This window comes from Vitis riparia, chromosome 4 (genome assembly GCF_004353265.1).
Source record: "Vitis riparia cultivar Riparia Gloire de Montpellier isolate 1030 chromosome 4, EGFV_Vit.rip_1.0, whole genome shotgun sequence".
NCBI lineage: Eukaryota > Viridiplantae > Streptophyta > Magnoliopsida > Vitales > Vitaceae > Vitis > Vitis riparia.
In genome coordinates this window covers 21,062,679-21,203,985 of record NC_048434.1, presented here as the reverse complement: position 1 = coordinate 21,203,985, position 141,307 = coordinate 21,062,679, and the positions used below count along the sequence as shown (strand labels likewise).

The window sequence follows — 141,307 nt, the reverse complement described above, 5'->3', positions numbered from 1 at the left end:
AATAATATTAATATTTAATATTATTGAAATGTTAAATTATAATTCTAGATAAATAGTATATAGTAATAATTATGTTTAATTGTTATGTCTATGTGTGAATTAAGTTCTTTGAAATTTTGAGTGATTTTCTTGACCCAAGGGTTAATTATAGTAAAAAAAAAAAAAAAAACTTTAAATTGGAAGAATTCCTTAAGTAGATCAAGCAATATTTTCTAAAATATAATATTCTCTAATTTATAACATAAATCAGGTTTATCATATGATTCATTTGATTGTTTACACAATTGAAATTGATATTTTTATTTTATTTTAATTATTTTAAAACTTTGTATATTATTTGTTACTATTAACCATGGAAGAAAATATCGTGTATCGAAGGACAGCGACACGATATTTCATGAAGAAATATCGGTCCAGCGATATTTCGGAATAAATCGTGAAAAATCACCGATTTCTCGCGATATATCAGCGATTTTGGCGATAAATCGGCGATTTTTCACGATATATCGTCTGGTCAACGCGGGTCAAACGAAGTCAAACCCGCTACAGTACCCCCGCTACAGTAGCTTCCCATTTGCTGCCGAGGGGATTTGGGGTTCAACCACTTACGTTTGGGCTAAGTAGCCCCTTGATACATAATGTGCAAAACATATATATATACTTAAACTCAGTATGAAAATATTAAAAGAATATTTTAAAAAGCAAATTAATTATAATTAAATACAAGATCTTTTAATTAATTACCAAAAATATAAAAATTATATAATTTTCTTCATAATGTTTTTAATATCATTAATAATTAATTAAATATTAAAAAAATTATATATATATCATAATTTATTTTATATTGTTTAATACAATTGAATTAAATGGATCATATTTTAATATTAATATATATTTTAAAATTAGACATATTATAATCAAATATCATAATATTAGGTGTAATTTAATAATAAATATACACTTATAAAATTCATATTTTTATCGATACATACGATATTATTATCAAATATAATAAATCATGATATACATATATCAAAATTTTCAATAAAATAACTTTAGAATATCTATTATACTTCTAATTATATTATTATGAGGTTTTCCTTACATTTTTATGAGTTTTTAACAATTTTAAGCTTATCAATATTTTTTTCCAAAATATCCGCCGATATATCTCCGATATATCCGATATATCCGTAAAATCGAAGTACCGATATATCCGTGATTACCGATATTTTCATCCTTGCTATTAACCGCATAAATTGTTAGCTTTTATAATCCTTGATGGGATAAAGATGTTATATCATTAATTGAAAATCATCCATTAGTAAGATGAACAATCGAAGTTAGCTACCTATTACAAGTCCGACTATTAGACAAAGTAATTACTATCAATAAATTAGAGTAATACATTTATTTAAATATGCATTGTGCAAATTATATTATACTATTTTTATTTTCGAACTAAATGAAAAAAAAAAGTTCTAAATGAGTTAATTGTTTATTGATTTTTACAAAAATATAGAGCCAGTTTAGAAACTGTTTTTTATAATTTTTTTTTTTTTTTGTTCTCTATAACAAATAACATAGCAAAGACATTTTACAGCCAAAAACCATTTTATGTTTTATGATCTTAAAAATAAAAAACAATATATTTTTAGAAAATATTTTTAAGTACTTTTAGAAAATATATTTTAATTGTTTTTTGAGAACTGTTTTAAGAAATAATTATACAAACATACAAAATAATTAAACATAAAACATTAAATATAAAAATTATTTTCAAAACATATTTAAAATTATTAAAAATAAATTTAAAATATTTTAGATTTCCAAACAAATTTTTATTCTACAAAAAGTAGAGAACATTTTTTATAAATTGTTCTTAAAAACTATTTTCAAAACTTATTTTTAAAAACAATTACTAAATAGGCCATAATACTTCATCCCCCATATTTTATTAGTTTTGCTTGTTGAATTATCAAACTCAATGTATTTCATTATTTTTGCTTATTAAGTTGTCAAACTCATCCATTTCTATTATGCTACAATCAATATTAACAGAGAAGTGATCAAATAGAAAGGGTGATTTTGTTAAGACATAATTTGGAATTGATGATGTATAACAACTTAGTTATGACTTTTAGAATTTTTATTTAAAGTGGTAAACATAATTATTCAATTCATCATTGAGAGATTTCAATTAGTTAGAAATGAATATGTAATATCTTTTGAATCACATTATGGATTTAGTTAATGATAACATTCACGGTTAGGCTTTCGAACTCGACATGTAAAATGATTATGATACTCTTAATTTTCGAGTTTGAGGTTAAGGTGATTATAACCAATTATCAATCTTGATATAAAATTTTATTTATTCAACCCATAAAAGGCTTTTGTCTATCCTCGACTCTCCTTGGATGGGATGATTATGACATGTGATATATAATATAATAATAATAATAATAATAATAATAATAAGTTTATTGATAGTGTAAATTTGTTTTAAATTGAAATTAAATAAATAAAATAAAAATAAATTGACAAAAAATTAAAATAAATAAAATTTAAATGGAAAATTTTCGTCCTTTCTATAATTTACAATTTGAAACTTATTTTTGTGGAATAATTTTTACATAATTTATTGGTTATAAATTTGTTTTATTATTTATTATTTATTATTTAGTGTCATTTTTTCAGCTATCTTGGCGTACAGGTCACCAGAACGCGCCTTTGAAACTTCTCACCGTTTGGATGTATCAACCAAACCCCTTCGTTCTGCTGCGATCAACATCTAACGATGGCTTCAGTCTACAGCTGTAGGGAATGCGGAACCAACCTCAACCTCAACGCCACCCACCTCTTCCCATCGGACTTCTACTTCGACGCCGGCAACAAAGGCACCCTCTCCTTCGCATGCGTCGACGCCACCAAGTTCCGATTCGAGAAAGAGGACAAGATCAGGCCCTTTTTCGAGACCCTGGATTACTGGGGAATCCAAAGGAAGAGGACCAAGATCAAGTGCAATAGCTGTGGCCGTCTCGTTGGCTACATCTACGATGATGGTCCTCCTCTCACCGACAGTCCCGGTCAGCTCCATTTCGGCCCCAGTCAGGTCATTCCTCGAGCCCCCAGGTACAGGTTCAAGACCAAGACTCTCCAGATTGCTTCTCAGACTTGATTCATCTTCTCTTTCCTGAGTTGATTTCAGGGTTTCTTTACACACAGAGGATCAATAAGGTTTTTATTTTGGGGTTTTTCCCCCTTTCTTTTGTTGTATACTGGTTGCGTGTTTGTATAGTATGGTAAAACTTTGATTTCCCCATCTTCATGCGGATGTGTTAATTGGAATAAATTTTTATTTTTATTTCCCGATCGTTTTTTTTGAATTTTTCCCTTTCGTTCTCGTTCTTGCTCCTTGATACCTGCTGAAAAAAGTAGCATTTAGGAGCAGATTTCATTGCTTTTGAGGGAAAAATTAGACTACTGTCCCATAATTACTTCTCATTTTTGAACAGTGGCACTCTTTCCTTCTTTGTGGATGTGCTTGTTAATGGGAATAAAAGAAATTGTTTGCTTTTTCTTTTATGATGCCCTTTTGAATGTTTCTAATTTAGATTCTTGACATGTTAAACACTAAGGGTTTGCATCATGTATGTGTGATTGTATCAAGAATTGCATTGTTTCTCATAAAATTTGGTTTTTCATTGTTTGTTGCTTGCAGAACATTTATCTGCATGGGCTAAAATCTTTGGAGTCTTCCAATGTCAAACATGAAAAGCCACCCTATGTAGTTAAATCCACTGGATATTAAGAGTCTGTTTGATAACTGTTCTTGAAAATATAGAAAGTTTTCTAAGTTACAAAGCACATATGACAAATTTTTGACATAAATGATTTTTTTTTTCAGAGTTTGTTCTAAAAATAAGTTGTTTTTTAGAACAAGTTTTAGGTGTCTTAAATTGTTTTTTGTATAATGTTATAAACACCAATTGAAAAGATGAAAAGTACTTTGAGAACTTCTGCATTAAACATGGTTGCATAAAAACTAATAATAAAGCGATCTTTTTACATTTGAATTTCTGAACAAAATTTTGCTTCTGAAAATAATTGAGAATTATTCCCAAAAATTGTTTCAGAAAATATTGCCTAACAAGCCTTAAACCTTTTTGAGTTTCTAACATCTTATAACATAGCTTGAGAGATAATTGGAATGTTCCTTTTCTCCCTGTAGTTCATCTGACATGTCATCCTTTCGGGACCTTAATTACCTTATCTTTGTGGAGGTTGTGCTGTTGATTGTTTCTGATTGGAATTGAAGGAGACAAATGGTTCTTAGAGTTCCAAAATATCTGAACTGGGGAAGGAGGAATTTGTTGGCTCTAATATAGTTTGATCATATAAAGTTGAAGCGCAGATGCTAGACAGTATTGATATCATATTTCAAATGTTTCTTCTAGTGGCAACCTACAAAGAGATGCTGAAATTAGGATTTGTAATTTCCAGATGGAGATGGTGACATCATCTTGGTTGAGTCATTTCATGTGCCGGATATTGAGGTGCTTTTTTCATTTTGGGGTTTGTTGTCTTAGGGTTTCTGTGGGGCTAAAGTTGTACGTAGGCTGATAAGTGGGGCATGAGAGAAGGATGGATCACTTTTTCTGTTCAAGAAATCCTTTCAAGAGGGAGGAGGCTTCAAATTGGTGTGAATGTTCTTGTTTCCAAGAATATTCCAGCAGAGACACCTCTGTAATAGCCTGCAAACCAAGATTACTAGAACCTTCAGATGCAGTTTCATGTCCAGTATATATCAATGTGAATATACTCCCAAAAGGGATAGAAAAATGGAAAGCTCGAACCTTTTTAGAAGGGCAATATCACAAATCCATTGGAAGTGAGAAACACTTGTTCTTCTAAATTTGTAATTGAATAAATTTTAGTTTGAGGGGACTTGTATCCATAGTTGTGGAAGGCGCGCTTAAAGTGCCCCTTGGCTCAAGGCACAAACACTCCCTAGTTATAGTGCATCACATGCCAAAAAGGCACACAAGTCTGCTTTACTTTTTGTTAAATTGAAATTTATATAATTTCCGATAGTATATTGCAATTTATATAATTTCATTAATTTTTTGGTAAATGCTTCTTTTATGTGTTTGGAATCTTAAATTTTTTGTTGATTGGATTGAACTTAGATCATATTTTATAAAAATGATATACATCACAAGTAGCATTTGACTTTGTTCAGCTACCTTGTGTTCCTTCTCACACCAAAGTTATAGGAGACTTTTGTACCTTAAATGCACCTTGTGCCTTTTAAAACTGTGATTGTATTGCTGAACAACATGTGAAACTTTAAAATGAATGTTGATTCATTATCTTGGAATCTCTGTAATCTTTATCTTTTACCTTTTTCTTTTTCCTCTGGTAATTTATTTCCCTGCAGTGACCATTGCTGGGAGCTATATGGACATTATTGCTCTGGTGAAAAAGGAAAACAAATACTGTACAGAAAACTCATTAACTTATTATTAAATTAATTTTTGCAGTCATTGACAGAGGAGAAACAGAGCTCTCTATGTTCTGAAATTCATTTATCTTTTGCATGCTTAAATTTCCATGAAAGTTTACATAGATATATGTGCTTGTGCTGTTGGGATAGAATGCCACAGTTGACAATCTCTAATTCAGGGAAAATCTACCTACCTATGAAAAGTTGTTGATTTCTTGTACTCTCCTGCCTGAGAAAGGACCATGGGATGCTAAGGAGTTTAGGCTGGATTGGAGGAGCCTACAGAGCTTTGTAGCTTTCTGTGGGTTGGTTTTGGTATTTTGAAACTATGAAGGGCTGCATCATCTCTGCAATTATATTGTTTGGTCCTTTCTGATGGGGAAAAAAAAAGTATATTAGTTTGGTTCTCACTGGCCAGTCAAATGGCTTTGCACTTGCATTTTGGGTGATTCATTTCATTTGTTGGATACTGAGGTGCTTTTTTCCATCTCGGGGTTTGTTTTCTTAGAAGGTTTCTGTGGTGGGGCTAAAGTTGTAAGCAGGCTGATAAGGGGTCCATGAGAGAAGGATGAATCTCTCTTGCAGTTCAAGAAATCCTTTCCAGAGGTAAAAGGCTTCAACTTGGTTTGAAAGTTCTTGGTTCCAAGTATATTCCACCAGAGACACCTAGTTAATAGCCTGACCAAGATAACTAGACCCTTCAGATACAGTTTTATGTCCGGTATATATCAATGTGAATATACTCCCAAAAGGGATAACAAAAAATGGAAAGCTTGACCTTTTTATGACAATGTCACTGATCCATTGGAAGTGGGAAATACATGTTCTTGTTATTGATTCAGTTTTTGTTTGTGGGGAGTTGTAACCAGGGTTGTGAAAGGCATGTTTTAAGCATGTGGACTCAAGGTCTATCAATTCCCTAGTTATAGTGCCTTGTTGGCACACCTCCTAGGTGTTTGTTTTTTTTTCTTCTTAATTCTAAATAAAACTTAAAATTAAATAAAACTAGATGGTGTTTGTTTTTTTACTTAATTCTAAATATAACTTAAAATTAAATAATGTAGTATTAAGTATTAGATTGTTTGTTTTTTTAATTATTTTATTTCTATTAAGTATTAAAAAGTAAAAAAAAAAAAGGAATTTGTTCATTTTCCTATTTAGAAAAAACCAAATATTTTAATTTTTTATTCAACAAGAAATTTTAAAAATTAAATAATAAGTCATGGAAAAGTAAAAAAAAAAACAACTTAAAGTCTAAAAACAAATTGTTTTTAATAAAAAAAAAAAAACAAAAACCCTCCTAGTCTATTTACTTTCTTTTTAAGAACATTTTTATTCTTGAAATTTATATAATTTCATTATTTTTGTTAAACGCTTTTGTTAAATATTTGTTATTTTAAACTTCTTGTGGAGTGGATTTTGGATTTTGGATTTTAGATCATATTTTATTAAATTAGTATATGTCACAGGTAGCATTTTACTTAGCTTTGCTGCCTTGTGTGGTAATCTTGCATCTAAGTCATTGGATACTTTTGCACCTTGTCCCTTTTAAAACTATACTTGTACCGCTGAACAGCATGCTGAACTTTAAAATGAAAGTTGATTCATCATCTTGGAAATCTCTATAATCTTCTACCTTTTACTCTTTTTTTGTTCTGGTAATTTGTTTCACTGCAGTGACCATTTCTGTTAGATATTTGGACATTATTGGCCTGGAAAGAGAACTCTAGACATTCTGAAATTCATTTCTCTTTTGCATGCTAAAATTTCCATGAAAGTTTACATAGAAATGTGCTAGTGCTGTTAGGGTAGAATGCCGGTTAATCATTTCTAATTTAGGGAAAATCTACGTCTCTATGAAAAGTTATTGATTTCTTGTACTCTCCTTCCTGACAAAGGATCATGGGATGCGTTTAGGCTGGAGTGGAGGAACCTAGAACTTAGTAGATTTATGTGGGTTGGTTTTGGTATTTTGGGGCTAGGAAGGGCTGCATCATCTTTGCAATATTAGTTTGGTTCTCACTGACCAATCAAATGGTTATGAAGTTACTGCACTTGTTATGGTTATGTGCTCTGGATATCATGCCTTCCTGGTGCATCACATATGGTATGAGACATCAAGATAAACACAGAAAATCATCCTCATATAATCTCTGTTCAGTGGAAAGTGTAGTCGGTTTTCCTCATACAATCTCTGTTTGGTAGAAAATGAAATCAGTTGGACGTCTTTGGATCTGGTCCCATTCAATGTCATAATCTATAATTGGATGTTCTTGGGTTGCTCTTTAGGTGGTAGATTGGTGAGCAATGGTCAGGGCATCTCATTCACATGCGAGACAAAAAATGTTTGGTAGAAAGATGGTGTGCAACGGTCCATTACTTGGGAACTTTTCCGCTTCAATCTTTTCTGCTTTAATCTTCTAGGGGTTTCTGGAGAAGGATGGTAGCTACATCCACGAGCTACCACTCACTCTTGAGTCTTGACTTGGAATGTTAGGCTTCCACCTACCAGTCAATTTTTCCTGGTGTTTTGCGCCCTTATATGCAAAGTCCTTAGCATATTGATATTTTCGTAATTTACCTTAATTAGATTGATTAAAGTAGAGAATCCATCTGATCGGTTATGCACCCATGACCAAACCCTCAGTCCACCTTGATAGTTAGGTTGGATTAGTAGCTCGGAGAGAAGTTGTTGGTGATGGATCTGCCTCTCCACGGCTTTAATTTCTCTGTTTTTCTCTCATCATTTGTGATCCGAGCATTCTACTTGTAGCAAACCCAACAAGTGACCGAGTGTTCGAGTTTGAGGGAAAGGAGAAGCAAATGGAGCTGAAAGCTGAGCTCGGGCCTGCAAAGATGAAGCAGGTCAGTCCTCCACCGCCACCTCTGCCGCCACCATTGCCAAGATTCTGGGTTGCGACAAAACCAATGATTACAGAGAGTGTGACAAATCAAGAGATTGCCAAATTCTGGAGGCAGAAGCGGATGGAGGAAGAAGATCACCTGCTTGCTGCCCTCAAGGCCGCAGCTCGTATCAGGGCCCAGAAGCTCACGGTAAGACCTTAAGATATGATTATATGAAATACACATTTTTATTCAATCTGAACATTTTAAGAACTCTTAACCCTGATCAGTTTTTGTGTTGGATGACTGCAACTCCAAGCCAGTTATGAAAACAGAGGAAAGCAAAAGAACTCAATAAAACCTTCTTTAGGCATTTTTTTTTAATCTTAAATCTGAATTAAGACCATGATCAGTGGTTCAAGTCAAAATTTTAAGGAATGAAACAACCTCTTACTCTGTTTTTCTGATTTTTCACTTCTTTATTGTTCTAATTTGGTGTCATTTCAAGAGAAAATTCTGTGGCACCATCCTTCTATAAACAATGTCACCCCTACGGCTCTGTTTGGAGTGATCCTAGTTAAAGTATTATTAGTTAAAAGTGTTTTTCAACACTATAAATGATTTTTCAATACTATAATAAATATTTTTAAAAATTTTAAAACAGCCTATCATAAAATTTACCAAACATTTAATTGTTTTAAAAAAAATATTTTTTAGGCTAAAAGTGTTTTCTAGAATTACTATCAAACGGGTTCTAAATCACTCAAATGGATGTTAAAGGTAATCATTTACATGATATCAGAACAGAGTCTAAGCTATTGACATGTGAACCCCCTTCACAAATGTGCAGGAAGATGAGTACCAGCGGTATGAGGAGTCGCTAGAGGATGCTGACAACGAAGACAACAGCAAACAGGCCGAGAACGACAAAGCATTACGCGTTGGAATAAAGGACTGGTCAGTTGAATTCTTCCATGCATATGGACTTGGGAAATTGTCCTTTTTTGAAGTTGTAAACTGACTGATCAGTTATTTCCGTGAAAAAAATGCAGGTGGACAAAGAGCAAGTATGCCTATTTAAACCAACCAGCCATCGGTTCCACGGACATACCCAAAAGAAGAAGGTCCAGCTACATTCCCAATGTTTGTTCTTATAAGCTCACTCCCCCGCAGCCTACCTATCTGGGCGTATTTTAGTTCATTCAACCTGCTTCAATGGATTTAGTTGCTGCCCATGATTTGTATTTGTATTGAGGTTGTTTTCTTGGATAAGAAAAGAGCTTGCTAGTGTTATTTGTCAGTATTCCTTTAGTTAAGGGTCCATTCCCAGGATAGGGAAATGTGTCTGAGTTGCTTACCTCTACCCTTAACTTCAATTTGAGGCAAATATCAACATTTGTTAGATTAAATAAATAAATAAATTGTAGTCATGATTTGATATAGTCTCTTAGGCATATCTTCCCTTTGATTGGATAGCCTATGCCTGCATAAGTAAGAGTTTATAAATAGTTTTATTATTCTTAGAAATGACAAAAAAACTATTTTTTTAATTATTTTTTCTTGTGCTTTTGGAGGTTGTTTTAAAAAATAGTAGTACAAGAATGATTGAAAATAAAGTATTATAGATAAAAGTTATTTTAAAAAAATACTTAGAAATATAGACAATAGATTGAGAACATTTCGAGTTCCTAAACTGACTATTGTTATGAAAAATATTAAAGAAATGTTTTTGAAAATTGTTACTGTTTTTTGAAACAAAACTCAATTTGAGAACGTAGAATATTCTCAACTCATTTTATGTGTTTCCAAATATTTTCTTAAAAATAACTTGTATTTGTAGTACTTTATTTTCAATCAATTTTTCATATTTGTATAATTATTTTAAAAAAAAACTTAAAAAATAAGTGAAAACAATTAAAATATAGTATAGAGGAATATCATATTTTCATAATAAGTTCTTAAAAATTTGTTTTTTTTATTTTTATTTTTATTTTTAAAAATGGATCCCAAAGAAGCTCGTAGTCTTTTATTTCTTTTCCTCAATTTCAATTAAGAGGTAGTTCATCATTATTAATCCTACCATATCGATCGCAGTGATTACAAATTTTAATCAATATTAATAAGTTTCCCTAATTATATTTGATTTTATAGTTATTTTAATTTTGGTTTCTTGCATTTTTATTCTTGTGATTGAATGCATGTATTCATTAAGATTGATTTAGCTTAAATAATGTTTTTTAATAACTAATTTTCAACAATCTCAAAGTTGATATGAAATGATGGTGACTTTCTTAAAAGTAGTCAAACACAACCCCGTCCAAGGACATATTTTGACTCAACCAAAACCCAATGAAATCTTTGAACATTATGTTGACTAGAAAAAAAGAACAAACGAGTTCATAATATAATTTTGAATATCCCGTCAAATAAGTTGTTTGATGTTTATCGTTTTATAGAAAATACAAAATATATTAAAAAATATGCTCTAGAGGATGTCAGAATTTGAAAATATTTTATAATTTTTTTTATATAACCAAGGATAAAGACATATTATCTCAAATCCATACATGTCATGCCTTAATTAATGACCTACAAAATGAATACATTAAGCTACTTAAACCTTTTGTTGTTGGGTATCCTATCGAGACCTTGTATTATAAAAATAGTATGAGGCATAAGAGGGAAACAATGTCCCTAGAAGACACAATAATCCATACAAGAATGAAGGACAAAACAAGAATTGAAACAAGGTTAGAAAAGCTAAGGAATTCACTTCCAAAGCTAGTATAATAGACGGCAAGTGCAAGAGTAATAAGAATAATAAGAACAATAAGAGCAACATGCACCCAAAAATAATAAATTCAACCTCAATTTTATGAACAAGTCCCATAACCCTAAATTTAAGAAAAGGGGAAACGAATTTATATATGGAAAACTTGAGCATTATGAACACAATGCTTACAGAGGAGGAAGAGGAATGAGGAACCAAAACCCAAATTGAATTTAACTAAGATTGATGTGATATATAGTGGTTTCCTTTAAGATGAAAATGGTCATTAGTGTGAAGGATTCAATGATAGACTCTAGGACTACTAAGCCCATCTACTAAGCCTATCATCATATACTTATATGTAAATGACATGCTAATTTTTGGGACTAGCCTAAAAGTTGTTTGTGAGACTAAGAGATTTTTGAAGTATAACTACGATATAAAAGACATAAGAGAAGTCTAAATGATTTTATGAATCAAAATAATTAGAATGCTTAATAGGCTTAAAGTCTCACAAAAACACTATGTTGAGAAAATTTTAAGTTTAAACAACATGATTGTAAACCAATATTAACTTTCATAATTCTCTCTTTTAGTTAGAGAAAAATAAAGAACATGGTGTAGCCAACTAGAATACATTTAGATCATGATAGCCTAATGTATAATGCTAGACTTGACATTGCTCATGTTGTAGGTAGACTAAATTGGTACAACCAGAGTCCTAACTAGGATCACTTGAATATTATTTACAAAATAGTTAAGTACTTGGGAGGCACTAATGATTGTAATATGTGTTATAGTGAATTTCCTTATGTATTGAAAGTGTATAACGAGGGCTAATTGAATCTTAGATTTAGATTAGAGGAAATCCACTATTGGATATGTCTTTATCCTTGAGAAGATGCAGCTTCTTGAAAGTCTACTAAATAAACTAACATTACTTGGTTTACTATGAACGGTGAGTTTATTGTCTTAAAGAAGACAAGTTTTGAAGGTGAGTAGTTTAGAAACCTCTTATCATATATCTTTTTATGGACAAGACTAACATTGTTCGTATTTATGTGTTGTGATAGTTAAGTTATAATAACCAAACCTAAAAGTAAGATATATAAAGAAAAGAACAAGTGTATACACCTAAGACACAATATTATTTGAAAGTTGCTTGAAACAAAGATCATATCTCTAGATTTTATGAAGTTAGAGTTGAATTTGGTTGATTGGTTGGCAAAACCACTCAATAGAAAGTTAGCAGAAGAAACATTAAGAAGGATGAAACTCTTATACCTAATATAAAGTTATGAGTGATGACAATCCAACCCACATGAATGGAGATACTAGGAAGTAGGTTTAGATGGGTATAAAAAGTCACTTTTTAATTCTTTCCTGCACCATTAGTTATTTATATATGAGAATTTTATCCTTATGATGTGGATGATATGTATTTTACAATGGTTGAGGGTGAGTACATACTCTTAATGAAATATCATATCTCTCATGGGTAGTGTGTTTAGTTTTAGGACACACTTGATAGATTTATCCATATGAGAGTAGAAGTGGGGTCACTTTCGACAAAACTTTATACAAGTTTTCTAGAACTCTCACAAAACGGGAACAAAATTTACTATGCCCTACATGAGAACGAAGAACAAAACAAATACAACCAAAAAACCCTTATGGAATAGTAATCAAGAACATAGGCATACAACTTTTCAAACGATAACAAATCAAAGGTATAAGATGAAGGGATTTTATTAATTAAGTGAATTGTAGTAAAAATTACTTTCCCCCATACTTCAACTGGAACACATGCAGACAATAAAAGAAAATGAACTATTTTACTAATGTGTCTATATTTCCTTCTAATGACACCATTTTGCTCTATAGTGTCAATACAAAATATGTGGTGCATAGGTCCATGTGAAACAAGTAATTCACAAAATGCATTGAAAGTATACTCTCCACCCAAATCACACTTAAAGCACTTGACAAAACAAAATGTTGAGTTTTGACATGAGTTTGAAAGATATTATAAATACTCAAGAAATCGAAATGATATTTCATAATATAAACCCAATAATAAGTATAGTCATCAATGAATGAAACATAATAAACCCTGCAGCCTACCTATCTGGGCGTATTTTAGTTCATTCAACCTGCTGCAATGGATTTAGTTGCTGCGCATGATTTGTATGATGTATTGAGGTTGTTTCCTTGGATAAGAAAAGGGCTTGCTAGTGTTATTTGTAAGTCTTCCTTTAGTTAAGGGTCCATTCCCAGGATAGGGAAATGTGTGTGTGAGTTGCTTGCCTCTACCCTTAACTTCAAGTTGAAGCAAATATCAACATTTGTTAGATTAAATAAATGAATAAATAAATAAATTGTAGCCATGGTTTGATATAGTCTCAGGCATTTCTTCCCTTTGATTGGATAGCCTATGGCTGCAGAACCAAGAGTTTATAAATAGTTTTATATTCTTAAAAATGAAAAAAATATATATTTTTTTAATTCTAAAAATAAGGTATATTTTTACAACATATTTTAATTATTTTTTCTTGTTTTTCTAGAGGTTGTTTTAAAAAAATAGTAGTAGAAGAATAATTGAAAATAAAGTATTATAGATAAAAGTTATTTTTAAAAAATACTTAGAAACATAGACAATAGATTGGGAACATTTCAAGTTCCTTAACTGACTATTGTTATGGAAAATATTAGAGAAATGTTTTTGAAAATTGTTATTGTTTTTTAAAACCATTCATTGATGTTTTTTAAAATAAAAGTTATTTGAGAACTTACAATATTCTCAACTCATTTTATGTGTTTCCAAATATTTTCTTAAAAATAATTTGTATTTGTAGTACTTTATTTTCAGTCAATTTTTTTTTTTTCATATTTGTACATTTTTTTTAAAAGTCTTAAAATATAAGTGAAAACAATTAAAATATAGTATCGAGGAATATCATATTTTCATAATAAGTTCTCAAAAATTTGTTTTTCTTTTCTAATTTTTAAAATGATCAAATATATTTTCAAAAAACAACTTTTTATTTTTAAAAACAAGTAGCAAAGAAGCTCTTAGTCTTTTATTTCCTTTCCTCAATTTCAATTATTTCTCCTAAAGTAACACTTTAAAAATAGCTATGTTGTTGCCCATGGTTGGAGTGCATCATTAGAGTAAGAGGTAACTCATCATTCTTAACCTTACCATATCGATCAAGAGTGATATTTATTTTAAGGGCAGTGATTACAAATTTTAATCAATATTAATAAGTTTCCCTAATTACATTTGAATTTTTAGTTATTTTAATTTTGGTTTCTTGCATTTTTATTCTTGTGATTGAATGCATGTATTCATTAAGATTGATTTAGTTTAAATAATATTTTTTAATAACTAATTTTCAACAATCTCAAAGTTGATATAAAATGATGGTGACCTTCTTAAAAGTAGTCAAACATGACCCGTCCAATCCATGACATATTTTGACTCAACCAAAATCCAATGAAATCTTTAAACATTATGTTGACTAGAAAAGAAGAACAAATGAGTTCATAATATAATTTTGAATATCCCGTCAAATAAGTTATTTGATGTTTATCGTTTTATAGAAAATACAAAATATATGAAAAATATTTTTAAAAATATGCTCTAGAGGATGCAAGAATTTAAAAATATTTTATAATTTTTTTTATATAACCAAGAATAAAAATGTATTATCTCAAATCCATGCATGTCATGCCTTAACTAATGACCTACAAAATGAATACATTAAGCTACTTAAACCTTTTGTTGTTGGGTATCCTATTGAGACCTTGCTTGAGTCTAAGAGATATTATAAAAAATAGTATGAGGCATAAGAGGGAAACAATGTCCCTATAAGACACAATGATTCATACAAGAATGAAGGACAAAACAAGAATTGAAACAAGGTTAGAAAAACCAAGGAATTCACTTCCAAAGCTAGTATAATAGAAGGCAAGCGCAAGAGTAATAAGAATAATAAGAACAATAAGAGCAACATACACCCAGAAATAAGAAATTCAACCTCAATTTTATGAACAAGTCCCAAAACCCTAAATTTAAGAAAAGGGGAAACGAATTTATATATGGAAAACTTGGGCAGTATGAAAACAGTGCTTACAAGGAGGAAGAGGAATGAGGAACCAAAACCCAAATTGAATTTAACTAAGATTGATGTGATATATAGTGGTTTCCTTTAAGATGAAAATGGTCATTAGTGTGAAAGATTCAATGATAGACTCTAGGACTACTAAGCTCATCTACTAAGCCTATCATCATATACTTATATGTAGATGACATGCTAATTTTTGGGACTAGCCTAAAAGTTGTTTGTGAGACTAAGAGATTTTGAAGTATAACTACGAAATAAAAGACATAAGAGAAGTCTAAATGATTTTATGAATCAAAATAATTAGAATGCTTAATAGGCTTAAAGTCTCACAAAAACACTATGTTGAGAAAATTTTAAGTTTAAACAGCATGATTGTAAACCAATATTAACTTTCATAATTCTCTCTTTTAGTTAGAGAAAAATAAAGAACATAGTGTAGCCAACTAGAATATATTTAGATCATGATAACCTAATGTATAATGCTAGACTTGACATTGCTCATGTTGTGGGTAGACTAAATTGGTACATCCAGAGTCCTAACTAGAATCACTTGAATATTATTTACAAAATAGTTAAGTACTTGGGAGGCACTGATGATTGTAATATGTGTTATAGTGAATTTCCTTATGTATTGAAAGTGTATAACGAGGGCTAATTGAATCTTAGATTTAGATGAGAGGAAATCCACTATTGGACATGTCTTTATCCTTGAGAAGATGCAGCTTCTTGAAAATCTACTAAATAAACTAACATTACTTGGTTTACTATGAACGGTGAGTTTATTGTCTTAAAGAAGACAAGTTTTGAAGGTGAGTAATTTAGAAACCTCTTATCATATATCTTTTTATGGACAAGACTAAGGTGGTGTTTGTTTTTTTACTTAATTCTAAATAGAACCTTAATGCTTAATAGTGTTAAATATTAAGTTGTTTGTTTTTGTAGTATTTTATTTCTATTAAGTATTAAAAAGTACAAAAAAACCAATATGTTATTTTTTCTATTTAGAAAAAACTACATATTTTGGCTTTTTCTATTTAGTAAAAAGTTTATAATAAGTCATGAAAAAGTAGAAAAACAAACAACTTAAATTCTAAAACTAAATTGCTTTCAGTAAAAAGCCAAAAAAACAAACACCACCACATTGTTCATATTTATGTGTTGTGATAATTAAGTTATAATAACCAAACCTAAAAGTAAGATATATAAAGAAAAGAACAAGTGTATACACCTAAGACACAATATTATTTGAAAGTTGCTTGAAACAAAGATCATATCTCTAGATTTTATGAAGTTAGAGTTGAATTTGGTTGATTGGTTGGCAAAACCACTCAATAGAAAGTTAGCGGAAGAAACATTAAGAAGGATGAAACTCTTATACCTAATATAAAGTTATGAGTGATGATAATCCAACCCACATGAACAGAGATACTAGGAAGTAGGTTTACATGGGTATAAAAGTCACTTTTTAATTCTTTCCCGCACCATTAGTTATTTATATATGAGAATTTTATCCTTATGATGTGGATGATATGTATTTTACAATGGTTGAGGGTGAGTACATACTCTTAATGAAATATCATATCTCTCATGGGTAGTGTGTTTAGTTTTAGGACACACTTGATAGATTTATCCATATGAGAGTGGAAGTGGGGTCACTTTTGACAAAACTTTATACAAGTTTTCTAGAACTCTCACAAAACGGGAACAAAATTTACTATGCTATACATGAGAACGAAGAACAAAACAAATACAACGAAAAAACCCTTATGGAATAGCAATCAAGAACATAGACATACAACTTTTCAAACGATGACAAATCAAAAGTATAAGATGAAGGGATTTTATTAATTAAGTGAATTGTAGTAAAAATTACTTTCCCCCATACTTCAATTGGAACACATGCAGACAATAAAAGAAAATGAACGGTTTTACTAATGTGTCTATATTTCCTTCTAATGACACCATTTTGCTCTAGAGTGTCAATACAAAATATGTGGTGCATAGTTCCATGTGAAACAAGTAATTCACAAAATGCATTGAAAGTATACTCTCCACCCAAATCACACTTAAAGCACTTGACAACAACAAAATGTTGAGTTTTGACATGGGTTTGAAAGATATTATAAATACTCAAGAAATCAAAACGATATTTCATAATATAAACCCAATAATAAGTATAGTCATCAATGAATGAAACATAATAAACCCAATAATAAGAATAGTCATCAATGAATGAAACATAATATCGAAACCCTCATTTTGTAGAAATCGGAGAAGGTCCCCCACTTATCAGAATAAACAAAATCAAATCATATGGAGTAGATGACACGCTTCTATTAAAAGGTAAGACTAAAACTTTTGTCAGTTTACAATCACTATAATAAAAAATTTCTTATATTTGTAAATTTTCTAATATGATCACCCATTGTGAGGTCCCACAATTAGACACAATGGAAAAATAATTTTTTTTTTACATGAAAGCATAGTATGATATTAAACTCTCTTCAATGAAATTATACCATATAAAAATTCAAAAAAGCTTTAAAGAGAGAGAGAAAAAAAAAGATCTAGTGTTTGTTACATCATTAGAGTTTAATAGAGCTAATAAAAGGAAATCAAAATCAACTCTCAACACTTTCAAGGATAATGACCACAAGCCTCGACTAATCCTAACAAGCTTGGTTGTTGACATTTGAATCATGCAAATTTCAATTTTAATTTTCTGTCAAATATTGTTTCTTTGCCTATATTTTCATTTTCTACAACTTCTTCTCCGTTACGCACCAACCTAATATTATATTGATAAAGAGGAAGTTTCAGTGGAGGCATTCACACTTCATTCTTCTTCACTTGGTCAAGTTCTCCGTAGAATAAGTCATCTCTTTTGAATCGGCTCATGACTCAGTACCGCCTAAGCCAAGCTCCAGCTTTTTTACCGACTGAACACGTCAGTGCCTGCGCTTAAGTGGATAGAATCTAGGGATGGTTTTGGAAATACAAGCAAGTAGAAGGATGAAAATGCAAATATGTGGAAATAAATTGAAGATAGTCGTGGCAGTGAGGAAGACAAAGAAGCATTTAAAATTGTTTCTGTCAAATAAAGAAGCCACCAGGAGGGAGGGAGGGAGAGAGAGAGAGAGAGAGAGAGAGAGAGAGAGAGAGAGAGTCTGAGAGGGAAAACAGTAAAAGCGCGTTCTGCTTCTTTCTATTTCCCATCGCTTCTGATCTTCTTCTCTTCTTCTCTTCTTCACCATTAAAAATTGTGTTTTCAGATCCAGCTCTAGGGTTTTCAATCCCTCGTCCCTCTTTTGACAATGGCGAAAGCCAGGTACCCGCGTTTTCCACCTCGGAAATCGTCGTCTTCCACGGTTGTTCTTTCCATGCTTCTCATGTTCTCCTTCGTCGTTCTCGTTCTTCTTGCTCTCGGGCTCCTCTCGATTCCGAGCCACTCCGGCGATTCACCACGAGCCAATGATCTCAGTACCATTGTTCACAGGACAGTGGAGAGGTGAGTGTTGAATTGAATCGGATCTTGCTTCAATTTTGTGATTGAATTTGGTGGTGATCTGGTTATGTTTCTGATTGATTTGAGGTTTTCGGTTGCAGAAGTGATGGAAATGATGGGAAAGGGGAGCCATGGAGTGAAGTGATCTCATGGGAACCCAGAGCTTTTGTTTATCATAATTTCTTGGTGAGTTTGGGAGTGTCTTTTTTCGGTCTTATGGATTTGATTCGAGCATTCTGCATTTTTTTTCTTGTTTTTTCTCTCGTGACGTTTTTTTTTTCATGCAAGCTACTAAGAACGGAATGTGTGAAGTTCAATTGCCTAGGACTTTCTGATTACCTAGTGTTTTAACTTCTTGATTTATGTCCAATTTATGTGAAAGCGTCCTTAAAATGTGAAATACCCATGCTGGGAATTCTTTTCAGTACATCTTGTCACCTGGAAATTCTCTTCAAATATACCATCGGAGAGAGAGAATCAAAAGACATGCTGGAAATTCTGATAAAAAGAGAGAGAGCATTGCACATTAGATGGGAGTAATGACGGGAGTAACAGTGAGTTGTATACAAATTAGAACATTAGTGGTGTGGCCTTGTGAACAACTCTGGATCCAAGGAACGTCCTTGGGCCCAAAAATTCTAATATTACTTTGGGAGTTCTCCATCACGATTTATCAATATATTTGAATCTCTTTTATGCTTTGTTCATATGATGTCCCACTGAAACACTACTACGTTCTTGTGCTTAGCTGATATTACTTCTGGAACTTTTCACCCATGATTTGTGAATTATTTGAGTCTCCTTTTTGCTTTTCTTCTTACAATATCTTATTGAAATAGTAGTAAATTCTGGTTTTTACCTTGACTAGTGAAATCTTGGTTTTTTGTTAAGGTAAAAATCATGAATGTATATAAGGAATGATGCCAGGAGCAACAGGTTCATTGATTACAATTTATTACTGTAGTGCTGTCAAAATTGGAGTTTAAGGTTTATGATATTATTCTGGGATTTTCCATCCATGATTTGAGAATATATTTGAAGCGTTGTTGTGTGTTGTTCTTTCAGTGACTTACTGAAACATTACTCAATTCTTCTGGTTACCCTTCTTCCTTTTTTTTTTTTTTTTTTGATAATTAAAAATCTATTTGTTTGCGAAATAGACAGATCTTCTTACTGCTAGTGTTGATTATATAAGACTGACTTGGAAAAGGGTTGGATATAAGTGATTTACATATCCTGTTAAACATATACTTTATTGGATTAAAGTCTCATTCGATGTCATTGAAAGTCACCAGATCCTGAATTTGGTTACCTTTTTTGGCAGTCCAAGGATGAATGCGAGTACCTAATCAAACTTGCTAAGCCTCATATGCAAAAGTCAACTGTAGTTGATAGCTCAACAGGCAAGAGTAAAGATAGCAGGTGTGCATTTCCTTCATCTTAAGAAGAGTTAAATCTGAAATCTCTTTGCCTTCCCTCTCAACCCCTCTCCTTACATGATTATGTTTGATATGCATTTCACATGCAGGGTCCGCACAAGCTCTGGAACATTTTTGACTAGAGGTCAGGACAAAATTATTAGAGGCATTGAGAAAAGGCTTTCTGATTTCACCTTCCTGCCCGTAGGTATGCAGTTTGAGAAATTTCTTTCTTGTGGGTCTTTAGATTTAGAGGATCATTTTCAGGTCATGCTTATTTCTAGGATGTTTATTTTCCTTAGGTATTTGCATTGCAATTTAGTGCATTAGCTGTTATTTAAACCTACTTTCAATTTACAGAGCATGGTGAAGGACTTCAAATTCTCCACTATGAAGTTGGACAAAAATATGAGCCTCACTATGACTACTTCCTTGACGATTATAACACTAAGAATGGAGGACAGCGTATGGCTACAGTTCTTATGTACCTGTAAGTGAAATCATCAATTTCCATATCCTAAATGCTTTTGATTCTTATCTTAGTTGTTAAAAACTTTTATATATATGATATGATACAACGATACAATATATTTTTTATGAAAATCAGTACATATAGCAATCTATATCATATCTTAAGTATATCTTACAATACACGATATGATACAAGATATAATGATGCAATGATACATACATCTTTAACTATTTTTCATAATATTTAATAAAAATTAAAATCACAAATTTTTTTCTTAGAAGAATTGTTATATTAATTGTTTAAAATGTATAGCAAGGTTGGAAATTGATAATAAATGGCAGAAAGAGGTAAAATAATTCCATATGATAGGTTACATTCTTGCTATCAAAGATGATGTTAGAAGTTAATTTATTCTTATGATGAATATTGGAGAATTTATATTTGATTCATTTGAATTTTGACACTGAAAATGATGGTAATTAATGAATAAAAACTTTTACTTAATATATTTGTTTTGGGAATTTGAAAAATTGAAACTTTGGAGATAACATATAAAACCATATATATCAACAACACGTATAAGTCATGCTTGGTAAAATTTAAAACTAAAAATTTTAGAAGTTTATTTTTGTGAATTTTAAGATGAACCTATATGTTAAACTCATATTTTGTTAATTGAACTTTTTAAAACTCTAGTATTCAATTTTATCAAAAGATATGATATGGTTTAAAATCTTTAAATCTTACTATCTTTCATAAAATTGGTTATATGTTATTCCATATTTCATGTTTACAATATATATGTACATGTATGTGTATTTTTTCTATTTAATTTTTCATTTTATAAAAAATTTATGATACACAATATGATACAATACATGATACAAAAAAATAGAAAAATGATACACCACTTTTTTTGAGTTAGTCCCACATTCATATTTCTTTCTTTTTTTCTTTTTCTTTTTTTCAATTTTTTTTTTTTTTTTTTAATCCTTTTGGTTGTTTTTATTTTTATTTTTCTTCCTCATTCACTATTTGTACAGCTCTGATGTTGAAGAAGGGGGTGAAACAGTATTCCCTGCTGCCAAAGGGAACTTCAGTTCAGTGCCTTGGTGGAATGAGTTATCTGAATGTGGAAAAGAGGGACTTTCTGTTAAACCAAAGATGGGTGATGCATTGCTTTTCTGGAGCATGAAGCCTGATGCTTCTCTTGATCCCTCAAGTTTGCATGGTTAGTTAATAGATATTTTGACTGTAAAAGGCAGTAGTTCATGCATCAGTGATAATCATGCATTTACACATTCATTAGAATACATCCCCCACCCCAACCCCATTCCTGTGTTCTTAATTACCTCTATATTTTCCTGAATCCTGGCAAAATCATCTTCATAAGTTTATTGTTCTTGTCCACGAGTTTTTAATTCAAAAATTTTATTAGTTCACTTCTTCTTTCGTCTTCTTCCAGGTGGTTGCCCTGTGATTAAAGGAAACAAGTGGTCATCAACTAAATGGATTCGCGTCAATGAGTACAAGATTTAAACTAGTTGTGAAAGGTACTATCCTATACCTTGGGAGATTATACACATTGCATGTGTTAATGCTATCAGTTATAGTTGTTTCATCACCTATTAGCTGGTATCTATATACATTCTCCACAGGGACATTTTGTTTACTTACACAGGACAATTTTACAAAGTTCTTGAGAAAATTAATTCTAGGTTGTGAGGCTACATAGAGTTGCAAGTATGCCAGGATCTAGTGACATAAAATGAAGTTGGCAAATAGTTAGGTTGTGCCCCTATGAGAGCCAAATATTTTGAGCTACTCTTTTTGTCATTATCACTGTCCTATCACATATATGATCGAAGATACTTCAGGATGAGGGTTTGGTTTGATGACAGAAATACTGTTTGATTGCTTTTGTTCTACTTAGTGAATTCCATCACGCACTGTTTAAGACTTATTTCTTAAGGAATATACAATGTTTCACATAGTGGATTATGGAACTGAAACACAGACAAAGGGTTCATCCTCTCAGATGCTTTTCACAACAATTATTTGCATGACCAAGGGAATTATAAACTTTGTTTGATTTTAATATCAGGAATATTAGTACTTCTATATTGCCACTAAACCACTTAAAGGACAAAATACTCACATGGGCTTCTATAGGTTCTTCATGAACACACCTTGAGCCTGATGATTTTGTAGCTTCTTTTTAGTTTTGTTGATATTGTTCAGAGAGGTGCTTGTTATTTTTCAGTTGCATACATATATTTCTAGGTGTACACACAATTTGGTGCATTGAACCAATTTTTTCATTCATCTTGAAATGGATGAAGGGATGATAGATAGAAATAATGCGCCGACAAATTTTGTAGTCATATGTGGAATATCATGGGAATTTTACGAGATCATGGAGTCATACATGGAATTCATGGGAATTTTATGGTATCATGTAGCATCCTCTGATGATTAATATTCAAACAAATAAACATGTTCAAAAGAGAAAAAGGAAAAATGAAAAATCCAAGAACCCAAACTGAGCTACTTACTGTATCAGTTCCATTATTTGATAGTGCAGCTATCAATTGATTATCCTCACCCCACTCTTCAATCATACTATCCCTTTTCCTGTTCCTTATTATTGTCAGATTAAATTATTTAGACATACAAATGTTATATTTTATTGCCTTCTGTATCCATGATACTATAATGGGTTATCACAGGTTTTTCCCACTTTGTCATTGCTGTACTGCTGTTAGAATCTCAGCAGTGGCTCCTCTGCTGTTGGGCTTCAAAGTTTTTCATATGACCTTGCGCAAGGCCCGAGGCTTCCATGCTTTTATACTTTGGGTGTATTAGGTTCCTCCTACTGACCGGCATTTTTGTAGGGTGGCTTTCTTGTTTTACTGTCACTAATAGAATAAAAAATGGAATATTTATGAGTTCAATTTACTTCATCATGCATCAGAACCTAAATGTTAAGTCGTGAATATTACAGTTAGTGAATATATTACACGTTTATTTCATTTTTACGTGTCGTGTTACTGTATGTGCAAATTTTGTGAAATCCGCGAAATAAGCAAAACTATAGAAAAATATTTGAAACAAAATTTTTATTAAAATTAGTTATTGTAGGATACAATCTTTATAGTAATATTCTTTTACAAAAGAATATTTTCTTATTTTTTCACTTTAATAACAATCTAAAAGTAGACGATGAAAGTGTTTTCTTGATTTCGAAAATCAATTGAGGGTCATAGAATGAAGGCTTTTTTATTGTGTTGTTTTTACTGGTTCTTTAGAAAAATTACTATTATTTATAGGTGAAATTATTATTTATAGGTGAAATTAGGGAATTAAATTTGAAAATTTTGAAATTTGATTTGTTTAATTCAAAGAATTTTGTTCTTTAATCTTTAGCAACTTGTTTCCTAATGATGGAAAATCTCCAACAAGAGAATTTTTTATTTTTATTTTTTTTTTAAATTCTCTTTTGACTTCAATCTAAGATTTATTTCCTTTTCAACAAGATAATATATATTTTTTTAATTCTCTTTTCACTTCAATTGAAAATTTTGATTTTATTTGTATGGTTAAATTTTGTAATCTTACAAATTTAACGACGGTCATCTTTTGAATATATGTCACATATCAAATGTGTGTATGACATGTTATCAAACCCAAATTTTGTTATATTGAGAAGCCATAATTTTAAAAGACCAATTTAATGAAAAATTAATTTACTAAAAAATTTGATGTCCACAATCACATTTAGACTACATTAATTACATCCCATTAATTAGACATATTTATCTTAGAATATTGGATTATGATATCATAGGACACGTATTCAATGAAGTGATATCTTGATGTATTATACCCCGATACCAATAGGAATGAAAAACATAATTTTGATTAAAATATTTAAAATTTATAAATAAAAATATTATATTGTATTATTAAATATGGGAAATTATTTGTATTAAATAATATCTATTAGTTTTTTTTTAACTGCAAATTTAACCTTTTTATCCAATCAAAATTATTTGTATTACAAAAGAAAATTGATAAGTGCAAATTTATTATTCATGGGTATCTATATCTCATTTCTTTAACTTTGGATTATTATATCCTCAGATATATATATATATATATATATATAAAGGGATACATCCATTTCTTTTATCCCTTTAACCAAATATATCTCATTTGTTCCTCCTAAACAGAGCATGGTCCAGGAGTGAATGACACAAGCACTGCTTTCATTTGGTTCCAGTCCGGCAACTCTTCAGGTCGCGGTGCTGATTTATTTATGAACAAATATAATTACTGTCTGTGATGATTATTGAGGTGATGATTGTGGCTCATTGGTTTTAATGTGCATGCAAGTCATGACATCGCTCTGACAGTGCTTGAGGCCATAATTGCGTGGCAGGGCAGACAGTAGTTATATGAGGCTTTATGGACAAACCAGAAACTGCATTTCCAGAAAAGGAGCAATGAAGCTTTAAGAACTGCACACAGCTAGATCTCGTAATGTTCCTTTAGAGCTAGGTCTATAGTGCCTGATGAGCAAGGCCCATCTTCAAACAAGAATGGTCAGAACATATCGTACCCCCACCCAGAGATTTAATACGTCAAGCAGGGAAAGGCTTAGAAGAGACAATAGATGAGAGGATTGCACAACCGCCGCACAGCGTATTGAGAGCGTGGCAAATAACGCTTTCAGGAAATACCAGGGGTAGACTTATGACATCTGATGTGTTGAAGTTTGAACCAATGATTGTATTGCAAGCTTGTTAAGCATGTGGTTGATTTATAGCTTTGTTCTCTTATCAGAATTTGACAATAAACAAATGCAAGTTCGTGAAGGCAGACAGCGCATCTTAGCATTACTAAGATCTGGAATGCTGCGAAGGATGCCATCACTCTTTCCAAAAACTAAACTGAAAAAGACCTTAAATAAAAATGTCAAAACAGTATTACAGACACTCCCATCACGTTCCTCCTTTTATTCATATCAAATTGATTGGATTAGACAAACTAAAGCAATGTGTCCCGAGTTTTCTCAACCCATACCGTGAGAAAAATTGGTTACGCAGAGTCGAACATGATCCCACTCTTCTGTTGCTTTTTGAGACTCGTTTAACTTCTCCCACCGATCAAGTTCCTGATGGCGTACTGCAGAATGCCTCCATGATCAAAATAAGCCAGTTCTACCTGCACCAGAATAACCCAACCTTTCAAGGTGAGGAACTATGGAACTACGAGTGTCCATGAGAATTAAGCCACCGATGGATTTAAGGGAAAAATGCATGATTTGAGTTATTTCTATTACCTCTGTATCGAATCTCATGGTACAAGTAAATGATTTCCCATTGTCTGTCACTACGGTGATATCTTGACCCGGTTTTATTTCACTAACTGAGCTAGGAAGGTCGATCGTGTAGCGTTCATGGCCAGTCAACCCAAGAGTCTCAGCATCCTGCCCAGGCTTAAAGCACAGGGGAATGATACCCATACCCACCAGATTACTGCGGTGAATTCGCTCAAAGCTCTTTGCTATCACTGCTTTCACACCCTGGGTATATTAAAAAATTAACATGCCAATGCAAAAACAAAATACTATATGCCCATGGAAACTAAAAGGAATAGGACGTTAGCAAGGATTATACCAGCAGCATTGGACCCTTGGCAGCCCAATCACGAGAGCTTCCACTACCATACTCGGCACCAGCCAGAATAATGGTATCCTGGCCCTCACTCTTGTGCCTCTGTTGACATAAGAAATTAAAAGAAAAATGTTTACGGAAAAATAATAATAATAATCAAAATATATGCAACATATATAATATATAAAACCTCTGCAGTCTCAGCACAAGAACTGGGGTACTTATTTCAGACATCTTGAAGAGAAGAGATTTCTTGATTTAAAAGGCACCACTTTAGTCAATACAATTTTGTTCATATATAGAGCTAACAATCAGGACCATCCAATCATATCAGTTTTTGTGGCAAAATATCTGTTCAGTGGACCATACTGGGTATTGAGATATACCCGCCATGTGGACTGCTGCACAATGAGTAAACTGTCCTTGAGGGACACATGATAAAAAACCTTAAACTTTCGCTGTCCTTCGTTATTTATAACCAGACAGCATTGTGTTGCCACAAATATATCAATATGAAGCATTGGGTGAGTTAATGATAATAACATGATAGAATCAATGCAGTCCTCCCTGCTAGAAATTTGAATGATCCAACTTTTCCTTTTGATAGTGTTTTCACAAGATAATAGTGTGTTATTTGTAAAAACTTCATGGCAAAAGCATGGTAAGTTTGGAAGACTTACCATGGCGACATCAAAAACAGAGAGTTTCTCGCCACTGGGAATGTGAAGTGTTTTGGGTCCAACTTCTCCTTTCAATAGCTTGTTGACAATGCGAATGTTAGCAAAAGTGCCCCTTGCCATGATCTCATCATTACCACGACGACTTCCATAAGAATTGAAATCTCTCCTATCAACACCTCGTTCCATGAGGTATCTGGCTGCAGGACTGTCCTTATGGATGCTACCAGCAGGCGAGATGTGGTCAGTTGTAATACTGTCTCCAAAATTGAGCAAGCAATGAGCATCCTTAACTCCATGAGGACCTGGAGGGGACATAGTCATGCTTTTAAAGTAGGGTGGGTCATGTATATAGGTTGATTTTGGGTCCCAGGTGTAGAGGGTGCTGGAAGGTACGGACAATTGATTCCACATGGGATTTCCTTGGGTGATTGCTTCATATGTAGCCTTAAACATGGCAGGCAACACACTTGATTGTACAACCTGAAGATGGTGCAAGAAAGAGGAAAAAACAATTTATTCTAAGTATGCAATCCTTGGGGCTAAATATTAAAGCAGGTTTGGGTGACTCACATTTGCTACTTCTTCAGTGGATGGCCAAATATCCCTGAAAAATATCTGCTTTCCATCTTTCCCAACCCCAATGGGTTCCTTCTCAAAATCAATATCAACCTGCAGGATGGGCAACCAATGAGAGATATACTTGAGACAAAAATCTACATATCAGCAGCAAAGTAATTGGGGATGTCATCATCAAGTACTGTAAAAGCATATAATGAAGATGGAGATCAGAAAGTGCATGCGAGTGTATGAAGATTTAAAAGTTACTTACTGTGCCAGCAAGAGCATAAGCAACCACAAGGGGAGGAGAAGCAAGGTAATTTGCCCTTGTTAAAGGATGCACACGGCCCTCAAAATTCCTATTTCCAGATAACACAGCTGCGGCTACCATGTCTGAACATGTAGACAAGATTCAGAACAAAAGATCCTGATGCGAATAAAACAATTCAATAAAATACTAATATAGAAAGAATTTACCATTTTCACTAATAGCTGATGCCACTGATTCATTAATGTCTCCAGAATTCCCAATGCATGTGGTGCATCCATAACCAACAATATGAAAACCTAGCTGATTCAAATACTTTTGCAAGCCACTGTGGAGGGCAACATCTGATTCAGGAATGCATTTCCCAAAGACATTTTGAAAATATGGTCTTCTAGATTCCTAAAACATACCTCTTCTCTAAATATTTGGTTACAACCCCAGATCCAGGAGCAAGACTTGTCTTAATCCATGGCTTCACCTAATGGGAAGATAAATTGAAAATTAGTAACTGCAGATGATTAAAACCACTCTAATAATAACCATGGCAGTACCCAGTTATGAGCATTCCACTCAGAGTGTGCATTAATGAAAGCTCCTGCTCTACAATTAAGGTACAAATCTTTGTAAGAATACAGAGATTTCTATGACATTAATTTAAAAGTACCAAGGAAACAGAAGGGAATGGATACAACAATCCAGCATGTGAAACTGCAGGCTAGAATGCCCTCCCAATCAACAGATTTGGCATAGACAAAATCCCACATTTCTAGAAAAAAAATATGTAAAAGGAATAAATTGGAAATTCACATTCTGCAGCACTGGATGGTTTCTGATACCATGTTGAAATTTTCTCCTATGCAAGCATTCAACTTTTGTGGAACAGAATGTAGAAGCATACAAAAAGTAGAATTTCAACCCAAAACAAAATTCTTAGTCATGTTAACTCGGTATGGATGCTCCATCAAATACAGCCCCTGAGTAAGTGTGAATTAATGCATTCTAGATACATAAATCACAGACATTGTATCTGTTTTTTTTTTGATAGGCAAAAGCACAAAGATATATTAGAGAAAGGGAGCTTGAAAGGTAACCCAGAGCATACAGACATTGTATCTGTTGAAATCAACTTTCTTGCTGCAACTTCAGGTATCATTCATTTCATGGCTTCTTAGTTATTCTACGAGGGCAATCAATAGATAATGACAGAAAAAAATTAAGGAAAAGAGTGGAAATCTAACCTCTAATCCTAATTCACAAGCTTTCTTTGCAACCAAAGCAGCTCCCAGCATTACACTAGGATTTGAGGTATTTGTGCAACTAGTGATTGCAGCTATAACAACATCCCCATGCCTAAGTTGTGCTGGAGTCCCATGGTATGAGAACTCCACAACCTTGCTTTGAGATCCCTTTGGTATAGCAAACCCCTGTAATATAGAAATAGTAAACAATGATGAAGCAAACATCTAACCACAAATTTATAAGAAGCTAGGTTCTGAAAATGCCTGAATATCAAATCAATTATGAGTTGATGGACTCAAGATCGAGGATATGAATGAAAACCTGAATAAAGATCAAAGGTACTTATTCTACAGCACATGGAAGGAACAAACAATAACCCAAGACACATCAGCCAAAGTTAATCTAAGTTTGAAAATTCTCACCTTAAATCCAACTTTATTGTCTAAGCAAGAATGCCAATCCGCTTTCATTTCTTTCAAAGGAACCCGATCATGTGGCCTGCAACACATCAGATTCTGAGGCATGCAGAATGAAACTTTTTGGAAAAACAAGAAATGATCTTAGATGCGTCCATAAAGGAAGTGAATGGAAGTCTGAACAGATCTAGAAGAGTGTACCTCTTGGGCCCTGATACACAGGGTTCCACATCCTCAAGATTCAATTCTAGGTACGAAGAGTATACCTTCTCAACCTGGGGCTGAGTTCAGGCAACAAATAATCAATAAAAAACACTTTAGTGGACATATCGAATATGAATATTTAAAAATTAAAAATAAAATCTCTCAAACAACACAAGGAGTCTCAGTGTACCTGACTATAATCCACAAACATATTATTGGCCCGCAAGTAGGATTCTATCATAGAAACCTAAAATGTTGTTTAGAAGTTAGTATATGCAGTATGGCCATGTTAAATGAAATGGACTTTGGGTTAATGCCTTACAGTTTCATCCCTTCTGCCAGTCAATTTCAAATATTGCAGAGTGACATGATCCACAGGAAAGAAACCCATGGTAGCACCATACTCAGGGGACATATTGGCAATTGTGGCACGATCTGCTAATGACAGTTCACGCATGCCTTCACCTGTATATGGAAGTACAAGTTGATATCAAACGGAAGAAAAAACAGAAAAGCAAAACAAGCAGTGACAACCACCAAAACTGTTAGAATAACATGATTAACTATATCAATGACTTTACCATAGAACTCCACAAACTTGCCAACAACACCATGCTTCCTCAGCATTTGAGTTACTGTCAAAACCAAATCAGTAGCAGTCACACCATCTCTCAATTTTCCTGATAATTTAAACCCAACCACACCAGGTAGAACCATGCTCATGGGCTGCACATAACAAAAGAAATATAGAAGAAATTATTTCTTGACAAGAAAGTGCAAGAAATCCAGTGTTATAGATGATCAGTATCATTGTTAATGCTGAGAATGTCATGTTCTTTATGAGGTTGTATTGTTGTGAGTTCGTTTCTAGAGAGAACTTGATAAACCCATCATTATTGATAGAACTATCGTCCTCTTGGTTTTTCCTTTCGCTTTGGAGGGCTGTCCATGTAAAATTGGTCTCTTGTGTGGTTGATTCAGTTTTAGCATCGTGTTCTATTGGTTCGCAAATCCGTTGTATTAGCTCTGTTAGAAGTTGCTTGAGAATCATATTTCAATCACAATAAAAGGAGAATTTTTTTTTTTTTTTGCTGTATATTATTACAGGGTGCCCTTTGTCAACATTTTGTTTCATTTAGCTACTATATAATTGAGAAGTAATATTTGGTAAAGATTAAGTTTTACGAAGACATGAACAATATGATTAATTGGAAACTTCAAGGAAAAAAAAAATCTTAGGGCCTATTTGGGAATGTTTTCAAAATCATTTCTCAAAAATATAGTTTTTTAAAACAGTTTTCAAAAATAGCTCTCTAATGTTTTCCAAGACAAAGGTTTGTTTGGGAACTTGGAATGTTTTGAACATGTTTTCTGTGTTTTGAAATATTTCTAAAAAATAACTTCTATCTTGCTTTATTTTCGATCATTCTCCATATTTGTACAAGTATTTTTTAAAATAGCATAAGCGAAAATAACTTAAAACAATTAAAATATGTTCTAAAAAATAGATGGTCCTAGAACAAGTTCTCAAAAAACTGTTTTTTGAAAGTACATTTCCTAGAAAATTCCTTTACCTGGCCAAGCATTGCAGCTTCTGCTTCAATACCACCAACTCCCCAGCCAGCAACGCCTAATCCATCTATCATAGTAGTGTGTGAATCTGTTCCAACAACACTATCAGGGTAAAGGATGCCCTCTGTGTTAAACACAACTCTGCCAAGGTATTCCAGGTTCACCTGGAAAACAGCATTTCCAAATTAGTTTCCCATATAATTAGGGAATCATAAGGGAATTGCAGAAAGAGGGCAAATTGAGTTGAGTCTCCAAGTAGTAATAAGTCCCATCAATCATGTAACAGCAGCCAAGCATATGTTCTTATTTTGTTTTTTTTTTTTTGGATAACATGGCAAAACAAATACTTGAAACATGAACACTTACACCTCATATAGCTGTACATTACCTGGTGGACTATCCCAGATCCTGGAGGAACAACAAGCATGTTATGGAATGCATTTGACCCCCATTTGAGAAAACCAAATCTTTCTTTGTTTCGTTGGAACTCAAGTTCCATGTTTGCCTGCACTGCGTTTTCTGATCCGGCAACATCAACCTGGACTGAGTGATCAATGACTAGATCAACAGGCACCTACAAGCAAAAAACATTTAGATGGTAACTCATAAATGAATCCAAATGTGTATACCCAGGCTCTGAAAGTGCTCCATGGAAATATGAAAGCAGAAGATAAACAGAAAATTAACAATTGAATTGATATTGAAAAAAGTCCTAGAAAAGAAATGGAACAATGGAATCTCATTACAATTTGGGATTTTGACTGCTTAGGGAACCCGAATTATTATTATCATTATTGACCAAAATTTATCTAAAACCAAATAGAATATAGGAATGCAGCTCACCAGTGGATTAATTTTATTTGAATCCCCACCTAGCTTGTTCATGGCATCTCGCATGCATGCAAGATCAACAACGGCGGGAACACCCGTGAAATCCTGAGAATCAGATAACGCAATATCAATCATCCAACTATCGCCAACAGTACAAAAATGGCATGTTGTAACATAGAATATTTTGAAGTTGTATACCTGTAGAAGCACTCTAGCAGGCTTAAACGGAATCTCAACCTGTTTGGGAGAAGAATTCTCCCAATCAATGATCTTCTCAACATCCTTAGCCTTAACTTGAAACTCGTCACAATTCCGAATCGCTGATTCAAGAAGAATCCTAATAGAATACGGAAGCTTATCTGCAAGATAAACATCAAAGCACAACATCAAACTCCAGAACTCCCCAATTCCATGAAATCAGTCCATCTTATAACAGAATCACATAGCTCTCCGTTCTGTTGCCGAGAAATAGCAGGAAATGAAAAGAAATTAAAAACTCCGACTCCTAGATGTTCCATAATTAAATACCCGGAAAGACATTTGACCAAGCTCACACAAACGATTCAAGAATTTCTTTCGTTTCATAATATTTTCCCCGAAACCAAACGCGCCGCAAAACAAAAACGATTAACACTAACCGACTCTTGGATCGCCGAGCGCCGGCAGGCTGTAGTACTTTCCGAATTCGCCGCCTCCAGGCTTCTCAAGTGTCTTCAGTATGCTCGCAAAAGGATTCGATGACGCTGAAATCAATCAAACAAACAATCCAAACATGAAAAGAGAAGCCAAAGACGAAAATGAAAAGAAAGCTGAATCGCAAATCTCAATGAAGCAGTAACAGTGGAGATTCAACTCAGATTGAGTTCGCTATCACCATACCCATGCTCACGACGATTCAATAATCGATCTGAAGCGAGAGGGAGAGCAGAGAGTAGTAGGTAGGGCTTAACGTTGGTCAAGACGAGATTTTATTTTGATCCAAAGGTAAGATGATGCACGGAACTACCATCTGAGTTTGTCGTATATTCCCATCGATAAATATATAACTGCACGCGCTACCTTAGCGCGTATGCTTTTTTGGTATGTGACGCGTGCTCAGCTCACGTTTGTGTTCTCACGATGCAAATATCAATACCCAAAGGGGATAAATTTTTGTCTGGATAGATAATTCAAAATAAACAAAAATGATATATATTTTCTAGAACGTTTTTATTTATTTTTACTAAATATAAAATTATATCTTAAAAAAGAAATATATTTTTCATTTTTTTCCTTTTTGGTAAAATATCTATTTCGACAAAGTTATTTATTTTTATAAATTATTGTTTTTAAAATTATTTATAAAATAATTCTTTTTTAAATCTATGTATTGGGTGTTCTTTTATATATTTTTTATTTTGAAAAATAAAAATAAAAATAATAGTCTACCGAATCAACCATAATTTTTTTTTCTTTTAGAAAAATTGGTTTGACTATATTAAGGCTTAAAAACATGTTTATAAGGCATATATATTGTCCCAATAACTTTTTTTTTATCGGGATATCACATATAAGTGTTTTTTATAATTTTTATTATATAAAAATTTCTACTAATTTTCCAATTTTTTCACAAAAAAATAAAATAAATAAACAAACAAACAATCAACCTAAATGACTTTTTACTTGAAGTAAAATCCTACAAGTGGTTTATAAAAATTATAATTTTTGGGTTACATTTTATTATAAATTTCAATTTTTTATAATAATAAATCATTATAAAAGTTTAAATAATTTATTTTATAAAAAAAATCATTTAAGAATTTTTAGATGCATTCATTTAATCTCTCTACAATTTCACCTATTTTTCTATTTTAAAAATAAATTTTATTTATATAATGGTTAATTACCATCTTCTTTTTCCATCTCTCTTCGTCTACTCATCTAAAATCTTAACCTTATTTTTGCTCCATTTTCTTTTCTTTCATTTCTTCTTTCCTTCTCTTTGCTTCCTTTCATCCTCTTTGTCAACATTTTTGAAGAACACATAGAAGAGAAGACAAGGCAAGGAAATGAAAGAAGAAAATAAAATAAAATAAATAGGATTAGCGTTTTTTATCACCGGTACATAAATATTAAATAAAAACATATTTTTAGCATTTTATATGCAAATATATGTGGAAAAAAAAATATAGATGTATAGTATGATATGGGGATGCATTTAAAACTTCTCTTAAAATTTTTAAACCGAGATTGAAAAAAAATGTATTTTCATATACTCATTTAAAAATAATTATAAAATAAAAACTTTTTAAAAATAATTTAAGTTTCATACATTTATCGATCAAAAATAATATTTAAGATGGTCAAAATAGTATTTATATCATTAAAATAAAAAATATGAATGATTAAAAGTAGCATCTTTAACAAAAAAAAAAAAAAACATATAAAATACTAATTATTTTTTAATAATTATTTATAATTTATAATTTAAAAATCCAAGTTGATATTTTATGATTTTTTTAACATGAGCGCATGAAACACGCATTTCCTTTTCTTTTTTTTTTTTTCTTTTTTTCTTTTTTTCTTATTGGTTACTAAAGTTTGCCATTTGATGATTGTGGGATGCTGCAAATATATAGAAAATATTAAACCCATGATGAAGTTAGGAAAAAGGATTCCTAGGAGTCAATGAAGAAGACCTGTGAGCAAATCAAAGTTCCTAGGCTTTTAGGTGTCTCCACTCGACCCAATAACCCTTGAATTTTTAATGAATCTTACTGTCAACATCTTTTTTAAAGGGACTTTTCTATGCTTAAAATCATCATGTTTTCTACTAAAAAAACAATTAGCTTTTCAAACAAGACACTCTTAGAGTCTTTGTAGTGTCACATGATAGCCCTTCGGAGGATTGGACAGCCAAATTTTGGAGGTTTTTCATTGGCTTTCAATTCTTATTGGTTCGATTTGGCTGGTTTAGAAAAAGCACAACGACTCAATTTATGAATGATATTGGGTTAAAAAAATCAATTATTTTAGATTAATTTAAAATCAAAAGTCAAAAAAATATAAATTCTTATAGTGGAATACTATTAGATTCAAAAGAATTATAGACAAAAGAAAAGTTTATGGTTTCGTATTAAGATGATTTAAAATACGGGTACGATATATAGAGTTTAAATAAATTTACAAATAAGAGAAATAAAAAATGATTTATTTACCCCTATTCCTAAAAAGAAAGATAATAATTCTAATATATGAAATAAATATAACTCTAATAAATAAATATTTCCAACATGCCCATAAGCTCACAATGCAGTTGCAAGAAATATCAAAAGTTTGAAAACTAGAAATAAAAAATATGAAAGTGGGTGTGACTCGGGAAACCGTCAACAATTTATATATATATATAAAGCAAAAGGCAAAGTAAAAGTGTTAAGTTGAAGGTAATGATGAGTGAGTTGATAATCAATTTCAATAAACTTAATTCTTTCATGACAGATGAAGTTGTGCGCGGTATGAATAACACTCTTATTGTCATAATACATAGAAGTGAGATAAGAAAGAAAAACACACATATCAACAAGTAACTAGCATAATTGAACTATTTCACTAGTGGTAGATGTAATAATACAATACTCAACTTCTGTGGAATATTGAAAAACAATAGTCTATTTCTTACTCTTTTGAGAAATAAAGAATCCCTAAAAAATATACAAAATCCTATGATAGACTTACGATTTTTAGGATCATTAGTCCGATTAATATCAAAATATGCATGCAACTTTAAAAGGGGAAGTGGACAAAAGTAAAAGACTTTGAAATATAGTGTCCCAAAGATATCACATATGAAGAACAATAGCCCAATGAACTATAGTAGGAAAAATAATAAATTGATTAACAATGTAAACATCATAAGCAACGTTCATACGTAATGTTGAGATAAACCAAAGTGCTAACAAGAATATGACATAAAGTAGGATTTGACAAGGGGAAGAATATTGAGCATTAACCTTAAGATGAGCATTAATAGTTTTAGTGTTTGCAAGGTGAAAGTATATAAAATGTCTATTTAGACTACGAGAGAAGATAACCTTTCAAAGAAGAAGCTACCTCAATGCTTAAAAAATATCGTAGAGAGCTCAAATCCTTCATTGTAAAACAGGAAACCAAATATGATTTCAATATTACAATTCCATTAACATTATCACCTATAATAATCACGTCATCAATATATACAAAAAAATATATAATATGACCAACTTTTGTGCATTTTAGAAAGAGTGCAAGATCATGACAACAAGGATGAAAGCCATGAAAAATAAACATATTAGAGAACTTTGCAAACCAAGTACAAGGTGTTTGTTTGAGACTATATAAAGCTTTATTTAGTTAATAAATTTCTTTAGGATTATGAGAAACACTAATAGGGGATACCATGTAAACTTCTTGAAAATTACCATTCAACATCCATTTGGGATATAAGTCACTAACGAACAAAGGTAATTGCAATAAGAGTACAAACAATAATCATCTTTGTAATAAAGCTAAAAGTTTCCTCATAATTCATACCATATTATTGAGAGAACCCCTTAACGATTAATTGGGCTTGTACCGCTCAATCAAACCACCAAACTTAGTTTTGATTTTATAGATTCAACAAGAACCAATTATACACTTCCTAAGTGTTAAGGTACCAAATCTCAAGTGTTAGTCTTATGTAAAGTAGAAAGTTGTTCAATCATTTCTTGTTGTCAAATAGGTCAAGAATGACCAATGTTTTCAGAATCAAATCGATTATTGAACTGAAAAAGTTATCAAATCATGATTCACTAATTGGACCAATGGTTAAACTATGGTCGAACGGTAATGTCATAAATATATTATTATATATTATTAAAATAAAAAATAATTATGAAAATTTTTAAATACAAATAAATAAAATAAAAATCAATAATATTTCATTTTTATCTTATGCATAAGTATAAATGTATTAATATTTTAAAATTTATTAAATGAAACATGTATAATATTTAAATGTGAATATATTGAAAATGAAAGAAAATTTAATTATTTAATTTTAACTAATTTTATAATTTTAAAAATATTATATTATTTTTATTGAATATTATAATTTTTTCAACAAAAAATATATTTATTTTGTTTGCTATATGAGGCAACAAGTTGGATGTAATCCAGCGGTGTCTCAACTTATTTAATGAGTTTGAAGCCTAGAGTTTAAATCTTTTAGGTGAGATTTTGAGGTGAAAACGTCAAACAAATGTAAATTATTTAATTGGGCCTGGGCCCTTTTAATGATAAAGAGGGAGGGGGCCAACTGGGCTTTAATGTAAAAAGGGAGGGACGCGGGCTGGGCTGGGCTGGGCTGGGCTGAATCAAAGGGGGTGAATCGGACTGTGACAGAAAGTAAAATATACACATTTATGAAAAAATTAATTAATTAATTTATAAGATATTTATTTTAAAATAATATATATATATATATAGTAGGTATGGCATCAAATTCTTGTTTGTCTCACCTTCAATATCTAAATAATAATGGATGAGGGTGACTCATGCAAAATTGTCCTATTGATATATTTCTAAATAGGTCAAAAAATAAAAAATAAAATCTCAACAGTTGAGAATAACTTAATCAAGTCACCTCCCAAATATGACCAGATTAATGCCTAGTCTAAATCTACAATCATGTTACATAATTGGACCAACATTCTGTCTACAATTCCTAGACACCTATGAATTTTAAAAATGACAATAATTTTAGGGCCATGACCCTGCCCAGCCCAGGCCTGCCCGAGCCCAAGTCCCAAGTGGAGGATGCTAGATATTTTGAGGCAATGGATAATGAATGGGTGTCTACTGTCTCATGTCTGGCTCACTGCATTCAGTTTCTTCAAATTTTCAATGTTAGGGTTAGGGCGAGGCAGCACATGAGAGAGGCAGCTGCCTTGTGTGCTGCAGGCTCCCCCACAATCATGATTCTCATGGACCACCACTGCCGCATTCACTACCACTTACTACACACTTCAGACTTCAGGCATGGCAACCCACTGCCTACCGCCCCGTCACCATTTTCCTCTTCACCAGCTGATGCTGACACAGCTTCTGCTTCCACTCACCCTCATTTATTTTCTTTCTTATCTCCATTTATTTCTTACCCTAAAACCCCCAATCCCCCTTTTTTTATTTTTTTAGTGCCAGTGGTTGAATCTTTTTTTGGGTTGTGGTTTAGCTTACCTACCTGCCATACAATATCATACAAAGAAAGAAGAAGACGAAGAGGACGAGGAGGAGGAGGTAGAAGGCTTTAGGAAGGAGATCTTTTGATTAATTTGTTGGGTATTTGGGCCTTTTGTTTTTTCTTCCAAGGCACCAAAGGAGGACCTACCCCTCCAGATATTTGTGGTTGGCTAGTAGTAGAGATGCTATAAAATAATGAAACGTAGTCTTATGACCTAAGGAAAGGGAGATTTACAGACCAATGACATCATTCAATCTTGATAAATCAAGAGACAAAACTCAGATCTGTACAGTGAACTGAAAACCATGCTTACCAAAACTTGCCCTACCTCCTTTAGTGATTCCATATCTGGGATGGGACTTACACCTAAACTTAACCCATACATATAATTTATTCCAACCTAAACTTAATCCGTACATATAATTGATTCCGTATCAAGTAATTTAATAACTTAATTTAAATCATTATATAAATTAAATATATTTGATAAAATATAATTTAAAGTTAAAAATAATTTTAAATAATAACTAAAAACAATTCATTTATTCTTAAATTCATATTTTCATTTTATATTTTTATCTTTATGTATCCTGATTATTTTTATGATCTCCTTTGCTATCCTACGACTTCCACTGTTACTTGATATATTTTGCTCTAATTATAATTTATAAAGATAAATATGTTAATTTTATGATGTAAAATAAGTTTTAAGTTAATTTTATCAAATAACCTTAATACTTAAAGTAAAGATTAAATAATAAATTTTTAATCAATAATTTAAATATAATTTATTTTAAAATCAATTGAAATCATTATATTAAGTTTTATCACACCCTTTAACTCAAATTATAAATTAAGTTACTCAAAACTATAAAAAAAAGATTAAAAAAAAAAAATGGGTTGGATTCCAATTGAGTTGCTTTAACTTACTTGAATTTTTTTTATATTTTAAAAAAAAATTATTATAGTTGTGTTATCTTTTGAAAATTATAAATATAAACTACGAAAAACTTAAAAGAATTTATTAATATATGGAAAAACTTAATTCGAAATTAATATGAAAATTAATAATAATAAAAACATGTAAAAAGTCATTTTAACCTTAAAAGTATTTAATTGGACTTATGTAGGTAAATCCAAGTATAAGATTTTTGAGGTTTTGTGGCATTTAAGACTTGAAGAAAGAAGTCATAACAATAAGGAAAACGGAGGGAGGTTCTAGAAAGTTCGATAAGGCTTTCAAAGCTTAATTAATTTAAAGATGTCTTATTCACGATGGATGAACATTTGAGTTGTTATAGCGAGGTGGGTTCACACTTCTCCTTCATCCCCTACTTTGAATCCCTCTTAAAAAGACCTTCTGGGTGTAACCCTCTTGGAATACACGTAATTGGTCTAAGTCCATGCCCCTTAAAGACGTGTTTCCTTAAACCAATTGCTTTACAACTCTGAATTTCAACTCTTGGAAAATAGCCTGCTCGCCCAATTTCATTTTCGATGGCTGCATGCCAATCTAGAATCTATGCACAACGCGTCCTTCAAACATCCTATCTAATGGCCCACTCCCTCACACTCACTACATCGTCTAATGTTAAATATCATGTTTACTCCTTACACAAATGTAACGTTTTCATTGAATTTTACGGTATTATAAGGCCAATCAAATTGACGAATACCTCTTACATGATCAAACAAAGTCATGCCCTAATAACAGATATAAGTTTTGGTGTCATTTATAATGATCAATATATAGGTATTATTCGCTTTTGGCTCAACAAACCACCATGCTTTAAAACGTGTTTATATAATTAAGAAAAGTCTCTATATATTCTTTCATCAGGATTACGATATTAGACAAACTAATACTTCTTATGGAATTAGATGGACAAGTCTCATACCAAGGTCGATAATTGACTTTGATGCTATTTCTAACAATCTACTCATTCCCATGTTGATATTGACACTTCTAAATTCAATGAGCTCTCACAACTTTAATATATATCTTTATGTTTAAAAAGAGTTTACTACATATATAGTGTTATAAACTTTTTTTCTCTACTCAATGTGAAATATCATATACAAACATATGATTTTAAATGTTAGTTAGAATTGTTGGAGTAGATATATATTTCAGATCCAAATCCTATAAGTTTAAAATTTTAAGAAAATGAATTGTTTGATAGGTCATGGCAAGTTTATTTCTCTACTTTATTAAGTCCATAAGTAAGCCTAAAAAAGAGATTATTTGTAAACCTAAATTCTATAAGTTTAAACTTTTAAAAAAATTGGTTGTCTAACAAGATATTAGAATATTATTTATCCGATGAAAGATCGTTGTATGCTTATTTTAAAAGGAGGTTACCTATGAGGAAAGATGTTGAGCTCTTACAAGATAAAACTTTTAGGCTATGTTGAATCCGAGAATATTTGAGAGAAAATACAAGAAAAACAAAATAAAGGGAAAAAAACATCCAGGAAAATAAAATATAAATTATTATTATATCCTAGAATTGATATCACTTTTTTTTTTTCATTTCTATATAAAGGTTGAATAATTTAAAAATATATAACTATTCATATAATTTTAATTATATTTTATTTTTATTCATATTTATTTTTTTGGGAACCGAAAATTAATAGTGTAATAAGGGCAAAATCAAATATTTTGATTTTGAATGTTCAAATTTTCACGCTAATTAAACGGTCAAAAGCTTAAAAGAAGATGGGTGAGTCATCAATAGTTGAGAAGGGTATTTGTCATGTGATAAATAAAGCTCCACCAATCCCACACATGAAAAAGAAAATTCAAATGAAAATTGTTTTCATTGATGAAAACAACAAAACAAAAGAGAGGAAAAATCCCAAAACAGATAACACCAAGTACTTATTTATGGGTCGTTGTTGATGCTTGCTTCGGAGTTAAGCTTAGGATATGTGTATTAATGAGAGATGAATTGGGGGTTTCAGATGACACGCCCCCACCCACGGACTTGGTCCTCGGCCTCCTGCCTTATCTATTTCAGTCTGCGCATCCTCCCTTCCATGTAGTTATTTAATGGAGGATTATAACTTGGTGGTCACCCAAATTACCGAGCAATTAAGAAATAAATTAGTAAGTCAAATTCCGAAATAATATGTAACGTCTTACCTCTAACGAGGTTTAAACACATGACTTAAGTTCTGATACCAGTTGTAAGACCTTAGGCATTGTCAATTCTTCTAAAAGTAATTACTGTTATGGAAGGTATATACCCTAATTTTATAATCTATTCACCTAAGCGTTCACAAGATTCGAATGTAGTTGAGGTTGATGGATGTGATGGACCTTCAATCTGCAAACATCATACATTTGTAAATAAAGTTTTTTTTTACGTCAAAACTTTAAAAACTCAAATCTAAGAGGAATATTTGTTTTGAATTACAATTTTTTTAGAGTAATAATAATAATTGATACACTAAAATGACTTTTAGAAACAATTGAAAATACCTAATGGAAATTTGATATAACTCTTATAAATTTAAATCAACGTGTGAAAAAGACACTCCTAGGGTTTAAACCAGTGACATTAACTCTAATACTACCTGTAGGATCTTAGGCGCCACCAACTATTTCAAAAACAATTACCGTAAAATAAGACAAGTACTTTAATCTTATATTGCATTCACCTGAACATTCACGGTATTTGAACACAAGTAGAATTAATGGGTGCGGTCAACCTCCGATCTGTCAACATAATACATTTGTAAATAAGGTTTCTTTACAGTAAAGATTTAAAAACTCATGTCTAGTGGAATATTTGTTTTGAATTGCAATTTTTTTATGGAGTAATAAAAATAATTCATACATTAAAATAACTTTTAAAAACAATTAAAAATACCTAATGAAAATTTGATATAATTCTCATAAATTTAAATCAAGGTGAAGAATTTCTCTACACATTGGATTTCTAAGTTGATGTAATTTTATATAGTTTAATCACCAACTTACAAAAATAAAAAAAAAAAAAAAAAAAAACTTTGGAAGTATTTAAGAGTTGGTAATGTGATTGTGTTTTAAGAAAGTGAATTAGTCAATTGACACAATTGTTGAGGAATTAAATTCACTTTACTTCTTTCATTTATGTTTTACACAAGTGCCCAATATTCAATGTTTATAACTAAACACTCTCTTCTCAGTGTATATAAAAAGGATACATCATTTGTTCCAAAGATGAGAAATAAAAATTTAGTTCATCATTGGCTCCATCATTTTCTTTCTCTTTCCTTTTCTTAGTTACCAAACATATTTCTTTTTCAATGATTAACCTCCAAATATATTTATAACTTAATTAATCTACTAGGAGATAAATAGGTTATCATTATAATTAAATTAATTACCATAATTAATAAATAAGTCTATTTGGATTAAAGTTAGTTAAGTGGGTAAGAATTTAACTCAAACATGATTATATATTCTTATATTCAATACAAACCGATTGAAAGAATATGTCAAATTTGAATGGAATTAAGGTAAACAAATCGTATCAAACTTTACCACAAGCGTAGACTTAGTCCATGCATAGCGAGGGGGTCGGTGGCAGGGAGCCACACCCAAAGAAAAAGGAAGGGAGAAGTGGAAGATATTTTGAATAGCAAGCACGCATTAAAACACAGTGGTGAGTGGTGACGGGTGAGGAGTAGACACCAAAGCCCCAAAGCCCCAGACCCAAAGGTCATACACCCCATGGGAAACAGGATCCATCCACCTACACGCTTTCTCTCCCTCTCTCTCTTTCTCTCAGAAAAACGAGTGATAGAAAATTAAATCGTCTCATGTGATCATTTTGTGGCCAAATTATACTCTGAAAAAAGCCCTTGAATTTGTCAAATGAAGCTTCCTTCTCTCTCTTCTCTCGTGCCTTTGAAAATGAAATGTATTTTTTTTTTCAACTAAGCCTTTTGATTTTCTCCGATCCAGCAAGAAAGTTTTGCAATTTATGTGAGGAAAAGAAAAAGGCTTTAAATGCGAGTTGGTGTATGGGTTTCTTTTCATCTTCTCTTAACGACTAAGCTTACCTTATTTAGCTTTTATATACCTTTGTTCTGCTCAACCCCATTTCTAGATCAGAAAAAACACACCACCCCTCTCCACCCACTGCGTTGATTAACAGTATCTCACCCCAAACATGGAGTTCTATGCATACCCATCTCATTCTTATTCTTGGCCTTCTTTTTCCTTTGCCAATTTGGTGGGTAGGGTCAGAGATTTTTTCAGCTTTGCTTTTTCTGCGATTCTTGGAAACGTTTTCTCTGCGATCTTCACTTTCTTCTTCGCATTGGGTTTGTCTCTTCTTCTCAATTCCTTTCTTTGTTCTTTCGGCTTTTTGATACTCTATTCCCATTTTTGCTGGTTGCCGAGGAATTATGTAAAGGGGGAAAGAAAACTTCTGAATCTTGTAGGAGTCAGGGACAATTTACGGATTTTATATCTACATTCTTATGAGATTTCGAGTTTTTATTTCTTTTTTTCTACAATTTCTTAGAAATTAAACTGGCTGTCAATGAATTCTGTGACTTTTCTTTTTATTAAATGTCGGCCGGGGATCTGTCTTTGTTCTCTTAGGTCGGTTTTGCAGGAAATTGAAATTGGAGGGTTGTGTTTGTATGAAATTAGTAGTCCCTTCCACCATGATAAACTGAGATACATGTAAATTCTTTTAGGGGTTTGATTTTTCATGTTTGGGATGTTGAATTTAAATTTTCTGTAGAAATTTTATTTTCCAAGGAAATGGATTTATGGGTATGTCATTGGTTTGGTTTGACTTGAAATGGGCTGGGATTATAATCAAAATGAAAGGGCTCTGCATACAGAGCATGGGCTTTCTTTAAGATATAAATCACCAGTTCCCCCAAAAGGAAGAACACCTTAATTCCAGGAACCGTATATTTTCTTAGAACTGTCAATAATTGAATTGGCCTTTGTGTTTGCAGTGGGTACCATGTTGGGAGCCATGACTGGAGCTTTGATAGGCCAAGAGACAGAGAGCGGGTTTGTTAGAGGGGCTGCTGTTGGAGCAATATCAGGAGCTGTTTTCTCTATTGAGGTCTTTGAATCTTCTCTTGTTCTCTGGCAATCTGATGAGTCAGGGATTGGATGTCTGCTCTACCTGGTGAGCAATTTGGCTTCTTGCCCCATTGATCATATGCTTTAATGTTAGGGGATAAGTTGGTGAATTATGGACCCTGGGTGGGAAAAGGAAGAGAAATATAACAGTTGTTTGAGCCTTATATTAATGACTTGGGTGGATTTGATTTCTGAGCTTTAATCGAGTGATAAATTTCATCTTTAATGCCCAATTGATGTATTCTGTTGAATTGTACAGATTGATGTTATTGTAAGCCTGCTAAGTGGTAGACTTGTTCGTGAGAGGATCGGTCCTGCCATGCTAAGTGCAGTGCAAAGTCAGGTATTATTGTTGCTCAAGTAATAACTAGTTAAATCTAAGATAAGCAATGTCCATTGCTGTTTGCTTACGATTTCAATGTCCTCAACCAGATGGGTGCTGTTGAAGTTAGCTATGATGAGGTTCCCAACATCTTTGACACTGGTGGGGCCAAGGGTTTGCCTGGAGATTCAGTGGAAAAGATCCCAAAGATCACAATCACCAGTGATAATAATGGGGATGCTTCTGGAGAGAAGGTCTCTTGCTCAGTGTGCCTTCAGGTATAGCCATAAGTTTTCCTCTACATAATTTCTCCTTCTTATAAATAAATAGGCTTTCAGTGATTTGTATAGAAGCTTATTTAATTGAAATCGGAACTTCTGCATTTTCAGGACTTTCAGCTTGGAGAGACAGTCCGAAGTTTGCCCCATTGTCACCATATGTTTCACCTGCCATGCATTGATAAGTGGCTCCTTGGACACGGTTCTTGCCCTCTATGCAGAAGGGATCTGTAATTTATTTTCTGCAAATTACAACACGAGAAGAGTTCTTTGATTCTTCATCAGTATTAACTTTTTTTCCTTAGGATTTTTCTCTTTTGTTCATTTAAACTCCGTCTATACCATTTCTCTAGTAGGTCAGGTATGTAATATGACGAGTTTGTTCATTGTACTTGATTAGCGATATGTACAAAAATTTTGAGTTATAATAGCTTTCGTTGCTTATTCTGAAATGCCTTTTTTTCTTCAAAGAGATCATTTATTGATTACAGAAAAACCAAGAGAGTAGGAGAGGATGCACAACAGGCCTAACACTTTATTAACATCCAAGAAGAAAAAGAGACTTGTTATTAAACTATGGAGGGGCTTTCATGTTAGTTGAGTTATCCTCTTGTTTTTTCTGAATTGGTCTTACGCGGAATCTCTATATGAGAAAGCTCGTGGCCTTGACACCAAGACTCTTGTAGCTATCCTTCATTTGTCCATTCTGTTACCCTTTTTTATGTTTGGACGCATTACATCTACTTGGGATTTGATTTAGTCTAGGACTTTGCTGGTGAAGTGCTCTGCTACCTGTTGGGACCCCGTGCCCTTTTTTGTTATCAGGATTGGTAAAGCTTCCTTAAATTCCCCTTTCTTTCCAGTTCCATTTCATCTTTCTTCCCATGGGTCATAAGTTCTAGGCAAGCCCTACCTTATACCCTATAGGAACAACTCAATGTATGGCACTCCTCCAGGTTGACTGATCTTCAAAATTGGTATTTCTCATTAATGGTAGTTCCCCCAAAAACCAACATCTAGTGGAGATTCTCATGATACATGGCTTGTGAAGCAGATTGATTGGAACCTGATCTCTGAGTCTAAAATTGGTAGGTGACCCCGATAAATTGGGTAGGTGGGGTCATTCCAAGTTGCAGAACAAGCAGGAGAGAGTAGTGAACCTGAAGGATTAGAGAGGACTGTTCCAATTGTAAGCAGGTCCTCAGGAACTCTATCCATAAATATTAAGATATTGTCTCAACTTATTGTGCCTATTAATACACTCATTCAACTTTTCAGATCAATTTCATTAATTGCAGGCATCATATGTGATTATCAAAGCTACCAAACAATCAATAAAATACTTATTCATAAAGGAATCTACCATAGGCATCCATCCAGAAGGATTTTTGGCTTTGGCCGACAAACAAGAACTTTCAAACTGGAAGGCTATATCCAACTGCCAACCTTTCAACAAAATTTTTGGAGAATTTTCTGAATAATGACTTATATGTCTGGAAAAGATACAGGAGCAGGTGATCATTTCCACTATGTGGGATCCATGGAGACCCTGAAGCCACCTGTTTGCAGTCCAGTGCCACTAAATTCAAAGGAAAACCTACAAATCAGCCTGAATAAATTGCAAAACATGAACAAACAGTGATGAAACTAGATGGGGTATGTTATATATGACATATCAAGCTAATGACTTTGGGCTAGTCTTTTCCCACCTGAAGAAAAGATTCAAGGTTGGATCTAACTGCAGTGGAAGTTATGTAAGTTACAAGCTTTTAAATCTCTGGTCTTACAAACTGAGTGCCTAACCCTGTATGAGAATCTTCCTGCACCACAACAATCCATGACTAGAACATTTAGACTTAGCAAATGGATGATAGTTGATAGAAATTTTTATTACTCAACTCATTAGAGAGAAACAAAGGCAAACAGACATATTATGGAAGTAGTAACTTGCGACACTTCATTAGTCTATGGGGCTTAGCGGATGGATTCTTATCTACTTGATTGGATATGAATATTCTACTAATTAATTGTAGTAGCTTTCAAATGGTGATCCATAATTCAACACTGCTACCTTGCATGACTACCATTATTTTTTTTTAGTACTGACACACAGATAGCGATGCATTGACAGATGAGTTTATGGAATATTGGTTTCCATGTTTCGCTTTTGGACCTTCAAATAAAATGGAGATTTCATATATCAAAATGCTGGTTCTGGAACCCTTTTTTAACAAGTTCCCTTGGCCTATATGCCGTCCTAGGAAAAGACCAAGTCCTAATTGTGACAGGCAGAGAAGGGCTTGAATGTATATACTGCCGGCCACACATTAATCTTTTGTGAACCAACAATATATTCTCCCATCTATATTCCTTTCTCTCCGCAGAGCAGGTTCACTCAAGGGAGGAGAACATGTGAAGGGTCTGTAGAAATTGAGCACTTCCTAAAGTCAAAATGGAAATTAGATACCATGTAGTGGGGCCTTCACCAGAATTAGCACCTCCCTCGGCTGCAAAATCCAGTTTCACCCTGAATATATGGGGAATAGTTATCGCCTGCGTGATAACAGCAGTGGGGGGTGCTGTGTTATATTTCTGCATCAGGAGAAAAATCTTTCCTATTTTTAGGCAACAATGGGCTCGGAAAGGTTAGTCTCTGATATTATTTGTGCACCCAGAGAGCTTATAAGAGGAAGAATGGCTTCAGTTTTTATGTGTCAAGAAGCTTAATGGTTGAAGCCATTAAGCTTAGTCGTTATAACTTATGAGCCATTCTTCCTCAACATTGTTTCATTTTGTCCATTATGGTTTATACTTTTAGTTCTATGAATTTTTCATGTTAAAAAGGCTGACACTAGTTGAGGTGTTGGGGAAAAAATCAGCAGGAAACTTGAAGGCAGAGAAAATACTTTTGAGGAGGTTCCAGTTTGAAGAACTGGACAAGGCGACCCAGAATTTTAGCAAAGATTGCTTGCTGGGGTATGGTGGATTCGGGAATGTTTATAAAGGGACATTCGATGTGGAAGGAACACTAGCTATCAAAGTGGCCCACTCTGATTCATACCCTGTTGAAGAATTTAGAAATGGTAAGCTTCAATCTACATGCCCATTTCCATGGCCAAGCAAATCAAGCAGCTTGTGTTAGTTCATAATTTTTTAAAGTAACTGATTTGGCTGTAGTTTTTTCTTGAGACAGAGGTGAGGCTACTTTCAAGAGTAAAGCACGACAACCTTGTAGGATTGGTGGGGTTTTGTGAAGGAACTGGTATGTAGAAAAAAAAAAAAAAAGATTAGTTTAACTGTCTAGAAGGGTATTCCATTATTGCCACTAATTTGTGCATTAAAATGATGGAAACTACACTCTTGAAATAGTTAAATTGTGTATCTGACAGGGGCAAAAGGGGGGAAAATATTAGTTTATGAGTATGTACCAAATGGTTCTCTGCTTGAATACATTATGGGTAAGTTTGAACTCGTTCTCCTTTCTGTAACCTGTAATGTTTTGTTCACTTTTCTGAAAAAATATTACTGTATAGGAAGGAAAGGGAGGAGCTTAAATTGGAGGCAAAGAGTAATCCTAGCCATTGGGGCAGCCAAAGGTAAGGTTTTCCACATAATATCATCACAGCAAGAGGTCTTCAAATTAATTGTGAAACTTTGCAGGTATAGCTCATTTGCATGAAGGGGTAAAGCCTAGCATAATCCACAGGGATATAAAACCTAGTAACATATTACTAGGAGAAGGTTTTGAAGCAAAAGTTTCAGATTTTGGGCTAGTGAAAACAGGTCCAATTGGGGATCAATCGCATGTTAGTAGCCAGGTTAAAGGGACACCAGGATACCTCGACCCAGCCTATTGTTCAAGCTTTCATTTGAGTCCATTTAGCGATGTTTACAGCTTTGGAGTGATACTTCTACAACTGGTTTCTGCACGGCCTGCAGTTGATATAGCCAAAAACAATCTCAATTTTCACGTCATTGACTGGGTAAGCATCCCTCCTTAAGGCACAATTTGACAGAAGAGATCATTATAGAAAATGGTAGCCATGATCATCTAGATTCAAAACTTCTATTATGATTTCATGTTGGAGGATTCCATTTTCAATATAGAGTAGAGTGATTCAATTATCAGGAAATTTGTCTTATAATGAAGGTTGGGAAATGGGATCATTGCTTGCAGGCAAGGCCTAGCTTAGAGCAGGGCAGAGTGGAAGACATCTTAGATGCCAACCTACTGTTAGAACATTGCAACATGGAAATGATGCTGAAAATGGGGCAGCTTGGTCTAAGATGTGTGGTGAAGGTGCCTAAACAACGTCCCACAATGACCCAGGTGTGGCAGGAATTGGAGTTGGCTCTCTACTCAGTTGACAACTTCATTCATAAGCAGCCTTCAAGCAGCTCTCAAAGACTAACCGGTGGGTCTCATAGATCAACAGATCCCAGGCATAGGAGATCAACTGACCATGAGTTCTCTCAAAGCTCTGTAAGCATAGATGGGGTTGGATTTCAAAGATTTCATGTGGAGATGGATAGCCTCTTCTCCATGAGCACAAGTTTAAGGTGCTTGGAGGCTAATAGCATTAGCATTGATGTTGATAAAGAACAATTTGAGAGGAGTATCTGAGGAAACTAATAAGGTGGAGCCATCTCATCATTGATTTTGCACTATGCTCATGTATAGTGAGCACATTGATGTGAATCATCTTGTCTGGTCAAATTGCCTATTATCTGCATGATTGTAACCTGTAATCTGTATGCTTGTCTACTATCTTTAATGGTAGAATATTTTTCCTATTAAACAAACAGAGGGACTGCTACTAACCATGATTTGTATATCCTATTCAGTCAAAGGCTCAATCTCTGGAGTAGGGGCTGAGAAGTCTCGTCTCAATAAGCACAATCATGAAAGAGGAAAATGAGTTCACATAAACTTATTAGTCTTAGCAGAATCTGGGGTAACGGTATGAAACATGAAGGAATCAGGGTTTAGAATTCATCAGCTACAATGGTAAGCACGCGCTAAATCCAAGAAAATTAAAAACAAAATAATAAAAAGCTATCAGCCTTAAATACTTGTCTCAACTCAACTGGCTGTTTTCATCTGATTAAGTTTATCTTCATTCCAAATCCTTTCTAGTTTCCCATATCTGCCATTATGTAACAAGGTTTATCACTCCTTTCATCTCCAACCTTTGGATAACTGGCACAGAATGTTACCAGGTCATCATACATCTTAAGAGAAGCCTTTGAAAACTCTGTCAGCGACTCGAAAACTGAGAAAAATCCAATCTGAAATGCATTTAGAGTTATTTGCTGTGTCTCTTGCATGCTACCAAGGTGCTTAGCCTTCTCTGCATCCAGCCTTTTCCTGAAATCATCCAACTGGCCCTCTCTCTCCGACAGGTATTCAATCCGATACCGGATATCTGCCTCTTTATTTTGTTCTGGTATCTTAGACTCAAGAATCCTGCTCTGTGCTCTTTTGAATGCGTGAACCCTCCTGTCCAGCTCCTTTGCAAGTCCATCAACTTTTCTCTTTTGTTGTTGCTCCTCTCCTTGCTGAACCCATATAGCCCTTATATCCTTGCCAAAGCTTTTCATGGTGCACTTTACCAGCTTATCTGGCAACTTCTCTAGGGAAGCTAACCAGTGATGACAAATCACAAGCAATAGTGGACCCCTGATTTCATATGGTGGACCTGAAGACTTGATCCTGGAGTAGAATTCAACTTCTGGGGCAATGAACTTGGATAGCCATCCATTGAGAGCTTCGATATAGGCTTTTTGTGCAGAAAAATATTCAGCGAAGCATGCACGCCAATTCTGAAGTTCTGTCTCAAGCTGAAAGGTGGCAAGACGGTGAGAATCATTGCAGAACTTTCCATAAGAGGGACAGGTGAAAGACTTCACTTCAGACATGATTTTGTTTTGGGTCTCATGGGATTCCAACATTATCTTCCAGATTCTTATGAGGCTGCACAAGTTCAGCAAAAATGAGGATTAAGTCTACCACTGCATTTGAAAATTTCAGGCTTATAGAATCTTCTAACATGGTTTTCTCCTCTTCTTACCCTTGTAGCAGCTCAACAAGTTGGGGCTGCAATTCTTCATCTCTGAGTTTCTCGATTCTTTTGGAGATTGATTCAGCACTTTGCAGTCCAACCAAGATCCTGGTATATAAATCATTTACTTCAGCACTGGTCTTGTCCACAGAATGGAGTCCATCTCCACTGTCATCCTGCTTTTTTAAATGTGAGCATTTTCGCTCATAAGTTCTCCTCGTCTCATCTCCAGCCTGAGCATCTCAAAATGAATTCAGGAAAATCATCTGAGGAATCTCAACTTATCGTAAAAATCCTTTACTTCCCCTAAATGAAGGAAACAGTCTTCTTTTTAAATCTTAATAATAAACAAATATTAGTTAAAGCACTAGAATGTGCACCCAATCCACCAGTATATATGTAAATTTTTGCCCACTTCATATTTGCATAAACAAATGAAGCCTTCATGCCTTCAGGAGTTTGTGATGCTAAAAAGAGGCACATTTTTCATCTCATGAGAAATTCAGTGTCTCCCTATTTCAAATTGCTCCACAATTTTATATCTAATAGACCTACATTTCTATATGGACATCAGTTGATCCTTTTCTGACACCAAATGATTTCTAATAAGCTTATCGTTCCAGCATATAAATTACTAGACATCAAAGTCAAATTATTTGAAACAAGAGCAATTCAGAACACCATTAAAGACTTTAAAAGAGGAGCAAACGAAGAGGTGAACATAACAAGGATTAGAAAATAAGCTTGTTAATCATAGAAATAGCAGGAGTATTGAGGATCATTAGGATAATTTAGAACAAATTCACACTAGTTGATTCTATTTATAGGCAATAGGAGACAGTAAATATAGGAAAGTATATGTGCTAGGATTTAATATCAGTAATCTGTGATAGTAGAGGAGAAAAGGTTCAGCAGCAAGATCAAATCATCAAAATCATGGGAAGACATTAAGATTTAAATGATGATTGGTAATTTACCTTCACCTCTTCATAGAGCTTCTTCTCCCAAGCATATAATTTCTCCAACGTTTGTGAAAGGCTGCCGGATGCCATTCCTTCATAGTCATCAATGAGATCATTCCCGAGCTCACTCCAAGTAGAAGAACTTTTGGAACCAGGTGCAAGGAAAGTCTTTGAGGATGAAGACCGAGATAAATTGGATCGGTTCCACGTGATTGATCGTACAAGCTTCTTTGGGCTCTCTGCATTCAAATGGCATAAATTAACAAACAAACCCACTGCATATGGCATAGATTGGTAAATGTACAGCAAACAACTTCCAATAAAAAAAGACATTGTTTTTTTTATAGAATTCAATAAGTTAAAAGGACAAGGAGAACCGAAAACAAAGTGGTAAATAATTGGAGAAGAATTCAAGAAGAAAATGGGGGAAAACAAATTAGGAAAAAGACAAGGGGAGGATTCCTCTCTCGAAAAGAGACACATTAAATTGGAGAACTCCCATTTGCTATGCAAAAATATCTATGCTTTGTTATTGAGAATTCTACGTTCACAAAATGATGAAAAGTGGCTTCTTTCTTTATATTCTAGTGATGCCACTTTGACCTACCAACCTTAATCATTGTATGATCTGCAAATTCTTCAATGATATAGCTGATCCATATTCCAATCAGTATTAATTCCATCAAAATTTCTCATGAAGCCTATTAGAAATTACATTTGCAAGTTGGCAACAGGCCAATACAGAGCAGAAGATATGAAGCAAAAAAGAAAAGGAACACACCTTTAATCTCCTCCAAACTGGACAGCAGATGAACTCTATTGACCTCTAACAACCTGGAAACATCAAAACCAGATTCATAAACCCTAACAAAATGATCCTCAACATCCTTTAATGCTTCCAGTAATTCTCTGCCACTCGCCTCCGTATCAATCACCCTTAAACCCTTGTGCTCCTGGTTGGGACTAGGTTCACCAACTGCTGTCATACCCTCAACCCCACCACCATTCATCTGTACCACAACCTTTCTCTCTCCTTTCTCTCTTGCTCCATCTTCCTCCAGTTCTGGGATGCCTTCTTGCTGTCTGATTCTCCTCAGATCATCATCAACAGAGGTTCGCCTAAACCCATTGTCCAAACCCACCTCTGTTCTCACTGTATCAAACGGATAGAAGAAATCCCACTCAAAATCTCCCTGTGGCAACGGCACTGGCGGAGCCATTCCTTCGTAAAAGTGGTCACACACGCCGCCTTCTCCTTCTTCTTCACCTTCATTTTCACTGTCTCCCTCAGAAGAGTCGGAGGAAATTACGGAATCAGGTGATTTACATCCAATTGCCTCATGGGTCGATTCAGAAGGTGTCTGTTGGAGGAACATGGGGTTTGAAGGCTGGGTGGCGTCGGTGTCAGAAGCGGTAGGGAAGGTGATGAGGAACGGAGAAAGAGGAGATGAATGGCGGGCCACGAACAACTTTATGGCGGCCGCTACTCCGTTGAGCGAGTCGTTGTATCTGGAATGGGCATCTGCAAGCGAGTACCTGCGCTCTATCGCAGATTTCAGGAGCCGTTTCCTCTCTCTGCAAAGCAACACGACGTCGTCATCCTCGTCTGGCCTGGACGCACCACAACCCATATTATCTTTTCTCCCTTTCGCCTAAATTCGGAAATAGATTTCTTCCGAGCAAGAACAGAGCAAAAAAGGTGGGTGATTTCGATAAGAGCAAAGTTGGAAGCCTGGAACACGTAATGCAGTAGTACGGGAAAAAGGCAGTTTTGGATGAACCCAGAATGTAAACGAGATGGTAATGTCTGCAGCAGCAGAAAAAGGAAGCCTTGGAAAAGTTGCAGAGTATGATGATCCTATCATGTGTCACATAACTGATAAAAATGGAGAGTTTCCCGCTATAAAATGGAGGTTAAGGGAAGTAGTGAAGAATTGAAGGAAAAAGCAAGCAGACTCAGAGATGGGTGTCAGAAGACGAGGTCCCTCAAGGCTCAAACCAAACCATTATTTTCTCTTTCACTTCAATTTTGAGAGAGAGAGAGAAACAAGAGCTTGTGAGCGGAGAAGAGGATAGTAGGATCCAGAGGAGCCAAAGCCCAAAAGGGAGAGAAGAAGTTGTTTCTTTCCCTGTTGCTTTGTGCTTAATAGGAGAGAGAAATGCCACTTACTACACTAGTAGTACTACTATAAATGACAGGTAGGATACACTTCACGCGCATTTACGTGGTGGTTACTTGTTACCAATTTCATCTGTGAGTTAGTGCGGGGCACGCGACATGGTAGAGAGTGGGGGTTGTAGGAGTGGATAATAAATGGTGCTTGCTTGATTATGAGTAATCAGAAGCAAATTGAAGATTTAGTAGAGGCTAGAGGCTAGAGGGTAGGGAGCGGCTTTCAAGAATCAAAACTTATGTCGTGGGCTTCGTAGCCTTATTTGCCCAATCACACCCTGCCATTTCACTTACCGCTGGACCCCTCTCCTACCTTTTCCATTTCTTTTTATTACGCTGTATAGTTTTTCCCCTCTGCAAAACCCTCCACTCTTTCTTTTTGTCAATTTTGCTCTTTGAAATGGTTGGATCTTGTAGAATCGGAATGGGAAAAGGGAATAGGGAAAAGGGTAAAGTAAATTTGAAGAGCAGCATCTCAAAAACATAACCAATTTGAATGGGTAAAAGTGGGATAGGATGTTGTTGGTCCATGAATTCACCATGAGTTGCCAACCCATATCTTATTTCTCATATACCATTGGTTTAAAATTATATTAATAATTTTAACGGTATTAAATAAAAACCTATTTGATAATAATTGTAGGATCAAAGACTAGAAATGCATTTTAGAATTATTGTCAAATACGTTCTAAATGAAATTAACATAATTATTAAATGATTCGTATTTGAATCACATAAATTATCATTACTTTATCGTTACTTTTTATCTCGGCATGATATCAACATCACCCATTTCCATGGATATGGTATAAAAATTCACCATTCTAAAAGTACTTGTAAAATATTTATCAATTTTCTCTAAAGTAGAAAACCTCAAGATGACATGAACATGGCCCATTCCGGGGATATGGTATATGAATTCACCATTCTAAAAGTATTTGTAAAATATTTATCAATTTTCTCTGAAGTGGAAAGTGAAGTTAAAGAAGCCTAGGAGTTTGCAGATAAGAATAATGGAGGAAGAGAAGCTGTGGATGCATTATTGATATTGTTGAATATTGTGCCCTTAAAGATTGAGAAGAACAGGGACATTTTAGAGGAGTGGGGTCTTCATGGGTTAGCGTGAATATGCCCTGCCACTTGATAGAATGGTAGTACCATGAGTCATGACCATCCCAGAATTACTAGCAGTATGACATCTGACAGGGTTTTCTTGATTGAAAAATAGGCCATTAAATATTAAAATAAATGAATAAAAAGGGCAAATCACTTCCCACCATAGGTTGAGTCAACGTCTTGAGTGTTCATACAGCCTCACAACCAAGTTGCAGGTAACGTACCATAGAGTGATAGGTGGAACAAATCCATCGACTGTGTGAAGAGGTTGCTGCTTTCTGATCCTTTTCACCAACTCCATCAATATCCAATGCAATTCATCCTCTGTTTTTTTTCTTCTTTATGGCAAAGGATGTAGAATCAGAAAACTAAGAGGAACACAAGCTTGGATTTCCAGGGAGTCCCATACAATTTACAGAAATCAAAAACTCCAAAAGAAAGTGAGGGAAGGGGAAGAGAAATAGAAAGAATCTCCATCCACACCTTTGAAGCTCTCTTTCCCTGGTTCTTTCTTTTCTTCTTCTTCTACCCTTTTTTTCTTTTGGTTCTCCTCCTCCTGTTCTGAAACTAAATAAAAGGCTTTGTCCCAAGTTAAATGTTACATTGTACATTAAAGAATTAATTAGGCGTGGACCTGGATTTACACCAGATGATGGTCCATGAAGGGTCCTTGCACTAGGTAGGACCTGGAAAATAGCTAGCTTCTTCAGGTGGCACCGAGGTCCATGGGCGTGGCACAAGGGGCTAGAGATTTTGCAGGTAGGTTCACACCACCTCCTCTGATGGATGCAGTAGGGCCTCTAACCGAGCTGGCTCTGCTCACAAGATTTGAGTCAAGAAATACAACTATGACTGTGATGTCGTCATGGAAATGCCGCCGTACACCACGATCTATCTTCTTCAAATCTGAGTACCTCATTTCTCTTTTCTTAGCTGCTTCCTGCAAGGCAGCTTTCACCAACCTCCGAGCACTTCCCTGCATGAAGGAAAGAATGTAAAAATCACATTTTCCAATATTTTTAGTTCATCTCTAAGATGGTGTTTGATGCGCGTCTTCATCTATAACCTATAAGAGGTTCAATTCACATCCATGATTGAGTCCAAATAAACAAATGATAGAGATAATGATCATAAGAAATAGAATCCAGTTTATCATAGCACATGATGGACAAAAATCTGCATTAAGTAAAGAAATAGATTCTAGGCAAACTACAATGAAGGAGCAGAACTCAAGTTATACCAAGGAACCAACACTGATGATCAAACAGATGACCCAAAGTCATGTCTCTTTCTACGCCTGTAAATTATATCGTGACAAATAGACACTTATCAATACCAAGGTGAAGTTCCATAAAGTCCAATAGTTTATAATCCTAGATTCTAAATAGAAATTAAATCTTTCTTACTAGACCAATATAGCTCCAATTTCAAGTCTTAAGAAATTCTTGGATGTAAAAGAATTACAAGTAAAACAAAGCTGGCATTTACTGATGAGATAAATATGTCATGCTCTACAAGTGCTTTAGAACCAATCAACCTTATCAACAGCTTCCTAATAGCTACTAAGAATTCATGGATGCAGAAACCCACATTTAACAAAATTAAAATGGCTATCTAGTGCAGAGATGGATATCTTACATTTCGGGGGTGATTTTGTACTATATCAACAGCTTCTTCATTTTTAAGGTGCTCCCATAGCCCATCAGAAGCAAATATGAGAAATTGATCATGGGGCTGGAGTTCAAGAACTGAAATTGAAGGTTCAGCGCTTAAGATTGGCCTTTTCAAAGGCTCCCGAAGTCGAAACTTCACATACAAAGGCTCCCTGTTAAATTCAGCCTTTTTGAGATATACATCACCAATAGATCTAGAAATCTGCAATATCAAAACTGAGACAGTAAGAAAAAACTGTCCACTATGTCAAGAAAAATCAAGTAATTCCATACGGAAAACTACATTACCACCCAACTTCAAGTAAATCAATTATCAACAAATTCTTCAAGGAAGCATTACCAAAACATCCACATCAAAATATACAATTTGTTATGTTTGCCATATACTCGTCACAATAGCATAGAAGAAATAAGATAAAAAACACAAAAAATCAACCACAAGAAAATATATGACTTCTTCTCCTTTGCCATGCATGTTGTCAATTGTCATCAGATAAAAATGATTAAGAGATTAAACACCCAAAAAAAATAAAAACCCAGCTCTTGCCTTTTGGCACTACTCTTCCAGGTTTGAGTTTCAATAAGCTCTTAGACTACAAGGATCACAATAGACATTTACTGGTCATCTTGGACAATCAACAGTAAGGGAAGGGTGCAGTGGTGCCACCAAAACCAGCGCAACCAGAATCTTTTGCAATCAACAACACATAATGGGTTCTAAGAGGACAGTTCCTCACTTGGATCAAGAAAAAGGTACTGTGGAATACATTAAATCTCCAATTTAAAGATCCCATGGTTAAGAAGATTGTGAAGTTTTGGCATATCGTGAACAGTAGTTTACTTTACAATGAATGAAAACCTCTTAACCCTTGGTTGAGGAAGTAAAATGCCTATAATCACCTAAAAGCTCTACCTTTTAAGAGTATCACAATAACACTGTGATACCAATTCCACCCAAATCAAAGCCCTGTGATCTGAAAATGTGAATAAGGCCTTACAAGTTTGAAGCTGTGTGATAAGGTCATCACATGGTTGCATGGGCACTTGAAGTTGTTTAGCTTGATGAATGAGCTTGTATCTGGCAGATGGTGGTTTCTTCGAAGGGGTGAAGTGACACCTGTAGGCATAGAATAGTTGGCACCTAGCATCTAAGTGACACAAGGACACTCGAGTTGGGCATCCAAGTAGGTTAGTGCCTAAAAGCTGAAAGGCTGAGCAAGGAAATTGCTAAGCATGTTCCTATCAAAAAAAAATGCTACGCATGTGAAATTAGGCATATTGGTCAACGCATGATTGTCATCATCTTATTTAGTTTATAAAGTATTTTTATATGACAAAATAAAACATAGAATAATATTTCTGAAATAACAAAATTATATGAGCAGAAAAATTCAGACCTTGTCAGCATCATATTTTACTATTATATACAATACTTAGAGCTTCAAATACTAGGATTTCATCTGGTTATTATGAAAAAAAATGCACATGTTTGATGAGGTACTAGATTAACAAATTAGCCTTTCAATAGTCTCTTTTGCCTTTTTTCAGCAATATTATTACGGGAATCCTTGAGGGCTTCCATGTTGTCTATATTTTCCAGAATTTATCGGGCTTCAGAAACTTATGGCAGAAAACTAATGACGGTATGAGATGATATCTAAACATCACAAGATATTTTCACTTAAAAGATTCAACCAACATGCCTGTCTAACACTATTTTGTTGCCTTTGTAATTTTTTGTACTCAAAATTGCAATTTTATATGTTTGATTAACATTTATTTTATTAGCTTTGTAATTTTTGAATTCAATTGCATTTTTATGCATAGGAAAAGAAAAGGGGCACAGAAAACTCCAACAGTTGACCCCCTAACAGACCTTTAAAACCAATATGAATCCAACTAACTTAAAAACACATTTTTCCAGCATCTCAACATGAAACTTCTAGTTTCACTTTGCTTTGAGTTAATAGCTAACTGCTCACCCCTTGTGGCAACTAAAAACCAAGACCATCCTAATGAATATATATACTGACATTCTCCAAGCTTCTGGGAAGAAATCTGTATATATATTATTTTGCATAAAGATCCATAGAACTGAGAGAACAAGTCAGGGAGGTCAGTTATTCCATTCGAACTACATCCAATGTGTTGACTGCTACTAAGTGCTTCCAAACTATTATTAGTAAAACAACAACACACCTCATAATTTCAATAGAAACAGCACAAAATCAGCAATGGTGAGAGAATTAAGTGAGCCCTCGATGAAATATAACATTGATCACTGTTAACCCAAAAATAACTTACCTGTATAAGGCCCTTCACACGCCATACATTGTGCTTTAAAACTACAATATGTGGGTCTTCTGGGTGCAAAGAACGCATCTCCTGTCTAACAGATTCTTGAGATGCATTATGCTCTTCCGACAATTGGATGGCAACAACATCCCCTGTTGCCTTTACAAGCCTTCCTAGAACAGCACGGGAATCGCCAAGATTGGCAATGTAAAGGGTCCCACCGCATATCACGCCAACCAGGCAGCAAGATCCAACAGCTGCAAGTTGGGGTTTCATAGGCCACTGCTTAGCAACAACAGAAAGAAAACCATCTTCTGTCGCTTGAAATGCTTTTCGTATCACATCCACTGACATGGACTGTTGCTCCGAGGTGAAGCCTGCAAAAGATCATTACTGGCTGAATCATCATGCAGCAACAATTTGAACCCAGACATCATAAACCCATAACAATAAGAAGCAGAAAAAATTCTGATAAATAAATCAATGAACAAAAATAAGAACCATAAAAAATACAAAAAGGAACTTGAGTTTTGAAAATTCAATCATCATAACCATGAAACTGACAAGGCAGTAAGGAATTCAATTAGAACATTCTACTCATAGAAACTCAACTCAGATTTGGGTTAGGTTTCTTACCCTTGAGATGTTGGAAAAGGTGATCATTAATGTATCGGGAGGTCTCAGGCCCGCCATGACCATCATATACTCCAACAAAGGTACCATATGGGCCCGAATCGAGCAAGCTCAAGGAACCTGATTCAATCTGACTCTGATCCTCAAGCAAACTGTTAGCTTGGACAACAGCCATAGAGAACTCACCATTCAAGTGCTGCCCAGTGTCCTTGTACCAAAGGAGCCCATCTTGCCTGCCAGCTGCATCCGAACCCTTGTGAATATATCGCTCTGCCGACGGCCGCCAGCAGGCCCTCAAAAAGTTCATCAACCTTGATAACATCCCTCATTTCACCCAAGCCAACCTCCAATACCTCCACATCCAAAACGGATGCAACAGCACTCCAACCAAAAAACCCCCCAGCAGCCTCCTCCTCCCTACAGACCACAGAATACATCATCAGAACCAAAAATTAAATTTACAAAACTAAAGAATGACAACCACAACAAAATTTCGATTTAGATCAAACAAATGACGAAATAAATCACCCTCTTGGGTTAGCTTCAGCTAACAATCTCAACAAATGACAAGATAAAGGTCTGAAATCCAAAGCCCAGTTCTATTTCTATTCAAAACAGAAAAAAGGCCATGACCCTAATACAAACAGTCCCTGTAAAACAAAGAAACCAACAAAAACACCATAGGGGGGGGTGGCTGTGGCCAAAAGCAGAGGTCAAATCCACCTTTACCCACCAAACTCTAATCATATAATTTTCTGGCCATACAGACCCAAAAACCCATACCCCCTCCCCACACAAGAACTTAAAAAAACAACAATCACGTAAATTTCAGTCTGTGCACATAAACAAGAAATAAAATAAGGGAAAACAAACTCACAGTAATGATAAAAGGCCTTTTGGTCAGCTACTGAATCGTACCAGACGAAAGGGATGGAGATCTGAAAGAAACAGAGCAATACATGTGGGTCGTGAAAGAGGGTTAGATCTGTAGATCCATCAAATCAGACAGTAAACAGGGTCTGTGATAGTTGTTGGGTTTTTGCTATTCTTCTCTTCTTTTTCTTGAGAGAAGATGAAGAAGATGGATAATAGATAAAGAGGGGAAATTGAAGAGCAATAAGTAGCAGTAACAAATAAGAATAAAAGGAATAAAAAAAACTAACAAAAAAATAAATAAATAAATAAAGCTTTGAGTGTGATTGAACAAACTGAAACTCTCTCTCTTTGTAGTCCCTTTTGGTCTTTCTCAGCACTGAGCAGACAAACCCTATAAAAGAAAACGAACAAAGCGATGGCCGAGAGCCAGCAACGCAAATGGGCAGCCATGGGCTCCACTTATAATCACAGCCAGACAAGCTAGTTTGTTCATACAGCTTGAGTCTTGACTCTTGACAGAATAAATAAATTTAATTAATTAATTAATTAATTAATTATTAAAAAAAAAAACCTTCTGCCAAAAATGCCATTCAACTAAATATGTACCTCTCCCCCTTAAATATTATTATTTTATATTTTAAGTTATTTTATTTAATCCTCTAAAAATATCAAAAACTAACATGAGCTTTGTTTGGAATATTACCCTACTTTTAGATTTTTTTTTAAATATAACATCTATAAAATTGTAATTTTGATAAATAAAAATTCTTACGACTTTAAAAATCGATATTTCAAGTTCTAAAATCCTTTAATAAAGATTTTTTATTATTCTCTTAATACATTAGAAGCTATTAATTAAAATCTAAATTTAGCATATTATTTCTTGGTATAAAAATTCATATATATGGATGATAATAAAGCAAGTGGGAGATAAGTCAGATTTTTATTTTTTAGTTTGAGAAATAGAAATTAAAATATTGGTAATTAGCATTGTGTTTTTGTATTGGCGTGTGGTGAGTGGTAAAATTAAGTTAGAAGGGAAGGGGGTGGACAAGTTGAGCAAGAGTTGGTTTGAGCATGACATGTGTCTCACACGTATCATTCTCTATTTGAGCTAAGAGACACGTGTGCAATCTAGATCTAATCCCTCGTGCTTCCAATTTTTCTTTTTATTTTTATTTATTATTCCTCCCACCTCATTATAAGCCAATTTTGTAATAAATTAAGCCACTTTTGTAGTAAAGAAGAGATATTGATGTGTTTACAACAACCCCCACTTTCTTCTTTGAACAATGATTTTGAGCCTAATTCGTTTGGGTTTGCATTGGCTTTACCATTTAAGCCATAAGCTGAAAGATCCAAGCACCCAAAAGTCTGCTCAATGCCTACTTTCTGATGATTGGCCAATGTTATGCTTGACTCACCAATCAAATTTGTATAGAAGAAGGTCTGAAGTAAAGAGGCCACACCAAACCAACTCCAATGAAACCATTCGGTCAAAATTTATGGATCTTTATAGATGAAATCATTAATTGGCAAAAAGAATAAGATAATAATAATAATAATTAAGGTTTCGTTTGGGATGATTTCTTTTTTTTTTTTTGTACTTTAATAATCAAAATTATGTTAATCAAATCACACACATATGAGTAAAAAATAAAAAATAAAAATAGAATATTTTTAACGTGGTTCAACGATCAATGTGATCCCTACATCCGTGAAATGCATTAACACTCAATTCACGCGAGTTGACCGAGTGGTTCAACTTTTGACATCTTCAACGAAGCGTAACAAAATTTATTCAAACTTTATAATCCAATAAATTAAATTTCTAGTTATAATTTTTAAATGGGCATTTAAATTTTTTATTAATAATGAAAAACCTTTTTAGAAAAACTAAATTAGAATTTCTATAGAAAAAAACATTGTTTTTATTTATTAATTTATTAATTTCATTTAGCTCCCCTAAGGTTTTGACTAAATACAGTTAACCAAACCCTCATAGATATGAAATTTCATTAAATACCTCCATTATTTTAAGTGAGTGGGGAGCATGTGAGTGAAAATTAGAAATATGAATGATAAATAAGATATTCGATGAAGGGATGAGGTATATTTAACCAAACTTGTTGGTCGTATTTGGTTGATCGGGTATAATAGGATAGGATAAGAGACGAGATATTATATTTTATCCTTATTCTATCACATGTTTAGTTGATGATGTAATATGATAAATTATTTCATCACTTATCATATTTTATGTTCGACCAAACATATGAAATAATAAGTGGTAAAATATATTATCTACCATCTTTTTATTATCTATTCTACATTATATATGTAATATCATGCTAAGGTATGGGATATTTATATCTCATATATCATAAATTTATTTTTTATCATTTTTTTTTATATACACATTTTACAAAATAATTTTTTTAATTATAAATTAAATTTATGGTTAAAACATATTTATAAAATAATATTAATATATGACATATAAATTATTTTTATATATTAAATAACATAATATAAAAAAATTATTTATAAAATTTTAATCATCAATGTTATTAAACATAAGAGAAATTTCATTTTTTTAAATAGAAAATATTGGAATGTAATATGATTTTTATTTTAAACATTAAAAATAATATATATTTTATATTATTTTTTATTCATTTTACAAATTAAATATAAACATTATATAATATAACATATATTACCTCAAAATATCATGTTAATATATCTATCTAAATATATCATATTTTATTGAAAATTATAACATTGACTACATATTTTATCCTATAAACTAAATGTAATTTAAGTATTTTTAAATCATGATCTTTTCAGATAAAATTAGTCGATCCAAATAAGACCCGATTGTCATGAGCTTTGAAAAAGAAACAAACTATGGTGGTTTGAACATGTCATCCTTGGATATTCGTGTCAATTTATTAATCTCTTTGGTTGAATTTCTTGGAGGATTAACCTCATCTTGTTGGAATGGGAAGGATTTCAAGTACTTGAACGGAAGATACGGAAGATTGAAAACCATGAGGTCATTGTATAGAACTAGCTAGCCAACCAGGTTGCCCCGACGTAGAGATTACCTCTCTTTCACTATCATTGTAAAAGTCATTCCACGGCAACTGTGATGTTTGCGTGGGGTGTGAAAGCTGAGGAGCATTTGAAAACCAGTATGCTTCATGAGCTAATGCTCTGAAAATGGGTGGATGAGAATGGCTGGCTACTGGCTAGTCGACCAAACTCAGCGCGTATTAATTAATTTGTTGAAAACATGAGTCATTATTTGGAAAAGCACGGGCATATGTATATACATACTCAAAATTTCAATGAGTTTTGGATTAAAAATGAAGTCTCAGTCGGCAATTGCGACTTTAATTCAAAAATAAAGTCTCAATTGACAATTACGATTTTAGTTTAAAAATGAAGTCTCAGTTGACAACTAAGACTTCAACTAAAATGATTAAAATAAAATATTTTTTTATAGCATGGTGCCGATGTGACATAAAAAAGACCATTTTAAATATAAGTTTCAAAAAAGGGTTACATCTTATATTTTTTTTTAATAAATGTGTCATTTTCACCTAAACTCAATTTCAAGGTTTGCAGTGAGAAAAACCTGATGCAAGCAAGCATGTATGAATCACCCACCTTCGTCCTCCCACCAACAGATATTTTTACTCGGATGGGTGACTTTTCCATTGCTGAATGGCTACAGCTTTCTTAAATGCCTTTCACATGTAGAGTGAGATAGCCCAACCCCAGTCCAAAACACTACGACTTTATTCATCTGTATATATATATATATATATATATATATATGGATCATTCATAGAAGGCTTTTCATGGCATGTGTGATTTGTATTCTTCAATAGTCGATGTGACCCACCAGTTCAAAGAAGAAATAGAAACAAAGAAGTACTATGTCGCATGAGGAAAGCGAGCCTATAAATTGGTCTATTCCATCAAGTAGCCAAGAGTGAAGGGCATAAGCCACTTGCCCTATGATTGGTTTATTGAAAAGTTCAAGGGAAGATGCAGAGAAAGAAATAAAGATGAAAAATAAAAGAGAGAAGAAATGAGAAAATTTAATAAAATAAATTTAAAGTTAATAATTTATTTGTATATATTTTTTTAACTCATTTCTTTTTTCGATTTTCTTTTTTGGTTGGGTTATGTAAAGAATAAATGATTTGAAAAAAAAAATAAAGGTTATGTTTGGTTTTCGAAAAAATTGAGAGAAAAATTAGAGGAAATAAAATTCAAAAGAAAAGTAGAAGGAAATAAAAAGTGAAAAAAAAAATTAAAAGTTATTAAATTATTATTTTTATTACTTTAAATTCATTTTACTTATTTTAATTTATTGGTATAAGAATGAAATAATTTAAATATATATATATATATGTTTTTAACTATTTTTAATTATATTTTATTTTATTTGATATTTTTCTTAATATTGTTTGGAGAAAATAATTTTCTTCTTCCCTTATTATTTTATGAGGACCAAACATAATCGTATAAATTTATAATTGATTTTAACCATGTTCGATATTTTTGTCATATTTTATGTAGTAAATTAATTAAATATGATATTAATATTATTATTATTATTAACATGTTTTTTCCTTTTCTCATCAGCGTTTTCTTGGAACCAAACACAATATACAAATTTGTTTGCCAAAGATCTTTTAATAGACTAAGATTATTTTTGAAAAGTACAAACAAAAGAAAAAAATGTTAAAGAAAACGATTTTCCTATGTATAGTTTTGCTATGAAATTAAATCAGATATGATTAAAATTAGTTCAAAATTTATATGTTTTTAAATTATTTAGTTTTTATATAATAAAAGGAAATAAGTTAAATGAGTTTTAAAAAAATATATAAAAACAATTTATTAACTTTAAATTTATTTTTTATTTTTTATTTATTTTCTCTCCTTCAAATTTTCCGGGAACCAAACATAGCTTTAAAATTTTTTTTACAACATAATTCACTTAATATGAGAATGCTTAGTCATATTACATATCTTTCTAAGGCCTGTTTGGATAGTTTTGTAAATGACAAAAGCTATTTTTTTTAGCTCATTAAAAGAATATTCTCCACGTGTTTGAATAATTTTATTAAAAGATTAGCTTAAGAAAAGCCCTAATCCTCAAAGCCTGGCCACATCTCAGCTAGGACTGGGCTGGCCCAATATCAGTTTTCATGCTTGGGCCCAAATCCAATCAGCCATCTTACATCAAAATGATCATGGTAGCTACATAAATCCTAACTGTACACGTGTCGCTCCACCGTGTTCCAGGATCTTCTAACTTCAACTCTTGGGGAGCAAGCCACATTCCAACTTGATCATGTCCTTGTTAAGGCAAATAAAAGGATTTATCATCCTATGAAAGATGTTTGATATTCATATGATTAAGTAAAGCAACTTGAATCCGACGTGTTTTTCATAAATTTGAATTAAGTATAATTATATTTACGTTAAATTTATATTAATTCATATAATTTATTTAATAAATAAATTATTTTTGCATCAGTGAATGAAACATAAATTTAACTCAAATTGATTGATTTAATATTTGACTTTATTAATTTAATTATAATACCAACCAACTTAATTTTTTTATATAAAATTTGATTTTGAATAAATAGATTAATTACGTTATAAGCATATTTACTCAAACAAAATTTAATTTAACCCAATTATTAATTAATTATAGAATGTGTTAACTATTTAATATTGGGGGAATTATGTAAACATGTACCATTTATAAAATATAAATGAAAAGAGAATCCAAAAAAATGCATATTTATGGGGAAGTGCATATTCAAAACTCAATATTTTGTCTTCTAAATTTCTTAAATATCAACATTCCCTACCACAAACCCCCAATTACAAACTCTCATAAAATTACAAAAGAAATTGATTTTTTTTTTTTTTTTGGTATTTTGGTTCAAACAATAAGTATGAAAATTGGGTAAAACAAACTTTGAATTAACAATCTTGAAATAAAATTTCTCAAATGTCTTTAAAATATAGTAATTATCAGTTTTGATTTTTTATTTTTAAAAAAACGTTTGCATAATCATCTGTGATTTTCACATACGGTTATAAAGTGTGACGACTTTAAATTTGGGTAAAATACATTTTTCTTTACATAGTAATGGTTTTTAAATTGTATTTTAACATTATTATTTTGATTTGATAAACTATTTATTGATTTTTTTAATAAGTCTATGTACACAAAGTATTACATTTTAATAAATTTGGGAAGCAAAAACGCTAAGTTATGAATATAAGGAGATAAATGTTGAGGGGTAAAATGTATTTAATCTAGATATAAAATAGTTTTGTATGAATATGATGTTTTTAAATGATAAATTTTATTAAGGATTATTTTAAAATAATTATATAAATATGAAGAATAATTAATAATAAAATATTGCATATAAAATTATTTTAAAAATATGTTTATTCTTAAAAAAATTATATATAAAACATAAAAAAAAATAGTTTTTTTTGTTAAAAATTATTTTTAAAAATATTTTCCAAACATAGATTAAGTTGATGGGTGAAGGCTGAAGGGTAAATGAGCAGTCCCTTGATGCGTGGTAGCATGGGGAAACAGAACACGGTTAGTGACAAATCATCAAGGATTGCAATTTGCAACACGGCGTAATGAGATTGTGGTCGGGAAGCGCGTGTCAAGAAGTGTAATTTAGCTTATAATTTACAAAATATGAACGACAAAAAAATCTCCAACTTCTATTATGCTTTTATTTCATCACAGACGCATCTCCTCTGCCCTCTTCAATTCCACGAATCTTCCTCTAAACCCTAACCCTAATTTTGCATTCCCTTTCTCTTTCTCTCCGATGATTAGGGATTGCCTTCCCTTCATCGCCACGTACCTCGATTCCCTGTTAAAAAAACCCTGAATTTGATGCATATGACAAACCCTAAGTTTCTCGATCCCATGGCTCCATCTCATTCTCAGCCCATCAACATCTCACCTTTTCAGGCAATGAACAGTTCTCTTCCCCCTCCACCGTCGCCGTCGTTTCCCGACGGGGACGAGGTGTGGTACGGCAACATACAGTATCTACTCAACATCTCGGCAATCGGTCTGTTCTGCTGCGCGTTCATTTTCTTCTTCGTCAAGCTCCGTAGCGATCACCGGCGGATTCCGGGCCCGGCCGGGGTCGCTGCCAAGCTCCTTGCAGTTTGGCATGCCACCGTCCGAGAAATCGCTCGCCACTGCGGCGCAGATGCCGCGCAGTTCCTCCTCATCGAAGGCGGAAGCTGCGCCGTAATTCTGTCTATTGCTGTGTTTTCAACGTTTCTAATGCTTCCGCTCAATCTATACGCGGGGACGGCGGTGAGGGAGGATCAGTTCTCAAAGACCACGATCAATCATATCGAGAAAGGTTCGGCTTTACTTTGGATACATTTCTTGTTTGTCGTTATTGTTGTCTTTTTGGTGCATTTTGGTATCTCTGCAGTTGAAGAACGACTGAAAATCACTAGATTTAGGGATGGGTCTGGGAACCCCAGTGATCCAAATGCCAGTTCGACTGCAATTTTCACTATAATGGTACAGGGGATACCAAAAACTTTAGGGGCTGATAGGACTCAGCTACAGGAGTATTTTCAACATAAGTATCCGGGAAAGGTGTATAGAGTTATTGTTCCTATGGATTTGTGCGCATTGGATGATTTAGCTGAGGAGTTGGTGAAAGTTAGGGATGATATTTCTTGGTTGGTAGCTCGAATGGACTCCAGACTCTTGGTGGATGAAAGTGAATATGGTGAAAGTGGAGAGTCTTTTGCAGAGGGGTTATGGGGTCATGTGGTTTTGATGTGGAGAAGAGTAAAGTATTTGTGGAATCAGGTTGTTGCAAGATTGGGTTTTACAGATGAAGAGAAGTTAAAACGGTTGCAAGATTTGAGGGCTGATTTAGAGACTCAACTGGCTGCATATAAAGAAGGGCGTGCACTGGGTTCTGGGGTTGCATTTGTGATGTTTAAGGATGTGTACACAGCAAATAAAGCTGTTCAGGATTTTCGAAATGAGAAAAAGAGGCGGATAGGAAAGTTCTTTTCTTTGATGGAGTTGCGATTGGAGAGGAACCGTTGGAAAGTTGAGAGAGCCCCACTAGCTACTGACATTTACTGGAATCATTTGGGCTCGACAAAGCTCTCGCTGAAATTAAGGAGAGTGGCTGTGAACACATGCCTACTATTGCTGCTTTTGTTCTGTAGCTCTCCTCTTGCTGTGATCAGTGCCATGAAGAGTGCTGGACGGATTATCGATGCAGAGGCAATGGATAATGCACAGATGTGGTTGGCCTGGGTGCAGAGCTCGAGCTGGGCTGCAAGTATAATATTTCAGTTTCTGCCTAATGTTCTTATTTTTGTGAGCATGTACATAATTATCCCATCAGCCCTTTCATATCTCTCTAAATTTGAGCGACATATCACTGTATCTGGGGAGCAAAAAGCTGCACTTCTAAAGATGGTATGCTTCTTTTTGGTAAATCTCATACTCTTGAGGGCTCTGGTTGAATCGTCTTTAGAGAGTGCAATCCTGGGGATGGGTCGTTGCTATTTGGATGGAGAAGATTGCAAAAGGATTGAACAGTACATGAGTGCATCATTCCTATCGAGGTCATGCCTTTCCTCTCTTGCATTTTTAATCACAAGTACCTTCTTGGGAATATCTTATGACCTATTGGCACCAATTCCTTGGATAAAAAAGAAGCTTCAGAAGTTCAGGAAGAATGACATGCTTCAGCTTGTTCCAGAACAACGTGAAGACTACCCATTAGAAAATCAGGAAATAGATAGTCTTCAAAGACCTCTGATGCCTGAAACAACATTTGACACCAATAATGATTCTAGACTGAATGGAATTGATCTACAGGGACAAGATCTTTCAGAATATCCTCCTCCAATCAACAGAATCTCGCCTATGCCTAAGCAGACGTTTGATTTTGCACAATATTATGCATTTAATCTGACTATATTCGCCCTGACCTTGATATATTCTTCATTTGCTCCACTTGTGGTCCCTGTTGGTGCAATTTATTTTGGGTATAGGTACGTTGTTGATAAGTACAACTTTCTATTTGTATACAGAGTTCGGGGCTTTCCTGCAGGCAATGATGGGAAGTTGATGGATACTGTATTGTGTATTATGCGCTTCTGCGTTGATTTGTTCCTCCTCTCAATGCTCATGTTCTTTTCAGTGCAAGGAGACTCCACAAAGTTGCAAGCTATATTCACGCTTGGATTGTTAGTAATTTATAAACTGTTGCCTTCCAGTAATGATAGTTTCCAACCAGCTCTTTTGGAAGGTATTCAGACTATTGACAGTGTAGTAGAGGGGCCAATTGATTATGAGGTTTTCTCACAGCCCAACTTTGACTGGGATACATATTATACATGATTCAAGTTTCAACACCCTTCGCCAATTGTGATTGTTATGTTGTACTGTGCATATTAGCCTTTAAACAAAAATCTTTTTGTGGTGTTCCTGTATAGTTGTAGTGTTTATGCCCCTTTTATTTGCTTTCTTAAAATATTGAAAAGTTCCCCGAAAATTCTCTTTCTGCTGAGAAACAGATCTACTGCCTGGTGCCTATTTGTTTGCTTCAGGGTGATGCTTGCTGCTGTCATGAAATAAGGAACTGGGGAGTGCCATATATATGTATATATATATATATACATATACATACATACATACATACATAAATGAACAAAAATATGTTACTTGTCTTCTTTCTAATGATAAGGCAGCATTAAGGCCTATGAAATCAGGACTATAAATCAGTGGAGAAACTGGACATCTTTAGGGAGGCTAATGTTTATTTTATAGAGAGTCATGGTTTAATTCCTTTTGGTGTATGAATTGTGGAATTATGATCTTATACTATTGAATTTTTGCATGGGTGTTTTGCCGGTGAATGGCATTTTACCATGTTCTCTTGTATACTCATTCATTTTTCTTTTTCTTTTCTTTTTATTAAGAGTGTCTAAGCAAATGCCACAACAAAGTACATGGAGGATGTATTCATTTGTCACCAAAATAGGTACGCAAGAGGAAGAGAGAATATAGCTTAGTGAGCTTTCATGTCAAAGAACTATCATTTATGTATGGCTTGGCCCATTCCCTAAAAATTTTCATAAAAGATGGTTTGATCGTTTGTTCTGATCGTTTCTATCTTCTAAGACTCTTTTGACACAAGGGAATTGTCTCCAAGTTCAGTTGCCATTTCTTTCTTATGAAAGATTCATGCCAACTCCATGAAGTTCCTCTTACTATAAGGTGCCTCACTCATACCCTACCAAACTAGAGATATAGCTTAGTGAGCTTTAACTTAGGTGGTGTTTTACTTCATTCTAAATAGAAATTTGATGCTTAATAGGGTTAAATATTAGGCTGTTTGTTTTTGCAGTATTTTATTTCTATTAAGTATTAAAAAGTAAAAAAAAATTATTTTTTCTATTTAGAAAAAGTTAAATATTTTGACTTTTTCTATTTAGTAAAAAGTTTATAATAAGTCATGAAAAAGTAGAAAAACAAACAATCTAAATTCTGAAAATAAATTAAAAAGTCAAAAAAACAAACATGCTTTTAGTCTAACCCGATTTTGGTTGGTTTAGATAATACTTTTGTAATTTGAGTTGGATTTAGGTAAAAAAGAAAAAGGCCAGGTTGGACTTGGATGTTAACTAACTTATGCAACAACCTATCATCCATCGAGGTAGGGCTCTAATCAAGTTGCGAACCAAAAAAAAAATCCTTACGTAGACAAACAAAAAACATGAGTGTCTACCGATAAGAGAGGCTACATCATTTCAATTTCAATTCCAATTCCTCTAGCCTACTTTGCTCCCTAAAAATAAAATAAAACTAAAAAAATAATAATAATAAAATTCATTTAATATTCTTCTTTTTTACTCTATCTTCATATTTTTTTTTCATGTAGATATTATCTTAATTTATTTCCATCATTTAGTGTATGTAAAATTTTTATTTTTTTATGGTTTTCTAATAAAACTATTTGTGTAGTAATATTGTATTTGATATTTTATTAAATATTTTTTTTATGGTATATATTCTTGACTCAAGAAGTTTTTTGAAAGAATTAAAAAGTGATCATAAAGAGTAGAAAATTTTTAGTAGTTTTTCATTAAAAATTTCTAAAAGATTTTAATAATTTATTCGATAAAATTTAAGAAAATCTCAAATCAACAGGTGTAGATTTAATGGAAAGTGTCCTTTACAAATTATATATGATATGATAATACGAGAATAGTAGCATTGTTAGAATATAAGTGTCTTAATATTTAGGGGGAATAACATGTCACCTTAATGGCCATAAAACTAATCTTTTTTAAAAAAATAAAATAAAATAAAATTCTAAATTTAGATTTTTGTTTTTGAAAACATTTAGTAAACTAGTTTTCCTATCACAACAACTTTTGGTTTGTTATTTATTTATTTTTTATATTAAAATCACAATTAATAACTTTTATATATATATATATATATATATATATATATATATATATATATATATATATATATATATATATATGTGTGTGTGTGCGCGCGCGTGTTTGTGCGGGGGGAGGATGCATCATTTTAATGAATATTTTCAAAGAGTCCCTTGAGGTTTTGACTAAATACCCGTTATCTTCATATTTTTTATTTTTCATTTTCACTTATCTCCCCTCTAACTTATAATAAAGGATATATTTAATAAAGTTTCAAATCAAAGGAGAGAAAGTGTATTTAGCCAATATGTATATACACTTCATTGAATAATAAGGAGAATATCATTAATTTCATTTTGAATTTATTAAAATTTATTATAATGTATATAGGTAGTGTTGTCCCTTCTAAGCAAAGTTTTTAGCATTGTCATTGCTTTGGTTAGGACAGCGGGCAACTTGAATCCAAACCTAACTCCAATCTGAATTGAGTACTCAATAATTTTAAATTAATTATATATATGCCATAAATAATTATACTATATTATTTAACGAGTGATATTTAAACTTCAATTGATTTTAAGAATTTAATTAATACTCTAATAGTTTATCTTAAATAAAATAAACAGATTAACTTCTTATATATTAAAATTTAAAAGTTTATCTTGTACCAAATTGGTGTATTAGATTAATGAATTTGAGGTTAATGATGTTAGGATAGAGCCATGAAAAGTATAAAATAATATAATAATAAATGGATTTCATTGATATTTATATTATGATTTCATTTTTTTTATTATCCCATTTATATATTATATATGTTGAACATCCAAACTTATATCACTTGCATTATACATGATTTACGTGCATTAAAAGTTGCAAAAAAATTCAAATGATGGGTTACTTGCAAGTTGATGATTTGTTTACAACTAATTCATTGATTTAGACAATCCATCGAGGTTGTAATGCATTATCTTTTAATTGGAGGGATGATTTGTCTTGATTATTAAAATGAATTTCCTATGATGAGTACATTAGTGTATATGATTACACATTGAACAAAACATATAGTGAGTCATGACATTGGTTTTTGAATAGTCACGACTTTACTAAGCTAGTATGTTGTATGAAATCTCAACTTTGAGAGAATATTGAGTTAGTGTTGAGGTCTTTAGTGACTTTAAGTTACTAGTAAAACCTTAAAGTAGTTATATATTTTTTATGAATGGATTCACTATTAATTAAACAAGTGACAACAAGTATTCTTCATATAGGTACTATGATATCTCATAGTTTTGAGATAACGAGTCCCTTTGAGTGATCCTAAGAATTTGTAATCATGAAGTCTATGGTCGCATTAATTCCTTAAGTGGAATTTGGCATATGCTCTTGAAGATCTAGATTATGTTAGTTGATCACATAATAGAAGGATTTGAGACTTAAGGAATATAATGGTAATCTTGAAAGTTTGATAACATTCACCTCGTTAGATTATGGACAACAATTCATGGGGAACTTGCATGTAGTTGTTAGTAGGTTATAAACCCAAGTTTTTTTTTTTTATCTTGATCTAATATCATAGGATACCGGAGTACAATCGACTCTCTATAGTAGGATATTAAATCAACTTAAAAAATTGAATTCTAAGCAAGCTAAAGCTTTTCTATGAGTCTTAGTGATCCTTACTTGACATATTCACATTATTTGAGGGATAGTTGAGTTTTTTTTATTATTTATATGTGTGCATAAAAACGTTTTGATAAATATGCAAAGTTTACAAGAGCTTACGAATGATCATTCTAGATTAGGCTAGTTAATTAGTTAGTACTTAATAGGGTGAATTAATTAATTAAGACTCATTGGGCTAGATTAAATGACTTAAGTCTAAAGTAAGCTTAAGTCACTTAAACCTATAAGGTAAGCCTGTAAATAAACCCCTTTAAGGGTTTAGAATTATGAGTCTTGCCATTTAGTTTTCCAAAGAAAGGAATTCTAGCCTACAAGCTCATAGAGAGAATTCCACCATTCTCACATGCCAAGGTCCAAGAGAGAGCCACTAGGCAAAAGATCACGAGGTATTTGACATCTACACCACCCTTTTTATTGATTAGAATTAATCTAAGAACATTTAGATCACATGTATTATTTTTTGACCACCTAGATCCAAGGTTCAATTTTTAAATGTTTCCATTGCATACATCTAAAGATCTCTATGATAGTTTTGCATAGACCCCAATGATTTAGGGCTTGGAAAGAGGTAATTCAAATATTCCAACAAATAAGATTAACATATATGATTTATTCATGCATATAAAAAATGTAATCTTTTATAAACAAACTTTCTTATGCCTACTAATATGTTTTACATTTTCTTGTTTCTTTTTCTTAGTGCAACCCAACTTGATCCAACCTAACTTGAGTTTTGACCTAACTAATCATCAACCCAACTTGAACCTAACTCATTCATTTTTCTTTAATCCAATCCCAACTCTATCAACTCAAGCTTAGAAAAAAAGATTAAGGTTCAACATGGGTTAGGCCTTAGGCAGATGTCATTTATTCTCTTGTTGAGTTTAGGTTAACTATCAACTTGACCCAACCTTGAATTGCAATCCTATACCAAATATAAAGAATACTAGTTACCATAAGATGCTTGCTTTTAGGGCAATGTAGGAGTAAATGATTTGTCGATTTGTTGTCTATTTAGCATAAATGGTATTTATTCATCATTATCCTTCCCCTCCTTTGAAGTTGATATACGTCAATTTTTTTTCCTATGTTGCTTTCCATGTAAAAAATTCTACCTTTATAAGAATCTAGAAATTCAATACCATGCTTGTTGGAAAAGGCTTTCTTTTTCCTTGAACTAGGAAGTCGTAGAAGGATTTGATAGAAAACTAGTCATACTTAGATTCTTTTCTTCACATTCTATCATTCTCATCTCTCCTAACCAAGGAAGAAAATATCGGGATATATTGGAGAAGGTGGATACGATATATAGGTAAGATATATCATTTGACAGAAATATCGGTAAATATCGGTAATATATTGGCTATATATTTATAATCACGGATATATCGATAATACAAGCAAAATATCAGCCATAAATGGGAAAAAATCGCTGAAATTTCAGAGATATATTGGATATATCGAAGATATAGGGTAAAAAATTAAATTATTATAAATAAGTTAATTTTAATTATCATATAATTTATTTTGTATGCCAATTAAATATAAAAAAATATAAAATCATAAATAAAATTATCAATATTTTTAAATAAAAATATTTTGTATCAAAATGTACCAATATTTTAAAATAAAAATCATAAATATATTTAAATAATATAATTAGTAAATTTGTAATAATTTAGTTTTAAATTAATAATTTTATTTTTTTTTGATATTCAAGTATAATAATAGTATATTGAGAATAAATTAACTTAATACATTTTTAAATTAGTATAACATTGAATTTAAATTAATATATTTTTACAATTACTTAATATATTTTCTATAGAGGTAAGTAAATTAACTTAATATAGTAATATATTTAATTAGTTTATTTGTAATAATTTAACTTCATAATGAGTTTACATTTACAAAATTCACATTTTTTATCAGTCGACACTATATAATTAAATTTAATATCGCAAATCATATCATACATATATTAATTTTTTCAACAAAACAACTTTAAAATATTTATTATACTTCTAATTTTATTTTTAAGAGTTTTTTCTTACATTTTTATAAGTTTTGATGATTTTTTTTGTCTATCGATATTTTGTGTCAAAATATCCGTCGATATATCTCCGATATATCCATAAAATTGAAGTACTGATATATCCATGATTACCAATATTTTCATCCTTACTCCTAACTAAACCAGTTTGTAGTTTTTGAAAAATAAAAATGTCATCACTCCTTCAAGCTCCCAATTGTGAAACTATGTTGAAAAGTGATGCCTCCACTAATCTCTTTCCCTAACTTAGTCCCATATGTTTGCAACTTATGAATCTCTAGTGGTGGCTATAGTAAAAAAAATGATGGAAAGGCCTCTTCCAAAGGTAAGTCTCCACACCATCCATCTTTCAAGTGCTCTACTTTATCTTTCTTGGGAATCATGACTATTAAACTTATCTTGAAAAACTATTATAAAGAAATTTCTTGAATAAACCTATCATCTCTAATTTAACAAAATCCAAACATAGTTACCAAAACAATGGTGAATCCATTTGGCCCTGGGGCTTTATCCCTACACAAATAGGACAAGGTAGCCCCCTCCGTAGTCAAAGGAGTCTAGTGTTTGTTTTTTTACTTAATTCCAAATAGAACCTTAATACTTAATAGTATTAAATATTAGGTTGTTTGTTTTTGTAGTATTTTATTTCTATTAAGTATTAAAAAGTAAAATAAACCATTGTGTTGTTTTTTTTATTTAGAAAAAGCCACATATTTTGGTTTTTTCTATTTAGTAAAAAGTTTATAATAAGTCATGAAAAAGTAAAAAAAAACAACATAAATTCTAAAACTAAATGGTTTTCAGCAAAAAGCAAAAAAAAACAAACACCACCTCCTAGCATCCTCATTCCCCATTACCACAAAACTCAATCCATTAATGTTAGGTCTCCAATCCCTTACAATTTAACAAAATCCCAACATAGTTAACAGAACACCATGGTGAAAACATCTGGCTCTAGGACTTTATATCTGCACAAGTAAGGTAAGGCCTAGGCTCCCAACATCCTCATTCCTTATTGCTACAAAACACGCTTACTTCGAATAAGAGGCTTTGAAAAGCTCTAGTCACCCCTTCCTTAATATCTGCCTCCTGAAAGCGAACTTCTTTTGCTCTTACTTCAACTAAAAAATTTCTCCTTCCACAGGCATTAGCCATTTTATAGAGGAAAAAAAAAAACATTGTAAGAAAAAAGGCCTACTTTGACATGATTCCTTGACATAAAGTTTTATATGTTATCACATGCTATTTTATCCGACTTATATAAATTTAATGCATTCAACATTGACATTTGTTGAATCTACAGAAAATAATGTTGACATGTGACAGGTTTACCTTGACAAAAACTAACAAGTCAAGGTAGAGTTACAAAAGCATATGTCAACGTAGGTGTTATTGCGGAAACTAGCTTCACTTAGAATATGAAGTCAAGGTATTCCATTTAGTCATCTGTCAAGGCTGCTTGAAATATAAAAGGATCACTCTCCTAGTTTCATTCTACTTCACCCAAAATCCGACAGCCACCTCTAGAGAGCATTTTGTTGCCGACGACAGTTTCACCATTACCGGTCAATGGTGATTTCGAACATCTTTTATCGGCAATGATCTTCAAAGAACAAAGATCAAGGGGAGTCTTCCATTCGCTTTCATGGAATATTTGAGTTTAGGTTTTGTGTCATGATTAATGTTAGGGTTTGTGATTTCATTTAGTTTCTGCAAAATGCTAGAGACAATTTTTAATTTTGTTGTTTGACATTTTCTATTCAATCTTGGGCACTTAGGGTTAGGGTTATTGTTGGGTTCATGATTATGGCTGGGTTAGGGTTTGGGTAAGAGTGAAAAAAAAGCCATTGTATCATATGTAGTTCAGAGCATAGTGTTTTTTTTTCGTAAGTCTTTTCTAGCTTCTACCTTATTTCTTATCTCCCAATGGAAGCTCTCAACTTCTACCTTATTTCTTCTTCTTTTTCTTTTTCTTTATTCTTTATTCTTTATCATGTTATAGAAGTGTGGTGAAAAACAAGATGGGAGTGTGTTTCACGGAAAACAAGGAGGTCTATGGTAGAAGGAAGCGGAGACACTCATTTGTCATACTAGTTGCTAAGGAACTCATTGGAAAGATCCCCTTGATTTGGTGGGTGGGATATTAGCAATGACCATTACTGGGTTGGTTGTGACTCTTGTGAGTTCTTATCTAAACCCTTTGGGTGGTGCAATCCATGCTTTATTGTGAACTCTTGAATAAATATTCCTCTACAAGTACTAGATGGTCAACTTTTTTCCGTAAGAGCTTAGCTTTAAATCCAAAACAGACCCATGAGGTATAATTTTCCTAGCAACCCCAACAAATCCAAAACAGTACTAGAAGTGTAAGTTATTTAACTTTTGGGAATCTTGAAAAGTGGCCATTGGAAGGTGAGTGAGAGGAAGTTACAACACTCACAGTAAAGATTAGCAAGCCCTGAATTCTTAATACGGAGGAACTACAAAAAGGAGAATGTAAGAAACACGAACCAAAGAATAGGAATGTACTTGAAGTTCAATGTACTGGGGGTACTTTATTCATTCCAGTATAATTGATAAAAGGTGAATAATATTTGCTTGAATATATAGGTATAATTCCACTATAGAATTGTGGCTTGGTCCATATGTTCTCATCCCTTCATCTGTACAATATCCCCATTAGATTGCTCACTTACATGGAAACATGGATCTATGACATCTTGAATAAAAAAGCTACAAGTTTATACTAGCTATAGAAACAAACTAATATACAATATATAGTATCCTAAGTCAAACACATACCAACTAAAATGGAAACAAAAAATTAGGATGGTAATAGCTAATTAGAAAACATGAAGTCTATAGGATACTAAATGTAGTATTCTGAAAATAATTCATCCCTACAATACTAGTGTCTTGGAACCTTTTGAAGATGTAATCTTTATTTGATTGTGGCAAGCAAAATTATTTGGCTTGGTTGAGGTGGATTTTATTTTTAAAAAGTTTTAGAAACAAAGAGAATGGTTAAATGTGTGGTTTTGAATTCCCTTTTCTTTTATGTTCCTTGGGTTTTCATAAATGTCAAACAAAGGATAGGTTGGAAAATGAGTGAGTTATGAATCTTTGTTTGAAGAAAAAAAACCAAAAGTGATTTTTGTGTGCAATAGGCATCAATAACTTATTCTATGTTAATGGGATCCAAATGTTTTCATTTTTTATTTTTATTTTTGTATTTTTAAATTCTTTTAAGAGGAGATTCATATGAACATCAATCACTCTATTGAAACAAAATATCATGCCCATAGGATATATATATTCAATAATATGTATTTCCTATAAATGAAATATGATATTATAGGATATATACATCTCCTATCCTATTCCGACAACCAAACGTAGCCTAAATGTATAAGTTTGATCTCTTTAAATGTTCAAATATCTAATAATGGGAGTGTTAGGGTCTAGGTCTAGTTTAGGGTTATAGTTAATGTGGGTTAGGGTGAAAATAATTGGAAGAAATTTTCGTATTTTAGAAAAAAAAAAGGGCTCCATTTAAACAAAAACCATTTGAGGCCATATTTAACATTGATCTCGATGCAATACATCAACTGCTTAATGGTTATGACTCTCTTTGTATGTTGTTATTTTTCTAAACCGTTTCATTAGTTTCAAATTTTCCTTGCCTTCGGTTTTTGTAGGGTTGGACAATCTTTTTACCATGTCTTAAAGGTTTACACTATTTTTGTTGGTGTTCAATGTGCTGATTTTAGAACTATATGTTTATTCCTTGTCTTGTGATAATATTATCTTAAGGTGCATTTTTTTAATTAAGTATATTATAATTTTTTTTCTTATTCTTTCAAACACAACTTTAAACTAATGTAACTTTTTTTTTCTACTAGCAATAGCTTGGATGGCATGTGCAATATCTTTTTATCATTCACTATTTCTAGTTTATTTTTCTTACATATTTGGGTACTTATGTATTTTGTTTTGGATATATTTGATGAGAGTACAAGATCATGGATGAGTTCTTCTCATCATGTATTGTTATTAATTAGCTTTTTATTTTGTATACATGCATTTAGGTACATGTTTATATATATTTATTTATTTTTTATAAATATTGGTATTTAGGTTTTTGGATTTGTTGTGGATATAAAAGTTTATATTTAGATTTGGTTGTGGATTCAATTATGTAATAGGTTCAAGTTGGATAAAGATTACTTTTGGCAAGTTCAATTTTGCATTGGGTTAAACTATTAACATATTCCATATGCAACCTTTGACATTAAATAGACCAATTTCCTTGATAGATAAACAAAGAATCATTGACATAAAATAAAATAAATTTCTTGACATAAATAAGTCAACTTCCTTGACATGTGAACATGCCAAATTCAACCTTGACAAAAGATCAAATGACTTTAACATATACGTTGAACACAAAGTTGACCGAGGTGGAGGAAACCTTGATATATGTCATACCAATAAGATTCTACTATTAGTTAAAAAAAGAGAGAATCTCGATATATGTATATGTCGAGCTAATTTTACACTTTTCTTTACATTGACATGGATTGTTATAGGAGCATTGACCTAGTTTGATAAATATACCATACCTTGATTGGGAAAAATTGTCAACGAAGACCTTTTTTCTTGTTGAATTTATCAATGAAGGAAGTGTTCGGGCTCCTAGAATCCTCATTCCCCATTGCGCGCTATAAAGCACGCCTGCTTTAACAAGAGGTTTGAAAAGCTCTAGTCATCCCTTCCTTAATATTTGCCTCTTCAAAGTCGAACTTCTTTTACTCTTACTTCAACTAAAAAATTTCTCCTTCCACAAGCATTGACCATTTCATAGGAAAAAAAGACTAGTGTTTTTATCCATGTTTCTTAACCATAATTCCCTTGATTTCTATCTACATGTGGTTTCTTCCATTGCAGCCCAAATGTAAAATTTATTCATCTTTCCTCTTCTAGCTTCTGACTCACCAACGGAGAGGATAGATTCCATCTCCTTGGAGTCCCAGGAGCTGGTTTTCTTGAAGGGCTCACTTCCTGGTGGTAACATTTTTGAAAACCTATTAATTTGTTCCATTTTCTAAGGAGCTGTTTGAGGGCCTTTCGCTAATTTGCTGTCAAAATATGCCTTTTGCACGCGGCGTGACCCGTGCTTCTTGCATGGAAATTCAACTTTTCTCTTAGTTATGATGACCCACGATCTAAAAGGAGTATTATGAGATCCAATGAGTGGTTTATATATAGATCATGATGCGAATATGAAGGTCAATGCAGCATTCATACACACCACGTACCTCCTAATCACACTGCTTATTACTGCATGTGGCTGAAAAGTTACGAGAAAAAGAGAAATTCATGCAATATGGAATGGTGATAATCACTTGGACCAAATTGTAGGTAAGATGAGACAGAAAATTTAAGAAATTAATCAACCCCAACTAGTCAAGACCCAATCCTATATCCACTCTCAGCCAAGAAAAATGCTCTTTTTATTCACTCCCGAACAGGGTCAGAAGGAATCAAATGGGGTTCCACTGCTAAGGAATTTCTTTCTACATCCTATCTCTTCCATTTTTGTATAGTTCAGCTTTAAATCAACTCCACTTTCTTTATCACTATTACCATTAATACCATTTGAAAGATCAGGCCTCTTGGATAATCCCAAGAGTTGAATCATATTACTTGCGACTTTTCTCTGCTTCTTCAGTTGGAGAAGAGGGGCTGAAGACAAAATTCAATATTCCAAAAGAAGAAAGAAAGAAAAAGAAAAGAAAAGAAAGGAGATATGCATCGTTTGGCAGTGAAAAGCAATCTTGTTGATTCTGGGTCTGAAACAACCAAGCTTGGGTTGGGAGACAATGAGCTTCCCCTCTGCCCCAAGCCTCGTCGTCTTGGATCCGCCACATCTGAAATACTCAAGCCCCTCAGATGTAACAAACACAGGTTTGCCCTTCTTGAATTCCATTTGCAAATGGGTCCATATTTTTCATGTAGAATTTAATTATGTAAGCCACCATGTGTGTTCCATGTAATCAGCCAACCAAACATGGATGGAAGAAGCGGAGTCGTCAGCATGATCACCGAAAAGGTTATACATTTGACTGGTATTTGCATATGTATATTCCGATCAATGGCGATGAATTGGGTTATTCATTTGAAAAGGCATATGTTTTGGTGCAGACAATGTGCTGTGGGTGCTTAGCATCGGATTATTCAGGGTCTCCACCAGGCCGAACCCATAACCCCTTGGTTCACGACGTGCAGTTCATGCATCAGATGGAGATTCTATCGTCATTGACCCGATCGAACCAAGCTCTCTGATAAGTTGGGTAATTTTGCCTCCACCACTCCTCCCATCTAAGGCTAGAGAAATGATGCCGTGACTCGTCACAAGAATTAGTTTCTTTGCATGGCTTTGTATGCTGCTTTGGACGCACCATTTTTCCTTTCCTTCGGGTTTTTTTTTTTTTTTTTTTGTTTTTTGTGATGAGGCCTTTTGTATAAATACAATGAGGATGTACCAGATATGAGCATGCCTTCAACAACATGAACCTGTCAGCATTGATGGTTAAGGCGCGTTTCCAATATTAAAGAGAATGGCACCTTATTCATCTACTACTCAAACAAAAATCGTCATGATAGGCCTCTCCATTCATAATTTTCTTCAACAAATCACAGTTACGGATAGATTATTTTCTGAATATAACAATGAAATGGAATTGAAAAGTGACAATGCAAATCAAAATTGAAACTCAACTACAAGCAGTTTTTTCGCAGCATGATCAAGAATTCATGCAACAGTTCCGAAACCAAATCGCAAATGAACTATTTCAAGTGTTTAGTTAACTTGTCATTTTTAACTTTTTACCATTATAAGAAATACAATGTTTAGATATTAGCATAAAATGTGATGTCTTCGGATATTTGAAAATATGTACTTGAATTATTATGTTTTTTCTTTAATTTGATTTAAGTTTTATCAATCCATTATTTTTCATATTATTAAGTTTAAATATTTTATTTTAATTATATAAAAAATAAATATATTAATTATTTTTTGTAAGAATGATAATGATAAATTATTTATTATTTTAAACTTTTTATAAATAAGTTAAATTATATTTTTTTAATACATTAAAATATTAAAATATTGATTTTCAGCATATAAAAAAACCAGTTTAATACTTAATAGAAATGAAATTTAAAAAAAACAAACAACTTAATACTTAATACTATTAAGCATTATTTAGTATTAAGTTAAAAATAAGTTCTATTTAGGCTCAGAGCTGCGTGTGGAAGGCCCCTTGCCCCTACAATAAAGACGAGCTGCCTCCTTCCATTATCAAGAAGAGTAGTGGGCTCCCTTGTGGATTAAAAGATGGGAAATTTTCCAGGGAAATTTCAGTGGACCCAAGGTCCACTGAGGCAACTTGGCCCTTGTTTGTAAATTTTCATAGCAAATAAAATTGTAGAATGGAACTTTATTTGAATTTTATCTATCATTAATAGTCACTCATCATAATATTTTGTAATTATTTTTTCTTTTATTGAATATTTATTAATAATTAATGATTGAATTATTAAAGAAACAATAATTTTAAAAATAACATTGACATTTTTTCACTGTTCACATCCCAATAATAAAAATATCATAATTCTTGAATAATCAAAATACAAAAATCAAATCAATTCAAAAGATTTAAAGTGTGTTTGATAATGATTTTATGATATAATTTTTAATCTTTTTAACATTTGAATGATAAAAAATTTCAAGTATTAAAAATTTTAAAAACGCTTTATAAAATCACTATCAATCACATTGTTAGTTATTTTTAATATTCTTGCAAATACTAAAGTTCAAATTGTATTTAAAAAAGAAAAAAAGAAAAGGAAAGAAAAGAAAATTCCGGAAAATTCAGAGCCGAGTTAGTGCCCACTCGGAGGTCGGCCGGTTGAGTCACGGCTGTCAACTCGGACAACTCAGCCGTTGCTACAAGCACTTCAACTGCCAGGTTACAGAACAAGTGGGGCCCACGCTTGTCAAACTTACGTTCCATTGTAAGACGGTGGCAGAAGGTCAAAACCCTCCTTTTTTCCTCTCTGAACTTTCGGTCATCTGAAGGACTGAACCAGAACCTAACCCTAACTCTGGTGAACGCTCGAGTCTCATTCACCATTTTCAAGATCTAGGGTTTCAACTTTATTCTCTCTCTCAATGCTAATCTTTCTAGGGTTTGTTCTTTGATTCGCCGAGAAAATGGCATTTTCTTGGTCTGTTTTCATAGTCATCTTGCTCTCAATTCTGGGGTTTCGTAGCTGCCACGCACGCATCTTCAGCTTTCAAATGCACCACCGCTTCTCCGAACCGGTCAAGAAATGGTCGGAGGGAGCTGGAAATGGTTTTCCTGCCGGCAATTGGCCGGCGAAGGGCAGTTTTGAGTACTATGCTGAATTGGCCCACCGTGACCGGGTTCTTCGAGGTCGTCGGCTCTCGGACATCGACGGACTGCTTACTTTTTCCGACGGGAACTCCACTTTCCGGATCAGCTCGTTGGGATTGTATGATTCTTTCTGTTACTTTTTACTCTTTCCTTGGTTGGCTCCTCAGTAAATAGAAGAAAAGAAAAAAATGGCGACTTTTTTATGCTATGTATATGGGTTAATTGAGGAATATAGGGTTCGAAAATTGAGTTCTTTCCTTTTCCTACATTTTTCTTGGCGACCAATTGACTTCGTGTCTATTTCGATTTCTTGTTTTAAGCTTTGTGATTTTTGGGGCCGGAATGCTCTTTGTTATTTGGTGTGCTTTATCGTTTCTTTGTTGATCTTTTGGGTTTTGGAATTTATACAGTTTGCATTACACAACCGTTTCATTGGGGACACCAGGGAAGAAGTTTTTGGTGGCACTTGACACAGGGAGTGATCTGTTTTGGGTTCCCTGTGATTGCAGCAGATGTGCCCCTACTGAAGGCACCACTTATGCTTCTGTAAGTGCTTCTCTCATTCTTCTATCTCCAGTGGATTTTGGATTTCTAGGTTTCTTTTCTGGATGCTCCTGAAAGTATTAGTTTTCTTGTGTAACTTAAGAATGCTGCCTATGAACAACTGTGAGAGGAGTTAGTTTAAGCGATTTGTAGATGTACACCGTAGCAGTAGACTGTGATGTGGTTGGTATGGTGGAACTAAGTGTTTTGCGAAGTAACAAAAATCACATGCTTCAATAGTCCGAGTCCATACTGTTATACAGATAACAGATTTATCATCTAAAACCCAAAGCTGAAAAACATGATTGTCAAAGATTAAATAGAAAATACAGGCTAAATGGAATTAGGTGGTGAAATTGGATTTATGTGACCTGCCCATGTAATTAGGATTAAGAGTTGGATTGAGCTTATTCCCTGAAGTGCAACATTAACTTGGGCTATGTGGTAATGAGTGCTTTTTATGATGAGGGTAGTTAATTTTTTATGAGTTAATAGATTTGGAAAGAATCTAGGAATTTACATGCTTCTGTCTTGAATGATTGTTGCTGCTCTTGAATTGATTTTCAAACTAAACTGTATTCTATCATAACAGGATTTTGAGCTTAGTATTTACAACCCTAAAGGTTCATCAACGAGCAGAAAAGTCACTTGCAACAATAGTTTGTGTGCTCACCGTAATAGATGCCTTGGAACATTCAGCAATTGTCCATACATGGTCTCCTATGTTTCAGCTGAAACTTCAACTTCAGGGATTTTGGTAGAGGATGTTCTCCACTTAACAACAGAAGATAATCGTCAAGAATTTGTTGAGGCTTATGTTACATTTGGGTGGGTTGCAACTGATTTTAATGCACTATTCCTGCTCTACTCTGTTTCTTAGAGTATTTCACTAAATATTGCATAATAGATCTTATGAGTACAAAATATTGTGCATACTAGGATCATTCAATCTGTTAGATAGCCATGCGCGACTGCCTCACTACAATCAGTAGCATCCAACCTATACACATCATATTATCATTTCCAATTTAGCCTTTTTTAAATTTAAACCTATGTGGAGATGAAAACACTGTTTTAATGTTGCAGTTGTGGACAGGTTCAAACTGGTTCATTTCTAGACATTGCAGCTCCCAATGGCTTATTTGGGCTTGGTTTGGAGAAGATTTCAGTCCCTAGCATTTTATCAAAAGAAGGTTTTACAGCAGATTCTTTCTCCATGTGTTTTGGACCTGATGGAATTGGAAGGATTAGTTTTGGAGACAAGGGTAGCCCTGACCAAGAAGAGACCCCATTTAATCTGAACGCATTACAGTAAGTGGTAATTTCTCATTTACTTGATGCTGATTATCTGTGAATTTAAAATGATATATTGCATCTGATGGAAGGATTTGTTGTGTTATCATGGGTCTCATATCTAGAATTTGATTGCAGCCCAACCTATAATATTACTGTAACTGAAGTTCGTGTGGGCACTACTCTCATTGATTTGGATTTCACTGCTCTTTTTGATTCCGGGACCTCTTTTACATACCTGGTTGACCCAATCTATACAAATGTTTTGAAGAGTGTAAGCACCTAAATAATGGAAATCAGTTTTAGTTTATTGTTTGATATAGCCAGTACTCACCCGAAGAATTTATGCTTTTTGCAGTTCCACTCACAGGCACAAGATAGCCGGCGCCCTCCTGATTCAAGGATCCCCTTTGAATATTGTTATGATATGAGGTCAATTCTAAACCCTATACATTTTCCTTTCAGTTCTAGCCTCAAAACCTGAACCCCTTTCTGTGCAATGGGCAGTCCTGGGGAAAATACAAGCTTGATACCTAGCATGAGTTTAACCATGAAAGGAGGAAGCCAGTTTCCAGTATACGATCCAATAATCATCATCTCTTCTCAGGTAGGGCCTTGTTCCTATCAGGATAGTTTCATAGCTTCTTTCTTCTTGTGTTTATTGGTTAGCCTGTAAATTATATTGAATACTTTCCCTGCTCGTGATTTGCAGAGTGAACTTATATATTGCATGGCTGTTGTTAGGAGTGCAGAACTGAATATAATTGGACGTAAGTCTTTTGGTGGCAATTAATGTTTGTCTTTTTTAACTTTACAAAAAGTCTAATGTCTCTCGACTGTATCTGGTAAAAGAAAGTGATGTAAGGATGATTAGACTTGAAAAAGAAGATAGCTAGTGCGGCTTCCCTCATCTGTATGAGATTAACAAAGGCAAACTAACATTGACAAGTTGAAAAACCAATCCTTGTGTGCTTTTATTTCTATATTGAATATGATTGCTGACAGGACAGATTTTGATCTTGATGCAGAAAATTTTATGACCGGCTACCGCATCATATTTGACCGTGAAAAACTTGTTTTAGGATGGAAGGAGTTTGAATGTAGGTGTTGTTTTCATTTATACGCATGCTGAGTTTCTTCTTCACGATAGCATATAAAAGCTTCATTTATGTGCAACACTTTTTGGCCTTTACACAGGTGATGATATCGAAAATTCTAGTGTACCAATAAGACCGCGTGCTACTTCAGTGCCCCCTGCTGTTGCTGTTGGAGTAGGTAATGATACTACAAAATCTACAAGAGATACCCGGAACTTTTCTCAGAGTCGGAATTCAGTTGCCTCACCATTGTTTCACAGGCTTACTCCTGAACTGACTTGCGTCATACTTCTCTTCATTTTGCTTCTATTATTGTAGAGGTTCAATGACCAATTTTTTTCAGGTCAGTTGCAGCTCCCTATCGTAGTACCCTCATAGGTTAGGTATACCTCTGTATCATATATTCAATCAAAAGACCACCTTAATCAGCCAAGTCTACATTTTCCCCTTTCTTTTCTGTTGGGGGCTGGGTGGATGGTGTTTGTGAATGTGAAATTTCATTGATCCTTGGTTGTAGATATAGTTACACCATACACAAGACGAAAAAAAAAAAATCACTGTATAATTTTTCCCCATCTTGTGGCTCTTCATCATGAAACAATGGGTAGTTTATATATGCATTTATTGTTGTTCTGACAGCAAAGAGCCCCTTGTTCTTCAATGATGCAAGCAGCAGATCTTAACTCCTATTGCAGTATAGCCAATCAGATTTTCTAAAAAAAATACAGCATACTGGTATAACACCAGCACTCACAATGCCTTGACTCCTAGGTATGAACTAGACAAATGGACTTCTGGGTTTAGAGCTGTGTATTAAAACATTAGTTCCAGATTTATTTATGAATCATTCAAAGTGGAAGGTTCCTCACTCCTTATGACCCGGCTTATGTCATTTATTCCCTCTGACTAGGCGGCTGCGGATTCTTTGTAAAAACTACAGCCTACAGGCCAAAGTCATTGCGTGGTGGAGAGAAAAAGTCTTGTACGCATGAATGCTTGGAAAGTATGATGCCCAATTTAAAATGAATTAAGACCCACTAGTGGGTAGTGTTAGTTGGATTACGTGATCAAAATTCATTCAGGGAAATGGGTTTGTGTTGAGAAACTTCCGTCCATTGGATACTAAAATTAAAATTTAAAAATGGAGGATCAGTAGGCAAGGTATCGTGGGTGTATTCCACAGCAAAGATACACACCTAAGATTATAAAGTAATAAGATGGTCGGGGGGGTGCATATGAAAAAAGGCATATTTTGGGTTTGACTAATTTATACAATCAGGTCATATTAAAATTTACATATCATCAACATCATATCAATTTTTTTAAAAGCTGCAATGGTTATCAAATTGGGTATTGCAGCACTTTCCTTGTGTTTTTTTGTCAAGTTGAGTAGCAAATTTGAAGTCAGCTGCCTAGAAAAGACACCATGGAACAAGGACGTGTGTGGTCGTGGTTTGAAAATTCAAAGGAAGAAACAAGGTACAACCGTAGAACCGGCAGTTGAAAGTTGTGTACAGGCGAACAAGTGGTACTGGAGTTGGGTAGGTGACAGGTGGTGGGAAACAGCCTATGATTCTAATACAAACGTATAATTACAATTACTGGGCATTTTACCAAGTGTTTCCGCGTCCATGTCCACGCTCCCAACTCCCAGTCCCTGTCCCTACAAGCCAACAACTACCTCCATCTTTCTCAAAACATACTCAACGATCGCCTATATGTACACTATTCAATTATAAATCAGGGACGGGTCCCACCTCGCCGAACTCACTGGCCTCCAGATGGCCACGGTTTCGGCGTCACCCCAGCCGACCGACGACATTTCCCTCCTCTACTCTTATTTGACTCTCTCCCCTTCTACCTCGAACAGGTGGGAACTCCTCAATTTTCTTCCAAAACCTAACGCCTCCTCTATTATTGCATTATTTATTATTCTTTTCTCTGTCATAGATTTTACACGCGTATTTGTACAAAAATATTGCTCTGCGTTTTCTCATTGATTTCATGCAAAGAAGATAGAACCATGGGTTTTGATCTTAAATCTTGTTGGGTGTTGGTGGTGGTGCTGATATCGGGCTGGGTTTCGCAGATTTGTTATGGGTTGGGTACCTTCGGATTTGATATGCATCACAGGTTCTCCGATCCGGTCAAGGGGATTTTGGACGTCGATGACTTGCCCGAGAAGCTTAGTCTTCAGTATTACAAAGCTATGGCTCACCGCGATTGGGTGATTCATGGTCGTCGACTCTCTACCAGTGATGAAGTTAAGCCGCCCCTCACTTTCTCCGATGGAAATGAAACCTACCGTCTCAGTTCTTTGGGCTAGTATGCATTAGACCTTTCTTTCTTTTAATTAATATTTTAATTTAATTGCTTTTTATTTTTTATTTTTGCGTATTATGGGAAAATTGGTGGTGGTTGTTGGAGTTTGGTTCCGTCTGGATGCCAAGAAACGGGAGGAAAAGAAAAGAAAAGAATAGGAAAATTGAACCATATATCTTCACTGGTTTCAGTTTAAGAAGACAAAAATGGTTGACCCCATGGAATTTGGTTTTGTTAGCTGGAAAAGCATCTAAACGTTTGTGGCAATAATACCCTTAAAATTTGTCCATTGGAAACCAAGGGCATGTTTCCTGGAACCAAACAGGATGTTAGAAACATGTGGCAGTTCAAATTTTCTCCTTCTGGCAACCACACAGGGTGTTATGAATTATGGTTTTGGAATTCATTTTTGTGGCTTTCTTTTATTCTAACCATTTGTTTGAAACTTTGAAATTTCAGTTTGCACTATGCTAATGTTTCTCTGGGGACACCAAGTTTATGGTTTCTAGTAGCACTCGATACAGGCAGCGATTTGTTCTGGTTGCCGTGCGATTGTACCAGTTGCGTAAAAGGCTTGAATACAACATCTGGAAAAGTATGTTATTTTGTTTGAGTTCTAACGTTGGTTCTCACTCTGCTATTTTGTGATTGTTTTTACCATCTTTGCTAGAGCATGGATCTGCCTTGCGGGAAATTGTGCATTTTGTTATTGCTAGAGTCTCATGCAGCCCTTTTTCTTCTTGCTTTTGCCATCAATTTTCAATGCTAATATTTACACTATGTTTGGTCCCATAAAAGTATCAAGGAAAGAAAAAAAAAAGGTTCAGAAAAATTATTTTCTTGGTTTTACTATAGGAAAATATGAAAGAAAATGAAATGAAAATTAGTTTAAAACTTATATATTTTTAAATTATTTAATCTTTATATAGAAAGGTTAAAATATGTGAAATAAGCTTGAAACAACGTATAAAAATAATTTATTGATTTTAAATCTATTTGTTACTTCCCCTTTTTTTTTTCTTCTACTTTTCCTCTCTATTTCCTTTTCTTCATATTTTCTCTCGAATTTTCCAGAAGCCAAACAAAGTCTTGGTCATCACTTGTTTCTTTTAAAAATGAAAATTTTACATTTTTTTTAAACGTTTTAATTTGATTCAAGCAGTTTTGGTGTTGTTGGACCTCAGAAAGGTTTGGTCTGTACAAATCCCATTATATTAATAGAAAATCCAGGCTTTGAAACTTTGATTTTGGTTTGCCAATTCTGAGTTTATACCTGGAATTCCATGCAAGGGCTTTGGAATTTTCATTTTGATTTGCCGACTCTGAGCTTAACAACTGGAATTCCATGACTTATAAGTCCGTTCATGGTTAGTTTTAAAGCCTTATCAATCATCACATTACTGTTGTCATCCTTGAAGCTTCGTTTAAGTTTATTATTTCCAATAGTTACAGGTGAAGCTTGACAATTATTCTGGAGAATTTCTGAAATGCATCTTTACTGGAAGCTTATATATGAGGAAACTTGTCATAAATACACTTGTGCACTCTCTCATTTGTATAATCTTGTCTTTTTTTCTTTCATGAGTCAGTGTTGCAAGAAGCATGAGGTTATATAATTGATTATTGTATGCAATTCTGAACTATATACCACCATTGAAACCCGGGCACCATCTAGTCATGCTCTTTATATTCTTTTGGAATCAGGCATTGCTTTTAGAAACTAAATATGCTTCAGTGAACTTATGAATCCCTATTTTCCCTTTATATAGAAATTTGTGAGTATATTGGATTACTGCATGTTTCAAATCACTGTCTTTACAAAAAGTTCTGTGGCCTTTTCTCAAGCAGGTGATAGACTTTAACATTTACAGTCCTAATGCATCATCAACAAGCATAGATGTTCCCTGCAACAGCACTTTATGCCAACACAAAAACCAATGCTCTGCGACAGATGACACTTGTCCTTACCAAATTTCGTATCTTTCCAATGGTACTTCATCTACTGGGTTCTTGGTAGAGGATATGCTGCATTTAGTTACTGATGATGATGAGTCAAAAGGTTCTGATGCACAGATTACATTTGGGTAGGTAATTTCATTTCACCTCAAGATTAAAAATGGAAAAAAAAAAATGTAAATCTTGGCAAACTCGCTGCAGGTTTTGTCACCTACTCTGGCTTCCTATATTTAAATCTGGGTTAGATTTGTATCATTGTGGAGTTAAAAGTGACAAACCGTAGAGGGATTTAGATGAAGCTGAGATTTTAATTACATGGAAACATTAGAGTTTGCTCATATCGTCAGAAACCTTTTTGAGCCTTCCAATATTCCATCATTTGATACGAGTTCTATTTCGGTTTTTTTTTTTTTTTTTTTTTTTTGTCAAAGGGCTTGAATCACTTGCATATTCTCTTCCTAAAGTTTTTCTTTGGTTTTATGCTAGTAGACTGATATACATTTAACTGGATCTGTTTTCCTTTCCCAGAACACTTGTGACACTATGTGCTTCTTTGGTTGCAGTTGTGGTAAGGTCCAGACTGGCTCCTTTTTGGAGGGTGCAGCCCCCAATGGCCTATTTGGGCTTGGTATGGGCAGTATATCCGTTCCTAGCATTTTAGCAAAGGAAGGGCTTGTGGCAGATTCTTTTTCCATGTGCTTTGGAAATGATGGAACTGGGAGAATCAGTTTTGGAGATAAAGGCAGCTCAGACCAAGAAGAGACACCGTTTAATCCTAGTAAATCACAGTGGGTGATCATTTCTTATTTTGCATAGTGCTAATGGAAGGATTCTTGAGATTTGCTTCTGGACTATTTTTTACCAGATGACTTGCTACTTATACTGTTCTTCCTTGGAAATTGTTGTCAGACTACTTTATAATATCAGCGTCACTCAAATAAGTGTGGGGGGAACTTCTGCTGATCTTAATTTTGATGCCATTTTTGATTCGGGTACCTCATTCACATATTTAAATGACCCAGCTTATACATCTATCTCTGAAAGTGTAAGTAATTGAAACAGTGCATTTAATGATAGTGTATGGAGCTTCATTACATTTTGAGTGCATAAATTCACCCACAAAAATTAAAGCATAAATATTTCCTTTTGCAGTTCAATCTCAGGGCCAAAGATAAGCGGCATTCATCAAATTCTGACCTTCCTTTTGAATATTGTTATGACATAAGGTCGATTTCATCTGCATAATACCTCATTGGTTAGAGATATTTTCCTTCTAAACCACAGGTCCTGATTCTTGTCATTTCATTGCAGCGAACAGCAAACTACTGTGGAGTATCCAATCGTAAATCTAACAATGAAGGGTGGAGACAACTTCTTTGTTACTGATCCAATAGTTATAGTTTCTATTCAGGTGAGATTACTTTAAGTGATGTGAATGTGATATCCTTCTTCAGCACTCCTGGTATACTGAATTTATGCTCATGATTTCCAGGGTGGATATGTATACTGTCTGGGTGTTGTCAAAAGTGGAGATATCAATATAATAGGACGTGAGTACCATTTACAAAATCACACTGCTTAAGTGGTGAAATTTACATTTTATATTTATGAATTTCCATTTCAATGTTTAGCATCATTTTGGGATTTACCATAGCCTTGTGCTCATTCGCAGACGGTTGCTAAGGCAATTAACTGCTGGGGTCTGTTCTTGAGCATTCCTATTCATAACCTTTACTGTATTTCAATTTTCGTGCAAACTTTAGCTTTTCTTTGGCTTGACTTCGGCTGTTTTTGGTGTCATAGAGAAGCTCTTGAAAAATGGTTCTAGAAAAATTCCCATTAGTATTATTTTGTGGGCAACAACAAAATTCTATAAAGTTTGGAATGAAGTGAGTGAATAAAGATTGCTATAAATTGAAGGAAATAGCTTTATTTCTTTTTGTGTGGAACATTGGGTTGGATATGCAAACCTCATTCTTGACATCGATATACAAATTAATAATATTTGTACAAAACAGTTTTTTGTAGCCCTGCTGGGTATGAAAAACTCTTATTGACTTTAAGATACGCCCTAATTTTCCATCATAAGAAGACATACTTTATTTGTGTGCATAGAGAAGTTGTTGCTTACAGAATGAGTCATTCATCTTTGCAGAAAACTTCATGACTGGTTACCGCATAATTTTTGATCGAGAGAAGATGGTTCTGGGTTGGACAAAATCTAACTGTGAGTATATGAATATGATTTCCATGTTGAGGTGGGTCCTGGTTTAGCTTCCTAGTAGTAATGAAAACTCTTTTACCCAGGTTATGACACAGAAGAATCGAATACTCTACCTATCAATCCAGCCAACTCTCCTGTGGTTCCACCCACTGTTTCTGTAGAACCAGAAGCCACTGCTGGGAATGGCAATGGTTCACATATCTCAGAGGCCCCTTCACCTTTAGCAAATGGTTCACCTACCTGGAACTCCTTCATTCTAGCACTCCTGATGGTTTTTCTTCCCATTTTAGCCAGCATTCTATAATTTTTTTTTAGGGTCATGATATATATATATATATATATATATATATATATATATACCACCATATTTACTGATAGAAATTTGTTGGATATACAACAAAATTGGAGGCATCTACAGGCTTCCTATTCTTTGGTTTGGAACCTTAAAAGAGTTGTATGGTTTTGACTGTGGGCATATATAGAAAATAGAACTACTACTGCATTATCTTGCTTATTAATAAAAGTTCAGTTCTTGGGAGTCTTATGTTTATTTTCTTTTTCCTGGAATTGATTTGTGTACAGATATGATTTTGTTTAACATTAGATGTTTTGTCTAAGGCCATACTTTTCTGAGGGGCCACTACTGAATATTTTGATTATCTGACACTTGAAAACTTGAAAATTTGGATAAACAAATTGAGTGAAACCTCTTAGAGTAGCAGAAGGTGAAGCAGAGGTCACGATGCTTGGGCATCTTCCAATCAATGGATGAAAATTATCCAAAAATCCATAATTTTGTAGCATGAAGAGAGGGTATCTTTGATTATCCTTCCCCATAAAAGGCAATTTCAAAAGTGATTTTTTTTTCAACTTCTACAAAAATATCATTTTTTTTTATATATTTATATGAAATCAATTATGGATATTTTGACCTGTATCTATATTTTCTTCATTATTTATATAATTGTTTAATTTTTTCAATAAAAAATCTCAAACATGATCAATTTTATTTAAGAAGACTATATGTATGTTTAAGAGTGATTCTTAAAAGCGTATTTTATTTTTTTAATATTTAGAAGATAAAAATTTTCAAGTGTTTGAAAGATTAAAAGTGTTTTCTATGATAAGTGTCAAATGGACTTTAATTATCATTATTTAAAATGATGATTGAAGTGTCGTTATTTTAATATTTTTGCAATTTTTTTTAAAAAAATAGCTTAACCTAATTTATGCCATCTCAATCTCAAGAACAATTGAAATAATAAAAAATAGTCTAATATTTTTTTTATTTAATTGTAACCAAAAAATCACAATAAAATTATTTTAAATTTTGTTGTGGAAAATAAAGTAGAAAAAGAAGAAATAGAATGATAAAATAGAAAATGAAAATTATTTCATTAATAGGTAATCCCATATATAAAGTGTCAAGAAAACATTTACGTTAATATGAATAAACATTCATAAGTTACCACAATATAATAAATTCTCCTATCTTATAACATTCCCTTAGATGCTCATAAAAACATGCTTAATTAAAACCTAGTTAAGAAAAACTTAAGTGAGAAAAACCGAAAAGAGTACAATATTATTTAAATAATTTAGTCATTATGAGTGTCTTATAAAAAAATTTACCAATAAAATTTAGTGGGATAAAACTTGAAAGAAGGAAAAAATATGCGGTATATCTTTATTATTATTATTATTCCTCATTTAAACATGATTGTGCTTTCTTTAATACTTCAATTAATAGGACAATCAATATCTGTATTCCACAATTATACCTTTGTTTTTTCAATGCAGTTATCAATTATATCTTTGTTTTTTCAATGCAGTTAATGATAACGTTTTAGTAAATAGATCTACTAAATTATCACATAACTAGATTTGTTGAATATTAATTTCACAATTCTCTTGAAACTCAAAAGTGTAGGAAAAATTGGGAGAGATATAATTAATTCCATCACTTTTTATAACTCCTTATTTACATTATGTTCATGTAATTTGGTAGTATTATATTTGATGAGGGATAATTCACATAATTATTGAATATAATGGATTATTGACCTTAGTTATACATATTCATAACTTGTTTTATGAATTACAGGCATCTTTGAATGATTTGAATATGTTGGTATCATTCTTTGCTTGATTAATCTTCATCATAGCATTGTACTATCATAGATAAATATATATCCTTTTAAGATCGAGTTTTGCGGAGGTCTAACAAATAGTGAGCATCCTTGTATCAAAGTAACTAAGATTATGATCTTTTCAAATAGAATAAGCTCATGATGATTATTCTACGAAGATATCATAATACATGTTCGATTTCGTTTCAATATTTTACGAAGATATCATAGTACATGTTTGACTTCGTTTTAATACCTTAGTCGGTGCAAAAAACTATATCTTACAAGACTTAAGAAAATATTTTTAAAATGATAATAAGAAGTAATAATAGATATTTTAAGTTAGTTTTGTTAATAAATAATAAAAATTGATATATCTATTATATAATTTGTGACATCTAATAATAATATTATGGATTTAAAAATACATTTTAAAGATATTTATTTAATTTGGATATATTCAATGAAATAAAAGAGATTATGATACATGTATAAGTATTTTTTATTTTAAAATATTGATAATTTTATTTATAAATTTATATTTATTTGACATTTAATTATTATACAAAACGTATAATAATTAAAATTAAAATTAATTAAATTATAATAATTTTATTTTAATTAATTTACAATCTATACATATTATGAGATATTTATAATATAAATACAAGTAGGATATTTACATTAACGAATCTTATAGATACTGTTTGTTTATAATGTAAATACATATAAATACATGTACAATTTAATTGAAATAGCAAAGTTAACTTAGTGGCACGGCCGATCCCGTTTTGGCTTGAGGTCATGGTTCAATCCCATCCCTCCGCACCAACTCCTTTTTCATTTCAGGGATGAAATACAATCCCACCTAAACACAACCAAGATGAGTATTTAAACCAAAGTGCTGGTACAAGCTAATAATTGCAAAGCGACTTGGGCTGGGCTTCAATGAGTCCAGATGGGTGGGGTAGCTTTGAGATGGGCCGAGCTCTAACAGCCCAACTCAAAATTTTGAAATCAAACAATACTGTTTCAATCTTCTATCCCATCCCATGCCCTCAAGCATCAGACCAACTGGCCAACTTGCAAATCCAGTTGTGGTCTGTCCGGAAGGAAAATGGTACAGAAATTGAATTCTTGGGGAACTCATTTGGCCATCATGATCAGAAATTCTTTATTCCTTTACCTGAACCCTCAACAGCATGGGATGACATCCAACACTGAAATGTGCCAAACCAATACGATACAAAAAGGGTCCAAATACAGAAACCCAGTATCAGACTACATAATTACAAAACTTCATAAAATAATCACTCATCTCTCTCAAAAGTTTGTCCTATTGCCGCACCTCTGTTTGCTGCTTCTGCCTTCTATTTCCTTTTGACACTTACATTAGAAAATTCGGGTAGCAGGTTTTTGAGGGACTCAAAGGGAAAAAAAAAGGATTGGTTTCATTTTTGTAGAACTCTAGCCTTTTTCTTAACCGATTGAACCAAAGATGATAGTTCATGATCTTGTCCCTTCTCTTCCTTCTTGTTAAATAGCATATTTTCACTTTTTCTAGGCTTCTTGCCATTAGAGGGCAATTTAACTTGCTTCGATTTTGTCTTAATTGACCTAACTAATGAGGACAGCTCGTGCTTCTCTCTCTTTGATGACAACACATCAGACATCAAGGGCTGGTCTTTGTTTGCCTCAGGGCCATCAGATGAGGGTCGGGTTTGTTTCTGTAACTTCATTGCCTCCTTTCCCCGCAATGCATCCCCATCACTCTTCTGCTGCTGCTTCTGCGCCAACTGCCGAGCATAGGTTGCACTCCTGCAACAACAAAACCAGCATGTTTAACCAATGACAATAATATAAGCAAATCTCTGAACATGGCCACAAATCTCAGGGGCAAAAAATTTTTGGATTTCTAGCATCAGAATAAACATGGCAATTAGAAGATCAGGATCATCCAATTGCCTCGTTTATAAGCCCAGGAACAAGTGATTTGGAATACCAATAGTGCTAGCTTCTGAAAATCAGAGGAAACTACATTACTGCATGGGTGATACCTTTTGAATTGTGGATCTGTCGGATCTAAAGCAAAGAGAGGTGACGTGAAGATAGATGAAAACCGTGGATCATCATAGTCAACAGCTGGTATTTTGTCTTCATCTGGAGCTTCTTGTCCTTTTCTCCCCTTACTCTTTTTACGTTTCAAATTATATCCCTTCACACTGGTATCTGCTCCCTCTTCATCAGCTAGCAATAACTCAAGCTCTGCCCTGCTAACCTCGGCTTCCTTACCAGTTTCTTGCTGAAGCTTCTTCTTTTTCTTGTCATTTTTACCTTGAGTTACCTCCTTAGTTCCTTTGGCAGAGTGCTCTTCCACAAAAAAGTCATCAGGTTGTTCCATTAGTTCTTGATCAGTATCATCACTCTCATCCTCTGATGAATACTTGGACCTATTTTTTCTAGCCTTCCTTTTCTCGCTTCTCTTCTTGAGATAAGCCTCCCAAACTGTTTCTGACTTTTTCTCTCTCTTTTCTAGAATGCGCTTGCTTATATCCTCCAATCCAGTATTGAAAGTGACTTCCATATCCTGGCCATCCTCCTCATCATCTCTATCAGAGCCATCCCCAGACTCTAATAAAGCAAGGTACTTATTTTGTCTCTTATGCTCTTTATCAGATTGGTCATCGTTCTCATTATCATCTGTCTCACTCTCATCGGTATCAGAAGCCAAAAACTCCTTCATTGCCAACTCAGCTTGCTATATGGAAAAAAACCACTCAGTATTGAAAGTACTAACATTGAGAAACAAACTCAACAATAGAAAGTGTATATTATCAGATCCATTGATCATCATATCATCACTATTTCTGGTTGATGCTTTTCATTGCCCAAATTATTATAATCATCATTATTATGTCATAATGCAGCTATCAAGGTTTCAGATATCAGTCAAAATACACCAAGATATTTTCATACACATTTTTATATTGACACATGTAGCAGATTACATGTGCAATTTAAATTCCAATATATTGTCACTAGGACAATCTATGTGGTAAAATCTTGGCAAACTGGCTTTTCAGGTCTAACTTATATGTTCATATCATATTCTACATGAATATAAGCACATCTTAATCATTTGGCACACAAGAGAGCCCTTTTCTTGATTCATTTGATTTTAAAATATGATTTTGAACTTTTTAGTTGAATAGGAAATGTCCAAGTGACAGTACAGTATCAGGGTAATTAATAAAAGCATTGTCCCGATGAGGGGGAAAGCTACAGTAAGAGGAAATGAAGGCCCTTGAGTTGGAACAGAATCATTTCCCACACAACATAGAGAACTTTTGTGCAACATTTACAACTTTGGAAGAAAACCAAAAAGTTTCATGTTTTCTTCTAAGAAAATGGAATTTGCATTCTATTGCATCTTTCATTTGGAATTTCATCACAAACCAAACCCACCCACCACCCCTCCTCTCTCTCCCCGATACACAAATCCTTTTCCCCCCCAGCCACAGAGAAGGATACCAAAGTAAAGCAAGAGAAGAAAACAGCAATCTTTTAAGTAAAATGACAGCATATAATATATTAGGCAAACCGTTTATTTGGTATCGCACAGTAAATAGAGTGCATGATATGAACTCTTCTCTACCCTAAATTTTCATAAAGATTGCAAAACCCAGTAAAAGTTGAATTTGTAACAGATTATCAGATTGATCTGAAGCAAATGTATAAATAATTTCACCAACCTCATCATCATTGTATTTTCGTTTCAAGGTCTTTGCTCGTTGAGGTTCATCTTCATCCCAAGAAATATGGATTTTACTGTGTTGCAGTGCTCGAGTATGGAAATCCAAACCCTCATACTTTGCTGGTGCCTAAGCAAGTACAAAAAAAATTCAACAACTAAACCATCAATTCATATTAGTTAACTGACTTAAGTTGTGTTGAGGCTTATAGGAGTTTAAATATTGTAGCATGCAATATATAGTCTTTGTAAGATAAAGATGACTGCTATTACAGGTTGCACAAATGCCTGATTTGATTTCTAACTACAATAGAAAGAAACCAAAACAAGCAGCACAACAAGTGAGGAGTCGGCCAGGAAAAAAATGAACTTTAAACAGAGTGGTAATGGAGCCAAAAGGATATACAAACCAGCAAGGGTGGAGTTTTCTGACAACTCATTTTGGAGAATCCTGATAATTTCTATTAAAAATTAAGATGATGGTCCCAGAATGGACTGTTCAGAAAGATTTTTCAACTAAAACATCAAGAAATAAACTTCCAACCACGTCTTCTGCATCATTTCCCTTTTTTATGGTTCCAAGAAGAATTAATGGCTTCTAAAAAACATTCAATCACACTCTTAGGGACCATGGAAGTCGGGAGTACGAAGTAAGATGTTTCATGGAAGTGTCTGTAAAGAGATGAGAAAGATAATCAACGATAATAACTCATATGCTAGCAGAAAGTAGAAACAGAAGCGATAATATAAAAACCAGTGAGAGAAGATAAATAGATAAGAATTATGGTATTTTGTCCTTGTTATCATAAGCCTCTTACTATCATTAAAGGGTCGCATAACATACCTCTGTTGCAATGTCGTGGGGAGGATGCTTAAACTCCATTGAGTCAGGAATAAACCTTAAGTCCAGAACATTTGATGATCTTTCAAACTCAATTCCATCACAAGCTTTATAGAGGTAATCTGCTGTAGCACTGGAATCACAATCTACCACAGCGTAGTAATAACTAGAAAAATACATGCAGACAAAAAAGGTAAGATGTGTTGAACATTTCAAATGCAAAAGAAAAAGCTTATTAAAGTTAAAACCAAGAATAGAGTAGCAGTAATGCAAAATGACCACATGAACATATGACACAATCTTCAAGGTTTGCCATGAATGCCAAGAGATTATTTGAAAGTAACAGACATAAACAATTCAAACCTAAGATGAAGTTCATAAATTTAGTTGGGCCTCGCTCTCAGTGAAACATACACTCATAAAATGCCATAGGACTGTCTTGACTAGTAAGAGATGTAAGCATAGGAAGAGTTCTTGCTACTAGTTTTGTCAGGGGGTGGCAATTTTGACACAACCCAGCAACATGATTTGAAAACAACACAAATTTTAACAGGTTTAAGTTAGGCACAATTATGCTCATATGCATGTCCACTCATGTAACATATTTAATAAACAGGTCATGTTTAGGTTTGATGGTTCAACCCATCTAACCTATTTACCTAATCGTATCAAGATGACCTATTTTGTGACATAACCCATTTATAACTTGTTTAACCCATATAAATTTATTAATTTTATATATTTAAAAATTATAAAATTAAAAAACATATATTATGAATATCATATAATTAAAAAATTAAATAACAAACTAAAGTAAAATTTCATAATAGAATTAAAATATTTATAATTAAAATTTAAATAAAATTATAAAAAGTATAAAAATAAATTTAATTTATTTTCTATGTTATAATTTATTTATAATTAAAAATTAAATAATTAAGTGCTTGTTTGAATACACTTTCTATTTTCTATTTTTAAAAATAGAAAATAATTGTGAAGTCTGTATAAAATATATTAACTCTTATGTAAAATAATAAACTTACCTTATATCCTTAAAAATCAATTTTAAATTTTTTAAAACTTGAGATAGTGAAAAAATTTTAATACCATAATTTTTTTAAATGGTTTTTCAAGGTCATTATCTTTTTAAGGTAAGTCTCAAAGAGTTCTTATATTTTATATGGGAGTTACAAGCATGTTGTATTTTTTAAAAACAGAAAACAAGAAGAGTATTCAAAAGACACCTAAATTAATTAATAATTGAAAAAACTAATTTAAAGTTAAAAACAATTAAAAAGCATTTTAAAAATAATACTTACATAAATTTAAAATCTTAAAGAGGTTAAACAGGTTATAATCGTTTTAATGGTTTAATGGGTTTAATAGGCTAGGATTGTGTTAATAGGTTATCTGCATCAATTCATACAAAATCAACACAACTCATTTATTAAATAGGTTGTATTCGGGTTAAGTAAATTTTTGGCATTTCTTACTTCAACATTACACGACCCACTATGACCCCTACCTATTGTGCCTTGAGGAAATTACATTCATCCTAGAGACATCTCTAATCCATATGAAGAGATGGTTTAATAATTATCATTCCTAAACTGCAGTCTCTGATGCACCCTGGATCAGCAACATGGCAATGGGTTTGTGTGTGTGCGTGCACATACATGTGTACCTATGTGTGTGTATTTCAATCTATTCATTTTTTTAAAGGTGTATTTGGACAAACTCATGTATGTGTATAATACACAGTTTCTGGATTAGGCCACCAGAAAAGCCTACTGCTGTGAGTCTCCTTCTACTTCTACATTGTCATGTTTTCCTCACTTCCTTCACTTCTTCTTGACCTTGAGGTTATGAGAGTTAACATATTACACCATCAACCCATCCAATGGAAATGATTGGGATGATTTTGGAAAAAAAAAAACGTACACAAGTAAAATGTCAGAGCTATCTCCCTATGCCTTTATGGAAAATAAGTTGAGCCAACCACACAAATACTACCAGTTAGAAACCTAACGATACAAAATTATTCCTATATTTACTTGAAGATTAATCGATTATTCAGAGTGGTATCCCTGTAGTAGTAAAAGGTGTAATCAAAGAATTTGAACAGGGTCAAGCACCTTAGCCGACTTTTCTCATAAGCACGCAGCTTCTCATCATCAATCTCATTATCGCCATCATCATCACTTTGCTCTTTTTCATCATCAAACAGGCCTATAGGACCATGTACTGCTTCCTCTTCCATACGCTTAAGTCCAAACTCAGAGGGATAGATAGCCACAGAAAGGATGTGTCCATCTTTAGGGAGAAATGAGCTCAGCACCATAAAAAGATCAACAGCCTACAGCATGCAACATAGTTTCAGTTGAGGCCTTAAGGAGACACCACCAAAAGGAGAAATTTTATAAATAAACTATAAGACTCTAACTAATACAGCTTAACCAGCAAAACAAAATTAAAAGGTAGAAAAACCTCATACAAAGAAAACCTTCAGTTCAACATTAATCTTTGCCACAGAAGTAGCATATTGTTCAAAAGGAAACAGTGCAGCAAAACAGACTGAAAAAAGTAGCTACCCTGGAAGAATCTATACAAAAGAAAAATGCAAAACTACTACTGTAAATTTAGGAAAATAGGACATAGAAGAATTGCTGAAAATGATTTTATCATTACCAGTGAAAAAAATCCTTACTCTATACCTTCATCTAAAGTAATAGCACTTTCTAACAAAGAGAATAAAACTTTATACATGTGAGAATAAAAACATTAGCAATCTCATGACATCAATTCTGCAAACAAAGGTTAGCTTCATGTCTGGTCGTCAACAGCCTCATGCCCATCCCTGGTTACAATATCACTCAATTTAAGACCAAAACTGACAACTTACAAATAACTGACATGAGAATGCCTGATTCAACTTACTAAACTAGCAACACTTGTATTCTATATGGTAGATTGCAGCTCCTTTATAACATTTTTTTTGACAGGTAAAATTTTGTCCCCATTGGGACTTAAACCTAGAACCTCCCATAAACCCTCCCAACCTTTTACACTTCAGCCAGGCTCAAAGGCATGTAGCTCCTTCAAAACTTGCTAATTGCTATATAGTTGACCACACGTGCTACAGTAAATATGAAGAGGTTCTATCCCTGTGTACTTTGGTATGCCTTTTTTCTATGAGCTGTTAATATTATTTTTGCTTGCCTATCAAATAAAAAAGGGGGAAAAAGGTCAAGGTTCTGTAATGCAGTGGATGGATTGCAGAAGTGGTCCACATAATTCCACTTTTGAAACAAAAGATCTGATTGTGTTTGCACCAAAAATAGATGACTGTGAGGCCCGATAAGGCATAGAGTACATCTGGCATAAAATCACCATCAGCTTTTGAAAGTAATATAAAATGAGAATACCCACCTGCCTATCATAGAAAAATTCACTTGTGATAATATTTTTTTCCAGTAAACCAGTAATCACCCAATTGATTATTAACGTCAAGAAGTTGCAGGAAAGAAAAAAAATAGGAATTTGACATGGGTCACACTAAGCAATCTTGTTCTAAGAATTAAAATTTTGGCCAATTTCCTTCTTTCTCTTTATGAAGGTAAACTAAGCAAACATATTAAAAGCATTTGACAATTTTCAATTTCTTATATTCTGTCAAACAAAGAAAAAAACTTAAATTATCATAGGAGAATTCTGATGTTATCCATACATCTACAATATCACTTCACAATTCTCTTCACTGCTTTTATGACCAGAAATGGCATAAAAGGGAAAATTGTTCCATAGGCTGAAGATGCACTACAAAGGCATGAGACAGAGTGCATGTTAACATAGGAAGAGGGTGTGATCCTAGTGAAAGCTGCTCAATGGTCAGAGGCAATTTTGTTACAGCCTCAGATTAGAATAGGTCCAAAAAAGCAAGAGAATGCCATGGGTATAAAGTTCCATTAAGATAAAATAAGCTACAAGGGATGGACATCCAGAAATAGCCATTGGGCTTTACCTTTTTCCAAGTGATTCAACTGCATTCTAAAACCGTAACATAATGATAATGAGGGTAAAACAAGGATGATGGTTTCTTTTCCTCAGTACCATCAGTAGCCTGCCTTACAGATACACCATAACATGACCAAACTTTAGTACCATTTCCATAAAACAATTTGTTCCTCTCAGGCTGCTTCACTCTCATGATGTGCAGTATTTTGCTGACTTGATACTTATTAAACAAATTATCTTTATTATTGGATTATCTTCAATCCACATGATGGGTGTTCCTACTGAAATATATACCATGTCAGAGAGGAAAAACTAACTCCATCCCTGACTTTGCCATATTCTCCAAAATGAGTAAATGAAACTAATTTCTTCAGAGAAATTAATTTCCATAAATTCATTACCAAGAAGACCTCAGCAATTATAGGGCATTGATTCCCTAAGAAATCCAGAAACCATCTGTGGTGTTTCTAGTTTGAGAATAAAGGCAAAGAAAGCACATCTCCTGAGTTATCATTGACGTGTTAACTGAAAAGCAAGAGTTGAACATAAAAAAAATGATGAACTTCAAACAAATGGCTTAAGATCTTTGTACCAAGTGATGATGCAGTGAGGTGTTACCTAAGAAATTCCTTTTTTTCATAATGGGAAAAATGCCCTCTATGGAATCCAGTAAAGATAGTAGGAGTTCACTATAAATGAAAATTGTAAAATAACATGCAAAAGCCATGAACTTTATATCCATATCCCCGTGAATATGCAAAATGAGTGACATCAACAGCTAAAGTGATGAAACACCCGGTTTATACTGGCCACCTGAATCTGCTTCATATCTAATTGCAACTTTTCACACAAGTACTCTAAAAAATAGCTCATTTCAGCAACACTACAAACACATTTGAGATGCTTTTATGCCATACTGTCTAGCAACAGATCAAAATTCCAAACTCTGATGTCATACCTTCACTTGTCTCCACTCCATATTAACAACAGCCAGCCGGTGTGTTTCTTGTTCGATTACCGGTATATTTTCCTCCTGTTCCACATGGTAGCCCAATAAATCGATGTGAGAATTTAATTAAAAGAAAAAAAATAAATTACAAATAGAAGTAGGCTCTGTTTAGTTTCTGAGCAAATGTCCAGAAAGGAAATAAATTAAAATTTGCAATGTATTAGCTTCTAAAAAAAATATGCATTCCATGAAAACTAAAACACTGTTTAATTTCGTTATTCATGTTTTCGATTTTTTAAAGAAACAAAAACAACAAGGCTCAAAGTTTTTCTTTTCTTTTTTTCTTTTTTTCCTCTCTTTCCTCCATTTCCTAGCAACCAAACAGGCTTAAATTCATCAAAACATTCACCAAAAAAATGTTTTATTTTAAAAAATAAAATAGCATAAAATTTACTTGTGCGGGTGACTCTTCCTCCGAGTAAACTCCGTCATCCTCTTCATCTGTATCACTACCAGTGGAAGAAGCATCACTCTCCGATTCATACTCCGCTCCAGATAGCTCCGAGTCACCGTCCGATTCAGAAGCGGACAACTTCCGAATCTCATTCTCGTCTTCGTCTTCCTCACTGCTAATTTCTTTCTTCTTCTCTTCCTCTTCTTGTTCTTCGAGTCTATAATAATGGCTCAAAGTGTTTCCCGACCTGTCTTTCTTAGGTTTTCCTCTCTTGTCCAGTGGAGCAGAGGATGCAGTGAAGCTCTTATCGTGGAACATGCGGTTGAAGCGAGAGTCAATTTCAACCTTGCTTTTGTGCTTCGGAACCTTCTGAAATCTAGGGTCCGAGTGTAGGGACGAGAACCGAGCGTCGGTGACGATCTTCCCTCCATTTTTACTTCTTCTATCTTCCGCACCACCTGCACTATCAGATTCCTTCTTTACCTTCTCCTCCTCCTTCTCCATCTTCTTCCTGTCGTTCGATTTTTTCGAACCCATCCCTCCCTCACCAAAAACCCCTAAGACAAAATTCTTCCAGAACAATTGAAGAGACGCTGCTTGTCGCCTTTCTAAATAACAGAGAAGCTAGGGTTTTTCTGAACCGTAGGAGAGCTTGCCCTGAGAGACGGGCAGCCCAATCTTTTACTTACGTTTGGCCCGAACTAAGCCCTCTTTTGATTGTAGCGAGTGTGGTCTGCTGTTATGAAGCCCAATGGGCTCATTAATTTAGAATGTGCCACTGACCCTTCTTGGGCCTCTTCAATGCAAGGCTCGCAAGCTTGCCGAGTCACGGAGCTTATCTTTTGTCTTTGGCATTGTCAATTTCTAAATGAATCAAAATTCTGCACTTGATTTCGCCTCTGAATTCTAGAGATGTTTCATCATACCTGTTCAACTAAAGTGGAACACCGCAATCTATGCCCCTGTTTGTTTCATTCTATTAACCCATCACAGTCGATCCCTCAATATGTTGCATGCCCATGCACGCGAGGAAAAGGCAGAGGGACATGGTTGTTGGGTAGGGTAGATTGAGGTTCGGATTCGGGAAATGATTGCTCCCACTCTTACATTTGAAAACCCCATCACATCAGATTTTTTGTTTGCACCAAAACCGGACCATCATAACTAATAAAGTAGATACGTGCTGAACAAGCTTTGATTGCGCCACTAACGAATTTGATGGCTCAACCATACCCCCCCTCCAACATTTCCACATGAAGCCAATTTTACATTATCTTTCCAACAACGCAAGAATAGGATGAATCATAATCTCACGTAGAGAAAAAAGAAGGATAATTTCATTCATTTTTTCCTAAAGTTTTGATTAAATAAGCTCAGTTCTTATAAGTTTGAAATTTCTTTAAATATCTCCGAAGACGAGGCCATAGATTTTGGTTAGAGAGGATGTGATTGAAATATGCACAATCGTAGATAAAAACTTAGATTTCATAATAATAATCCAAAAGGACTTTTAAAAAAAGACTAAATATTTTCAAAAACAATTTGTAAAATTGTTTTCTCAAATTTTGTAAAACAAAAATTTGTTTTTAAATATATATTTTTTTAAAAAAAAAAAATTTATATACAGTACTTTATTTTTAATCATTTTACATATTTTTATTTTTAAAACAAATGAAAACAATTCAAAACAACTAAAAGATATTTTTTAAGACATTCTGTCTTTTGTATGTGAAATATGTTTTTTTTTTCACTATTTTTAAAAAATTGTTATCAACAAAATCTAAGTATAAAATTAACTAAAAGTAATGAGATTTTTTTCCTTAAACTTTTCTATGATACGATAATATTAGAATGACACTATTAGCATAATAAAATTTTGAAGCTAATATATCCCCATAATGTGACTAATTAAATAGCACACAATCTAATATAATTGTTTAATGTATTTCTAAATTAGATATTTTTTAATAAGTCTCAAAAAAAAATTAAAAATTCTAACTCAGAATTAAAGAGAACATACAATTTAAAAAATTATTTAATAAAATGTCAAATACAAAATTACCAGAAAAATTAATATAGTTAGAAGAGTCATAATAAAATTAATACATATAATGCGAGAATGAAAAATAAATAAAATGTCGAATCCATGATAAAAGTTAAATTAAAATTTTAAAATTCAAAATTAAATATATGCATGAGATTGGGGGGAAATTGAGGGGGCCATGTGCCCCGGGCCACTAGTGGTTCCCCTAGTCAACACCTCTCATCTCCTTTTCAATTATTGTTTTGACTTACCTCATCTCTCGACTCAAAATCAAAAAGGTATTTGATTGAAATTTCAAATCAATAAGAGTTCATTGATTTTAGCCAAATCCTAAGTAGAGGTGAGTGAAAATAACCCTAAAAAAAGAATCAAAATCTTAATAAAAATAAGATATAATTATGATCCAAACTCATTAATGAAAGAAAATTACTCATTAATGAAAAGGAATCTGAGTAATTTCTCATTCGCATTCTATCTTCTAGCGTTTCAAACATGACCTTAATAGCAAATGAGATAATACTAATACAACTATTGGCAGGACCACTTTCAATGCCTAAACATGGAAATAACTTATTCATTGAGTTTGCCATCATCACCTGGGGGTCAATTGGTACAAAGGGTCACTTGATTATGAACAACTTTAATTCAAGAGAAGAAAATTCCCAGACAGAATCATGCAAGGTGAAAATGCCTTTCATATTCTAATAGTTACTGAGGGTAGTGCAATGCATTTAGCACTCGAATCCATCATGAAAATCATGGCCAAGGCTTGAAGGACAAAAAGGGAGATGTGACATGGATTGACTTGAAGCAAGGATGCTTAAACAACACTACATTATCGAAATTCCTCCTTACCAAATTCACTATTATAACCATCATCATGACCCCTGCAGGATGCCTTTCCTCCTGTATAAATACCCTTCATATCTTTGTTTAGATTCAATACAAAGAGAGCTAAGAAAGGGCTTACCATGGCTGCCATTGCTGCATTGTTGAGCTCACTTCTCATTTTTTTGGCATCTCCACTAGGAAATGCACTGAGTTCGAACTACTACGACAAGACATGCCCAGATGTTGAGTCAACCGTCACAAATGCTGTCAGGCAGGCAGTGATGGCGGACAAAAAAGTCGCTCCTGCGCTGCTCCGAATGCATTTCCATGACTGCTTCATAAGGGTATGCACAAAATAGCAGTTTCTACATCAGAGTGATTTTGTGGTCATTTCCTTCAAACTGTTTTGACCTGCTTATTTCCCTTAATTTCGCAGGGCTGTGATGCTTCTGTCTTGTTGAATTCGGTAAACAAAAACACTGCAGAAAAAGACGGGCCAGCAAATGGTTCTTTGCATGCATTTTTTGTCATTGACAACGCAAAGAAAGCAGTAGAAGCATTGTGCCCTGGAGTGGTCTCCTGTGCTGATATTTTGGCTCTAGCTGCAAGGGATGCAGTTGTGCTAGTAAGTAATATACTAACAAGTAATACAAGTAAAATTTTGGGAAAGTAGAAATAACTAAAATCTTGCTCCCATGCAACCACAAAAAATTTTTTGACCCCATACAATACCAAGGAACACCGACTGTTTTTACAACTAAAACGACCAATAATAATGAGGGAAAGTAAACTCTTAACATGATCTACTTGAGCTATCTGAGGATATTTAATGCATCCTACAGGTAGGAGGTCCAACTTGGGAAGTTCCCAAAGGAAGAAAAGATGGAAGAATATCAAGAGCTAGTGAAACCAGTCAGCTGCCATCTCCAACCTTCAACATATCTCAACTAAAACAAAGCTTCTCTCAAAGAGGTCTATCCCTGGATGACCTAGTGGCTCTTTCAGGTAAATAAGCAACCGCTCATCTGGCCTTGTTGTGTCATTTTCTCCTACTTACATCACAAAAATGACAATGGTAGCCTTCACCCATCTGTAGGAGGGCATACTCTCGGATTTGCCCACTGTTCATCCTTCCAGAGCAGGATTCACAACTTCAATGCCACACATGACATCGACCCTACGATGCATCCATCCTTTGCAGCGAGCTTAAGGAGTGTTTGTCCAAAGAAGAATAGTGTCAAGAATGCTGGAGCCACCATGGACCCTTCTCCAACAACTTTTGACAACACTTACTACAAGCTAATTCTCCAGGGGAGAAGCCTGTTTTCCTCTGATGAAGCTTTGCTCACTTTTCCAAAGACCAAAAATTTGGTTTCTAAGTTTGCAACCTCAAAAGAAACTTTCTCAAAGGCATTTGTTAACTCTATCATCAAGATGAGCAGCATTACTGGTGGACAAGAGATCAGGAAGGACTGCAGGGTGGTAAATTAAGGGACACACAACTCCATTTAAAGCTTAGTCGGTTATAAGCTATGTTAGCTGGACAATCCATCAAATGGGTTGTTCTTCTTCTGCTATGGTAAAAATAAGTATGGGAACGTCTGTTTTGATTTCAGATCAGCAAAGTTGATAATTATCTTGTTGCAACAGAATTGAAATATTACAATATACAATAGTTCTAGTTTTTTACTTTTAAATTGCAGGATATGCTACATACTGATCTTTTATGAGCAAATTGAGCCAGGTGGATGGATAGGGAGCTGGCCTCTGTTAATGGAATTGACAAAACCTGATTAGGCTGACACTGTTGTCCCTGCCACTGAAAGTAGAACAGCTAGGTTCAAGAGCCAACAGAATTCCCACCTCAGAGAATTTGGTAGTTACACTCAATACAGAAGAAGTGCCAGAAACTTATGTCAGCTTAGGAGCTTGATCAGTCACTAGTGTATAGTGATGCTCTTAAAGCTATAGTTGAAACATAGAAAGCAAGACGAATCTCTGTGGTTAACCAAGTTCAACTCAAATCTTGACAGATACAGAAGGGAGCTGACCCATCCATTTAAATGTTCCACTTAGATAATAGAAAATACCATTCCAAGCAACCAAAATTTTCCCATCTCATTAATAAAGTTCATTAAGTTAGACAAAGACTAACAACAATTCAACCGGTTTAATAAAACAAGAGTATCAATATAAAGATCCATAAAGCAGTAATGTAATAATTCTATGGGCATGTTATCTCCCAACTTCAAGGTAAGTTCTTTAAAAGCACTAACATAATTGGAATAATATTAACTCTATAATTGCTGAATTTCAATGTCCCTCCACAAGCCACTGTGTTGGGAAAATTATTGCCTCTCTCAAACTAATATGACCAAAAGAAGTCCATAAACATTATACTCATATAAATGAACTGGAGTAAACAGTCTTCTTGCCATTAAGGAAGAAAGCATGAAAAGCGAGAAGGTAAGCCAGACTGGCTATAAAACTCAAACCTACCTACAACTGATATCACCAGTATTTACTTCACTGGTTCACAATTTAGTACAATCTCAGCCAATTGAATACTACCACTCAGCCCAGATGCCTTGTCAGATGGCATGAAAGAAAAGCCATCAAGAAGCTTCACACACTTCAATCCCCATTTCACCATCAAGAACTCAATAAGATGATGCCCACTGCACAAGATAAAAAGTAAAAGCAAAAGATAATACAGAAAATGAAATAATATTGTTAGGGAAACACGCATGGCACAAATGCAAAGCTTTGGGATAAAATGCATCCTGATCCAAAGCAGGTGAGACGTTACCTTCGATTGTGATAGGTTGTTATAAAGACTGATCCCAGAGTATTTTGAAGAAGGAATGTCACAGTCGCAAAAAGATCATCAAAGGCTAACCACCAGAACATGTGTCAACATTATACCTTAGTTTATTGATAGAGAGAAACAGACAAGTACAGCAAATCCTACCATTTGTGTCATAGAATACATCAGCTCCGAGAATAATTTTTGGCTTTAAATTGAATACAGCTGCATCCCACATTCCCCATGTAAGTCCTAGTACCTACAAGATAGTAGTAATCCACCGAAAAAACAACTTAAGGTGCAACTTGGGAATGAAGGTGAAACATTATTTCAACGTCATGCTTGTAGATGATGTGCAAATGAGGAATAGGGCATGCCTTGTCAAGCACCATATAGGCCCAAGCCAAGGATCTGTACCAAATGAACAATTATGATTGACCGTTTTCTTTTGAACAACCAATGAAATAAAAGGTTGGATGCCCTCTTCCAAATAAATGCATCATGTGAACAGGCAGGGAGTGTAAATGTGACGATAATGAGAACGGATTTTTACCTCACACTTCAGTTCATTTAGATCACAAACCCTTCTCATGTTATCCAACACCTGTAAATCAAAGATGATGGAGCTGTAAGAAATCACTAGCAGAAATGTTAAAAAGGGCAAAAAGCAACAAGCTTCACAGTTTAATTAATGGCAGCCCTATTCTTAGGCTTGGCCAAGAGACCTTTCATCAAACAGTCATATTGGAAGCAATCACCATAATCATCAAAACATTCATATAAACAAGAGATGTCGCCAATTACTGAAATCCCAAAATAACAACTTTTCAACCTAGTGTAAAGCAAAGTACCGCCATACTGGAATCCCCGCATTGAACTGATCCAAAGGTCAAGCAATAATCTGAATTCCAGTTAAATCAAAGCATTATTATTATCTAATACCTCTAATCTGACAGCATTATCGGTAAGTGTGACATCTGAACCCAGTTTTGCCGCAACCAACCCCGGCAAAGAAGTCCCGGCACCAAGCTACAAATTATATTCTATAATCAAAAACATGAAATTCTCCTGAAAACAGCTATTCATAAAATGCATGAAGACAGCATTACATCCAACTTTTGATTGTAATTGAACATCTAAAATTACTCAAATTACAAAAATCAAAATAGTAATGACAATCAAGTCTCATTAGAATGAATGAACCAGAACCAACACACAAAAATTAATTCATTGAAAAACGGAGTTCAAACCTCAACCACACTGGCTCCTAAAAAGCGCGATCTCTGTTGCCAAACATACTCTGCCAGAACAACACTGCAAGGCCATACGAAGAGCCCATAGTCTTCTTTCATACTCTGTCGAGTCTCGTCATAACGCAGAAAGAGTACAAATTTTAGGCTTCAAAATTAGGGTTTAAGCAAAAATTAGCAGTAAATGTTTGAATTGTGAGCTAAGGAGCACCTCGATGATGGTGATGGAGAATGCATCGCTGGAATCCCTTGCGTTCCCGAAATGGTGCCGAGATGTCGTCGTCATATGCTGATCAGACTGCGACGATGCACCGGCCGGTTCGTCTTCGTCGCTGCCTTCCATTTCGATAGCGGATACCCGATACCTCAAATTTCGTTTTTGCTTAACTCGCTCGCACCCGATCTGAGCTTCATTATGACTCCCATTAAATTGGGCTCAAATATTTTTTGTTTCTAAATGAATTTTGAGTGATAGCGATCATCCATAGAGGAGAGGAAATGATTCCTACACCCAAACTGGATCTCCTAAAAATACGAAGGTAGATATGAAAATCTTTGTCTTGGGAAAAACTATATGCTAAAAGCTTTGTGTTGGGAAAGATGAGAAGAAATAATTGGTAGCAATTAATTGAAGGTTTTTTCAATTTATTGGTAAAAAAAATATTATTTTAATTACTTTAATAATTTAATTTATGTTTATAGAGAGTTTTTTAGTTGAGTGAAATCAAGAAATGAGGTTGGACGGAGACTTTTGTTATAGAGCATGATTATACATTCCCGAACCAAATTTTACATGTTTAAATTTTTAGGAAAATCAACGGTTTAATTACTAATATCAAAGCCTTGATTGAAAAAATATTTGACTCAGTCTTGATTGAAGATACCTAGAATAATTTTGGTTGAGGATGTTCCCGATAATCTTATTTAAGATTTCAAAAGGAGCAAAACGATTAGAATATAAAAAAAAATTAGTTGAAGTAGAGTCAAACAAGAAGATTGTGGTGACCATAACATGGTGCATGAAATGAAATAGTGGCATACCAGGTGAGCGACACTTACAAGGAAATGCAGATTATGGAGAGATCGAATATTGAGTTCATGAAATTTAATTCAAGATAAAGATTGTTGGGGAGGTATTTCAAATTCCTATTTTGGAATATGTTTATTTTTGTAAAAACAATATATATAGAATATTTCATACGTTTATAATATGTGATTGTAATTAGGAATAAAGTATGTTGGTGAAAATATTTTTATAAATATAGTACCTAATAAAAGTAACTTATAAGAGAAATAAAATAGAGATGTGAAAAAGAGTAAGAGACAACGATGAAGCAATAAGGTATAATGTGAGAAAAAAGTGAAAGAAACACTTAGTGAAGTAAACGGACTTATGGTTCATAATAAATATAAACAAATGACTCAAAAGTTGTATGTATTTTTTACCATTTAAAATATTTTTTTCATATAATAAAATGTTTTCTCTTATTAGAGTGCATGATTAATGTGCCTAAAAGCTTTTAAGATTTGGATCCATAACTTATATTATGAGCTTTAACAATTTTCATATTAAAAGTTTAACAAAAATATATGAGAAATAAATAAATGAATAAAGTAAAGAAAAAATAAAAATAGATTTAAATTATATTTTTATATAATTTTAAACTCATTTCATTTATTTTGATCATTGTACAAAAAATTAATTTAAAATATATAAACCTTCAATTAATTTTAATCATATTTTATATTTTTATAAATTTCTATAGAAAACTAAAACATGATAGTCATTTTTCTTTTAATATTTTTAGTCTTTGATACTTTCTAACTGGAACATGGCAGGAGCATAAGGATTTCTTTTCAAGGAATATACCATAATTTATTTTTATTTTTATTTTTTTAATAAAAGCATGAAATATAATTCAAATTAGTTAAAATTTATTTATTTTAAAATTGTTTAATTATTATATAAAAGAACTTAAATAAAAAAATAAGTTTGAAGAAAATATAAAAATCGATAAAATATCGATAATATCGATCAAATATTAAAAAATATTTGTTGATTTCGTGGATAGGAAGTATCCGATATAACCGTTATCATAATTATAATAATTGATAAATTATATAAATTTCATATTTAGGATATCGTAAATAAAATCCAACGCCATCTTCGAGATTTTGAGCCCAACCCGATGAATAATAATCAAGGCAACAGAGCGTGGCAGCAGGTGGGCCCAGGCGTCGAATAAATAGCAACAGCGCTTTACACACGTCGCGCCCAAACAATTATTATTATTATTATTATTATTATTATTTCTATCTCTCACTTCGCTTCACTTGCCTTCTCGTGCCTTCTCCATTTCCCCCAATCTCACTACAATCTAACTCCGATGGCCTTCGCTCACCATCTGCTTACCCGTCCTCCCAAAATCTCCATTCTCCCTTCTTCTTCTTCTTCCTCCTCCTCATCTTCTCCTTCTATCTTTTCGCTACCTCTCTCTTCATCTTCTTCTCCTCTCTGCTCCAAAACTAGCAAGCTATCTATTTTTCCCGGACTCCTCAAACTCGGCCACAGAGGTAATTGGCTTATTTATCCCCGTGAAATTACTCGATTTTGAGTGGATTTCTGTGTTTTTTTTGCTACTGCGTTTGGGTTCTTGTAATGGTATCTATTTCCGCGAATGAAGCAGGATAGGTTCGTGTTTTTATTTATTTATTTGGAGAGTTTTGAGGATTGAAGGAAAGTATAGATTTCGACTGACAGTTCAGGGTTTTTATGAGAGAATCTGTGATTTCAAAGTTTGGAAAATTGCAGTTCCTGAGTGTGGGCAAATGGAGAACTTAGATGGGGTTACTTCAGGATTATTAGGTTTGAATTCGTTGGAAAGTTTGTAGTCAACATAGTCCAGCGGTTAAGTTGAAATTCTTCTATGAAATCGAAATCTTAGGGACAGTAATATGGATGCATGTGCAATCAAGGATTATGGAATGGGTATTGGCTTTATTATGGAGGTAGGAACATGTTAGCCTAAATAAGGATGGGGAAGTGAGAAATGAACCGTAGGATCATCCAGGAAAAACTCTCAATTGCATTTCTGAATTCTGTTCCTAGTAGCAGTAGGAAATTTGCATATCTTTCTGGTCATATGAGAAACCAAGGAAAATTAAGCTTAAAGTTGATTGTGACCAATATAAGATATTTAACATTTTTGTCAACAGCCCTGAAACTATTTCAATGGAGAGTATGCTGTCTCTCAATTGGAAATTGGAAATTTTTGGTTAGTTTTATGCATTTCTTTTCTTTTACCTGGAACACCGGGTTCAAAATTATTCTAAACAAAAAAATGATTAAAGAAAATCTTTATGGCTATGTTTGGTTCCATGAAAGTACCCAGAAAGAAAAAAAATGTAAAAGAAAGTTGTCTTATCATATTTAGTTTTATTATGAAAAATATGAAAGAAAATCAATTATAACTAAAATTAGTTAGAAATTTATTCAAATTATTTAACATTTATATAGAAATAAAATAGGTGAAATGAATTTGAAGTACCATATCAAAACAATTTATTGGCTTGATTACTTGTAAAACTAAATAAATAAATAAAATTAATTTATAGACTTTAAATCTATTTTTGTTTTCCTTCACTTTTATTTTTCTTTTGCTTTTCTTTGTTATTTTCTTTCCTTTGCATTTTCTCTCAAATTTTCTGGGAACCAAACATAACTTATGTGTTTCCATTCTTCCATTCATTTCTAAGAAGTTTGTCTGTGGGTTAATTTGTTACTATAACTACCTTAAATGTTTGGCTTTGCATGTGGGAACTGGGTTATCCAAATGCCTCGAACTTTGAGGAAGTATGTGGTTGAACTGCCAAGAAAAATCACCAGTGATGTCATTAGTTGTACAGTATGTAGAAGAATGGGTAAAGCATCCAGACAGTGTCATAATCATTAATAGTGTATAAAGTCCATGCATCCCTAATGACTAATAAGTTACAATTTGAACACCTTCTTCACGAAGGGCCCAACAACATTTCCCGCTAGCTACCCTTATTAATCTTACGCTAACTCTTTATTATTTAAAATTTTTAAACAATTTTTTTTTCCTTTGTTTATGTTGCTTGATATTATTTGTGTACTTTGTTGTTTTACTTATGCACACTATTTGTTCGTCCTTATTATTATCATTTCAAACTATTTTTTGATTTGTTGAGGACTAGAAGTTTTCAGTCTGTTTTCATTTCACTATGGTTTGTGACTAAATGTTGTACTCACCATGTCTACTTCCGGGTGCTCTTCTCTAGGCACTCTTGATACAATTGCTTTTACCCATAAAAGAAAAATGGTTTGTGACTAAATGTGTTTGCTTCAATTGTCCAGCTAAGTCTAAACCGCAAGACTCTGAAGTCAATTTAGCTGCAGAGGCCTTCTCTAGTTTCAAGCACCTGCTTCTGCCAGTCACAGACCGGAATCCATATCTTTCTGAGGGGACAAGACAGGTGACCTTTCTTTAAACCTGTTAAATTTTTGCTAGATTTTTTTGTAACTTGATCAAAGCATCATTTTGCCCATGTGAGCTATTTGACCTTGGGGGAATTTCTATCTTTGCATTATGGTCCATTGATTCTTCAGGATTTAGAAAGGTTTGGTGTTGATTTTCTGGCGCATATCAATACAGGTCATCAGGGTGGTTCTGTATTGATTTTATTAGCCATACTGATATCTATGTAATTATGATATTTATCATCCAGATTTTGGTGCTTTATTCTTTATCTCCGTAATCCTTAGGATAAGAGGTAGTGTACCCCAATGGCGATGTTTAACCATGTATGATACAGTAATGCAAACTGATCTTGGGAATTATGGATTCTGGGCACAGGTTTGGGAAGTTGTAGTCATTGTATCTGGTGTGGAGTCCTGAGTTGTCAGGTTTAATTCTTACCTAAGAGATCCTTTATGTGGGTTTTGTATGAGCCTATTCTCTTGTATTTAACCTGTATCATTCATGTCTCATTCTGAACCAAATAGTTTATGCTGCAGCAAATCTATTGTTGGAAAGTGTCTTGAATTCCTTTTTGGTATATATTCTTTTTGATAAAAGAACATATTATAAAATATTTTATATATTGACAATTTCTTCTGGAAATAGGTTTTCTTATAGAATAAAAGAAAGTTATTAGGAATATCTCTATAAATATTTTAAATCACAAAAGAAAAAGTTTTGAGATGGAGACAGGCATGTAAAGTCTATACTGAGCATTAAGGAACAATGACTCCTCAGAGTGAGGATTTCCTCTATAGTACTTTGTATGGTATTAATAGAATGGTTCTCTCTCATCCATAGATGTAAGAATGGTTCTCTATAATTGTGTTCTTGCATTAAATGTTAGCATTAAACCTTATACCCACATAACATGTTTACTTAGAGAACTAATTATATCTTAGTGCCCTTGTAATGAAAATAGGAGAGCAAAGTTCTGAAACTATGGATTATAGTAAAACAGTACTTTTTCTAACTGCTTTAAGCTCCTTGGAGGGTGGATATCTTGACTCAGTTTGTATTTCTTTAGCCATTTGCTCATTCTTGATTCTAATTTTATAACAGGCTGCAGCTACAACTGCTGCTTTAGCAAAGAAGTACGGGGCTGACATCACAGTTGTCGGTATGTGTGCCACCATTATTCATACAACATAGATGCTAGCATTGGAACCTAAGCAGTAGAGGCACCGTTTTCTTCCCTGTTACAGACTCTTTTTAGTGCAAGAATTGAAGGAATATAGAACTTTATGTTCTTTGCAGTGATTGATGAAAAGCAGAAAGAGTCTATCCCGGAGCATGACACCCAACTCTCTAGCATCCGCTGGCATCTGTCAGAAGGTTTGTATAGTTTGCATTATGCCATGCACTAAAAGGACACATTAGTACGAGCTTTAGTCCAAAAATGCCTCAAAGGGGCCCTCTACTACATTTTTTGTGGAGCCAGCCTCTTTTTTTTTTTTTTTTTCTGTACAATAAAAATACATTTTTACCCATATATATGAAATGAAAAAAATTTGAAAAATGCATCTGGGTACTGCATTTCAATGATTGCTTTTTCAACATCTTCAGTCTCTATTTAATATCACGGCTGCATTTTTAAACTTTTCAATAGCTTTATTTTATTTTTCATTCTTGTAGCTGTTTTATGTATATTTTTTGAGATGAAAAATATTAAAAACGCATTTGGGAACTGCGTTTTTTTATGAATTATCTTTGTTTATAGTTTTGTCATATTTATCCTATCTTATTTTTGCAATTTCTTTATCTTATCCTAATAAAAATAGTTTTTCATCTTCTTTTATCTTAAAAAATTTAATTTTTTTTAATACTTTAATTTTATTAACCAGTTTTTTAAAATTATTAAATTTTCAATGTAAGGTTCTTAAGAATCCAAATGGGCATAGGATTAATTCATTTTTATTTTTAATTTTTTTCGTTGAAACTAATAATATAAGAAATCAAACTGGCATTTGTGTTCTATTCATTGAGCTAATAAACAGTTATTGATTTAAAAAAAAATGTTTATAAAATGGGGGATGTTTTTATTGTAGCACAGACGAATATGGCACATGTCATATTGGCAGGGCCATCCTATGTGGCCATGCATTGTGGGTAGAGCAGTCCTATGTGTCCAAAAACATAATAGATGAAATGAGGCAGTAGATAAGATGATTTCTTTTGGAGAGGGGGGGTTGTGTTTGCAGATTCTTTGGGCCAAGGCTTCTACTATGGTCCTGTACTGAGGAACTTAAGGCACAAAGCCTTCCAGATGTGCTTTATGTATAGGCATTTTTCACAAAAATAGGTGCAGATACTAAATGAAGAATGAAAAGCGGAATTTGCATGTTAGGATTTTGAAGTTCCAGATTTAGCATGTCATGTATGATGCATTTGCCATGATTTGTTAGTCAGTTTATCAATTTAGATTATTCATTTATGTAAAGTATCTTTGATGAACAAAAATTGCATGAATCCAGCACTCATAACCATGTGAGAGGAATAATAGTTATACTTCAATGGTCTTTAACCCTAAATTATCAGTTCTAGCGCTCAAGTATCTTTATTATTCCGATTCTATGTAAAAAAAAAAAAAGCAACACCTTCTTCCTTCTTTGGGCTTGTAAGTAGCCCTTCTTAGCTAATGGTTGTTTTCACGCAACGTATTGATCGTATGTATTGTATGCCTGTGGTGTGCTAAAAAGTTGTGTGTATATCATATAAAGATAAATGGGCATTTGTAGGGTTTTTCCGGTTATGGTTTATGATAATTCAATCTCTTCTTCCCTGGTTTTTACCTGTTTCTCTATCACTTGTCTGATTGTTCTTTAACTCCTACAAAAAAATGATAGGTGGATTCCAGGAATTCAGGGTGCTAGAGCGACTGGGAGAGGGGAGCAGCAAGCCAACAGCCATTATTGGAGAAGTTGCAGATGACCTGAATTTGGATTTAGTAGTTTTAAGCATGGAAGCCATTCATTCCAAGCATGTGGATGCAAACCTGCTTGCTGAGTTCATTCCCTGCCCTGTTTTGCTTTTGCCCTTATAAAATTCCTGTCCCTGCTCTTTCCAAAACCAACTCAGGGGCTGCACCTTGGCTGTATAAATGCGGAGATGTCCTTAGACAGACTTTGTGAATTGTCCCTCCTTTTCAGTTTTTGTTCTATGCCTATTTAGGTTTCATTATGGTGAATTTCTTCTCTTGAAATGACTCTTTAAGTGTCCTGCAAATGGGCAGTATGCCTTCTGAATTGGATCAGGTTTTGGAGTGGCAAAAATGCAGGGTCGGGAAAATGTTTATTGAACTTAACGAAATTAGCCTAGTTTCTGAAATTGTGTTGGAGATTTTCTCCCCCCAGTAATGTCTAAAATTTATTCCTTCTTTTCAATCTGCCATCTCAAGTTAGACATTAGCACCATCAGATACCCAAAAAAAATACAGTATGACAGCACTGCAAGAGCCATAACTCCGTCTTTCCTTCTCTCCAATGGGAATGTTGCAGGATACTTTTTTCTATGGTAACTGGGATGTGCACTTTAAGATTATGGCTATGTCATGTCAATCTCACAAAACCCTACTCCGGGATGCATCTGCATTAACTACCTGCTCAAACACCCAATTCACAGAACTCTCTCCGACGCAAAAGTGAAAGGAGGAAAACCTGTCTAAGGTGTGTAGAGAGCAGAGTATAGCCTCCCTGAGCCCACCTTTCACTGCCAAACACTGCTCAGTTTCATCTCTGCAGCAAAGAAGACAAGTCTGTTATGCAGCTCTAGGAAGGGAGGTAGGACTAGGACCAGACCGAATCTAAGGGTAAATTTCTTAAGAGAAATTTAATGCCACCACCTATCTGCTTTCCACACATTCCATTACTTAAAGTGTGCTGCTTCCCCCACTTCTCACTTGGAATCACTCTCTGAGAGAGGGGGAGGGAGCTTTGGTTTTATAAGATGAAGGCTGAAATGACCATGGGCGTGGAAGAAAAGAGGGAGACCAAGAGGAGGCGTTTGAAATGTGAGCCCATTGTATATGGTCCTCCTCTTCATCATCTCCATAATCCTTGATGACTGAATGGCTTCTCTGTTTATTACAACATGGGCTTGTCAACCTGAAAAGAGAGCTCTCTTTCCATATATCCAAAGCAAATGCATCAATGATTCTCTCCCTTTTTTTTTTCTCTTTTGTTTTGGTATTTTGTAAGAAGAACAATGTATAAAGGCCATTGCCCATTTTGCAACTGGAGGTTCTGGTCTTCTTTCTCTTCCGTTCCTTTATATTTCCTCTAGCCTGCTTCTCCTCCTTCGACATACTCCATTAGAAAAAGTTGATTTTGGTTTGTTTCTCAATGTGTCTCTTTTCTTTGGTGCGAATGAGAATCACTTCTTCTGTATACTTGTCTATGAGGCCTTTATGGCCCGGCCCAAACAACAATCTGATAAAAGGTTCTGGGCCTCCAGTCCATGGAAGAAAAAGTTGGATTCTTTGATGGAAAGGAAGAAGAAAGGAAGCAAACACTTTCCCTTTTTTCCCCCTTCCAAAATGTCCCTTTCAATGGGCCCTTAGACAACCTCAGAAGATTCCTGTTGCCTTCCTGGTTAAGATTTTTAATAAAATAAAAATAGGAAAGATAATGTTTGAAATTTGGGTCTTTTCCACAAAATAATTAGGAAAAAGGAATTGGAAGATGGGCATTTGACATTCATGGGCGGATTCCTCAACAATAATTAAAAAACCAGGTCCATTGAATTGTATATTCTAAGTAGAGACCCCCACTTGGCCCTTTACTTTTTACTATTGTATTCATTTTGTTCATAATATTTTTGACTTGGAGATGGTAGGTTGAGGTATTTGAAAGAAGGCCTCAAAAGAATTTAATTAAGGATTTTTTTTACCCTTTTCAATACCACTACAAGGATGGTGGGATGACGATAAACAATAGTGAAAAACTTATTCCTTGCTTTTTCAAATTGGGATGATATTTATTTATTTATTTTTTAGAGGACTGTTTGGATTGACTTTTGGAAATAAAAAAAGACATTTTTTAAAGCCTGAAATGAGCTTATGCCTATGTTTAGTAATTTTGGTATGAGAGGTTTTTTGCTTAAAAAATAGTGGTTAAGTACACTTTATCCAAATCCTTCTGCATCATTTACACTATCTACTCTTATATTTAAAATCCATTACTGCCCCTTAATTTGTTAAAGAGTAATATTTTCCTTGCAAAGGTGAATGAGTAATTAATTAAATGAAGAAATAAGTTTAAATCAAGAAAAACATATGTTATTTAAGTTTAAAATTAACACATTTTTATAATTGTATGTCAAAATTATGAATAATCATATAAATATTTATCTAAAATAAAAATTAGTGGTTACAATATTTCAAAATGCAAGAGAGAAAATACTCCGACCCAAAAGACTTCTAGTCTTGATGGGAAGTAAAGTTTTGGTGCATAAGGAAATAGAGTCCTAAAGCATGAGAACTCGAGATTGACTTCGAGTCTCGATGGGAAGCAAAGTCCTAATGCAAAAATTTCACTTCGAGATTGCTAATTTAAAATTTATATATATATATTTTTTAATTTATAGAGCATTTGCAAATAATGCTGAAGTTTTTAACAAGTTTATGAAAGACATCGGATTTCAAATGTTAGGTAGCAAGTGTAAAACAAGGAAAAATAAAAAAAATAAAAATTGAAGAGGTAAAAATGCATTTAACACAAATAGGGTTTTAATAGGATAGTAAGGAAAATATTACTTCTTGTAGATTATTATTAATATTATTATTTCTGCTTTATGCTTTCTTTAAAATATTAGCTTTAGTTTTTAAAATTCTAATCAAAGTAAATAATAATAATAATTAAAAAAAAAAAACTCAAAAGAAGGTTAAAGTATATTCAAATTAATATACTTGAACTAAAAAAAGAAGAAAATAAATGTGTTTTATATCTCAATTTAAAGATAAAAAAATTAAAATAAAGTAAAAGTAATTGTTAAAGCTCATTGGGTAACTTAAAGCCCAAGGGAGACTCTAAAAAAGGGAAAAGCTTATTGGATATCAAATATATATATGGTGTGAGTCATTTGTTTGAAAAAAAACCAAATGGGGGAGTCCAAAAAAAAGGCAAGTTCATATCACCCATTAATTTGATGGGGGTGTTTGCCTGCAATTAAGGAAACAAATGAGTTGGTTCTCACAAGACTCCTATGTTGTCTTGTTGTGCCTGGCCCCATTGGGTAGTCTGCAGTTTGCTCCATCCCTCAAACAGTAGCTTCCAATAAGAGAGCAAAAAAGACCCAGAGGATATGAATTTTGTATACTCCTTTGCCCAGGAGGGGGTTGCAGAGAAAGCCAACCCGTCTGCTTCACAATATTCTTGAGCCTGTTTGGCATTTGGTTTTTTTTAATTTTTTAATTTTTAATTTTTTAAATTTTGGCCTTTTTTTTTTTCTTTTTTTTTTGGGGGGCTGCAATGTTATGTCCCCTTCTGATTCTTTTTAATTTTAACCTCTGGACTTTGCAGAAAGTCCAATAATTTTAGCCCTCTCATTACGTCACCTCACTCCTTTGTAATAAAGCCAAGGTAACCTTCAAACAGGTCTTAAAATAGTGTTGAATAAAAGTTTTTGAGATGTTACTTTGGGTGGTTAGGATGATTTAGGTTGCGTTTGGTAATTGGCATCAAGAATCGGTCATTTTTTTTTTTTGGAATAAAAAATATGAAAATATGTTTGATTTTTCAAAAACAAGTTTTTGATAATTGTTTTGTTGTTTTTCGAACAAAAAAATTGAAAACACGTTTGAGTTTTGACATCTAGAAAACTGTTTTTTAAGTGTTGTTTTAAAAAATAATTATATAAATAATGTATAATGATTAAAAATAAAAAACTAGATATCATTTTTAAAAAAATATATTTAAAATATTAAAAATATGTTAAAAATATGTTAAAAATATTTCAGGTTTTAGACAAACTTTTGTTTTATAGAACATTAAAAAATAGTTTTCAAAAACTGTTCTTAAAAACTTTTTTTTTTTTTTAAAGTTACCTAACAAAGCTAAAGTGTTTGTTAAGAATATATTTTAGTAGTTTTAACGGTTTAGACTTGTTTATGAAGATTTACTTGAAAGAAAAATAAATATACGAGTATAAAAAATAATTGAAAATAAAATACTATAAAAAAAAATTATTTTTAAGAAACATTTTCAAACATTATTTTTCAAACTCTCCCACTAGACTTTTATTTTAAAAATATAAAATATCAAACAACTGTTTTGAAATCTGCTTTAAAATATAGCTCCAATCACATACTTAAATTTTTTGGTTGAATGAATGATTTCAATTGGGAAAGTCAAATTTGGGGTAGGTATGGGATTTTATTTTTAAACAATAATACCACTTTACATCAAAGATATATAAAATAAAATAATTTTATTTATTAATTATTTTTAAATATTTATAAACATTTAAAATACAAAAATTTATTTAAAAAACTTAGGGTTTGACAATTGTTTGCGAGAACAATTTATGTTTTTTAAAATAAAAAAATATGTTTAATAATTAAAAACTGTTTTTATTTTTATTTTTTGTTCTTAAAAGTATTTTCGAAAAACATCTTTTAGTTGTTTTATATTATTTTCATTTGTTTTTTGAGAGTTATTTTAAAAATAATTATACAAACATATATAATGATAAAAAATAAAGCATTGGATATAAAAATTATTTTAAAAACATATTAAAAAAAATATTAAAAACCGATTAAAAACATTATAGGTTCCAAACAGAATTTTGTTTTATAAAACATCACAGAACAATTTAAAAAAATTATATTTTAAAATCGTTTTTTAAAATAGTTACCAAATCGGCCTTAGGTTTTTTGTGTACTTTCATTATATTTTAACTTATTCAATTCATATATAGTTGCCTTCAAAAGTAGGTAAAAAATAATCTCAAAATAATAAAATAAAATTAATGGCATAGGGAGGGTGGGGCAGGGATGTATAAAAAAGGGGGGAGGAATTGAATGGTAGCTAAGATTCATGCATTACCAAGGCCAAGTCTAGGCATGAAAATGACTTGCAACCAATCAACACATCCCAAAGATAAAGATGAAAGGGACCATAAAGTGATGTGGGTTGTGGAGAAAACCAAAAGCAACAATTAATTCCATTCCAACCCTTTCAAAGTGTTTCCAAAAACATGTTTCACACCCTCCCATGTCATGAAACGTGTTGGAAGGTTTTGAGAAATGCTTTGAGAATGTTTGTGGAAGATTCCTTTTTATTGAGAACAAAATTATGATTTTTTTTTTCCTTTTTTGTTTTAATAGTTTTTTATTTTATAAATATTATAATTAGAAAATTGGTAAATTTATCTACTCAAATTTTTTATTCATCCACTTTTTTTTGTTTTTGTTTTTAAATAAATTTTGTTTATGAAATGACCAATATATATATATATATATATATATATATATATATATATATATATTAATTTTCTGAAAAAAGAAGATAATTATTAAATTTATGAAATTTTATTTATATAATTTGACACTTGCAAATAATAAAGTGCATAAAGTACTTACATTGAATAAAAAAGTGGGACAAGTGGGATTTTTGGTGGGAGGTTATTAAAGATGAAGAAGGCCAGCAAGGTCTATTAGTAATGTAATAGAATTAATATGTACAAAGTAAAAGCCTAGAATTAATATGTACAAAAGAGGGTCTCTAGGGGTTCTTCTTTTGGAGGAACCACCTTTTCCCAATGTAAGAAAGAAAAGTAAGGTTGTATTTGGTTGTAGAAAAATTTAAGGGAAAATATAAGAAAAAGAAAATAAAAAAGAAAAGTAGAAAGAAATAAAATGTGTAGGAAAAATAAAAATTAGATTTAAAATTAATAAATTATTTTTATTATGCTACTTGGAAACTTATTTCACATTTGTTTTCTCTCTTTTATGTAATAAATAAATAATTTAAAAATATATAAATCTTTAATTCATTTTAATTATATTTTATTTTATTTTTTCATATTTTCCATAGAGAAACCAAATATGAGAATTTTTTTTTTTAGAATTTTTTTTCTTTTCTACTTTCTGGAAACCAAACATAGCCTAAATGAATTGATAATGCCACAACATAGAAGTCGTTGCTCACAAAAAGAAGTTTGATTGCTTTAGAAGACATTTGAAGGATGAATAAAATGATAAATACAAACCTTTCCTTTCCTTTTCACAATTGATATAAGAAAACCACACTTCGATTTTAGGACTTAATTATCTAACAGACTAATGACTAATCAATCAAACTCTTCACTTATGGAAAGGTAGCCATTAATAGACCTCTATTTTTCACCAACAATGATTATGATTATTGAAAACCAAAATGACTTGGTTTTTAAACCCATTGATTATGATTTATGAGAAGTCATTCAAAATGGTTTTCATGTTAAAAAAAAAAAAAAAACTCAATTAAATGCAAAGTCTTTTATTGTCTTTATTGTGTTATACATGGAAATAAGTATAATATATAGTGTGTCAATGTGAATCACTTGAAGAAATATGGAGATTGTTTAAAATCACTTATGAGAAAAGAAAAAAAAAAACATTTTAGTGCATAGCTATGAATTGTTTAAAGTGAAATATAATGAAATGATTATTGAGATGTTTACTAGGCTCATGACGTCATCTATAGCCTTCAAGCTTTGGGAAAGGTGCATACCAAAGTGGAGAAAGTAATAAAAAAATTGGGATCTTTGCCTAAGTAATGGCTCATTACAATACAAGAAGTTAAAGACCTCACCAATCTTTCACTTAAGTAACTTATCGAGTTTCTCATGACTCATAAAATCATAATGAAGAGACTAAGAAGTAGAAAAAAAGAAAAAAAAATAGCATTGTCCTCCAAACTTTTATAATTGGAAATAGTTAAGATGAAGAAAGTGAAAAAGCTGATGATCTTGCTCTAATTGCAAGAAAAAAAAATCATTAAGTTAAGAAAATAGTAAACGAAGAAAGCCTTAATCAAGAAGGGAGTCTACAAACATGGATAAAGAGAAAATGAAATCTTCATGATGTGAATTAGTGCTTATGATACTTACTAATGTTGGGATAGAACCCTTAAAAACATGACATGATGTAATAATATGAGTTTTGAGTTTCACTTTACCATCCTACTTTGTATTATAATTTATATGAGTATTCAAGATTGCATCACTTACATTTACATGACTTGAGTGCATTAGGAGACACACAAAAGATCCAAGTCATATGTTCCTTACAAGTTAATGAGTTGTTCATAGATAATTAGTGGACTTAAGCAATCTATTTAAGGCTATCATGCACTACTACCTAATTGGAGGGATGAATTGCCTTAATTATTGAGATGAGTTTGTCATGATGAATGCACTAATGTGTATGGTTACACATAAGACAAAACCTATAATGAATCATGACATTGACTATCGGGTAGTCATGATTTTTCTAAGCTACTATGTTGCATGAGCTTTCAACCTAGAGATGATATTCGACTAGTGTTAAGGTCTTTAATGACTTTGACCTATGGATGAGACCTTGATGTGGTCATATATTCATTATGGACTGGGTCATTGTTGATTAAGGTAAATGATAACATGTATTCTTAAGATAGGTTCCATGATATCTCATGGGTTTGAAACAATGTGTCCCATTGGGTGTCCTAAGAACCTGTAATCATAAAATTTGTGGTCACAGTAATTTCTTTAACGGAATTTGACATATGCAATTTAAGAGTTAGAGTATTATTGAGATTAAGCCTCTAAAAGCAAGACATGATATAATAAAGTTAAACTTCACTATCCCTTTGTTATCCTTTCTATACATTAATATTGATTTGAGATTTCATCATATATGACTTGCATTGTACATGACTTAGGTGTATTATGAATTGCATAGAAGATACAAGTCATGAGTTCCTTGTAAGATGATAAGTTATTCACAACCAGTTTATATATTTAGGCAATCCAATAAACACTATAGTGCACTACCTCCTAATTAGAGAGATGATTTATCTTAACTATTGGGATGGGTTTCCCATGGTCAGTGCACTAGTGTATATAGTTACATTCAGGGTTTGGTTATATAATTCATAAGTGTGCATAAGAACGTTTTGGTAAAAATGTAAGGTTACACTAGATCTTATAAATTGACTTTGAGAAATTGGATAATTAATTAATTAGAGTCTATTAAGGCTAAACTAATTAATTAGGACCCAATTTTGGATTAAGTCACTTAAGCTCACAAGGAACCTTAGCCACCTTCAAGGAGAGAGAGAGAAAGAGAGAGAGAGAGAGAGAGAGAAAGAGAGGTTCACCTTTCTCTCATGCCAAACATACATGGAATGAGAGATCAGGTGGAAGAGTACTAGGTAGATGAGCTTCATAGTGTTCTCTACAGTTTTGGAATATTCTTAGATGACTTCTTCTACTTAGAATCGATCTAGGAACATCCAAATCGTAAGTTGTGTTTATTTCTAGATCTTTTTTTTTTTTTATGGTTTTTATAACCATAGGTTTCCATTGCATTAGATCTAGAGAAGCTTAGGAGAAAAGCCTAAGATAGATGCATGCGACCTATGTGATTTAAGGCTAGGGAATAAAGTGAATCAACGTTCCCAACAAGTATGTTAATTGATCACAATGATAGAAAGATCTAAAACTCAAAGATTATAGAGCTAATCTTAAGGGGTTGATAACTTCTAGATTGTTAGATTATGGACCCTAGTTCATGAGGAACTTGTATGTACTATGCAGTGGTTTAGTAGGTCATCACATCTAGTTTTCTGTCTCAATCTAATAGTATAAGATTTTGGAGTGCAATTAATTTTTTATAGCGGAATGTTAAGTCACCTTCAAAATTAGATTATGGGGGAGTTAATATTTTCCTATTGATCCTAGTAGTCTCCATTTAAGTTCACACTCCTTGGTGGCATATTATTTTGAGGGATATTTGAGTTTCCATTCATATGTGTACATAAAGGCATTTTACTAAAAATGTATGGTTGCATAAGATTTTGTGAAAGATTTTTATGGATTGCGTTAATTAATTAATTGAAACCTAATTGGGCTAATTAATTAATTAATAATCCAATGGGCTAGATCACGCAACTTAAGTCTAATATGGGGCTAAATCACTCAAGCTTACAAACATGTTTATATAATAAACCCTCTTATGGTTTAGGGTTAGATATTATGACTCACTATTGTCTTCTAGAAAGAAAAACCCTAGCCTTTATCCTTTTAAGAGAAGTCCACCCTTCACTATTGCTAAGATCCAAGAGATGGCCATTAGATAGAAAATCCCTTTGTTTTCAAGGTGATTATACTATAACTAGAAAAATGATTTGGGAACATCCAAATCCAACGTATGTATTCTCCTTATTTCTCACTTTGGAATAAATTTTTCCAAAGGCATATTAGTTTTCGTTGCACTTAGGATGTGTAGATGCAATCACTTTTTAGAGAAAAATAGGGTTTTGATTAAACTTTTTCAGGAATACAACAACTAATACTTTTTGTTGGACAATTTTATTTTAGAAAATATTTGGATGATACTAGGATAACAATACTTTCAACCATGAATTACTTTATATTGATGAAAAAGTGTTGTGATGTACTTAATTTCTATATGTTATTGTTTGCTTGATTTACACAATGTTATCATATTAAAAACATTACTAAATATCAGTAAGGTTTCCATATGTTTATATAAGTTTGTACTTATGCAAAAGAAAATAAAAAATTATATTCATGGATGACATTATTTTATTGTCCAAACTCTACCAACCTTTAGGGGTAAAATTATTTCATCTTCTAATGTGAGCAAAAACATTTGGAGCTGAAATTGTTTTGTTAGTTGAACTCCATCAACTTTTTTTTGATAACATGATTTTGTCTCCAAATTGAAGTGAAACATTTGGAAACAAAATTATTTTGTTGTGCAAATTGTGTCAATATTTCAAGATGAAAACATTTTCTCACTATGTATAAAAAAATATTTTTGCTAGTTAGATCTAAAGAGCCCTAAGGAATATTTTGGATGCACCTTAAGTAATCTAAAGCTATGAATGAAGTAATTCAAGGATTCTTAATAGAGAGTACTCAAGAGGGTACTACTTATCTCACTAATATGGAGATAATGCAAAAAAAAGTGCTTAAGAGATTATGAAACTATGTAAGAGGTGTGGGTTGAGGGTCATAGTCTATGCATTCGAATGCGATTAAATCATTAGATAGAAAGACAAATAGGCTACAAAAATAAATTACTAAATTATAGGAGTTTAGGACTACAATTACCATTAAGTTGTAGGAGTTACGGATACAAAGTTTCATGGAATAGTAGGCCAACTCTTCTTACCAACCACCATCTCTTTCACCATGGAGTTCACCTCATTACAAGAAAGCATGTTACTAAGGATGAACTATTTCATCTCAAAAAACATATTTTAAGACAAAAACTTTCGTTTCCAAACTAGCAATACCTATGTGTGCCTTATCGTTAGAGATGTCAAATTCAAATGAGATGAGAATTGTCAAAAATGTTTTGAAGAAACTATTGATTGGTACACCTATTGTGAGAGGACCAAATTGGAAACTTCGTTTTGAATTCATGTGTGATGCAAATGACCAAGCAATGAGGGTAATTCTTAGGCAAAGAGATGAAGGGAAACCTTATGTCATTTACTAGACAAGCAATACATTCAATGAGGCATAAAAGAACTACACTATCACCATAAAAGAGTTGTTTGCAGTTGTTTTTGCATTGGATAAGTTTTGTGTGTATCTTGTTAGAGCTCCTAAAGTGATTTTCACCGATCATTCAACTTTGTAATGTTTAATTAACAAGGACTCTAAGAAAATGCTAATTCAATGGATTTTATTTTCTTAGGAGTTTAATCTTGAAATAAGAAACAAGAAGAGTGTGAAGAATGTAGTAGTTGGGCACCTCTCTTGAATTTCTATGAAACACATTTTGAATAACTACCTTATCAATGAAGAATTCATTGATGATGCTCTCTTACAAGTGGATGTCAATCCATGGTATGCCCACATTGTAAATTACTTAGTCACCAAGGAATTACTTGACGAGTGGACAACTCAAGAAAGAAGATTTTTCTTGTTAAAGGTGAATGTATATAGTTGTGAGGAACCATTTTTCTACAAGTATTATACTAATCAAATCATTTGAAAGTGTGTATTGGAATAAGAACAATAACGGATTTTTATGCAATGTTATGCTCATGCATGTTGAGGCCACTTCTCCACTTAAAAAACAACCAAGATTCTTCAATTAGGTTTTTATTGGTCAACTACATTAAAAAGTACTCATGACATTTGCAAATCTTATGATAAATGTCAAAGGCTTGAGAAGTTGATAAAGAGATATATGATGCCACTCAACCCCATATTGATGATGAAATTGTTTGATATGTGGGAGATTGATTTCCTGAGGCCATTTTCATCATTTTTTGGTTACTCCTATATCTTGATGGTAGTAGATTATGTGTCAAAGTGGGTGGAAGCAATAGCTTATAAACATAATGATCACAAAGTGGTGGTGAAATTTCTCAAGGAGAATGTCTTTACAAGGTCTAGAGTGCTCAAAGCCATTATTAGTGATGAAGGTAGTCACTTTTTCAACAAACCATTTAATAACCTTCTTGCTAAATATAGGGTGAAATACAAAGTAGTCACACCTTACCATTCACAAACAAGTGGACAAGTGGAACTAACTAAATGTGAAATAAAAAACATTCTTAATGAAATTGGTGAATATATACAAATCATAAGGATTAGGCCTTGAGACTCCTTGATACACTCTGGGCTTGAAGTGTCTTCAAAACAATTCTTAGAATGTCAATGTATAGGTTGCTTTTTGGTAAGGCATGCCATTTATCGGTGGAAATGGAGTTTAAAGCATAGTGGGCTATAAAGAAATTGAATTTTGATATGTAGAAAGTTAGGTTGAAGAGGTTCCTAGACTTGAATGAAATAGAAGAAATGAGAAATGAAGCTTACATGAATTCAAAATTTTCTAAGGACAAACTAAAAAGATGACATAATCAAATTGTCCTTAGGAAAAAGTTTCAAAAATAATAAAATGTACTCATATATAATTCAAAATTGCATATATTTATGAGAAAGCTCAAATCCTGATGGAATGGTCCATATTTGGTTCATAAGGTCCATTCAAATGGGGTCATTGAAATTGTCAATCCAAAGAGTAGATGTGTCTTCAAGGTTAATGGGCATCAACTCAAACCATATATTGAACCTATAGTGTAGGAGAAATAGGAAATATACCAGCTCCTTGAATCTTCTATGCATTGAATATACAAGTTTTGATGGGCTTAGGCTTCTCAAAGACTAGCTAGCCTAATGGTTTTTCGTTTTTTATTTTCTTTTAAATCTTTGGTTTTTAGTGTTTTTTTTGCTAGTGAATAAATCCATTTTAACTCCTTCATTTGTTATCAAATGGAATATGTGAAGCAAAACAAGAGAATATTCATGCAAAAATAAGAGATTGGTCAATATTCTTTAAAGGTTGAGGTTGAGAGTCTATGCAATAATAACTTAGTGAATTATGACATCCCAATAACCTTATGTCATGATTCAATGTATATCCTATCTAATGTGTGACTAGTCATACATACTAATGCACTCATTATGAGAACCTCATCTCGATGGTCAAGATAAGTCATCCCTCCAATTAGAAGGTAGTTCACTACAATCTCTATTGGATACTCTAAATTTATGAACCAATTGTAAACTACTCATCATCTTACAATGAACCCATGACTCGAATATTTTACGCAACTTCTACTGCACCTAAGTTATATACAATGCAAGTGATATAAGGGTGAATACTTAAATAACCAATTAATCTATAAGGGATAATAAAGAGAACCAAAAACATAAATAAATAAATTTATGAATCTAAAACTTGTTACATCATGCCATTCTTTGTAAGGCTCGATCCCAACACATACAGATTGGGGAGATGATGACATATCCATATTCCACATTTCCACTTCCACTTCTCTAGCCTTGAGTGTCATATCGTATTTTCCTCCTTACTTTTGGTGTTGCCAAAGAAGAAGATGCATTTATAGTCATATCTATGGAGTTAGGAGGATTTTGCATTCTCATGTAGGAGTGTCATTTTGCATTCCTTGGATATTTTGGAATTATTTTGGTTAGTTCCTATTACTCTTGAACATAACATGTTAATTATCATATATACCTATATTATGGCTATTATGGATGAATATTTTTTAGCACTCATGAATGAGTGTTTTGAATATTACATTGACTTTTTTCATTTTTTTTTTCATTCATTCTTACATACGTATTAAGGTTTATTTATATGAATTTTTATGCATATTTTGAGAGAGATTTTTTTTCCTTAGATAATCTAGTTTTGTCATCATAAAAAAGTATTTGTTAGCCTAATGGTTTTACTAATCAAGTTTTGATGATTACAGAACACAGTTAAATTAACTAACGACTTAAATCAAGTGAAGTTTTTTTATTTTGAATGAAAATTTCTAAAAAAAACTGAAACTCAAGCTATAGGGAACCCCGGATCACTCTATTCCTATACCCTAGATCTCATAGGGTGCATGCATCTATCCTTAGGGGTTGTCTAGATCTAATGCAACGGAAATAATGGCTTCAAAGCATTAAATAATATAGATCTAGAGATTTGAAACTTATACTTGTGATCTAGATGTTCGCATATCAAAATCCATCCATTGAAGAACATGTTTGGAAAAATTAGAGAGTCTCTCTCCTCATGTTGTTGGTCATGGTGCATCTCGTGCGATTTCTTTGCACATGGCCTGTGCACGTCCCATGCGATTCCCATGCACATAGCTTGTGTGTGTCCTGTGCACGCGGTCTAGGTGCATTTCATGCAATTCTCGTGAACACAACCTATGTTCATCTTGTGTACTATAACCCTTCATCTAAGAAGGTCTTGTACACTCAAGATCTTCTACCCGATAACTTAAACTACAATCTTGACACTCTAAAATATGGGCTATGGAAGGGAGAAGACTATGACTCTCTTTATCTCTCTCTAAAGGTGGAAGACAACTCTCGCCAAAAGTCATTAAGAAACCCTAACCCTTAAAATGATATTTATAGGGTCGCCCATTAGGCATAAGTGACTTAAACACATAAAGGTTTGGGTCACTTAATCTAGCTCAAAACGGGTCCTAATTGATTAATTAACCATATAGGGTCATCTAATTAATCAATTAACCTAAACAACCAAAAGGAATTGGACCCATATGCAATCTCATAACAACATGCTCTTTGCGTAGCATTGCTTTAATTGACCATATCTCCCTCGTTTCAACTCCGATTTATGATATGCTTAAAGTGTTGGATTTGTAACTTCCTAAGATTCAAAACCATATATGATATGCCCCAAGAAATTTACTATAAGTAGCCCTGATTTTGTCTCAAAGTTGACATCACTATGTTGCCATGCATTTTATGCAACTTTGCTTCAATCAACCATATCTTCATCGTTTCAACTCTAATATGTGATCCGTTTGAAGCTTTGGATTTTTTACTACCTAAGCTTTAAAACCATAGACCTTGTTCATTATATCCTGTGCAATCTTGCAAAATTATCAAAATTCCCTTATGCACAAGAATGAACTTAGAGTTAATCCAACACTTATAAATCATGTCATCATGGTATATGAGCTCAAAGTGAGGGTCATTGGGACCCATAGGAGTATTGGCTCCCCCAGAATCCAATTCTAAAGTTGATTCAATATTCCACTAAAGATAATCAACTGCATTTCAATACCCCATGTAAATAACAACGAGACACCAAGTGTTCGGGTTTTTGATCTTACTATCCACTACATGTAGACTCCCCATGAATTGGTGTCCTTAATCTAACAAGGTAAAACTATAACCTATCAAGATTTCCTCTCCAATCCTTGAGTTACAAATCTCATTTATTATATGATCAAATAACATACTTTAACTCCAATAAGCATATGTCAAATTCCACTAAAGGATTTACTATAGCCACAAATTTCATGAACACATGTCCTTTGGATCATTTAATGAGACTCACTGTCTTAATCCTATGAGATATCATGGTGTCTCTATTGAGAATACCTGTTGCTACCAGCCTCCATCAACAGTGACCTAATATATAGGGATATATAACTACTTTAGGGTCTTACACATATGTCAAAACCTCCTATTGATTTTGACACAAACTTAATATTTTCTTAAGGTTGAAATTTTTTGTAGTATAGTAGCTTGATGAATTATGACAATAGATAGCTTTGCGTCATGATTCACCGTAGGCCCTATCTAGTGTACATCACATACACTAGTGCACTCACCATGGGAAAACCATCCCGACAACCAAGACAAGTCATCCTTCCAATTAGGAGGTGGTACACGTAGTCTTTACTAGATTGTCCAAATCCATGAACCGATTATGGACAACTTATCTACTTATAAGAAACCTATGACTTGTATTTTCTTTACAACTCTTAATGAACCCAAGTCATGTACAATGTAAGAGATATGAGTTAAATGCTCAAATTAGTGTCAATACACCAAAGTGATAACAATGAGATAGTTAAGTCTAATTTTATTATATCATGTTTTACTTTTAAGGGTCCAGTCCTAACATAAGCAATTGTGTAAGAAAGTCAATAGCATGAAGACTTGGATCTCATGAAGTCTTAAAATGCTCTAGGAAATATTATAAGATAATATTTATTGATGCACTTAGGACTAAATTTTTTTTTTCATGGACTTAAAGGTTAGTTTTCATCCTTGTTTAAGCTTAAAAATGATGTTTTATCATAAACTTGGATGAATCCATGTTTTAATTCAAAACCTTAAGTTCAATTCTTTCAAATCTTACTTAAAAGGGTTTTAAAAGGAGTTACATAAGTTGTTGTAGAATTGAACCCACAAACCATAAGTGTTTTTTTTTTTTTTTTTCACTTTTGGGTGCAATCAGTTGAAGGTGACCTAAACCAATTGAACTACTTGAAACAATTGGGGAACTGGTTTGACTGATCGAGGATTAGTTGAGGGTATACTTATTTCTTCTCTCTTTTTCAATAGCTAGTGTGTGGCCAATTAAGGTTTTGGCTCATTTGATTGTGATTTGATTGAACCTTAAAAACACCAGTAGTCACCTATAGAAAATTAAATGTCATAATGACCAATCAATTAGTTGAATCGAAGCTCAGCCGATTGAGGGTACTTTTTGTGTTTTTAAGTGTTTGAACTTTTTTCAATAAATTGAAGAGTCCTATTGCATTTATTGATAAGAGAACAATTGTATTGAATTGAATAACCTTTCATTCCTTACTTTCAAAGCTCTTCGGTTAACTGTATTGATTCCTAGTTTACAGATACCTTTAGTGCACTTTTCAAATCCATCCTAGCTTTTCTTATATTATGAGCCAAGTTCGTTTTAGGATTAAAAGCATTGAATTCATTTCTTATCAACTCATTGTGAGGGAAAAGACTGCAAGTTGTTTGTACACTTGAAGAGATTGTGAAGGTCCATTGGAACCTAGTGATCTCAGTGCAAGAAGGTTGAAGACTTTAGCCTTAAAGTCTTAGTAATAGTGAAATCTTCACTCGGGTAGGAGTTTGAGGATAATGGAAGTAGACGGATTGTTGAACCACTATAAAAAGAGTTTGCACATTTTTTCTCTCTCTCCTTATCATTAAATTTTTAATTATCATGCTCACTATTATATGTCTTTCGCATCTTGTATAATATTTTTGAAAAGTTTTTTATCACCTAATTCACCCCCCCCCCCCCCCCCCCCCTCTCCCCCATGTGATTTTCTTAAACTAATTAATCATTTTTCATACATACTATTATGCTTCTAAACCAAACTAATCCATTGGGATGAACAATTTAATAATTAATTAACATTTAGTGTCGAAATTACCACATTGCTATGCATTAAGAACCACAACAAGTTTGCACGAGTATCAATTTTAATATTCATTTTTAAGTTTGTTAAAGATGTGCCCCAAAGTACCAAGTTAATTTTTGAGAATTTTGGCATTGAATTTTTTTCAAATGAATGAAAAGAAAAACTTGAGAACAAAGTTATCTTTTCAAGCTATGACGATTACACATGCATTTAGGGATAATAGAAAAAAAAAGGGAAAAGAATTAAAAATGAGAAGAGAAAAAAAAGGTTGGAGCAAGACTTACAAGTCAAGGACACATGATCATGTATGAAAATGCAACCAACCAAGGGTAGAAGATTTTTTTATGGGAAGTTTAGAATGAATTTCCCATACCATTGTTTTCTTTTTCATAAAAGATATGAAAGACAAATTGAAAGAAAAGATAATCATAAGAAAGGAAAATAAAAATACTAGGATGAGAAAATGGTCCGATGCCAAACGAAGCAAAAATAGAAAGAAAAAAAAATCATAACTTTATAAAGAAAATGAAGATAACTATTTAAATAAATAAAAATTATATTAATAGATGGTCTTGATACCAAGTAAAAGAAGATGAAGAAAACAAAGCAATGTTTGAAAAAGTGGAAAATAGATATTTTTAACTAGAAAATTTCTTATTAAAATATTTATTTTTAAAAAAAATCAAAAAAGAAAATTGAGCATCAAGAAGACTAACTTCAAGTCCTACCTCATACACATAACAAAACATAAACGTACTGTGTTTTGAATTAAAAGGCATTTGTAAATATAAATTTGGTAGATTAAATTACTATTAAATTGATTATCAAAATTGTGACTTTTCACATTAACAAATCTAGGCTTAATAAGTGATAGGTTATACACATTGAACATGTAACATACAATTCAAAAGGTAATTTGTGACAAAATTTAGAAGGCTACAAAATCAATCTTATAAAAAATTAACAAAAAAAAAATAAAAATCAAACTAAGTAAAAAAGGAATTAAAAATAAATATTTTCTAAATAAATGAGACAAATTGCTAAAATGAATGAGTCAAATTCTTTAAATTTAACAACCAAATTTTAGATTCAAAATTCAACTCTCAGGCTTCACCTATATATAAATAAAAGTGACCTCATTTAGTACTGAAGGATAAAAAGGTTGAAGAATGAGATGCCCTCCAAATATGTGAAAGTACACCAAGTATCACACATGCCCTCTTCTATATCCTCAAAGGTCAACAAAGTCACTCGAAAAAAACCACAATAGGCTTTCGATTAAACCTCAACCCTAAGGAAATACACACATCATCATGCATTGAATTGTGATACAAGTGATGATATCAGGAAAAAAAAAATCTTTTGTGAAGAATATTATCACAAAATATTGTAACCTATAATTATTTTAATATAAATAATTTTGTTTGCATATTTTTCTTATTGTTTTATCTAATTTTGCAAGATTTCCAAAATTTACCCAAACAAAAATAGAACTAGTATTGAATTGACACATTGTGTGTGTCATTATCCCAAGATAATCAAGTCACCCTGATTAAAAGATTTGAGATATTAAATAAAAAAAGTAGATAATTAATTTTTGAAGTTATGACTTATCTTTGATTGGATAATGCTACTCTTTGCACAAATTACACAAGTTACAAAAAAAGGAAATTCTCTTATAAAAACATATCTTATACACATCCATAGAAAACAATTCTATGTTACAAGATTTTGTGAGATGGATTCAAATTATGGGCAATTTGATTGTTTTTATTTTTTATTTTTTATTATATTATTCCAATAAATTAAAAGTAGAAGTCAAGATGAATCTCCCAATAAATAATTTTTTTTTGTTGAATGATATCAATTTTTTTCTCCATATTTTATTACTTATCTTGAAGACCTATGGTCATACAATTGAAACAATAATTGAATGCCATTTTTTTTTAGATCTTTTTCATTTTTTAAAGATAATTATGATTTTTTTTTCTTCTTATAGCAAATGAATGACCATCTTAGTTTGCATAAGAGCAATTAAACCTAATGAATGGTAAAGTTTTATAACATTTATACTTCTTATATTAAGAAAGATATATTATTATTTTTTATATATTTGGTTTATCATAAAAATATAAAATAAAAAAATTAAAATTAATTAAAAATTAATACATTTTAAAATTGTTTAATTTTCATATAGAATAAGAAAAATAAGTAAAATAAGTCAAATTTGTTTGAATAAATATATAAATATTGTTATAAAATATGAGAATTTATAACATTATGGGAACTTGTGGTTGATCATCCATATTGATGTATATTTTTTTATAACTCCCTATAAAAAGGAGATACATCTAATGAAAGTTTATTATGTTTTATTCCTACATTCTAAATTCTCTTTTTCGTTTTCTTCTCATTTCACTTTATTATTTTACAATACATCATCAACACGATCTGAGTATATAAAAAAAGAGAAGAATACTCATGGTAGAAAAGAAAAAGAGAAGATTGCTCAAGATAGAAAAAGAGAAGAATTCATTTACAAAATTTCTTATAGGTATGTAGTCTTATTATCTTCGAATGGAATATGAATAGTATGCACTATATTATTATAATTTTTATTTACTTTATCTCATAGCTAAAAGTTATGTGAATTATATTTCATATAATTACATATTTTAATTATTTAATAACTTGGAAGTTATATAGAAAAATTTTCATAACCAGAAATTATGAAAAATATGCATAATTTTCATAACCAGATGTTATGGGGTAAATTACAAAATTACAAATACATAATCGAAAACTATGCATAAGATCCTTAATTACTTTTTAATTATATTATATAACTGGAAGTTATATAAAACAACATCATATGACCAGAAGCTATATAATGAATAGTTCATAGCTTGAAACTATATAATAAATGATTCATAACCTGAAGCTATGTAAAAATCCAAAATGACAAATACATAGCCAAAAACTATGTATATAACTCATAATTATTTGTTTTTAATTATAAAGTATAACCGGAAGTTATACAAAATAATATTATATAACCAAAAGCTATACAATAAATAATTTATAGCCTAAAACTATGCACAAATCTATATAATAAATAGTTCATAACTTGAAACTATGCACAAATTTACATAGAAAATAGTTCATAGCCTGAAACTATGTACAAATTTGCATATTTTCTTGTTTTGACAAAATAATCACATCCCAAAGTTATGAAAAATATTGGCTTTTAATTTTTATTTCGTATTCACTTATTTTTCACAACAGGAATTATGGAAAATAATTTTTATTAATAATTGTTACATAGCTCGAAGCTATGCATACAATTTCTAATTATTTTGTATAAGTAGAAATTATAAAAAACAAAATTGTCAATGAACAATTATGTAGCTAGAAAATACATACATTTTTTTAATTTTGTTATATAACCAGAAGTTATATCATAATATAATTGTCAATTGTTTAATGTTATTATAACATTATTCAAATTTTAATTATTCATAGCTTGAAGTTATGAAGAAAAAGTTAGTAAATTAATAATTGTTAAAACTTGCATAATCAGAAACTATATATATATATATATATATATATATATATATATATATATTATAAATTTATATTATATAACCAAAAGTTATATAAATGTTATTATTCATAACCCTGAGTAATGAAAATAAGAAAATTAATATTCTTTGTACTAATCAAATGTTATG

At 33.0% G+C, this 141,307-nt stretch overlaps 16 protein-coding genes across 22 annotated transcripts; 11 read left to right on the top strand and 5 right to left on the bottom strand.

The window, feature by feature from the left end:
* Positions 1-2,719: 2,719 nt before the first annotated feature.
* On the top strand, positions 2,720-3,591 carry LOC117912159. The gene has a single exon (XM_034826649.1). It carries the CDS (start codon positions 2,804-2,806, stop codon positions 3,182-3,184), a length of 381 nt encoding a protein of 126 aa, XP_034682540.1. The 5' UTR covers positions 2,720-2,803; the 3' UTR covers positions 3,185-3,591.
* Positions 3,592-8,192: 4,601 nt separating this feature from the next.
* Positions 8,193-13,513, top strand: LOC117912155. The gene is made up of 4 exons (XM_034826645.1): positions 8,193-8,566; positions 9,207-9,313; positions 9,409-9,553; positions 13,270-13,513. Exons 1-3 carry the CDS (start codon positions 8,336-8,338, stop codon positions 9,551-9,553), a joined length of 483 nt encoding a protein of 160 aa, XP_034682536.1. The 5' UTR covers positions 8,193-8,335; the 3' UTR covers positions 13,270-13,513.
* A 4,867-nt stretch (positions 13,514-18,380) lies between these two features.
* On the top strand, positions 18,381-25,473 carry LOC117913628 (probable prolyl 4-hydroxylase 10). 2 transcript variants are annotated; one of them, XM_034828650.1, is made up of 8 exons: positions 18,381-18,761; positions 18,860-18,944; positions 20,083-20,180; positions 20,287-20,384; positions 20,537-20,666; positions 21,692-21,879; positions 22,114-22,201; positions 24,881-25,473. In XM_034828650.1, the coding sequence occupies exons 1-7, from the start codon at positions 18,568-18,570 to the stop codon at positions 22,185-22,187; spliced, it is 867 nt and encodes a 288-aa protein (XP_034684541.1). In that variant the 5' UTR covers positions 18,381-18,567; the 3' UTR covers positions 22,188-22,201; positions 24,881-25,473. The 2 variants fall into 2 exon arrangements, with proteins under 2 accessions (XP_034684541.1, XP_034684540.1); XM_034828649.1 differs by lacking the exon at positions 24,881-25,473 and adding an exon at positions 23,378-23,684.
* Positions 25,474-25,585: 112 nt separating this feature from the next.
* LOC117913627 (aconitate hydratase 1) lies at positions 25,586-33,083 on the bottom strand. The gene is made up of 20 exons (XM_034828648.1): positions 32,974-33,083; positions 32,733-32,837; positions 32,293-32,453; positions 32,107-32,199; positions 31,652-31,837; positions 31,266-31,427; positions 30,273-30,417; positions 30,014-30,156; positions 29,882-29,938; positions 29,689-29,768; positions 29,494-29,569; positions 29,071-29,256; positions 28,243-28,310; positions 28,042-28,160; positions 27,836-27,957; positions 27,577-27,675; positions 27,007-27,486; positions 26,330-26,428; positions 25,993-26,235; positions 25,586-25,874 (listed from the first exon to the last, which is right to left on the bottom strand). The coding sequence occupies exons 1-20, from the start codon at positions 32,975-32,977 to the stop codon at positions 25,800-25,802; spliced, it is 2,703 nt and encodes a 900-aa protein (XP_034684539.1). The 5' UTR covers positions 32,978-33,083; the 3' UTR covers positions 25,586-25,799.
* A 9,937-nt stretch (positions 33,084-43,020) lies between these two features.
* Positions 43,021-45,487, top strand: LOC117913629 (NEP1-interacting protein-like 1). The gene is made up of 5 exons (XM_034828652.1): positions 43,021-43,651; positions 44,303-44,481; positions 44,695-44,778; positions 44,868-45,035; positions 45,147-45,487. Exons 1-5 carry the CDS (start codon positions 43,498-43,500, stop codon positions 45,267-45,269), a joined length of 708 nt encoding a protein of 235 aa, XP_034684543.1. The 5' UTR covers positions 43,021-43,497; the 3' UTR covers positions 45,270-45,487.
* Positions 45,488-47,293: 1,806 nt separating this feature from the next.
* LOC117913135 (probable serine/threonine-protein kinase PBL7) lies at positions 47,294-49,868 on the top strand. 2 transcript variants are annotated; one of them, XM_034828071.1, is made up of 7 exons: positions 47,294-47,680; positions 47,918-48,118; positions 48,229-48,297; positions 48,425-48,493; positions 48,569-48,631; positions 48,696-49,018; positions 49,213-49,868. In XM_034828071.1, the coding sequence occupies exons 1-7, from the start codon at positions 47,488-47,490 to the stop codon at positions 49,657-49,659; spliced, it is 1,365 nt and encodes a 454-aa protein (XP_034683962.1). In that variant the 5' UTR covers positions 47,294-47,487; the 3' UTR covers positions 49,660-49,868. The 2 variants fall into 2 exon arrangements, with proteins under 2 accessions (XP_034683962.1, XP_034683961.1); XM_034828070.1 differs by having other exon boundaries at positions 47,915-48,118.
* Positions 49,869-49,940: 72 nt separating this feature from the next.
* LOC117913134 (protein ALTERED PHOSPHATE STARVATION RESPONSE 1-like) lies at positions 49,941-54,717 on the bottom strand. The gene is made up of 4 exons (XM_034828069.1): positions 52,841-54,717; positions 52,075-52,298; positions 51,107-51,330; positions 49,941-51,009 (listed from the first exon to the last, which is right to left on the bottom strand). The coding sequence occupies exons 1-4, from the start codon at positions 53,688-53,690 to the stop codon at positions 50,169-50,171; spliced, it is 2,139 nt and encodes a 712-aa protein (XP_034683960.1). The 5' UTR covers positions 53,691-54,717; the 3' UTR covers positions 49,941-50,168.
* A 760-nt stretch (positions 54,718-55,477) lies between these two features.
* Positions 55,478-61,236, bottom strand: LOC117912798 (probable protein phosphatase 2C 60). 3 transcript variants are annotated; one of them, XM_034827514.1, is made up of 6 exons: positions 61,159-61,236; positions 60,827-60,887; positions 59,953-60,366; positions 59,326-59,693; positions 56,987-57,223; positions 55,478-56,324 (listed from the first exon to the last, which is right to left on the bottom strand). In XM_034827514.1, the coding sequence occupies exons 3-6, from the start codon at positions 60,269-60,271 to the stop codon at positions 56,055-56,057; spliced, it is 1,194 nt and encodes a 397-aa protein (XP_034683405.1). In that variant the 5' UTR covers positions 60,272-60,366; positions 60,827-60,887; positions 61,159-61,236; the 3' UTR covers positions 55,478-56,054. The 3 variants fall into 3 exon arrangements, with proteins under 3 accessions (XP_034683405.1, XP_034683406.1, XP_034683407.1); XM_034827515.1 differs by lacking the exons at positions 60,827-60,887; positions 61,159-61,236 and adding an exon at positions 60,478-60,695; XM_034827516.1 differs by lacking the exons at positions 60,827-60,887; positions 61,159-61,236 and having other exon boundaries at positions 59,326-59,713; positions 59,953-60,044.
* A 6,261-nt stretch (positions 61,237-67,497) lies between these two features.
* Positions 67,498-70,454, top strand: LOC117913103 (CSC1-like protein At4g35870). The gene has a single exon (XM_034828022.1). It carries the CDS (start codon positions 67,796-67,798, stop codon positions 70,298-70,300), a length of 2,505 nt encoding a protein of 834 aa, XP_034683913.1. The 5' UTR covers positions 67,498-67,795; the 3' UTR covers positions 70,301-70,454.
* Positions 70,455-81,662: 11,208 nt separating this feature from the next.
* LOC117913667 lies at positions 81,663-82,594 on the top strand. The gene is made up of 3 exons (XM_034828706.1): positions 81,663-82,060; positions 82,154-82,205; positions 82,298-82,594. The coding sequence occupies exons 1-3, from the start codon at positions 81,903-81,905 to the stop codon at positions 82,436-82,438; spliced, it is 351 nt and encodes a 116-aa protein (XP_034684597.1). The 5' UTR covers positions 81,663-81,902; the 3' UTR covers positions 82,439-82,594.
* A 1,562-nt stretch (positions 82,595-84,156) lies between these two features.
* On the top strand, positions 84,157-88,216 carry LOC117913445 (aspartyl protease family protein 1). The gene is made up of 10 exons (XM_034828426.1): positions 84,157-84,676; positions 84,969-85,104; positions 85,694-85,929; positions 86,188-86,412; positions 86,533-86,668; positions 86,753-86,826; positions 86,902-87,001; positions 87,107-87,164; positions 87,423-87,494; positions 87,592-88,216. The coding sequence occupies exons 1-10, from the start codon at positions 84,375-84,377 to the stop codon at positions 87,807-87,809; spliced, it is 1,557 nt and encodes a 518-aa protein (XP_034684317.1). The 5' UTR covers positions 84,157-84,374; the 3' UTR covers positions 87,810-88,216.
* A 1,154-nt stretch (positions 88,217-89,370) lies between these two features.
* LOC117913444 (aspartyl protease family protein 1) lies at positions 89,371-94,543 on the top strand. The gene is made up of 10 exons (XM_034828424.1): positions 89,371-89,816; positions 90,273-90,408; positions 91,662-91,897; positions 92,333-92,557; positions 92,679-92,814; positions 92,922-92,995; positions 93,081-93,180; positions 93,262-93,319; positions 93,925-93,996; positions 94,077-94,543. Exons 1-10 carry the CDS (start codon positions 89,515-89,517, stop codon positions 94,295-94,297), a joined length of 1,560 nt encoding a protein of 519 aa, XP_034684315.1. The 5' UTR covers positions 89,371-89,514; the 3' UTR covers positions 94,298-94,543.
* Positions 94,544-97,271: 2,728 nt separating this feature from the next.
* On the bottom strand, positions 97,272-106,788 carry LOC117913443 (pre-rRNA-processing protein ESF1). Its single transcript, XM_034828423.1, has 7 exons — positions 106,132-106,788; positions 105,687-105,761; positions 102,850-103,070; positions 100,718-100,880; positions 99,875-100,003; positions 98,180-98,880; positions 97,272-97,940 (listed from the first exon to the last, which is right to left on the bottom strand). Exons 1-7 carry the CDS (start codon positions 106,666-106,668, stop codon positions 97,574-97,576), a joined length of 2,193 nt encoding a protein of 730 aa, XP_034684314.1. The 5' UTR covers positions 106,669-106,788; the 3' UTR covers positions 97,272-97,573.
* A 1,937-nt stretch (positions 106,789-108,725) lies between these two features.
* LOC117913439 (methyltransferase-like protein 23) lies at positions 108,726-113,657 on the bottom strand. 3 transcript variants are annotated; one of them, XM_034828418.1, is made up of 8 exons: positions 113,274-113,656; positions 113,063-113,167; positions 112,755-112,841; positions 112,366-112,416; positions 111,978-112,071; positions 111,816-111,900; positions 111,506-111,684; positions 108,726-109,608 (listed from the first exon to the last, which is right to left on the bottom strand). In XM_034828418.1, exons 1-7 carry the CDS (start codon positions 113,403-113,405, stop codon positions 111,528-111,530), a joined length of 711 nt encoding a protein of 236 aa, XP_034684309.1. In that variant the 5' UTR covers positions 113,406-113,656; the 3' UTR covers positions 108,726-109,608; positions 111,506-111,527. The 3 variants fall into 3 exon arrangements, with proteins under 3 accessions (XP_034684309.1, XP_034684307.1, XP_034684310.1); XM_034828416.1 differs by lacking the exon at positions 108,726-109,608 and having other exon boundaries at positions 111,284-111,684; positions 113,274-113,655; XM_034828419.1 differs by lacking the exons at positions 108,726-109,608; positions 112,755-112,841 and having other exon boundaries at positions 111,284-111,684; positions 113,274-113,657.
* On the top strand, positions 109,109-110,703 carry LOC117913438 (peroxidase 64-like). Its single transcript, XM_034828415.1, has 4 exons — positions 109,109-109,350; positions 109,443-109,631; positions 109,849-110,011; positions 110,103-110,703. Exons 1-4 carry the CDS (start codon positions 109,147-109,149, stop codon positions 110,495-110,497), a joined length of 951 nt encoding a protein of 316 aa, XP_034684306.1. The 5' UTR covers positions 109,109-109,146; the 3' UTR covers positions 110,498-110,703.
* Positions 113,658-115,379: 1,722 nt separating the features above from the next.
* On the top strand, positions 115,380-120,986 carry LOC117912044. The gene is made up of 5 exons (XM_034826470.1): positions 115,380-115,636; positions 117,441-117,559; positions 118,666-118,723; positions 118,861-118,938; positions 120,450-120,986. The coding sequence occupies exons 1-5, from the start codon at positions 115,450-115,452 to the stop codon at positions 120,644-120,646; spliced, it is 639 nt and encodes a 212-aa protein (XP_034682361.1). The 5' UTR covers positions 115,380-115,449; the 3' UTR covers positions 120,647-120,986.
* The last annotated feature ends 20,321 nt before the right edge of the window (positions 120,987-141,307 follow it).

Coding starts and splice junctions, on each gene's coding strand:
- LOC117912159 (XM_034826649.1), top strand. CDS start 2,804: ATGGCTTCAGTCTACAGCTGTAGGGAATGCGGAACCAACCTCAACCTC.
- LOC117912155 (XM_034826645.1), top strand. CDS start 8,336: ATGGAGCTGAAAGCTGAGCTCGGGCCTGCAAAGATGAAGCAGGTCAGT. Junction 8,567..9,206: donor TCAGGGCCCAGAAGCTCACG/GTAAGACCTTAA, acceptor ACAAATGTGCAG/GAAGATGAGTACCAGCGGTA. Junction 9,314..9,408: donor CGCGTTGGAATAAAGGACTG/GTCAGTTGAATT, acceptor AAAAAAATGCAG/GTGGACAAAGAGCAAGTATG.
- LOC117913628 (XM_034828650.1), top strand. CDS start 18,568: ATGGCGAAAGCCAGGTACCCGCGTTTTCCACCTCGGAAATCGTCGTCT. Junction 18,945..20,082: donor TTGTTTATCATAATTTCTTG/GTGAGTTTGGGA, acceptor CTTTTTTGGCAG/TCCAAGGATGAATGCGAGTA. Junction 20,667..21,691: donor GCTACAGTTCTTATGTACCT/GTAAGTGAAATC, acceptor CTATTTGTACAG/CTCTGATGTTGAAGAAGGGG.
- LOC117913627 (XM_034828648.1), bottom strand. Junction 28,161..28,242: donor ACCAAATATTTAGAGAAGAG/GTATGTTTTAGG, acceptor TGCCCTCCACAG/TGGCTTGCAAAAGTATTTGA. Junction 27,958..28,041: donor ATCAGCTATTAGTGAAAATG/GTAAATTCTTTC, acceptor CTACATGTTCAG/ACATGGTAGCCGCAGCTGTG.
- LOC117913629 (XM_034828652.1), top strand. CDS start 43,498: ATGGAGTTCTATGCATACCCATCTCATTCTTATTCTTGGCCTTCTTTT. Junction 44,482..44,694: donor TTGGATGTCTGCTCTACCTG/GTGAGCAATTTG, acceptor TGAATTGTACAG/ATTGATGTTATTGTAAGCCT. Junction 44,779..44,867: donor TAAGTGCAGTGCAAAGTCAG/GTATTATTGTTG, acceptor GTCCTCAACCAG/ATGGGTGCTGTTGAAGTTAG.
- LOC117913135 (XM_034828070.1), top strand. CDS start 47,488: ATGGAAATTAGATACCATGTAGTGGGGCCTTCACCAGAATTAGCACCT. Junction 47,681..47,914: donor GCAACAATGGGCTCGGAAAG/GTTAGTCTCTGA, acceptor GGAAAAAATCAG/CAGGAAACTTGAAGGCAGAG. Junction 49,019..49,212: donor ATTTTCACGTCATTGACTGG/GTAAGCATCCCT, acceptor CATTGCTTGCAG/GCAAGGCCTAGCTTAGAGCA.
- LOC117913134 (XM_034828069.1), bottom strand. CDS start 53,690: ATGGGTTGTGGTGCGTCCAGGCCAGACGAGGATGACGACGTCGTGTTG. Junction 52,299..52,840: donor CAGTTTGGAGGAGATTAAAG/GTGTGTTCCTTT, acceptor ATTTGAATGCAG/AGAGCCCAAAGAAGCTTGTA. Junction 51,010..51,106: donor CTTGTTGAGCTGCTACAAGG/GTAAGAAGAGGA, acceptor GAACTTGTGCAG/CCTCATAAGAATCTGGAAGA.
- LOC117912798 (XM_034827514.1), bottom strand. CDS start 60,271: ATGTTATCAAGGTTGATGAACTTTTTGAGGGCCTGCTGGCGGCCGTCG. Junction 59,694..59,952: donor CCTTTTCCAACATCTCAAGG/GTAAGAAACCTA, acceptor GATCTTTTGCAG/GCTTCACCTCGGAGCAACAG. Junction 57,224..59,325: donor GTGTGAAGGGCCTTATACAG/GTAAGTTATTTT, acceptor TTGATATTGCAG/ATTTCTAGATCTATTGGTGA.
- LOC117913103 (XM_034828022.1), top strand. CDS start 67,796: ATGCATATGACAAACCCTAAGTTTCTCGATCCCATGGCTCCATCTCAT.
- LOC117913667 (XM_034828706.1), top strand. CDS start 81,903: ATGCATCGTTTGGCAGTGAAAAGCAATCTTGTTGATTCTGGGTCTGAA. Junction 82,061..82,153: donor CTCAGATGTAACAAACACAG/GTTTGCCCTTCT, acceptor CCATGTAATCAG/CCAACCAAACATGGATGGAA. Junction 82,206..82,297: donor TCAGCATGATCACCGAAAAG/GTTATACATTTG, acceptor GTTTTGGTGCAG/ACAATGTGCTGTGGGTGCTT.
- LOC117913445 (XM_034828426.1), top strand. CDS start 84,375: ATGGCATTTTCTTGGTCTGTTTTCATAGTCATCTTGCTCTCAATTCTG. Junction 85,930..86,187: donor GAGGCTTATGTTACATTTGG/GTGGGTTGCAAC, acceptor TTAATGTTGCAG/TTGTGGACAGGTTCAAACTG. Junction 87,495..87,591: donor AGGATGGAAGGAGTTTGAAT/GTAGGTGTTGTT, acceptor GCCTTTACACAG/GTGATGATATCGAAAATTCT.
- LOC117913444 (XM_034828424.1), top strand. CDS start 89,515: ATGGGTTTTGATCTTAAATCTTGTTGGGTGTTGGTGGTGGTGCTGATA. Junction 92,996..93,080: donor GAATATTGTTATGACATAAG/GTCGATTTCATC, acceptor ATTTCATTGCAG/CGAACAGCAAACTACTGTGG. Junction 93,181..93,261: donor TAGTTATAGTTTCTATTCAG/GTGAGATTACTT, acceptor CATGATTTCCAG/GGTGGATATGTATACTGTCT.
- LOC117913443 (XM_034828423.1), bottom strand. CDS start 106,668: ATGGGTTCGAAAAAATCGAACGACAGGAAGAAGATGGAGAAGGAGGAG. Junction 100,004..100,717: donor CCCACGACATTGCAACAGAG/GTATGTTATGCG, acceptor GTACTTGCTTAG/GCACCAGCAAAGTATGAGGG. Junction 97,941..98,179: donor ACAGATCCACAATTCAAAAG/GTATCACCCATG, acceptor TTGTTGTTGCAG/GAGTGCAACCTATGCTCGGC.
- LOC117913438 (XM_034828415.1), top strand. CDS start 109,147: ATGGCTGCCATTGCTGCATTGTTGAGCTCACTTCTCATTTTTTTGGCA. Junction 109,351..109,442: donor TCCATGACTGCTTCATAAGG/GTATGCACAAAA, acceptor TTAATTTCGCAG/GGCTGTGATGCTTCTGTCTT. Junction 110,012..110,102: donor TGACCTAGTGGCTCTTTCAG/GTAAATAAGCAA, acceptor ACCCATCTGTAG/GAGGGCATACTCTCGGATTT.
- LOC117913439 (XM_034828418.1), bottom strand. CDS start 113,405: ATGGAAGGCAGCGACGAAGACGAACCGGCCGGTGCATCGTCGCAGTCT. Junction 113,168..113,273: donor TCTCCATCACCATCATCGAG/GTGCTCCTTAGC, acceptor GAGACTCGACAG/AGTATGAAAGAAGACTATGG. Junction 112,842..113,062: donor TAGGAGCCAGTGTGGTTGAG/GTTTGAACTCCG, acceptor TATAATTTGTAG/CTTGGTGCCGGGACTTCTTT.
- LOC117912044 (XM_034826470.1), top strand. CDS start 115,450: ATGGCCTTCGCTCACCATCTGCTTACCCGTCCTCCCAAAATCTCCATT. Junction 118,724..118,860: donor GGCTGACATCACAGTTGTCG/GTATGTGTGCCA, acceptor TGTTCTTTGCAG/TGATTGATGAAAAGCAGAAA. Junction 118,939..120,449: donor CCGCTGGCATCTGTCAGAAG/GTTTGTATAGTT, acceptor AAAAAATGATAG/GTGGATTCCAGGAATTCAGG.